Source organism: Piliocolobus tephrosceles, chromosome 9, assembly GCF_002776525.5.
Source record: "Piliocolobus tephrosceles isolate RC106 chromosome 9, ASM277652v3, whole genome shotgun sequence".
NCBI lineage: Eukaryota > Metazoa > Chordata > Mammalia > Primates > Cercopithecidae > Piliocolobus > Piliocolobus tephrosceles.
This window is the reverse complement of record NC_045442.1, coordinates 123,661,515-123,805,693: the sequence shown is the minus strand read 5'-3', so window position 1 is coordinate 123,805,693 and position 144,179 is coordinate 123,661,515. Positions and strand designations below refer to the sequence as shown.

The 144,179-nt window shown below is 42.7% G+C and overlaps 4 protein-coding genes across 7 annotated transcripts in view; 3 read left to right on the top strand and 1 right to left on the bottom strand.

Annotated features, from left to right (window-relative positions):
- Window positions 1–27,205: 27,205 nt before the first annotated feature.
- ITIH2 (inter-alpha-trypsin inhibitor heavy chain 2) lies at window positions 27,206–67,922 on the top strand. Its single transcript, XM_031936222.1, has 19 exons — window positions 27,206–27,266; window positions 28,152–28,321; window positions 32,345–32,449; window positions 36,853–37,015; window positions 40,045–40,152; window positions 40,832–40,960; window positions 42,732–42,848; window positions 46,195–46,363; window positions 46,947–47,072; window positions 49,169–49,350; window positions 50,996–51,181; window positions 51,507–51,646; window positions 54,087–54,256; window positions 57,735–57,872; window positions 61,340–61,453; window positions 62,281–62,479; window positions 62,989–63,161; window positions 64,803–64,914; window positions 67,588–67,922. Exons 1-19 carry the CDS (start codon window positions 27,264–27,266, stop codon window positions 67,733–67,735), a joined length of 2,652 nt encoding a protein of 883 aa, XP_031792082.1. The 5' UTR covers window positions 27,206–27,263; the 3' UTR covers window positions 67,736–67,922.
- Window positions 67,923–74,554: 6,632 nt separating this feature from the next.
- Window positions 74,555–110,123, bottom strand: KIN (Kin17 DNA and RNA binding protein). Of its 3 annotated transcripts, XM_026454806.1 has the most exons (13): window positions 109,917–110,123; window positions 104,448–104,542; window positions 98,941–98,984; window positions 98,733–98,855; window positions 97,520–97,701; window positions 94,497–94,545; window positions 93,574–93,634; window positions 87,684–87,813; window positions 85,242–85,292; window positions 82,930–82,998; window positions 81,668–81,767; window positions 79,170–79,270; window positions 74,555–75,470 (listed from the first exon to the last, which is right to left on the bottom strand). In XM_026454806.1, the coding sequence occupies exons 1-13, from the start codon at window positions 110,028–110,030 to the stop codon at window positions 75,408–75,410; spliced, it is 1,182 nt and encodes a 393-aa protein (XP_026310591.1). In that variant the 5' UTR covers window positions 110,031–110,123; the 3' UTR covers window positions 74,555–75,407. The 3 variants fall into 3 exon arrangements, with proteins under 3 accessions (XP_026310591.1, XP_026310590.1, XP_026310592.1); XM_026454805.2 differs by lacking the exon at window positions 74,555–75,470 and having other exon boundaries at window positions 77,617–79,270; XM_026454807.2 differs by lacking the exons at window positions 74,555–75,470; window positions 98,941–98,984 and having other exon boundaries at window positions 77,617–79,270; window positions 109,917–110,089.
- Window positions 110,124–110,200: 77 nt separating this feature from the next.
- ATP5F1C (ATP synthase F1 subunit gamma) lies at window positions 110,201–128,979 on the top strand. The gene is made up of 10 exons (XM_023230534.1): window positions 110,201–110,360; window positions 118,214–118,248; window positions 118,814–118,945; window positions 120,430–120,634; window positions 121,224–121,367; window positions 121,479–121,543; window positions 123,307–123,462; window positions 123,795–123,891; window positions 128,144–128,180; window positions 128,837–128,979. The coding sequence occupies exons 1-9, from the start codon at window positions 110,305–110,307 to the stop codon at window positions 128,148–128,150; spliced, it is 897 nt and encodes a 298-aa protein (XP_023086302.1). The 5' UTR covers window positions 110,201–110,304; the 3' UTR covers window positions 128,151–128,180; window positions 128,837–128,979.
- Window positions 128,980–140,522: 11,543 nt separating this feature from the next.
- Window positions 140,523–144,179, top strand: part of TAF3 (TATA-box binding protein associated factor 3) — a 194,303-nt gene continuing 190,646 nt past the window's right edge. For both annotated transcript variants that reach the window (XM_023230538.1, XM_023230537.1), the window contains exon 1: window positions 140,523–140,913. In XM_023230538.1, coding sequence (XP_023086306.1) covers window positions 140,748–140,913 — 166 coding nt within the window. In that variant the 5' untranslated portion in view covers window positions 140,523–140,747. The remainder of the gene's footprint in view (window positions 140,914–144,179) is intronic.

The following is a 144,179-nucleotide window of genomic DNA, read 5'->3' as shown; positions in this document are numbered from 1 at the left end:
ATGATTTCTTTCTACAGAAATACTTAAATACTGAAAAAAAAAAAAAAAATCTTAGTCCAAACTCAAGGACCCTTTTTATTTTCTTTGGGTAAGATGCCAGAGCAACAAGTTGCATCCTAGTTTTCTGGGCTTTAACCTGGGATCACAGAAGACCGGGGATAGAACAGAGGATGTGCTAACACTATGGAATAAGATGGAGCTTCAGTTCCACCTGTCTCCACACCCCATGCTAGTCCCCCACCCTTGTGCTTTCTTTTACTCCAAGGCATGAAGACAGAGAAGCCAGAAAAACATAAAGCTAATCCCAGGGTGTGTTTTCTCCCTGAAGAGTTGCCAGATGTGTTTCAGACAGATGTTGGGGAATCTTCAGAGAGTTTTTGCCAAAAGCCACAGGCATGTCTTTGGAAGGGTTTTGGCTAACGTCAGGCAGTGCTGGTTTTGTGGTTGATGCTGAGAGATACCAAACCCTAACAATGAGGCATCATCGGGTTCTTTAGGTGGTACTGATGGGCAGGCTGCCCCGCTGGCAGGGAGGAAAGCTTCTCGCTGCCATACATGTGGCAGGTTTGCATCTCCCGGGAACAAACATGTTGAACAAAATATGTAATCCTTTTTCCCCTACATGTCAGAGCTATCTCCATACTGACTTCCCATTCCCTTGAGCAGAACAAAATTTACTCTTGCCCAATGCATGATAAACCATCAATATGGGTTTTCTCAAAAATCAGAGTGTTGCTTTCTTAATCAATTCAGGGTTCCTCGCCTTCCCACCTATCCATGGAGTTGGTTCTAAGTTCCATGAACTTAGAAGTCATCAGGGAATAGGGTGGGGGTGAGGGAGGACCCACTGGTCTTGTCATCACCTGTGTTATGGACTGAATGTTTGTGTCCTCCCCAAATTCCTGTGTTGAAGCTCTAACCCCCACTGCGATGGTGTTAGGAGGTGGGGCTCTGGGGAGGTGATTAGGCTTAGATGAGGTCAGGAGGATGGAGACCTCATGATAGGATGAGCATCCTAGTAAGGAGAGGAAGAGAGGACCAAAGAGCTCGTTTCTCTCTCTGTCTCTCTCTCTCTCTGTCTCTCTCTCTCAGCCTCTCGCGTCTGCACACTTTCTCTGTCATTCTCACTCTCTCTGTCTCTGTCTCCCTTTGTTCCCTCCCCCATTCCCCCACCACTGAGAGAGGGTTGCCGTCTGCCAGCCTGGAAGAGAGCCCTCACCAGTAACAAAATTAGCTGGGGCCTTGATCTTGGACTTCCAGCCTCCAAAACTGTGAGCCATAAATGTCTATTATTTAAGCCACTGGCCTGTGGAGTTTTGTTATAGAAGGCTGAGCTGGCCAATACGATCCGTCCAGGCTGGTCCGGGCACCATCACATCTGGTTTAGAACCATGTCTGCCTCTGTGCTGGACTCCACACAGCGGCACAAGTGCCCATCTGGCCACCAGTTATAAGGATTATCCCTGTCCACCCAAGACCCCTTCTCCCACATGCAGGACCTCTCTAGGATGGCTGATTTTCTATATCACATCCCACCTCCTCGGTCACCTAGGGGAACCTGGGCTCCTTCCTTCTCCATCAGGAGTGAGGGCTTGTTGTAGAGTCCATAGACATGACACCAAAGCACAATCCATAGAAGAAAACAATCAATAAATTGGACTTCACCAAAATCTAAAACTTTTGCTTATAAACGTCCCTGCTAAAAGGTTGAAAACATAAGCTACAAACCAGAAGAAAATATTTGCCAACCATGTATCTAACAAAAGATTTCCATCTAGAAACTATAAAGAAGTCCCTAGGCTGGACGCGGTGGCTCACGCCTGTAATCCCAGCACCTTGGGAGGTCAAGACAGGCGGATCACATGAGGTCAGGAGTTTGAGACCAGCCTGGCCAACATGGTGAAACCCTGTCTCTACTAAAAAAAATTAAATTTAAAAAAATTTAGCCAGGCATGGTGGTGTGCACCTGTAATCCCAGCTACTTGGGAGACTGAAGCAGGAGAATCACTTGAAATTGGGAGGTGGAGGTTGCAGTGAGCTGAGATTGTGCCATTGCACTCCAGCCTGGGCAAAAAGAGCGAAACTCCATAAAAAAAAAAAAAAAAACTCTAAATTCAACGGTAAATAAACAATCTGATTAGTAAATAGGCAACAGACATAAACAGATATTTCACCAGAGGGGATAGGCAGATGGCAAATAAAGACATGAAAAGATGGTGAATCTTATTAGCTGTTAGGGAAATGCAAATTCAAACAGCAGTGAAAATATCACTACACACCTGTTAGAATCACTAAAACAAAAAGCAGTGACAATAGCAAAAGCTGGCAAGGGCACCAAAAGTTGGATCTCTCAGAATTGAGGGTGGAAATGTAAAATTCCACCCTCAGCCATTTTGGAAAATAGTTTGGCAGTTTCTTTAAGGAAAACAATCCTAAAAATTCAACATATGCATACTATATGACCCAGGTATCCCAATCCTAGGCATTTATCCCAGAGAAATAAAAACATGTCTACATAAAAACTTGTACATAATATTTTTTTTCTGAGACAAGGTCTTGCTCTGTTGCCCAGGCTGGAGTGCAGTGGTGCAGTCACAGTTCACTGCAGCCTTGACCTCCAAGGTTCAAGTAATCCTCCTGCCTTAGCCTCCCAAGTAACTGGGACCACAGGCGCATGTCACCATGCCCGGATAACTTTTTGTTATTTGTAGAGATGAAGTCTCCCTCTGTTGCCCAGGCTGGTCTCCAATTCCTGGACTCAAGGAGTCCTCCTCCCTTGGCCTCCCAAAGTACTGGATTACAGGTGTGAGACAACGCACCTCTCCTGTTCATAAATATTTATAGGAGCTTTATTTGTAATAGTCCCAAATTTGAAAGAACTGAAATGTTCTTCAGTAGGTAAATGGTTAAACAAACTGAGTACATCGAGCCCGTGGACTACTACACAGCATTAAAAAAGAACAAACCATCGATGTGTGTGGCAACTTGAATGCATCTCAAGGGCATTATGCTGAGTGAAATAGCCAATCCGCTGGGCATGGTGGCTCATGCCTGTAATCCTAGCACTTTGGGAGGCCGAGGTGGGTGGATCACGAGGTCAGGAGTTCGAGACCAGCCTGGCCAATATGGTGAAACCCCATCTCTACTAAATATACAAAAATTAGCTGGGCGTGGTGGCAGGCGCCTGTTATCCAAGCTACTCTGGAGGCTGAGGCAGGAGAATTGCTTGAACCCGAGAGGCGGATGTTGCGGTGAGCCAAAGATTGAACCACTGCACTCCAGCCTGGGTAACAGAGCCAGACTCCAACAAAAAAATGAAAATAAAAATAAGAGAAAAGAAGAAAAGAAAAAGCCAGTCCCAGAAGGTTATCTACTGTGGGATTCCATTTGTACACCACTCTCGAAATGACAAAATTACAGAAATAAGAGTAGTGTTTGCCAGGGAGGGGGAAGGGAGGGAGGATTGGTGAAGCTATCAAGGGTTATTTGCATGAAGGAGATCTCTGAGATGATGAAATGTTGCTTGACTGTGGCGTTAGATACACAAAACTACACATGTGATAAGATTGCCTAGAACTACAGCCCCCTCCACCCACCCACACACACACACACACACACACACACACACAGAGGCAGGAGTGCACCAGAGGCTGCTGAAGCCTGAGTAAGTCTGTGGATTGTACAATGTCAATCTCTCTGATTTTCGTATTGTGCTATAGTTGTGCAAGATGTTACCGGGGGAAACTGAGTAAATGGTAAGGGAACCTCTAGAGACTACTCTTGCAACTTCCTATGAATCTAGAATCATCTCAAAATAAAATTTTTAAAAAGTAAAGTTTTTCATGTCTACATCTTTGTGGAAGATGGGAGTCTATGTGGAGGGGGGCAGGGAGGGGAGACAAAGGTCTTTACCTGCTGTCCCTGGTATTTTGGCAGCCGTGTGTGTTGTCCAAAGGCCATCCGTCTGCTGGAGAATTTCCTCTTGCTCTGGGGAGTTCAGTCTTTGTCTTATTCAGACCTTCAACTGATGGGATGAGGCCCACCCACATTATGAAGGAAAATCTGCTTTCCTCATCTCGTTTCAATGTAAATCACACCCAAAAGCCAGCTTCACAGAAACAGAATAGTGTTTCACCAAATATCTGGGCACTGCGGCCCAGTCAAGTTGACACATGAAATTAACTATCTCAGCCCCAATGCTGGGTTGTGTCTGTTCTTTCTCAGTCCTCACCGTTCCTCTCTTTCTCGACAGAACGTGTCTGATGTATTAGCCCATTCTCACACTGCTCTGAGACGGGGTAATTGATAAAGAAAAGAGATTTAATTGGCTCATGGTCGCAGCCTGTACAGGAAGCATGGTGCTGGCATCTGCTCGGCTTCTAAGGAGGCTCCCGGAGACTTAAAACCATGGTGGCAGGCAAAGGGGGAGCAGGTGAGTCACACGGGCAGAGCAGGAGCTAGGACAGTACCAAGGGGATGGCACTAAACTATTCCTCAGAAATCCACCCCAATGATCCAGTCACCTCCCACCAGGCCCCAACTCCAACACTGAGGATTACATTTCAACATGAGATTTGGGTGGGGACACATCCAAAACATATCACCTAGTAAAAGGGAGGAGGACTCAGAGTGAGAAGACCAAAAAGAAGAGACGCACCCACCCCTGCTGAGGGCTCCCAGCCTAACACTGGTCAGTGTATAAGCCAAGGACTCTGGGAACCACAACGCTTCTTCTGAATTCTGTGTTAAATCTCTCCATTCTCAATAGAGGTGGTGGCTGCACTACACTGTGAAGGTACTAAATGCCACTGGATCATTCACTTTAAAATGAGTAACTTGTTGCCTGGGTGCTGTGGCTCATGCCTGTAATCCCAGCACTTTGGCAGGCCAAGGCAGGCAGATCACCTGAGGTCAGGAGTTCGAGGCCAGCCTGGTCAACATATAGTGAAATCCTTTCTCTACTTGAAAAAAAAAAGAAAAAAAAAAAAAAAAATTAGCCGGGCATTGTGGCAGGCACCTGTAATTCCAGCTATTCAGGAGGCTGGGCGAGGAGAATCATTTGAACCTGGGAAGCAGAGGTTGCAGTGAGCTGAGATAGTGCCACCACACCCCAGCCTGGGTGACAGAGCAAGACCCTGTCTCAAAAAAAAAAAAAAATCATACTTTTAAAATAAAAAATGAAAATAAATAAAATGGCTAACTTCATGTTATATAAATTTTGCCTCAATGTTTAAAAATTATTTTTAAAACAAAAACCAACCTCTCATACTCCAATAGTACTAATACAGTGAAGGGACACAGCAATTCAGATTTTAAAATTTGCAACAATTGCAAGTAGGCTGGGATGGAGATACAGAGATAAATGGAAAATAACAGAAGAGTGTGTTTTCTGAGACAATCTGAAGGTGGAGCTCCACAGTGGCGGCCCGTCTATTAGCAGCTTGCAGCAGCCAATAATGAGCTTCGATGGCATGAACATTCTTTAAATGAGGACAGTTCTTTTGTGGAATGAAATCTTCAAAGCAGTTCAAGATTTTTTAATTTATTGAAGATATTTACCCCTGCAATGCCCAGGTGCAAATGTGTAATTCTACTAAAATATCTTAATTGTCTTGTTGACGATGTTAATTCCTAAGATGTATAGAAACCCTAACAGAGGTCTATATGGCTGCATCCAGGGACTTTAATTGCAATTAAATGCGTACATCAATTAAGTCCACAATGCAGAATAAAGGCAGCGAGAGTTTGCATGCTAATGATAGCAAACACTTCTATTTTGCTTATGTGTACAAGGCATCATTCTAAGCACTTTACTAACATTAACTCACTTAATCCTCTCAACAATCCTACAAGGTAGAGGCTGTGATTATCCTGACTTTACAGATGAGCAGAGACAACAAGAGGTTAAGAACTTGCCCAAGCTCACATGGCTAATAAGTGGCAGCCCAAGGTAGGCTTACTTTGTTTTTCTTCTCCTACCCAAAATACTATTTAAGCCCTATGAATTGAAGCCTATGTGTGTGTGTGCACATCCATGCATTTGTTTAATGTCAGGTTTCAGAATTTGTGACATGACACGATCCTTTTCAATGTGGCTGTGTTCAAAAAATACAAAAGATCCCAGTGGGCATGTTGGTTCATGCTGGTAATTCCAGTGCTTTGGGAGGATCCCTTGAGCCCAGCAGTTCAAGACCAGTCTGGGCAACAAAATGAGGCCCCATCTCTACCAAAAAAAAAAAATTAGTTTGGCATGGTGGTGCATGTCTGTCATCCTAGTTATTTGGGAGGTTGAGGTAAGAGGATTGCCTGAGCACAGGAGACTGAGGTTGTAGGGAGCCAAGGTCTTGCCACTGAACTCCAGCCTGGGCAACAGAGAAAGAGAAAGAAGGAAGGAAGGAAGGACGGAAGGGAGGGAGGGAGGAAGGAAGGGAGGGAGGGAGGAAAGAAGGAAGGAAGGAAGGAAGTCCCCAGGGACTATTATGAACTATTATGAATATCTCCATGCACACAAACTGAAAATTTTTGAAGAAATTGATAAATTCCTGGAAATACAACCTTCCAAAACTGGATCAGGAATTGAAACCCTGAACAGACCAAGATCAAGCTTCCAAATTGAATCTGTAATAAAAAAACTACCAACAAAAAACAGCCCTGAATCTCATGGACTCACAGCTGAATTCTGCCAGACATAGAAGAATTCTACCAGATGTAGAAGAATTCTACAAACAGTTGGTACCTATTCAACTGAAACTATTATAAAACACATTCTACAAAGCCAGCATCATTCTCATACCAAAATCTGGCAAAAGACACACACAAAAAAGAAAAGTATAGGCAGATATCCCTGATGAACATAGATGTAAAAAAATCCTCCACAAAATGCTAGTGAACCAAATCCAAGAACACATCAAAAAGTTAATTCACCATGATCAAGTGTGGTTTATTCCTGGGATGCAGGGTTGGTTCAACATGTGGAAATTAGTAAGTGTGATTCACTACACCAACAGAATTAGAAACAAAAATCATATGATTGTCTATATAGATGCGGAAAAAGCTTTCAATACAATCTAGCATCCTCTCATGATTAAAAGCCCTCAACAAAGTAGGCACTGAAGGAACATACCTCAATAATAAGAGCCATCTATGACAAATCCACAACCAACATCATGCCGCATGGGTAAAACCTGGAAACATTCCCCTTGAGAACTGGGACAACACAAGGATACCCACTCTCAGCACTCCTGTTCCACATAGTACTGGAAGTCCTAGCCAGAGCAATAAGGCATGAGAAAGAAATAAAAGACATCAAAATAGGAAAAGAAGTCAAATGATTTCTCTTTGCCAATGATACAATTCTATACCTAGAAAATGCTCACAACTCCACCAAAAGGCTCCTAGAACTGATAAGCAACTTCAGTAAAGTTTCAGGATACAAAATCAGTGTACAAAAATCAGTAGCACTTCTATACACCGATAATATTCCAGCTGAGAGCCAAAGCAAGAACACATCCCATTTACAGTAGCCACACACACACACACACACAATACCTAGGAATACATTTAATCCAGGAGGTGAAAGATGTCTACAAGGAGAACTGCAAAACACTGCTGAAAGAAATCGTAGATGATATTAAGAAATGCAAAAACATTCCATGCTCATGGGTTGGAAGAATCAATATCGTTAAAATGCCATACTGCCCAAAGCAAGATATAGAGTCAACACTGTTCCTATGAAACTACCAAGATCATTTTTCACCGAAATAGAAAAAAGTGTTCTAAAATTCATATGGAACCAAAAAAAGAGTCTAAATAGCCAAGGCGACCCTAAGCAAAACAAATAAAGCTGGAGGCATCATATTACCCAACTTCAAACTATACTACAGGGCTACAGTAACCAAAACAGCACAGTGCTGGTGTAAAAATAGACAAATAGACCAGTGGAACAGAATAGGGAACACAGAGATAAAGCCACACACCTAAAACTGCCTGAGCTTCGACAGAGTTGACAAAAACGAGCAACGAGAAAAAAAACTCCCTATTTAACAAATGGTGTTGGGATAACTTTCTAGTCACATGCAGAAGATTGAAACTGGACCCTTACCTTTCACCATATACAAAAATTAACTCTAGATGGATTAAAGACTTAAATGTAAGACCAAAAACTCTTAAAATCCTAGAAGAAAACCTAGGGAATATTATTCTGGGCATCAGCGTTGTCAAAGAATTTATGACTAAGTCCTCAGAAGCAATTCAGTGAAAACAGAAATTGACATTGGGACCTGGTTAAACTAAAGAGCTTCCACACAGCAAAAGAAACTATCAACAGAGGAAACGGACAATCTACAGAATGAGAGGGAATATTCACAAACTGTGCATCTGACAAAGGTCCAATATCTCAAATCTATAAGGAACTTAAACAATTCAACAAGCAAAATCCAAATAATCCCATTTAAAAGCGAGAAAAGGACATAAACAAACACTCCTCAGAAGAAGATATGCAAGCAGCCAAGAAACATGAAAAAAAGGCTCAACATCACTGATCTTTAGAGAGATGCAAATTAAAAGCACAATGAGATACCGTCTCACACCAGTCAGAATGACTTTTGATAACAAGTTCAAAAATTACAGATGTTGGTGAGGTTGTGGAGAAAAGGGATACACTATTGGCAGAAATGTAAATTAGTTCAGCCACTGTGGAAAGCATTTTGGAGATTTCTCAAAGAGCTTAAAACAGAACCTCCATTCAGCCCAGCAATCCCATTAACAGGTATATATCCAAAGGAAAATAAATCGTTCTACCAAAAAGACATATGCACTTTTACGCTTATCAAAGTGTTATTCAGAGACGCAAAGACAGAATCAACGTATGTACCCATCAGTAGTGGATTGGATAAAGAAAATGTGGTACATACACCCCATGGAATACTACACAGCCATAAAAAAGAGATAAATCATGTTCTTTGCAGCAACGTGGATGGAGCTGGAGGCCATTATCCTAAGCAAACTAACATAGGAACAGAAAACCATATATCACATGTTCTCACTTATAAGTGGGAGCTAAACATTGTGGACACAATAGACACAGGGGACTACTAGAGGCAGGAGAGAAGGAGGGGGACTAGGACCCAAAAACTACCTATGCTCAGTACCTTGGTGATGGGATCATTCATATACCAAACCTCAGTGTCACATAATATGTCGAGGTAACCAACCTGCAAATGTAACCACTGAAGCTAAAATAAAAGTTGAAATTAAAAAATAAAACAATGCATCTATGTCCCTAATAATGCCTATGCCAATGCTGTCTAAATGGAGCCATACAATTTAAATTCCCAATAAAGTCCATTAAATCTTCCTGCCCATCTCTTGCTCCCCTCTATTCCTCAGTTTATGTTCCCTCGCTCTTAAAACTCCCTCCTGGCTGGGCGTGGAGGCTCACACTTGTAATCCCAGCACTTTGGGAGGCCGAGGCGGGTGGATCACCTGAGGTTAGGAGTACGAGACCACCCTGGCCAACATGGCAAAACCCCATCTCTACTAAAAATACAAAAATTAGCTGGGCGTAGTGGTGCATATCTATAATCCCAGCTACTCAGGGGGCTCAGGCGGAGCTTGCAGTGAGCCGAGATCCCGCCACTGTACTCCAGCCTAGGCGACAGAGTGAGACTCCATCTAAAAAAAAAAAAAAAAAAAAAAACAACTCCCTCCTACACAATCTTGACTTCTTGCTGCTTTTCCACCATCTCTTTTGCTTCGTGCACTGCCAAAGTCTAAAACTAAAGCTTTTAACAACTATCACAATAACCTCCTAACTAGTTTCTCTTCCAATTTTTCTCCTTTCTAATCTTTTCACAATGTCACTAGGATTGTTTTCTTGCTCTTAAAAGCAAATCAAAAACCACTTGAAATAGGTAATATTAAGGAAATATGATTCATTATGTAAGCTGTAATAATGACGTTGTGGTTACATAAAAAGATATTCTCGGTTAAGGGTGCATCTTGAGTGTTTATAAGTGCAATGACTCAATATCTGGAATTTGCTTTAACAGACTTCAGGAAAAGCTGGGCACAGAGGCTCACACATATAGACCCAGGTCCAAGGGAGGTGGAGTCAGGACTGCTTGAGGCCAGGAGTTGGAGACTAGCCTAGACAACATAGCAAGACTCTGTCTCAACAGCAACAAAAATTTAGCCAGGTGTGGTGATATGCACCTGTAGTCCCAGATACTCAGGAGGCTGAGGCAGGAGGATCACTGGAGCCCAGGAATTTGAGGCTGCAGTGAGCCATGATCATGCCACTGCACTCCAGCCTAGGTGACACAGCAAGATCCCATCTCTAAAACAATTAATGATTAAAAATTTAAAAAAATAAAAATAATCCAGGAAGCAAAATGTAAGAGGAATAAACTAAATAAAAAGATTTCAAAATGTTGAAGATGATTGAAGTGGTCATTACGGAGACATGCTTTCAGTCATATCTTCCCACACGTCTCCACACTTCAGTCATTCCAGCATTCTGCAGACCTTACAAAAGTGCCCACATGGCCCAGCTTGGGAGCCTTTGCTCATGCTGCTCCCACTGAAAATGCTTCCTGGCACCTCCGCTCACTGAACCCTGCCCATTTTTGCAAGCTCTACTCAAACGCTATTTCCTCCTTTCCAGATTGTCACAGTCATTTGTATCAGTACCAGCACCCTTTGCATTTCTTCATCGTTAGTTAACTGTGTGATCCCTCTCCCCTATGAGAGTCCTAGATCCTGTAAGGCAGGAGCCACACCTTAGCCATTCTCATAGTCCTTTGATCTGTCCACAATGCCCTGTCTCGCACATAATAGGTACTTGACACATTTTTGTTTTATTGAATCCTACAATGAATGAGTTCCTTTGTAAAGTGAAGAGCCATGTCATAACAATTATAATGATGACTGACACTTGTGTAGCACTTACTGTGTTCAAGGCTGTATTTGAAATGCTTCACAAAGACTGTTTAAAATAACCCTATGAGATAGGTATGACTATTTCTGTTTTACAGACAAGGAAACTGATGCCCAGAGAGGTGCAGCAACGTGCCCAAGGTCATAGCTAATAAATAATACAAACTCAGGCTGTCTGGTCTCAAATACTGTACTCCTAACCATAATGTACACTGTCTCACATGCCGTACAGTCTAACAACGTGCGCTGCATTCAGATATATTCGGTAAATATCGAATGGTTGATTGGCTGCTTAGTTTCCTGCAATAAGGATCTATATCTTCTGCTTTGTAAGTGCAACTTCTGAAGAATATTTTATCAATGAATTACCCTTATATATTCATTCTGTATTTGTATTAGAGTCAATCTATAATGTTTTGATATATGACTATATTTTTGGGGAGGAAAAAACTACTTCATTGGCTCTAGTGATATTGGGTGTGTATTTATTTAATACCACTGCAATAAAGCCCCTTATTGTATTGTTATTCTAGCACTACATAGTTCTTTACATCCGCCGACTGCATATTTCATCAACCCCCAGCGTGAGGCGCTGTTTCACCGTCAAGTTCCTGGTCCCTTGCTTAGCTCAAGTCCTTTCCATCAGCTGGAAACAGGCGAGCACCTCACGCCATCTAGCGGAGACGCACTTTGAAGACCGCTGCTAAGGAATTGCTTAGCTATGGGAGTCTCATAGGGATACCATCCTACAGCCACATGAAAGTAACAACAGACACTCTGAGTTTTAAAATTGGATTCTTTCCCCCAACAAGTGGCTGCTCTCAAATTATTTTCCCAAACTCTCCCAGGTCGCTGCCCCTTGTCCCTGAGTCCACACAGTAGCTTCCTACGGAAAACACCCTCTGCAATTCTAGAAGAGAGCACTGTCCTGATCCGCTGACCACAAAGACTTACTTTCTACATGATATAAGGAAGGGGCTCCTGGCAGAGTCAGGGTCACTGCCTGGTGCCTCCGGAGAGGCTGCGAGTTGTAATGGAAAGCACAAATGTGTATGGGATCTAACAAAACTGAAGAGCTTCCGCACAGCAAAAGAAACTATCATCAGAGTGAACAGACAGCCTGCAGAATGGGAGAAAAATTTTGCAATCTATCCATCTGACAGAGATCTAACATCCAGCAACTACAAGGCATTTAAACAGATTTACAAGAAAGAAATTCCATTTAAAAGTGGGCAAAGGACATGAACAGACACTTCTCAAAAGAAGACACACATGCGGCCAAAAAACATGAAAAAAGTTCAACATCACTGATCATTAGATAAATGCAAATCAAAACCACAATGAGATATCATCTCACACCAGTCAGAATGGCAATTATTAAAAAGCCAAAATAACAGCAGGGCTCAGTGGCTCACGCCTGTAATCCTAGCACTTTGGGAAGCCGAGGCAGGAGGATCATTTGAGGTCAGGAGTTCAAGACCAGCCTGACCAACATAGGGAAACCCGGTCTCTACTAAAAATACAAAAATTAGCCAGGCCTGGTGGTGCATGCCTGTAATCCCAGCTACTTGGGAGGCTGAGGCTGAGGCACTCCCACCTAGGTGACAGAGCTAGACTCTGTCAAAAAAAAAAAAAAAACAAAAAAACAAACAACAACAACAACAAAACAGATGCTGTTGAGGTTGTGGAGAAAAAGGAACACTTTTACAATGCTGGTGGAAGTGTAAATTAGTTCACCCACTGTAGAAGACAGTGTGACCATTCCTCAAAGACCTGGAGGTAGAAATACCATTTGACCCAGCAGTCCCATTTCTTGGTATATACCCAAAGGAATATAAATAATTCTATTATAAAGAAACATGCACGTGTATGTTCCTTGCAGCACTATTCACAATAGCAAAGACATGGAATCAACCTAAATACCCATCAATGATAGACTGGATAAAGAAAATGTGGTACATATACACCATGGAATACTATACAGCCATAAAAGGAACAAAATCATGTCCTTTGCAGGGACATAGATGGAACTGGAGGCCATTGTCCCCAGCAAACTAACGCAGGAACAGAAAGCCAAATGCTGCACGTTCTCACTCATAAGTGGGAGCTGAATGATGAGAACACATGGACACATGGCCGGGAGAACAGCACATACTGGTGCCTGTTGGAGGGTGGGGGGTGGGAGGAGGGAGCACATCAGGAAGAATAGCTAATGGATGCTGGGCTTAATACCTAGATGATGGGATGATCTGTATATAGCAAACCACGATGGCACATGTTTACTTATGTAACGAACCTGCACATCCTGCACATGTACCCCTGAACTTAAAATAAAAACTGAAAAAAAAAAGAAAGTACAAATATGTGATGCATAGTGCCCCTTCCTCAGCTAAAGCCACTCACCTTTGCTATCTATGCAAATTCTATTTGAATGTGCTATTCTGAACTTGGCAGCAAGTTCAAAGGCCTCCCCAAGATTCTTGAAATTTCTGGGATTTATTCTAATGGTCACATTGACTTTCTTTCATGTTCAACTGCCAACCTCAGCACTTCCCTTCTGTGGCTTGTGTTATTCTATACCAAGATCCAGTTTCCTTCTCCTTCCAGGCACAGGGAAGATTGCAATCTCCCACCCTCTTGAAATTAAACATGGCCATGTGCCTTGTGGTGGCCAATGAACTACAAATGAAAATGCCATGCAACACTTCCAGGTAGAAGCATTTAACCCATGTGCTCCTCCATGTTTCCTGGCTCCCTGCCACATGCCATGCCTCTCTCAGCCTGGGCCTGCAGTGAGGGCCACACAGAGTAGAGCCCTTGGCCCTCCAAAAATGGATAAGGAGGATGTCCAAGAAACTGCAAGCTTTTGTTATTTAAGCCACTGAGATTTGGGGATTGTTTGTTACTGGAACACAGCCTAGCCTATACTGAATAATACACTTCCCAAAGTAATTCTCTCTCTCTGTGTCTTGCCTGCAGAGATAGAGCCATGGAATATGGCTCCTTGTTTTTTAATTCTCCAAAATACTACTTGGAATATAGGAAGCATTTTTTAATTAGGCATTATTCATTCTCATTTTTAAAGATTTTTTTGCCCACTGTTCCCATTGCCAGAACAACCCTTCCACACTCCTTTTGTCTCTTCTCCCCTCAACTCCTGCAACACACAAAGCATTTTAGCAATTCCTTTGTCTTTTTGTCTCCTCTTGAATCAATTGTTCTCAACTGTGTCAGATCTAATGTCCTGTTTTTTTATAATAAATATTTGACACTCTCTCTGCTACCCCCAAAATAAAATTAATAGATAATATACCTTATCTAGACACATGATTTTAAAATTGAATATAAATTTTTAATTGTAATATAAAGGAGGCATTTCCATACATCTTCTGAAATCTAGATGGAGGTTCCCAAACCTCAATTCTTAACTTCTGTGCATTTTTGCAGGTTCAACATCACGTGGAAGCTGCCAAGTTTTGGGGCTAGTACCCTCTGAAGCCATGGCGTAAGCTCTAGATTAGCCCCTTTCAGCCACAGCTGGAGTGGCTGGGACACAGAGCACCAAGTCCCTAGGCTGCACACAGCATGGGGACCCTGGGCCTGGCCCACAAAACCATTTTTGTCTCTTAGGCCTCTAGGCCTGTGACGGAAGGGGCTGCTGTGAAGATCTCTGACCTGCCCTGGAGACATTTTCACCATTGTCTTGGGGATTAACACTTGACTTCTTGTTACTTATGCAAATTTCTGCAGCACTCTTGAATTTTTCCCTAGTAGATGGAAGTTTCTTTTCTATTGCATTGTCAGACTGCAAATTTTCCAGACTTTTATGCTCTACTTCCCTTATAAAACTTAATGCTTTTAACGGCATCTTTTCTTGTTGGTTGGCATTTGTATGCTGCCTTCTTTTCAAAGCTTATCTCAAAAGGACTCTCCAAATAAAGCAAGAAGAAAGCTGAACAAGAGGAGAGAGGAGCTCTGAGTCAAGAGGGTAATGTGAGGAAGGCTTTTTCCAGCTTTCTGTTGAATTATGGAAACTTCATAGTCCCTAGAGTTTGCTTTCAATAGTCTACATCTCTAGTGCAAGAATCCTTTCATTCCCTTCCTAAAATCTGGTCTTAGAGCCTCTGTTTAGACACTTCAATAGCAGAAACAGTAATAATAATAATAATAGCAGCTATTTAATGGGAATTTGCTCTGTTCCAGTTATTATAAAGATCTTTACATGTGTCATTTCTAATCATCTTTAATAACATAATATTTGTTAGGCCATCATTTTCATCTTTGACTCAGAATCTCTAAAATCCCATTCCCTTATGCCATTTCCATGCCCCATTTTCCTTGTAGTGGATTAAAGATGGTCCCAAATTCCTTGCCACTCTTCTAATCAGAGGTGGGGTTTATTGTCTGCCCCTCCCCTTGAATCATGGCTGTCCTTGAGACTTGATTTGCCCAGCAGAAGAGCAACAGTGTAACCTCCAATGATTGGCCTTGCAAGATAGACAACTTCCATTTCTGCACACTGACAATGCCCCTTCTTGAACCTCGGCCATGTCGGGAGAAGGCTAGGTCATGCGGGGAGGCCATGCAGAGGAGAACCAAGGTGCTCTGGTCAGCAGCCCCAGCTGTACTCCCTATCAACAGCACCAATGGCCAGCCATGGATGAATTGAGTTGGATGTTATTTCCTAGCCGAACCTCTGCCCACCATGGGCCGGGCCAACAGGCCACGCAGCAGAACCACCCATCTGAACCTAGTCAACCCATAGACTCAGGAGAGAGATTAAACTGTTGTTTTGAAACACTAAGTTGTGCAGCAGTCGATAACTGAAGCATCCTAAAGGTAACAACCCTCTAGAAATACAGTGATTAAGCCCAGCTTCACAGGGCAGTTTGGCCCAACTGACTGCCAAGAGAAGCTTGTCCTGGCCCAGTGAGTCCTGCCTCACTGCACCTCAAAGGAATGTGCCGGCAGGTGCCCAGCACTCATCAGGTGAGTTCCAGAACAGCCAGAATGGCTTGGTTTCACTCACTTGAATGCCCTCTGCCCCAGCCTTGTTTGCACAGTGTGGACCTCACTCATTCTTCTGCCACATAGACTGGCATGTTCTCCAAACTTCTGATTTCTTTCCCCAGATTCTGACTTTATTCCTTAATTCCAGCATGAAGTCTAAATAGAAAAATAACCCCGTAATGAACCTCCTCTGACCTCGCACATGGATCATTGTCATACTTACCTCACCTTCTCTTTTTCCTTGAACTGTGTATTAATAGCATATTCTTGTACAACAGTTTTGAATCTCCATCCTGACCCACCTTCAATGGTTTAATTTAATAAAGTCTTCTATGTAATATTTCACTCAGAATTGAATGCAAAGTTTTAGGTATGGTCTACACTGGAGAATGCTCTGAGACTTTACTGTGGTGCTTCTAGAATTTATATTCAGCATACCTTCTTTTTCATCATTCATGTTTATTTCAAGCATATTTCATTTGAACCACTTTAGTGAATTCTAGGGCCTTGTTTCTTACCACTAAATTAATTTCTTCAAGTTAACATCATTGTAGTCATCAATGCTTTTCCGGTTGGATTTGTTCAAACAACTGGTTCTATAATTAACCAGATAAAACTTCATTGCATTTTCATTTCCCACCTCATCCATGATAAACACATTACAGTCAATCTGTGCTTATCGAATCTGGATCTACCCGTTTAGAAACAGCACAGCAAAGAGAAGTAAAATTAGCTCAACTTAATGTTCAACCAAGCACTCTATCATCACCAATTCTTTAGGCAGTAAATGGCCCCTTGCCATTTGCAAGCTCTAAAATCCAAGGGAAGAATCTGGCTATGACATATGGGAAGTGTTTATGGGTTATGTGTGTGTTACCAGCTCCTGGGTCTGCTGACAAATTAGTCTGCCTCTCAATATCTGGTGAGGACTGGGCCCACGTCTCTGGCTTGGACTCAAGCCCGACATCTGCTATGCCGGAAGATATAACTCCTGCTGCCTCCTGAGACCCTTATGAAGGTCTTGGCGGGGTGCAGTGACTCACGCCTATAATCCCAGCACGTTGGGAAGCCTGAGCAGAGGATCTGTTAAGTCCAGAAGTTTGAGACAAGCCTGGGCAACAGAGTAAGACCCTGTCTCTGCAAAAAAAATAAGAGGATCTTGACAGCAACTTCTCTGCCTAGCTTTATTTCCAGACTCTCTGCCCCCTTTGCTCCCACCTCCTGGACTTCGGGGCCCAGACTGTCTTCCTCTGCTCTCGCTGGTCTGCGGACCCTCCCACTGCACACCTATTCTCGGTGCCCAGTGAGCTTTCCACTTTGTCCCCATCCCATAGCTGGTGAGCCTCAGTCGTCAAACCCCTCCCACACACGTGTCAAATTGCTTCCTTTTCAAAAGTTTTCTCAAACCATTTTTTAATCACTGCATGTCATTTTTAAAAATCAAGTCTACTACAAGCTCGCCAATCTATATTTATAGAAATCTGAATTTTTTCCTTTTTGAAAATTGAAGTAACCTAATAGTCATCTTTTTTAAGCACTTTCAGTTCAGAACTTCCTTCTGTGCCCTGCAGTGTAATTAGTCTGGGAAACAATTCATTTAAACAACTTCAGGCTGGGCACAGTGGCTCACACCTGTAATCCCAGCACTTTGGGAGGTCGAGGCTGGGGGATCACCTGAGGTCAGGAGTTGGAGACCAGCCTGGCCAACATGGAGAAACCCCGTCTCTACTAAAAATACAAAAATTAGCCAGGCATAGCGGCACGCACCTGTAATCCCAGCTACTCGGGAGGCTGAGGCAGGAAATTGATTGAACCCAGGAGGCAGAGGCTGCAGTGAGCTGCCATGGTGCCACTGCACTCTAGCCTGGGTGACAGAGTGAGACTCTTTCTCAAAAAATAATAATAATAATTATGTAGAGACAAGGTCTTGCTATGGTGCCCAGGCTGGTCTCAAATTCCTGGCCTCAAGTGATCCTCCCGACTTTGACCTCCCAAAGTGTTGGGATTACAGGTGTGAGCCACTGTACTGACCTGTTTTAACACTACTAGTAACTAGCACTTCATTAGCACCTAATGTGTTCCAGGAACTGCTCTAAGTCCTTCATACATGCTCACAGGTGAGCACTATTGTTATTCCCATCTTACAGATGAGGACGTTGAGGCACACAGAGATTTGCCCAAAGTCATGGAGCCAGCTCATTAGTCAGAGAGGCAGACCAGGGAAGGGTTTGATGGTGAGGCTGCCGACTCATACTGTTCAGTCCATTTCCCATCGTCACCACCAACCTGGACCCTGTATCTTGACCCTACCCCACTTCTCTAGCCATGGCCTGGCAGGATACATAACATGGAGAAAGTCTGTTTTCCACACCTATTTGAGCTGTGATACCTTCCTTCTGATTGTAAAGACATTTTCTTATAGCTTCTTCAAGAATTGTCTGTTAGAATTTCCAAAGATGATATTTGATTACTCTGCTGTATCTTTCCCCCTCTCTTGGCCACATGACTTAACCACTCTGAGCCTCGCTTTCATCATCTTTTAGATTAGAGGATTCAGCTAGATAACCTCTAACATCCCTGGTGGCTCAGATATCCAAACACACTCTCATCCCGTTTACACCTTGGAGGGAGCCACAATTACTCATATGAAGGTGCTTCCCAGCCTGTACCTGAAATACCAGCACCAGGTCTTAGTGTGATGGTGAGACCGCTTCCAGATGAGACCCCTTCCTTGCCAGAAAACACCCACATGCCCTGGGAAGAACAGCAAAAGCTGCTACACTGGAATTGACCTGTCGTGGCTGGTCACATGTCTGCTCTACACTCGATTTCTCTACTCTGGCAATGGATTTGAATTGGAACAGAGAAGAGGAAAGAACTGAAATGGCTCAACAGCAAAGCCAAGTTTCCAGGGCTTAAGAACAAATGAGAGAATCCACTCCATGCTCTCTAACTTCTCATTTTTGGCTTGTGGTACTGCTATTCAGTTTCAAATACTTTTATTCTGAAACATCTTTATGTTCTGGCCTCAAATGATATCAACCCACACCTGGCCAGGCACAGTGGCTCACATGTAATCTCAACACTTTGGGAGGCCAACATGGGCAGATCGCTTGAGTCCGGGAGTTCAAGACCAGCCTGGGCAACATGGTGAAACCTCACCTCTACAAAATATACACTCACACAAAAATTAGCTGGGTGTGGTGGTGTGCACCTGTAGTTTCAGCTACTCAGGAGGCTGAGATGGGAGGACTGCTTGAGCCCAGGAGGTTGAGGCTGCAGTGAGTCATGATTGCATCAGTGCACTCCAGCCTGGGTGACAGAGTGAGACCCTGTCTCCATATAAAAACCAAAACAGGCCAGGTGCAGTGGTTCACGTCTGTAATCCCAGCACTTTGGGAGGCTGAGGTGGACAGATCACGAGGTCAGGAAATCGAGACCATCCTGGATAACATGGTGAAACCCCATCTCTACTAAAAATACAAAAAATTAGCCGGGCATGGTGGCAGGCGCCTGTAGTCCCAGCTGCTCAGGAAGCTGAGGCAGGAGAATGGCATGAACCCGGGAGGCGGAGCTTGCAGTGAGCCGAGATCACACCACTGCGCTCCAGCCTGGGCGACAGAGCAAGACTCTGTCTCAAAAAAAAAAAAAAAAAAAGACAGAAACAAAAAAACCACACCTCTGCATTAGAGAGGACAAAAGATGTAGCAGAGTAATCAAATGTCATCTTTGGAAATTCAGACAGACAGTCCTTGAAGAAGCTATAAGAAAATGTCTTTATAATCAGAAGGAAGGCATCACAGCTCAAATACGTGTAGAAAACAGACCTGCTCCATGTTATGTGCAACCTGACCCACCGAACAAGCAGGTCAGGGTCAAATATAGCTATTTTTCCGGTGAATTCATCCAGCTTTGACTTTGGACTTTTACAAACATGCTCTTTCACAATGATAGGGCTGGAGCTGAATGCTATACATGTGAGGCGGCTATTGTCATACTGTCAGTTAAGCCACAATGACTTACACTCAGTGATGAATCTCAAGTTTATTGATATTTCCCAGAATTCCCAATGAGTACTAAATGTTATCTCTTTGTTCAAACATTATGAAATATTGTGATTTTTTTTCTTGTAGATTTCCTACTGATTTTCACATACATGAAAGTGAATATTCCTGTGGCATTTATGGTAGTGATTTCCATCCTAGAAATCAGAGGCATCTAAGTAACAGTTGATATGTTCAATTCACCACGTGACAGCTGCCCAGGCATGATGGGAGGGGTTGGCAGTGGGGTGGGGAGTGCAAGGGGAAAGGGTCTCAGGTTCAAGACTCAGTAGCCCAGGCCGGGCATGGTGGCTCATGCCTGTAATCCCAGCACTTTGGGAGGCCGAGGAGGGTGGATCACGAGGTCAGGAGATTGAGACCATCCTGGCTAACACAGTGAAACCCCATCTCTACTAAAAAAAAAAAAAAAATACAAAAAAATTAGCCAGGTGTGGTGGTGGGTGCCTGTAGTCCCAGCTACTTGGGAGGCTGAGGCAGGAGAATGGCGTGAACCTGGGCAGCGGAGCTTGCAGTGAGCCGAGATCACACCACCGCACTCCAGCCTGGGTGACAGAGTGAGACTCCGTCTCAGAAAATAAAAAGACCCAGTAGCCTGAATACACGGCCTATGCTGTTGTGCTTCTGAAGATCGAGAGAGAGAGAGAGCAAACGCTGTTTTTGTTTGTTTGTTTGTTTGTTTCAAGACTTTGGGATCAGGCCGAGCACAGTGGCTCACACCTGTAATCCCAATACTTTGGGAGGCTGAGGCAAGTGGATTACTTGAGGTCAGGAGTTCGAGACCAGCCTGACCAATATGGCGAAACCCCATCTTTACTAAAAAACACACACACACACACACACAATTAGCCAGGTGTGGTGGTGCATGCCTATAATTCCAGCTACTTGGGAGGCTCAGGCAGGGGAATCGCTTGAACCTGGGAGGTGGAGGTTGCAGTAAGCCAAGATCGCACCATTGCACTCCAGCCTGAGCCACAGAGTGAGGCTCCCTCTCAAAAAAAAAAAGGGACTTTGGGATCTGAAGACAGGCTATCAGCATGGAAAAAAGGCCCAGCCTGCTTTGGGTTTGGTTTCTTCTGAGATAATTCTGAATATCAACTTAAAATAATCAGAAAGGAAATGATCAATGGAAGGAGGCATGATGCTGAAAGTCACTACTGTTTCTGGGAAAACATGCCATTGGGTCTTAACTGCCCAGAAACAGTATCTCAGCCGAGAATGCAAAGCTGTGGCAGGATTTTTCCATGAGGGGTTCACTGAGGCACCCACTGGCCAAAGTGGGTGCTCACCTAGTGCAACCTAGGCAAGGGAGGGGAGAATCTGTTTTCTCCCTTCCGTTATTTCAGAAGTTATACTTCCCTAGCAGATACACGGCTGTGCAGTTTCAAAGACTGAGGGGAAACTAGGGAAGAAAGTGCAGATAACTCTCTGTTGCATGCCTTGTGAATTGGGTTTTAAATGTTACAAGGAGCTCCAGGATCCCAGAAGTTGGCCTGGGGTGCTTGGTCCTGAGGATGAGACAACTTCCCTTGTATCGTAATTCTGCCCACAGCTGGAGCTTCCTATTTCAGTGCTGCATCCAAGAAGTTACATTTCCTGTTCGTTGCAAGAAAAATAGAATCCGACCAGGATGGAGGCCAGGCATGGTGGCTCACATCTGGAATCCCAGCACTTTGGGAGGCCAAGGCGAGCAGATCGCTTGATCCCAGATGTTCAAGACCAGGGAGAACAACATGACGAAATCCCATCTCTACAAAAAATAGCCGGGCACGGTAGTGCACACCCGTAGTCCAGCTACTCTGGAGGCTGAGGTGGGAAGATTGCTTGAGCCGGGGGAAGTTAAGGCTGCAATGAGCTTTGATCTCACCACTGCACTCCAATTCTGAAACTGGGGAGTATTGATTTGCCACTGACTTGAGCCCGGTTGATGGGGGCAGCAGGACAGACACTGTTACCTTAATCAAAGGCATTCGCGAAGCATCCTCACTGAAGATCTGCCCTAGTATCCTGCACAGCCACTTGCCTGGCTCTTTATAGGTAACAGGTAATCAGTCATCAGAGAGATGGGGAAAACGCGCACAATGAATTCTTTGCTCAGAAAAACCACTCTGCGTCTTCTCCTACTTTTTCTAAATTTTTTCTGCTTTAATTTAGATCAAAGGATTTTGTTTCTGGGAATAGTTCTGCACTTGGTCCTTTAGAAAGGATGACAATTATCTTTAGGTCTCTCTGATTTTAAGATCAATAGAAATCAGCAAAAGCCAAAAAAAGAAAAAAAAAAAGCACATAAGAACATTCAAGCACATCCATCTACCCCTGACTTATCCTCACAGTGAACGACTGCTTCTGACTTTGCTGTTTGAATAACCTCTGGGTGTTCGATCCACCCACACAGCTCAAGTTTGAGCTCCAGAACAAATATTTGTCCCAATTTTGAGCAAAGTTAGAGAGTTTTTTTCTTCTTTTTTCTTCTTTCTTAAAGCGAACAGGGCTCCTCTGCTCTTCCTTTGAACTTGGTTCAGTAGGAAGAAGTGATATCCTCCCCAGACCATCTGCTTTGGGGAGCTTTGGCAAAACTGTCCAGCAAAATGAAACGACTCACGTGCCTTTTCATCTGCTTCTGTCTTTCTGAAATATCAGGCTTCGAAATCCCCATAAATGGACTTTCTGAAGTAAGTACTTCCAGATCACTCCTTGCTGTTGGCCTGCTTGTCAGCTCAGTCAATAGCCTATTGCAATTGCTATTCAATGGCCTTATTCTGTGTGTAATGGAAACTTAAGATAAAATTCATCTGAGTGCACGTGTTTACTGTTATAATTACTGGAATGTGTATTTACCTTTTACAGCATTAACAGGTTTTGCATGAGAATTAAGTCAAGCTCAATGGGCGGGCATCAGAGTGTAGCATTTATGGAGCACTGCTGCTCACTCCTCATCTAAAAAAAATGGGGGTAAGAATAGATCTAACCCAAAGGTTTGCTTTGAGAATTAAATGGCACAGTGTAAACTCTCTAGCAGAGTGCCTGGACTAGTAAGTGCTTAATCATTATTAGCTGTTATGATGACGAAGAAATATTATCACTCTTTTACTAAGAGCGTAAGAAAAGTCATTATCAAAGCACACTGTTTTCCATACCTAAGTGAACAGTGATACTTGTAATAAGGGCACTTTAAGTATTCCTATTAAAGGGGAAGACAGCAAGAAGGGTGGAAAAGTACAAGAATAACTCCCACAGAGTGCAGGTCTCCACTTTTGTCCCTTAGCCATCTCCAATGTAAGGAAAGTCTTGGACTGAAAGTCTGTTTCTGAAAGTCATACAAGAGCTATTTTTATGCCAGAAAAGCAAAGCGTGTTATGAGAACATCCCAGCAAATGCAAAGGCTTATGATACTTGCAGAGTGGATTACCTACAAAAATGCCAGAGAATATGACGGCATATTTACAGAGGGAAAATATCACTCTGTCTGCTTTGAAACTATCATATTTTCCAACACTTAAAAGTCACCAGAGTGTGTTGGAAATCTCAGATTGAAGCCAAGACATCCAAATGCATTTGTGCTTTTTCAGTCATTTCTAACTGGCATTCCTTTTAGAAAATACCTACATTTTTAACTTGGGGAGATGTATGGTTCGTGTCTGTCCAGTCAGACACTGCAAATGCCTCCAGGGTCTACCCAGTTACTTCCCCAGACACCCACCTAATCACTGGGTTGTTTTGATCCCTGTCTTACTACCCGCGGGCAAACTCAGAAACGAATTCCTGTGTCCAACAAATGCGAAGGTGTCATTACCTTCCATTTGTACACCTCTGAGATGTAACCAGCAAATAGAAATATACTAAAGAAATCATTTGATACAAAATTGTGATTGCCCAGAGGTAGAGGAAAGAATATAAAATAATGAATACCAACAGCTATCTCTTTGGCTCTAGATCTTTTAGAAACCATCATTCTCAGCAAAGTAACACAAGAAGAGAAAACCAAACACCACATGTTCTCACTTATAAGTGGGAGCTGAACAATGAGAACACATGGACACAGGGAGAGGAACATCACACACCGGGGCCTGTCGGGGGGCTGGGGGTTGGGGGAGGGATAGCATTAGGAGAAATACCTAAGCTAAATGATGAGTTGATGGGTGCAGCAAACCAACATGGGACATGTATACCTATGTATCAAGCCTGCACGTTGTACACATGTACCCCAGAACTTAAAGTATAATTTTTAAAAAAAAAGTTAAAATCCTAATTTTTTTTAAGTTTGTAGACTATGAAGATCTTGTGGAACTGGCCCCAGGCAAATTTCAATTGGTGGCAGAGAACCAGAGATACCAGGTACAGTAAGCTTTACTTCCAAAAGGGGGGAAAAATGAAAGAGATTATGGCAGAAGAAGTAAGATAAGTGTTAAGATGTCTTCTGCTAGATTTTCTTAAGAGTTTGTTTTTTAGCACAGAAGAGTCCAGTGCTCTTACACCTTGGTGGAAGAGACCACCCAGGTGAAATCAAAAGGGAAATTCACACAGCTGCTTAGCAGCCTTCACACCATAATGCTCAAGTTAGCCCCTTAAAGAATACGTGACTCGGCACAGTGGCTCCCGCTTATAATCACAGCACTTTCGGAGGCCAAGGAGGGAGGATCACTTGAGGCTCAGAGTTCCAGACCAGCCCGGTTAACATAGTGAGACCCTATCTCCGCCACCCAGCTGATATATATATATATTAGCTGGAATGCACCTGTAGTCCCAGCTATTTGAGAAGCTGAGATGGAGGATTGCTTGAGCTCAGGAGTTCAAGGCTGCAGTGAGCTATGATTGCAGCAGCCTGGGCAACAGAGGGAGACCCTGTCTCCACTCCATTTAAAAAAAAAGATTACGTGGCTATGTGTTTTCTTCAACACTTAAGATTCTGAAATTATTTCCTGCCTTATGGGGAAGGATTTCCTGTTAGGAAGACTTTTCTTCTTTTAGCGATGACAGACACTTCCCCTTGCAGCCTTACAATCTCCTTCCTCTGGTCACTCTGAGAGCACCTAAAAAGGAGAACTGACCACACTGGGAGTTGCAGTCCTGGAGGCCACCAGCGGCAGTATAGACAAAACCCTCTAATTAAGGGGATGAGTTTTCTGGAACACCAGGAAGGGCTTGGCTCCTTCCCGGTGGAGCCCACATGCTGAGAAAGGAGGTATTTACGGAAGCGGCAAACTCTAAGCTGATCAATGTCTTATTTTGTACGGGTATGAATTTTCTACTTTCTGAAAATCCAGGGGTTTTTTGTAGACCAATAATATTAAAATCCAATAAGCAAGACTTCATGTCACGATGTATTTAGCCACAAGAGAGAAAAATTTGTCATTGAGCATTGCATTCAAGAAGTCTACAAGAAGAGGTCAGCCATTGACTTTACCATGTCACATAGCACAGAACCTCAGTTCACCCTGAATCAGGCAAGCTGAGCTTCTATCCAACACCTGACTTCTTGGATCTATTATTAACAGCTCACCAAACATTACATGTTCACCCACCACCCTTAAGCCATTCACTTTCAAAGGCAAGGGAATCGCCTTTGTTCCTTTCCGCAGGACGGTCAAGTGTGCGGATAATCTCCTAGCATGGTGGTTAAAAGCATAGAATCTTCTAGGTACCAGTCACTGTGTTTGGCTCTGGGGTTACACCGTGGAGGAAATACATGAAAATCCCTGCTTTTATGTAGCCTAGTTTAAAGGAAGAGACAGACTTGAGTCAAATAATCCCTTAAATAGAATGAATCATTATGAAACAAGGTGAGCGCGCTACAGGAAGGACTATGCTGCTGCGAAAACACTTAGTAAAGGAAACCGACCTGGTCTTGGGGCATTAGAGATTTTCACTGGAGGAATTCTGCTGGAGCTGAGATCTGAAGGGTGAGTAGGAGTTCTCTATATGGGGTTGACGAACCCAGCAGGGGCACTGCAGACACTGGGAACAGCATGCCCACAGCCTCATGGCAGAATGGAGACTCAAAGTCTCTATTTGAGTAAAAAACAGAGCAAATAGCATCAAGGGGATATACGCTACCCAGGATGCATTTGGTTGAATATTTTTATTTAAAAATTACTTGTTCTAGCATTATATCCAAGAATGACATGCACGCCACCAAAACTGGTAGAGAAAGGTGTTGAGAAACTCACCAGTGGGAAAATAGTTTTCAAGAATGTTCAATATTTATGTCTCAACTTCAGTGAATGAATAACAGCTCAGTACTGAAGAAAACTAAAATTTCTTTTTTGACTGAGAAAACAGGTTTGGCCCTCAAGGTAATAAGTGACATACAGTTGAAGAATGATTGTCTAACTTCCTTTCACAGAGAAGCCTTCCAGGAGAATCGGGAGAAATAATGGTAAGTTGACTTTGATGTTGTTACAGATTGAATGATTTTCCTGCTAATAATTCCCAGGAAATCAATCTGGGTGTCTCTTTGGTCTTCGTCACCGAGTATTTACCTGACTTTCGAAATACTGCCTTGCCCAACTGTTTGGAAGTGTTTCTAAAATTCAGCATTAAAGAGTACAGTCTTTTTAGACAGGAGAGAGGTCACCAAGAGCTGAAGGGGCCCTTCTTTTGATTTTCTTGAGTTTTGCCATATAACATAGGTTCCATCCCACTGTATAAATTTATGTATTTATTCCAACTTACCCGTTTTAAATATTTATTTTTACGTTTTTATTTTTATTTTTTCGAGACAGAGTTTTACTCTTCTTGCCCAGGCTGGAGTGCAATGGCGTGATCTCAGCTCACTGCAACCTCTGCCCCCTAGGTTCAAGAGATTCTCCTGCCTTAGTCTCCTGAGTGGCTGGGATTACAGGCATGTGCCACCATGCCCAGCTAATTTTTGTGTTTTTAGTAGAGATGGGGTTTCACCATGTTGGCCAGGCTGGTCTTGAACTCCTGACCTCGGGTGATCTGCCTGCCTCAGCCTCCCAAAGTGCTGGGATTACAGGTGTGAGCCATCGCTTCCGACACCATTTTGATTTAAAGTATGACACCTGACAGCTTTGGATAATAAAAGAGTGCCCGTGGGAAGGAACTCTTAAATACAAAATGGCCCAGTTCCCTGAGATGTTCAGAGTAGACCATCCTGTGGCAAGAAAACAACCTGAGGAAGTGGTTTATGTTGTGCTTCCTGCCCTGAATTGGCAGAAACTGCCAGAAGCGCACACTTCAGAGGGAGGAAGGACACGTAGGTTCGCCTGGATTTTATTTTAGCTTGAGGTGAGCTGCATGGTGAGTCAAAAGGTTTAATGTTGGACTACAAAGTTTGGGGAATGAGACCTGGTATTGAGACAAGTAAATTCTTTTGGAGAAAAAGGCAAAATCTAATGGGTCCCATAGTTGTCATAGACCTGAGGGAGCTTGCAGCTCTCAGTCACCTCCTGAAAGACATGGGTTTCTAGGACCTTGCCTTTGAGAACACTTACGTATGAGATCCTTTATACTGGAGCTGCTTTAAATCAGTAGCGATTGGGTAAGGAGGTCCAGAGTGTTGGACCAATACTTATATCAGAATGCCCGGTCCAAGATCAATGCCCCTTGCTTACACCCATCACCGTTCTCCTAACTTGTTTTGACTTGAGGGAGGAGAAAAGGACTGCAGATGAAACTGTAATAGAGGAGACTAAAGAAGGTAGAGAGCGGTAAGAGGGGTTGGTGGAGGCCACATGTGTGTATCCACCCCACAGCACCCCGTCTGACCTTAACGGAAGATACAACCAGGGTCCTCTTTCAACCTCGCAATCCAGTATCCTTTCCCCAGCTCATGGTCCTGCATTTGGAGTTATTTCCCGGACTTCCTCAATCCAATCTGGCTTCCCACAACCGTTTTCTACGTGTATTCTAATTTTTGAAAAATCATTATTTATAGACTCATAGGGCTGAAAATGCCTTTTAGCTCAAAGTGTCTTGAAACGAAGGCAGATTTCTGCTCGTTGGGTGTTCCAAGAAGTTAGGAGAATGCTTAACAACACCGAGTTCTGCCCTTATCAAGGCCTCGGAATTGTTCGGCTAGTAAAACAAGGAAAATATAGTGCTGTTAACATCAACTGCTCTACATTTGATGAAGTTCTGTGTGATTTTTCAATTAATACCGTTATGCTTTCTTGCCAATTTCAGGAAGAGGCTGATCAAGTAACTCTTTATAGCTATAAAGTCCAGTCTACTATTACTTCTCGGATGGCTACCACCATGATCCAGAGCAAAGTGGTGAACAATTCCCCACAGCCTCAGAATGTCGTGTTTGATGTTCAGATCCCCAAAGGAGCCTTCATTTCCAACTTCTCCATGTGAGTAACTTCTGTGTAGAGCCAGAAATTGCAGGTGCTCTACCCACAGAATCAAAACCCCTCATAGTTAGAGTGGACCTTCATGGTCAACTCTCCCAGTGGTGCTTACCTCCAGAACTGTGGACCGGCTGGATGGCAAGGGTCATTGTGAGGTTGGTCCCAGTAATTTGCTCCTGTTCAAAGCATTAGAATTTGTGAATTATTTGCTTTTTGTTTCTAATAAGCTAAAGCAAACTTAAGTCTATCTCTATGGTAACAACCTCATACTTACTTGCATTTTAATATACTTTCTTGGGAGGAGAAAAATATACTGGGTTGCCCTGGCTTATAGCAAACCACGTAAGAGCATGTACACAGCAGGTCAATGCCATCTGCCATATGTTTCTCTGTAGGAAAAAGAAAAAAAACAAGTTGAGAACCACAGATTAAATCCAATTACGTATCCAGTGCTTGACCTCCTCTGTAACACCACTTACAAGTGTGTGATGATTTCCTTAATGATAAACTCACTTTTCCCAAGGCAATCAACTCAATGGTTGACAGCTCTGTTAAGAGTCCTTTCTTATACTTCATTTAAATATTTTCCACTTTCTACCCAATGACTCTAGTGATAATCACCTAGAATTTTTAAAAAGCTCTCTACAAAATACATATTGAAGTGTTCATAGATGAAATGATGTGTCATCTGAGCTTGGCTTTTTTGAGATGGAGTCTCGCTCTGTGGCCCAGGCTGGAGTGCAGTGGCACTATCTCGGCTCACTGCAAGTTCTGCCTCCCAGGTTCACACCATTCTCCTGCCTCAGCCTCCCGAGTAGCTGGGACTACAGGCGCCCGCCACCATGCCTGGCTAATTTTTTGTATTTTTAGTAGAGACGGGGTTTCACCGTGTTAGCCAGGATGGTCTCAATCTCTTGACCTCGTGATCCACCCACCTCGGCCTCCCAAAGTGCTTGGATTACAGGCGTGAACTACCACGCCCGGCCTTGAGCTTGGCTTCTTAACAATTGAGCTGGAAAGCATGAGAGTATAGACAAATTAACACTGGCTGAGTATTCCTAATGGTGTAGCTCAGTGACGATTTCATGGACATCTCATATTATTCCCTCTATTTTCTGTGTGTTTGAAATTTTTCATAATAAAAAAATGTTAAACTACTCCAATACTTTCCAAACAGTTAATGCCAGTTATCTTATCCACTTGGAGCCTTCGTGTATCAAAGCTAAATATTATCTGTTCCTCTAAGTGATTGGAAAGATTTCTATGTCCAAATATCAAGGCGGCCACCCCAGAGAATGTTCCAAGTGGTCAATGTCCCTCTTAAGTTGCCAAGAACACAGCAAAGTACTGTGCGTAAAGTCTGGCTATTTTTTTCATGAAGACATTAGGTTGAGTTACTTCTCATCCACTTTTGTCTTTCATACACCAGGGTAATCAGTGATCACTGTAGATAAACAGTAAAGGGTTCAACTACCATGCACTTTGGCAGTCATGTGAACTCTATTTTCCAAACAAAACCAAGTAGGCAGAAAAAGGCATTGTGTCACTTTGATTGGTATCCTTTGAATTGGCTTTAAAATGTATCGCTTTTTTTGTCTGCTTTTTCTAAAAAGCAAAGGGAGAAGGGAAAGCTTTTCTGTAGCGGTATTATATGACCCCATGTCTAGAAATGACATTGAAAACTATTTTAATAAATTCCTGTTTTTAAACCACATACTCAGAACTTACTCTAAAGATCAGTTATTTCTGGTTTTTTTGTTTGTTTTGTTTTGTTTTTACTTTAAGTTCCAGGATACAAGTGCAGAATGTGTAGGTTTGTTACATAGGTATACATGTGCTATGGTGGTTTGCTGCACCTATCATCCTGCTATCTAGGTTTTAAGCCCCGCATGTGTTAGCTATTTGTCCTAATGGTCTCCCTCCCCCAGCCCCCTACCTCCCGACAGGCCCTGGTGTGTGATGTTCCCCTCCCTGTGTCCATGTGTTCTCATTGTTCAACTCCCACTTATGAGTGAGAACATACAGTGTTTGAATTTCTGTTCCTGTGTTAGTTTGCTGAGGATGATGGCTTCCAGCTTGATCCATGTCCCTGCAAAGGACATGACCTCATTCCTTTTTTTATGCCTGCATACTATTCCATCTTTCATTCTGTTCTTTCTTTACCATTTCATTACATAGAAGATTTGAAGTACAAAGGACAGAATTGTGAAACATGCATTTCCTTTTATCTCCCTCTGCTCTAGGCTGAATGTATAAGACCAGAGAAGATACCTGCTTAATTATCACAACTTAAAAATAAGCTGTGTAGACCTATGTACTAGCCAAAATATCACTTCTACTTTTTTATCAAGATCCTGAATATTCTATGGGAGATGATTTCCTTTGTCCTAAAGACTCCTTGGCCTTTGAGACTTAGTTATGATCTGATAGAAGCATGATGGCCTTGACCAGCAGCGTGACCTTGAGCAAGAGTCATCTGTCTCCTGGGGTCTGATATCTCTCATCTAAAGGGGCAAACCCAGACGTGTGCTTCAACACACGTGCTGTTGGCATTTGGGGCAGGAAAATTCTTCAGTGGAGCTGTCCTTCACATCGCAGGACGACTAACATTCTCAGTGTCCTCCCACAAATGCCAGCAGCACTTCCGAGTCATCTCAACAACCCAAACTTCACACATTTCTAAATTGCTCCTTGGAAAAGACACTGCCCATTTGAGTACTGGAAGTTCCCATTTACTCCCAAAATTCTGGATTCTACCTCTCTGACCAACCATGACTCGGTAAGGATTAGTTGCTAGCCAGCTCAAAGTAAGGTGGAAAGAGATGAGGTGCAAATAGAAGACAGAGGTCTCTAAGGGAGATGGTTTCCAGATACACACCGCTTTGACAGTGGACCCACCAGCACCTTCCCCCATTTTTCTCTATTCTTTTCCACCCTTGCAGAGGAGCATAACAGTCTGTCTTCATCAGCTCAGGCTGCTATGACTAAGTACCATAAAATGGGTAGCTTAGAAACAACAGAAATGTATTTCTCATAGTTCTGAAGGCTGGGAAGTCTGAGATCAAGGTGCCCAAAGATTTCATATCTGGTGAGGGCCCATTTTCCTGGTTCAGTCAGGATGGAAAGAGATGAGAGAACTCCTTGAAGTCTCTTTTGTGAGAGCCCTAAAGGCTATTCATGAGGAGAGACCTAATTACCTCTCCAAGACCCCACCTCCTAATGTCATCGTCCTAGGAAGTAAGGTTCAACATACACATTTGCGGGGAACATAAACATTCGGTCCATTGCATACCCCACAGCTATGCCAATTTCTTAACTCACAGAATGACCTAATCAACCAAACGTAACGAGATAATTCGGAATTTATCAGTCACCTCTCCTAGTCACATTTGTCATTCGAAGGGGATACCCAAAGAGAACCATTCTTCCTTTAAAGGATGAAATTCAAAAATGAGGAAAAATCTAAAAACAAACAACAGTACATGAGGGAAAGGTTTTAGGATGGGAGCCTACCAAACCCCTCTCAAGCCACACTATCCAATCAATAAAGGAAGTCCTGTCCATAAACTATTCAAATGCCTCCCTTCTTATTTCTTATAGACACAAAATGATCATTGCCCTCATTCATTAAATCAGCCTTGTTGGGTTCTTTGCTTGCACTTGTTTGTTTTGCTAAGATTACTATTCTGGGCCGGGTGTGGTGGCTCACACCTGTAATCCCAGAACTTTGGGAGGCCAAGGCAGGTGGATCACGAGGTCAGAAGTTCGAGACCAGCCTTGCCAACATGGTGAAACCCCGCCTCTACTAAAAATACAAAAAATTAGCCTGGCATGGTGGCAGGAGCCTGTAATCCCAGCTCCTCAGGAGGCTGAAGCAGGAGAATTGCTTGAACCCGTGAGGCAGAGGTTGCAGTCAGCCGAGATTGCACCATTGCACTCCAGCCTGGGTGACAGAGCAAGACTCCATCTCAAGAAAAAAAAAAGATTATTTTTCTGACCATCTGGTTGCCTTCTGTCGTTTTCTAGGACTGTGGATGGCACGACATTTAGGAGTTCTATTAAGGAGAAAACTGTGGGCCGAGCTCTCTATGCACAAGCCAGAGCAAAAGGCAAGATGGCTGGCTTGGTGAGGTAAGGCCTGAGCAAGCAAGGCTTGCCCTTGCCTCTCGATGGTGGTTTCCTCTCCTGTCTCCTTCCCACAGCAGCAAACCAGCCTCCGGAAAGGCACAGCACCTGAGCCAATGGCAAACTCTCAAAGCCAGATGGGAGAATTAGGCACTGCAGCTTCTATTTGCCTAAAGGTCCTTCTTCAACCAATGGGTTTTGGGTGATCGCATGCTGGCTGTGCTTACATCACTCGTCTAGCAAGTAGATGGATGTTCTGTAAATAAACACTGATTTTTCTAAAGAGCAAAGAGAGAAACTACAGAAATGTTGGTGATCTTGTTACAAAACTTAACATATATGCAGAAGGGAAAGTTTGAAATTTGCCTTAATGATTTATTCTGCCTATTTGTAGGGATATGGAATTTATTTATTTATTTATTTATTTATTTATTTATTTATTTATTTTTTGCCCAGGCTGGAATGCAGTGGTGTGATCACAGCTCACTACAACCTCGAACTCCTGGTCCCAAGTGGGAATGCTTCAGCCTCCCAAGTAGCTGGGACTTGGGGTGCACCACCATGCCTGACTAATTTTTTTAGTTTTTGTAGAGATAAGGCCTTGCTTTGTTCTCTAGGCTGGCCTCAAGCGCTCCTCCCTCATGGGCCTCCCAAAGTGCTGGGATTACAGGCTTGAGCCACCATGCTGGGCTGCGATACTTAGGTTTTGTTTATTTTTTCCCCTTATAATCTAAGTAAGACCTGGGAATGCCAAGTCACCCTCAAAAAGTAGCTTCTCTTCAAAGGGAAAAAAATCTTCAAAGGAATTTTCACCTTCTCACTGCTTGCACCGCACACTCACTATCAGGCCAAATCCTGCCACGTTTCTTTCCTCATCTCCTCCTCTCCTACATCCCCAAACTCACCTGTAGTTGAAGTTCTTTTCCTTTCATTCATGCATTTATTCATTCAACAGAAATGCATCAAACGCAAGCTCTGTACCTGGTTCTGTCAGAGGCAGCAGCAACACAAAAGCAGACACCATCAGTCCTGTACAGGAGACAGACAAGGAACCTGTGACAACAATATCTGTAGTGGGCAAGTGCTAGCACAGAAACACAGAGAGGGTACACAAAAAACACTACGGGAGTTCCGAGTGCCGAGTGTGGAATCCCGTCTGAGGGTCCAGGAAGTCCCACAGAGCACTGTGTGTAAGCGGAGCCCAGGAAGATTACAGTTGGCCTTCATATCCATGGGTTCCACATTCTCAGATTCAACCAACTGTGGATGGAGACTTGTGGATACAGACGGTTGACTTCACCACACTATTTTATAACAGTGGTTTGGGCATCGCTGGATTTTGGTATCCTTGGGGAATCCTGGAACCAAACTCCAGAGGATACAGAGCACCAACTGTAGTAAACTTCAGCCAGGTAGAGAAAGGAGAGAAGAAGCTCCAGGCAGAGGAAATGCCTCTAGCCTTCCTGCAGGTAAATCAGTTTTTTTTTTTTTTTTTTTTTTTGAGATGGAGTCTCACTCTGCAGCCCAGGCTGGAGTACAGTGGCTCCATCTCGGCTCACTGCAAGCTCCACCTCCCGGGTTCATGCCATTCTCCTGCCTCAGCCTCCCAAGTAGCTGTGACTACAGGCACCAGGCACCATGCCCAGCTAATTTTTTTGTATTTTTAGTAGAGATGGTGTTTCACCGTGTTAGCCAGGATGGTTTTGATCTACTGACCTCGTGATCCACCCACCTCGGCCCCCCAAAGTGCTGGGGTTACAGGCGTGAGCCACCGTGCCTGGCCAGTAAATCAGTTCTTTTACCATTAAGAATCATTTTGCTGGCCGGGCACAGTGGCTCACGCCTGTAATCCCAGCACTTTGGAAGGTTGAGGCAGGCAGATCATGAGGTCATGAGATCGAGACCATCCTGGCCAACATGGTGAAACCCCGTCTCTACTAAAAATACATAAATTAGGTGGGTGTGGTGGCGTGTGCCTATAATCCCAGCTACATGGGAGGCTGAGGCAGGATAATTACTTGAACCAGGGAGTCAGAGGTTGCAGTGAGTCGAGATCACACTACTGCATTCCAGACTGGAGACACAGCAACTCTGTCTCAAAAAAAGTAAGAAAGAAAGAGAGAAAGAGAGAAAGAAAGAGAGAAAGAAAGAGAGAAAGAAAGAGAGAAAGAGAGAAAGAAAGAGAGAAAGAAAGAGAGAAAGAAAGAAAGAAAGAAAGAAAGAAAGAAAGAAAGAAAGAGAAAGAAAGAAAGAAAGGAAGAAGGAAGGAAGGAAGGAAGGAAGGAAGGAAGGAAGGAAGGAAGGAAGGGAGAGAGAGAGAGAATGATTTTGCCATCTTTATCCATCATTTTGACCACATCACCCATTCATTTATTTGTTTATCCATCCCACAAATACTTATTTCTACCAGAAACTCTTCTAGGCACTGGAGATACTGCAGGGAACGCAGCGCTCCCATCCTAGTGCACCCCTCGGGTAAACATGGTCTCTCACTACAGGCTCTGTCTCAAAGCTTTGCACAAGGTCATGCTCATCTTTTTCTTCAGTTATCTCTTGCTGACTGTCCACAACAACTCCCCAGTCCCACAGGCTGATTATGCAACATTTCACCTTGCTTACTCACTTATTTCTTTTCTTTTTTTGTCTTTATTTTATTTTATTTTATTATTTTTGAGATGAAGTTTCAGTCTATCACCCTGGATAGAGTGAAGTGCAGTGGCATGATCTCTGCTCACTGCAACCTCCACCTCCCAGATCTAAGCAATTTTCCTGCCTCAGCCTCCCAAGAGCTAGGATTACAGGCACCCATCACCACGTCCGGCTAATTTTTGTATTTTTAGTAGAGACGGGGCTCACTGCAACCTCCACCTCCCGAGTCTAAGCAATTCTCCTGCCTCAGTCTCCTGAGTGGCTAGGATTATAGGCACCCACCACCACACCTGGCTAATTTTTGTGTTTTTAGTAGAGACGGGATTTCACCATGTTGGCCAGGCTGGTAACTCTTGACCTTAAGTGACCCACCCACCTCGGCCTCCCAAAGTGCTAGCATTACAGGCGTCAGCCTCCGTGCCCAGTGTATTTACTTATTTCGTTTAAAAATATCATTCCTTGTTTATCCTAATGCTGGAATCACCAGTGTTGATAATTCTGCTGCTTTCCCTTTAAACCATAAACACCTCAAGATCAATGATCACATTGAACTCAATATGTATGTGACTAAAATAAGGCCTTCTGATAGAAAAACATACTCAGGCCAGGTGCAGTGGCCCAGCCTGTAATCCCAGCACTTTCGGAGGTGGAGATGGGTGGATCATCTGAGGTCAGGAGTTCAAGACCAGCCTGGCCAGCATGACGAAACCCTGACTCTACTAAAAATACGAAAATTAGCTGGGCGTGGTGGCGCACATCTGTAATCCCAGCTACTCAGAATGCTAAGGTAGGAGAATAGCTTGAACCCTGGAGGCGCAGGTTGCAGTCAGCCAAGATCATACCACTGTACTACAGCCCTGGCAGCAGAGCGAGACTCCAGCTCAAAAAAAAAGAGAGAGAAACATACTCAATTTGATGCAATAATAAAGTTTTTCTTTCTGAAGACCTTCAAAAATATCAAGAACTCCTATAGTGAGCCTCAAATGCAGTATAGGAAGAGTGTGCTATCTTTGAACCATCCAACCTTGGGTGTGAGTCCTGGTCCCACAGTGGACTGGCTATGGGGTCTTGAGCAGGTCCTCTACAAACCTTTTTTTTAAGACAGAATTTCACTCTTGTTGCCCAGGCTGGAGTGCAATGGCGTGATCTCAGCTTAACGCAACCTCCGCCTCCTGGGTCCTGGTTCAAGCAGTTCTCCTGCCCCAGCCTCCTGAGTAGCTGGGATTACAGGCACGCACCACCATGCCTAGCTAATTTTTGCATTTTTAGTAGAGATGGGGTTTCACCATGTTGGCCAGGCTGGTCTCAAACTCCTGACCTCGTGATCTGCCCGCCTCGGCCTCCCAAAGTGCTGGGATTACAGGTGTGAGCCACCGCACCCGGCCCAAGCCTAATTTTTTTTATCATCTGAAAAGTCAGGGTAATGATTTCCATATTGCAGAGCTGCTATATCAGCAATGATAGATGTCAGGTTTCTGGCCCAGGATAGGGGCCAATCCCTGGTAGCTTTTTGCAGACAACACTCAAGTCAGTAAGAAGCTCTGGGAGCCGGAGATCGGGTAGGAGAGGAGATGGAAGCTCTTGTTGGGATTCAACTGATCTAAAAGCTGCACTTATCTCTGGTGTACCTACTATTGACTTTCATGAACAACTGAGCAGGTCGGACTGTCCAGGAAAGTCTACACACCCTCTGCCTAGGTTGTGAGTCTTGCTGCTCAATCATGTATCTGTTGACTTTTGTTGGGGGCTGTCACCTTTAGGAGCAGGGCTCTTGACATGGAAAACTTCAGAACAGAAGTAAATGTCCTCCCAGGAGCAAAGGTGCAGTTCGAACTTCACTACCAGGAGGTGAAGTGGAGGAAGCTGGGCTCCTACGAACACAGGATCTATCTGCAGCCTGGACGGCTGGCCAAACACTTGGAGGTAAGCCTGGATCTGCAGGGTGGACAGTGACACTGTCCTTTTATGGTCCCTGACCCTGATTTATACTTTCTGCTTGTCACCACCACTTGTGAGGTTGGATGCCACTCAACTCTGCAAGACAATGGGATGTATTGAAAAGATGGTGGGTTTGGAGTCAGCCACACCACTTCCTTACAGCTGTCACTCTCCTTAACAGCCATATTATGGTGGTTTCTGAGCTCTGCTATAACAAGTTACAGCAAACACCACAGCTTAACAGAACAGAAATTGATTCCCTTACGGAAGTATGAAGTCAAGGTGTCTGCAGAGCTTCACTGTCTCTCTGGAGGCTCCAGGGGAGAGCCCATTCCTTGTTTCTCCTGCTCTCTGGCAGCTGCTGGCCTTCCTTGACTTGTGGCCTTCTGGTCACATCACTCCAATCTCTTCTTCTGTGATCGCAGCCTCTCCCCCTCCGAGCATCTCAAATGCCCCTCTGCCTTTCTCTCACAAGAATACCTATTAGGTTTGGGGTCCACCAGGTAGTACAGGATGATCTCAACTCAAGATCCTTAATTGCATCTGCAAGGACTCTTTTTCCAGATAAATCTATGTTCACAGGTTCCAGGGTTTGGGCATATCTTTAGTGGGGAGGCCACCATTCATCCCAAGACACTAATCTTCAGGGACCAGTGTTCCTGAGTCTCCACTGTCTCATCTCTGAAAAGAGTATGGTAACAGATTTTTGTTTCTCAGTTCTTTTTTTAAACTTTTATTTTAAGTTCAGGGGCACATGTGCAGGTTTGTTATATAGGTAAATTCCACATCACAGGGGTGGTGTGTACAGATGATTTCACCACCGAGGTAATGAGCATAGTACCTGATAGGTAGTTTCCCAATCCTTTCTCTTCTCCCTCCCTCACCATGGAGTAGGCCCTGGTGTCAATTGTTCCCTTCTTTGTGTTCATGTGTACTCAATGTTTAGCTCCCACTTAGAAGTGAGAACGTCCTGTACTTGGTTACCTGTTCCTGTAATATGTGGCCAATGACAGGAGCTTGATGAAGGTTAAGTGAGTTGTCTTCCCTGCCACCCCAGCCATCATCACAGCAGGGGAGCAGTGCCTTGGACATCCACCGTGCTCCTGTCCATCTGAACTTACCTCTGCTGTCATCTTCATCTCTTGCTATAAAGACTAAACTGCTCTTTTCTTTGCTCAAATCTATGCGACATCTTATGACTGTTTAGTGTAGGAGGCAGAGCTAGACAAGAGGAAACCTAAGAGAGTACAGAGGCCAACCTGCCCCTCCCCCTGGAAGATGGGGGAGTGAAGCAGACAGGTTGTGAATTGCCCGGACACATGGGAGATGAAAGGGAATGAATTAATCATGATGAAACTTTAATTCCCATTTGAAAAGCTGCTCGTCTGATCAATAATGCCCACTATTTGGCATCAGTTCACTATCAGAGTCTATGCTCTTGATTTTTTTCTGGGCCACTCCTAGCATATACCGTGCTTTTGCATGAATTGAAAAAAAGATGCCCTTCCTTCAGGTAAATGCAGCCCCTTACCAGGGCACGTGACTTGGCCAAGATGCTCTGTACAACTAAGAGTGTGATGTTGGATGTTTTTTCAGTACTGATGATGGATGGGTGTCAGTCACGCACTTTCTCTTGCTCAATGCCATGAATCCCATTATAAATAATTTGAAACAATGGTTAGATGTGATTAGCATCTAAGCCTGGAAGGAGACAATCATTGAGATTGTTGATAGTAACAATATTAACAAAAACTGAGTGACAACCTGGGCAGCACAGTGAGACCTCATCTCTACTGAAAATAAATAAATAAATTAGCCAGGCATGGTGGTGTACCCCTGTAGTCCCACCTACTTGGGAGACTGAGGCAGGAGAATAGCTTGAGCCCAAAAAGTCGAGGCCACAGTTGGCTATGATCATGCCACTGCACTCCAGGCTGGATGACAAAATAAAACCTTGTCTGAAAAAGAAAGGAAGGAAGGAAGGAAGGAAGGAAGGAAGGAAGGAAGGAAGGAAGGAAGGAAGGAAGGAAAGAAAAGAAAAGAAAAAAAGAAAGAAGAAAAGAAAGAAAGAAAGAAAGAAAGAAAGAAAGAAAGAAAGAAAGAAAGAGCAGCTAAGTAACTCAGATACAGAAAGTCAAATACCACATGTTCTCACTTATAAGACAGAGTTGAATAATATGTACGCAGGGACATAGGGTGTGGAATGATAGATGTTGGAGGCTCGGAAGTGTGGGAGAGTGGGAGTGGGGAGACTTGGGAGAAGTGTGGGAGGGTGGGAATGGAGTGAGGGATGAGAAATTACTTAATGAATACAAGGTACATTTCTTGGGTGGTAGTTTCACTAAAAGCCTAGACTTCACTCCTGTGCAATGTATTCATGTAACCAAACTGCATTTGTACTCCTTCAATTTATACAAATTTTTCAAAATAAATACACAAAAATATAAATAAACAAATCATAGAGTTAAATGAAAAAAGAAACAAATGGCAGCCATGACTGTGGTTTGGTCAAGAATCACCAAACGGGATTTCCCTAGACGAGCTCTGTTCAAAGCAAGACAGAAGAAATAAAAGGATCCAATATTTGCGGAAAATGGTCTACTTTTGACAGGTCTACAAAGTAAATGCAGTACTATTTAACAATGGCAGGTCTACAGAGTAAATGCAGTGCTATTTAACAATGAGAGAGAAAAAGAAGAAGGAATTTTTTTTTCCCTAACAATGCAAATGCTCTTATAAATAAAAAGACTCCAATAGAATGAAGAAGGGAATTACCTCCTGGGGGAGTGAGGCAGCAGAAGGAGAGTTCTGAGTTGACAGACGGGGGTTAAACCTCCGTAGTGAGATGAACCCCATCGCAGGAACTTGTGGTCCTGCAGGAGAGATCACGAAGCCGCACTGGGGAAACCTGCGGAGGAGGAAAGCATCAGAGGACTTATTTGTAATTTTACTTCTTGCTTAAAAAGACTTTAAAGACTTTTAATGCTTTGGGTAATTTTCTCTTGCATTTCTAGGTAGATGTGTGGGTTATCGAACCTCAGGGAATCAGATTTCTTCATGTTCCCGACACATTTGAAGGCCATTTCGATGGTGTTCCGGTCATTTCTAAAGGACAACAGAAGGTACCCTGAGCCCTGCGTGTTGCCAGGCATCCACGTGGGGCTCTGGCTCATGGGTTGCGTTCTCCTCCTGTGCTCTGGAGAATAGAAAGGCAGGCTGGTGTTGAGTTGAGGACACTGTCTGAAGAAATGGGGATCCCCAAGAAGAGCCTAGGATCTCCCCAGGACACACAGAACAACACTCCCAGTGGTTTCTTTCCATTTTGACCAGAGATTGTCCCTTTTTGGGTCTCATTTCCCCTAAGTCACCTACTTAAGCAGTAGCTCAAGGACAGCGTTCACATCCTATGTGGTGGATTCTCATTCATTAACCATAGCTAGAAATGTCCAGCTCTCTGCCTCAATGGCCAATGATAACCAACTATGACTCTTCTAAGAACATTAAAACATTTCACAAACTCTTTCCAAAGCAGGTGGTCAGCCCTTCTATAGGGGATGAAGAAAATTCATTGGCTTTCTTCTGAAAAGGCCTGAAACCTTGCAAACAGCATGGCAGGCTGGAGATGCTCCCTGCAAAAGCCCTGGCTTGTCTTTCCCATCAGTAAGGGGTCCACCGATGTTGCCAGGATGCAGAACATCCACTGGGCAGCTCCTCTTCCCTGTGTGCTGGAGAAGGGGCAGTGCCAAGCCCTCACTGGGAAGGGGCTAGAGGCAGAGGCTCTGATGTCACTGTTCTTTCTAGGCGCACGTCTCCTTCAAGCCCACAGTAGCACAGCAGAGAATATGCCCTAGCTGCCGGGAGACTGCGGTAGACGGGGAACTGGTGGTGCTGTATGACGTGAAAAGAGAAGAGAAGGCTGGTGAACTGGAGGTGAGTGCACACCGGCTCTGGTTCTACTGCCAAGCTCATGCCAAAGAGCTGCTCCTTTTTGAACAAACTCCCAGGCCTGTGGGTGGTTTCCAGCTGCCAGGGCACATGTTTCTAGCTGCAGAGAAGGGACTGAAATCATCTTCTTCAATTATACTGCTAAGCATTATCTTTTGTGTCTTAAAAACTAAATGAAAGGTCATCGGATCTCACACTCTTGTCCCAGGAGGACATTCCTGGGCCTCATATGAAGAACAATGGAATAATTACAGAACAGGAATTTTAGATAGGCTCCCACAGCCCTTTGCAATTAGACAATCAAAGAAAGCACAGAGATTAGGGGAGAGGAGGAAGGCACATCCACAGCCTAGAAAGATCAAGAGCCAACGGTGAATTTCAGGGCCAACGTTTACCATAAAGTTTCTTGAAAAGTTTCCTTTCCCCTTTGGCCATATCTTAGATGTGTGTCTTCCTTTCCTTGTACTAAGGTGAAGACTCCTAGAACGTACCCAAAACTCCAAGAGTCTCTCTAGGGACAGCAAGTGGAGCACACACCCTGTACCTGGACACTGTAGTGTCCTGGAAAGAGGCAGCCAAAGGGCAGTGGAAAGAGAATTTGGTGAGTCAGTCATCAAGCCTGCAGCAGAAGACAAAGAGAATGGTCAGGAGTCCAGCTGAGGCAGACTCTCATTAACTTCCAGAAAAATCCAAATTTTCTGAAGTGGCCCAGACACATCCTTCGTGATCTGTCCTGCTGATTCTCCACCTACTTCCCTGAATTCTTGGATTCTATGGCCCCATCTTGGTGAACCACATGTGGAGCCCCAAGTATGCCATGTTCTCTCATCTCTGGGGCTGCACTGTCTGGAACTCTCTTCCCCATTCCCAACTATCTCAACCTGGCCCAGCTCTCAAGAGGGCAGCTAAGTCTGAGTTCATCCTCAGGTCCCAGTGGAGATGCCGCTTCCCAGAGAATCGTCCCCTGCATGCGTTAGATGCACACTGGGCTCTTGACGAGCCCTTTACCTCCTGACCATGGTGTTTAACACACTGCACTGCACATCGCCTTCACTTATCCTTATCCTCTGCTGGCCGGGAGCCTCCTGAGGGCGGAGGCTCTGCCTGATTCACCGCTGGTTAACAGGGCGTCTGGAACAGGAGCACTCTGTAAAGACTGACTGACATGGAGTGGAGAGGAGTGGAGTGGAGTGGAGTGGCGTGGAGTGGAGTGGCATGGAGTGGCATGGAGTGGAGTGAAGTGGCATGGAGTGGTGTGGCGTGGAGTGGAGTGAAGTGGCATGGAGTGGAGTGGAGCAGCATGGAGTGGAGTGGAGTGACCTGGCATTGCATGGAGTGGCATGATGTGGAGTGGAGTGAAGTGGCCTGGAGTGGTGTGGCATGGAGTGGAGAGGAGTAGAATGGAGTGGTGTGGAGTGGAGTGGAGAGGAGTCGAGTGGAATGGAGTGGTGTGGAGTGGAGTGAGTGGAACAGCGTGGAGTGGCATGGAGTGGAGTGGTGTGGAGTGCAGCAGCATGGAGTGGAGCCGTGTGGAGTGGAGCTGCAGGGAGTGCAGTGAAATGCTCTGCTGGAAGGTCTTGACCCTCACAGGAGAGGAGGTGGGGGAGCAGGCAGGAAAATGTGGAGGCAAACGCACATCAAGCTCCACCTCCTCCTCCCTGTAGACCCCCTCTCCTCTCCGAGTCCCCAGGTCCCCATCTCCCTACCTTCTAAACAGGAACCATGATTTGACTTACAAAGATGTTCTATTTTTCAGGTGTTTAATGGATATTTTGTACACTTCTTTGCTCCTGACAACCTGGACCCAATTCCCAAAAACATCCTCTTTGTCATCGATGTGAGTGGCTCCATGTGGGGAGTTAAAATGAAACAAGTAAGTAGCCCCTTGTTTGCGGTGGTGGGGGGACTCCCTATCTTCTTTGATCCCCTCCTAAAAATGCAATCATTCTATCCCTCCTCCCTACTTAGGGCTGAAGCTCAGGGACTGTACTTACTGACTGCTGGTGCAAACTCTTTCTAAAATTTTGCAATTATTGCATTTCACAGCACATACACCTCCATCTTCTAATCATTCCTCCAGTGTAAAATTCCCTTCCTTCTCTTCTTCCTCTTTCCTGTTTCCTCTTCCTTCTCTTCCTCTTTTCCACTCTCTATCCAATATTTCCTTGAAAAACTGTCTCAAAACTCACCTCTTTGAAAAATGTAATCTTTGTATAACCTCTTCTTTCAACGATCAGTCACATTCTTTTTGCTCTTCTACCTGTTTTATTATATCTTGTCATTGTCCATATATAACTATTGAATCAATATACACATATTATTTCTAATTAGATTGTAATTTCTTGAGGGAAGCTATCCCATCTATGTTTTCCAGCTCAGAGCTCAATATAGGCTTACTCAGTGATAAGTGAGATGTACAGATGCAATTCTAAAGATCAAACAAGGAAATGTTTGACTTACCCATCAATCCATCCATCCATTCAACCAAGTTGAACAACCAACTAACCGTTCATTCAGCAACTATTTTTGATCACCGAAGAGTTCACTACCACCCTAAGATCTGTAAGGAACCTAAAAGAAGTCCCTGTTGGTCGGGCACAGTGGCTCACGCCTATAATCCCAGCACTTTGGGAGGCCAAGGCAGTTGGATCACCTGAGGTTGGGAGTTCGAGACCAGCTTGACCAACGTAGAGAAACTGTGTCTCTACTAAAAATACAAAAAAAAAAAAAAAAAAAATTAGCTGGGTGTAGTGGCGCATGCCTGTAATCCCAGCTACTCAGGAGGCTGAGCCAGGAGAATTGCTTGAACCCAGGAGACAGAGGTTGTGGCGAGCAGAGATTGCACCATTGCACTCCAGCCTGGGCAATAAGAGCAAAACTCCATCTCAAAAAAAAAAAAAAAAAGAAGAAGAAAAGGAAGAAGTCCCCGTCTTTTACAGACCCTGCCTGCCTGGGTCTGTACTCCCAGGCAGGGTTTCTCAGCAGTGGGACTATTAATATTTTGGATGGGGTCATTCTTTGTTGTGGGAGGGCTGTCTGGTGCATTGCAGGATACTTAGCAGCATGGTCTATGGTCTATTTGCTAAATTTCAGTAGCACAACGTCCCTGCATCACAGTCAAATATGACTTCAGACATTGCCAAATGTCCGCTGGGGGGAATAATTGCCTCTGGTTGAGAACAGCTGCTCTAATACAACAGTTTATTCACTGCTTCCTTCCATCATTCATTCATTCAACAAATATTTACGAAGCACCTACTATTCATGCACTTAGTTCATCCATGAGCAAAACAGATCCAAAGCATACAAACAGAAACCAAACAAAAAACGCAGGCCTACCCTCTGGGTGCTTATGAAACTTACATCTGGGGGAGAGGGGACAGAGAATAAACAATACACATACAAGTACAAATTTACAAGTATGTTCAATGGCAGCATTATGATAAAAGTTTGGAAAAGAAAAAAGAAGCGTATGTTAGAAATCAAGAGTGGCAATTGCAGGGGGATGCAATTTTAAATAGGCTTGTCGTATCGACAGGTGGTTTCCTGGAGAAGACCACTGAGGAGACCCCGAGAAGGCGAAGGGAGAGTTATGCAGATACCTAAGGGTATTAAATGCAATGAACAGCCCATGCAACGGTTCTAAGTCGAAAGTGTGCAAAGAACAGAGAGAGATGCCAGTAGAGAGGGGCAGTGGGAGATGAGATCTGAGAAGTAAGAGGCAAGGTGGCTCATGGAACGCCTGTGCAGTCATGATCAGAGCTGGATTCTGGAATCTGTTTTGAAGGTTGAGTAAACAGTATATCCTGAAGGGTTAGCTGTGAGACAAGGGAAGAAAACAGAACTGAAAGATGCCCCAGGACTTAGCCTGAGCAACTAGAAGGATGGAGTGACCATCCATGAGTTGGCAAAGACAGAGATGGAATCAGACATTGCAGGGAATGTCCCAGTTTGGTTCTGGATCCAAAGTCTGAGATGTTCATTAAATACCCACGTTGGCCACGCAAGCCTGGTGTTCAAGGAGACACACGGTTAGGACTCACCAGCATATAGAAGGTACTGGCAGCATTGGGACTAGATGAGAATGCCAAGGAGTAGATGGACAAGGGAGCCAAGAACAGACAACAGAGCATTCTAATATTGGGAATTTGGAAAGAAGAGGATAATTGGTGATAGAGACTAATAAAAGCAATTAGTAAGTGGGGGAGACAAATCAAGAGAGAATGAGGCCCTGGAAGACAACTGAGGAATTTGTGTTCAGGAGGGAGATGAGAGCACCTGCTAGTGACAGGTTGAGTTGCACGAGAAATGAAGATGGACCTTTGGATTCAGCGACATTAGCATCATTGGTGACCTTGACATGGGCAGTTTCAGTAGAGTGACAGGGAGGAAAACCCGAAAGGAGTGGGCTTACGAGAGAATAGGAAGAGAAGATTTGGAGACAGTGTGTTCAGACAATTCTCTCTAGGAATTTTATTGCAGAAGAAAGCTAAGAAATGAAGAAAGTGGATGCACATGAGGTTTGTCGAAGGGTGAGAAATAACATATTTTTATGTTGATGGAAAGGTACCAGCAGAATAGGGAAATTGAAAAGGCAAAGGACAATTGCCGGAACCATGTTCTTTAGTCAAAGAGAGGGAATGAAATCTAGTTCATGAGTAGGTGGGTTTGCATTAGGTAGAAATACTGCTAGTTATCAGGTATGAAAGAAAAATGTGTGGGTACAAATATCGCTAGTTGGGATTTTATGGTAGTGAGAGTCTGTAGGAATGTTATTCTGTCTCTTTCAGTTTCTCAGTGGAGTTGGAATCAAAGTAATCACACGTAAGCTAGAGAAAGAGGGTGATGGCGGTGGTTTAAAGAGAAAGATGAGGAAATAGTTTAAGAGACTGGGTGAGTAGAGGGACTTGAGAAATATATTTTATTTTCAGGCATCATAAAGGTGGCACTTGAAGTTTGTGATCCTTAACATAAAGTCTAGTCAAACTGGTTGTGCATAGCAAAATAAGATAGTAAAAGTATCAAAAAGCCAACGATACATGCTCAGAATAAATAAGGGGTAGGTCTGCATTGACTGAGATGGGCTCAAGAGGTTTTCTGGAAGAAGTTTAGCTTGAGAATAACTTGAAAGATGACCAGGATCAATGATCAGTCTTCCTACTTCCTCTGAGGCTCAGATTTTCTGTAATGGGACCCGTCTTTGTTCTCTATTGAAATAGACTGTAGAGGCAATGAAGACCATATTGGATGACCTCAGAGAGGAAGACCATTTCTCTGTGATTGACTTCAACCAGAACGTTCGAACTTGGAGAAATGATTTAATTTCAGCTACCAAAACACAGGTTGCAGATGCCAAGAGGTATATTGAGAAAATCCAGCCCAGTGGAGGTGAGTGTGTTGGGCTAAAGCCCAAGGAGACACTTTGTTTGGGTTCAAATCATGGTTCACTTAAGAAGCATTATTCCCATCACAGTAGTCTTTCCCCAGCCTTCAAGAGCCTGCCTCAAATAATACATTTATTGGTAATGGATGAATGCTAAGTTTGTAGCGAAAGTAGAATTTGTAATCCAGCCCACACAACTTTGAACCATTTTAATCTCTCTCAGAAAAAGGTTCCGTGACACTGGCCTTCTTTATTGCCTACATAAAGCATAAAATATTACTGTCTTCAGAGTATCTTGGCAAGGCTGATTTGGATACTTTAACCTGGTGTTTAACAAACTAACAGTCTGTGCTTTGAAAGGGCTAATTCATCTCTAAGGGGATAGTTTACTTGCAAGTGAATCTTTCACTGCGCTGGGGGACCACCAGCTTGAGCACAGTTTGTGTCACTCAGAAAGCAAGGAAATGATTTTGGCATGGAATAACTGACGGATAAGTGATCCACCAACATACGAGCCTGAATCCAGGATGGGGTTTTCTGTGTGTGGCAAGAACGCATACCTAACATTTCATTATGCTACTTCAACAGGCACAAACATCAACGAAGCACTCCTGCGGGCAATCTTCATTTTGAATGAAGCCAATAACTTGGGACTGTTGGACCCCAACTCCGTCTCACTGATCATTTTGGTTTCTGATGGAGATCCAACAGTGGGCAAGTGTCACTTCAACTTTGTCACGACAAACACTTTCACTGTTGTTTCTTGGAATGGTGGTTTGCCTAAAAGGGGAACTCTAATGGCATTTGCCTGAGTTTCTAGAACATTTTAAACCCATGCTTCCTAAAGGAGGTCTTCTGATCCTGCAGCCCTCACCCCCTAAGCTACTGCTCAGACACTTTCAGCAAGGGCGCTCTTGAATGCCTCAGTGCCACCTCCACAATATGTGGAAATCTGAGTCTGAATTTTAACAGTAGGTTGTGAGCGTTGCTGATGCATTCTATGGAAATGCATTTATTTCCTCAACTTGAGGTATGTGAGGATGGTGTATGGGGGTGGTGAATGATGACTATTGATCCCAGATCTCCCAGCAGTACATTTGGAGGCCACAGTAGCATATTCCCTATTATTCTCCACACTTCTCCCAGTTGCAGCTGGAGAAATGACTGCTCTCTGACACAACCTTGAAGTTAAACATTTTTCTTTCTACAAAATGGCAGCAACATCTCCCTTCTTCTATTATTTACTTTTATTTTTGTTACATTGTTTTATTTATTTTTTGAGACAGGGTCTTGTTCTGTCACCCAGGAGGGAGTGCAGTGGAGCACACACAGCTCACTGCAGCATCAACCTCCCGTGCTCAAGTAATCCTCCCACCTCAGCCTCCTGAGTGGCTGGGACTACATATGTGCATCACCACACTCAGCTAATTTCTTTTTCTCTTTTTCTCTCTTTTTTTTTTGGAGAGACGAAGTCTCACTGTGTTGCTCAGGCTGATCTCAAACTCCTGGGCTCAAGCGGTCTTCCCACCTTGGCCTCCCAAAGTGTTGAGATTACAGGTGTGAGCCACTGCACCCAGCTATCTTTGTTTTACTTGTGTCTTTATTCCGGCCACTGTCAGTAATAGTGAATGCCAGATTGTGTTGTCTGAGTGTGCTATCATACAGACTAGGACTGGGTCTGATACATCCTGACACAGCCAAATGGAATGAAAATGCACGAGGCAATACAGTGACAGCCAGAGCTTTAGAAAGCCAGAGAGCAACCATCTTATTAATAATGAGACTAGAAAGAGCCATTGTTATGTATTTGTTGTAGAGCCAAGGTTTTTTCCCTCTCATCAGATTACTTTTAAAATTCAAGTTTTTAATAAAATCATAAGGTAGAAAAGGAAATATAGTTTAAAATATTTTAAAAACAGTGGCTCACACCTGCAATCCCAGCACTTTGGAAGGCTGAGGTGGGTGGAGCACCTGAGGTCAGGAGTTCCATACCAGCCTGGCCAACATGGTGAAACCCTGTCTCTACTAAAAATACAAAATTATCTGGACATGGTGGTGTGCGCCTGTAATCCCAGCTATTCGGGAGGCTGAAATAGGAGAATCACTTGAACCTGGGAGGCGGAGGTTGCAGTGAGCCGAGATTGCGCCACTGCACTCCAGCCTGGGCAACAGAGTGAGACTCCGTCTCAAAAAAAAAAAAAAAAAAAAAAAAGTTAAACCATAATTTGGTTTAATAATGGTTTCTCACTCCTGTTTCTCAACTATTCAGTTCCTGTCCCTGGAATCAGTCACTGGTTGCCAGTTTCTTGTGTATCTTTCCACAGATAGTTTATGCATGCCTGTATACTATATATACATGTTTGCACATAGGCATGTGTATATGCATACATACACATGCATCCTATGTACCCTGATATTGACCTCGTTTTTTCTTCCTACTCTAAACATGCCCTTGAGATTGTCTGGTATAAAGAGTTGCTGTGTCCTTTTTAGTAACTGCATAGTATCTCGCGGTTTGAAGGTTTGAACGTACCATCATCTAACCAAGTGCCCCTCACTGGTGTATATTTATGTTGTTTCCAATATGTTGCTAATTCCCAAATAATGTTGCTATGCAACGCAAGCCACACTTCATTTCAACATTTATGAGTGCATCTCTAAGAAAAACTCCTAGAAATTGAGTTACTAGGTCAAAAGATAAATGCAGTTTTAATTTGGACAAATTTTACTAAACTGCCCTCCCTGGATTTTCCAGAAACTTTATGACATTATTTGTTTATTCCTTTCCTTTCTGTCATCACCAACTTTAGGTGAACTAAAACTGTCAAAAATTCAGAAAAATGTGAAGGAGAACATCCAAGACAATATCTCCTTGTTCAGTTTGGGCATGGGATTTGATGTGGACTATGATTTTTTGAAGAGACTGTCCAATGAAAACCGTGGAATTGCGCAAAGGATTTATGGAAACCAGGACACGTCTTCCCAGCTTAAGGTAACATTTTTCTTCTGTTCTCTTTTTATTATTCACTGGAAATCATTTAACTACCCATATCTGATGCATGTATGATGCATAACTGAACTTAACTCAAAATGGTCATGATCTCAGCCATATTTGGTTGGGAGATCAGGAAAGCGCTCAGTTCCTTTCTCACACGTTTCCCCCGCTCTCATATTTCTGCAGTAACAGTGAAGTATGAGGCAGGTGGGTGATGGGAACGGCTTTCCTACCCCCTGAACAAAAAGGTCTTCTGAGCATCATCAAAGCTCCTTGCAGCTCTCCCGCCCCACCAGCAATTGGTCTTCTTGTCATCATGGCCAACCATTTTCTCTTTAACATGCATTGGCATCTTGGTATCAATTTTTCACGATGTAAATTTTCTTAAGTGTTAAGATAGAGGCTGAGTGCGGTGGCTCATGCCTGTAATCCCAGCACTTTGGAGGCCAGGGTGGGAGGATCACTTGAGCCCAGAGGTTTAAGACCAGCCTGGGCAACATAGTGAGATCCATCTGTTCAAAAAATAAATTTTTTAAAATTAAAATACATATATTGAAAAAAACAAACCATTGGTTTGTTTCGACTAAATAGATGAGATGATGATGTAGGGAAGGAACGTGTCTTTTCCCGCCCTTTGTCAGTACCAGGCATCGTATTTAAATTTGGGAACAAGTAAGAGATAAGATTCTGATTTGGGGAATATTAACCCAGCTGACTTTTTTAAAAATTTAATTACTATTATTATTTTTTGAGACCGAGTCTTGCTTTGTCACCCAGGCTGGAGAGCAGTGGTGTGACCTCAGCTCACTGCAACCTCCCCCTCCTGGGTTCAGGCGATTCTCGCACCTCAGTCTCCTGAGTAGTCAAGATTACAGGAGTGCTCCACCACGCCCGGCTAATTTTTGTATTTTTAGAAGAGATGGGGTTTACCATGTTGGCCAGGCTGGTCTCGAACTCCTGACCTCAGGTGATTCCCCCGCCTTCGCCTCCCAAAGTGCTGGGATTACAGGTCGAGCCACCATGCCCGATCTCTTGCTGACTTTTATCATAAGTTTGTCCAAGAGTTTTTCATGCTGACCGTAACAGAAAGGGGGAAAAATGCCAGGCTCTTAAATCAAAGGTAATGTTCTCAACAAGTCTTTGTCTTCTGTTTTTAATCTGATAATTATGAGCATTTCCCTTTGTCCCAGACATCCCATGTGAATAAATTAAGAGGTATCTGCTGATCCTTTGAAGAATCTCAGAGTAAAATGTTTTAGATCAGCTGGGCACGTAATCCCTGTAATCCCAGCACTTTGGGAGGCCGAGGCAGGCAGATCACAAGACCAGAAGTTCAAGACCAGCCTGGTCAAGATGGTGAAAACCCGTCTCTACTAAAAATACAAAATTTAGCCAGGCTTGGTGGCAAGTGCCCATAATCCCAGCTACTCCGGGGGCTGAGGCAGGAGAATCACTTGAACCTGGGAGGCGGAGGTTGCAGTGAGACGAGATCGCACCACTGCACTCCAGCCTGGGCAACAGAGTGAGACATCATCTCAAAATAAATAAATAAAATAAAATATAAAATAAAATAAGATGCTTTAGATCTACAAAGCAGTATGAACATAATTTCTCTCTCTCTCTCTCTCTTTGTGAATTGTAGAAATTCTACAACCAGGTCTCCACTCCATTGCTCCGGAATGTTCAGTTCAACTATCCCCATACGTCAGTCACGGACGTCACTCAAAACAATTTCCATAACTACTTTGGAGGTTCAGAGATTGTGGTGGCAGGAAAATTTGACCCTGCTAAATTGGATCAAATAGAGAGCATTATCACGGCGACTTCGGTACTTCCACTTATCTGCCTATTCTATCTACTAATTGGCCCCCTAGACACAGTCCCTCTTGAATGTCAGCTCTGCCTGCTGGGAATCATGGGTGTAGAACAGAAGCAATCAGTGATGGAGAAGACAGGAGAATATATCTGCCATCTTCCCAGCTATTCCACAAATCCCGACCCTTTCACCCAAGCCCAATCCCAAGCACAGAAATGCATTTCCTTCCTCAGTAGGCTTTGTCTTCCATTTCTTTTTTATTCCCATTCATTCGCAGCAGGTACTAAACTGTAATTCTGTTACCTGGTGTCTCTCAACTGAACTTTCCATCATCTAGGCTAACACACAGTTAGTCCTGGAGACCCTGGCCCAGATGGATGACTTGCAGGATTTTCTATCGAAAGACAAGCATGCAGATCCCGATTTCACCAGGAAACTGTGGGCCTATCTAACCATCAACCAACTGCTAGCTGAACGGTAAGAGGAGAAGAGTACTCGCACCACGGGATCTGCAGAACTGAAATGTCCACCATGAATATATGCATTCATACACAAAAAGAGTTTGGAAGCAAGAAAGACAGCAAATTAGCACAGGCTTGAATTATTACCCTCCACTAGTTCTGAACACTTTGGAGAAAGCTGGGTTCACTCTTTTTCTTCCTTATTGAGATATAACACACCATAGAGTGTGCAAAAGGCATTAATTTTTTTATTTTTTATTTTATTTATTTATTTTTATTTATTTATTTTTTTGAGACAGAGTCTTGCTCTGTCACCCAGGCTGGAGTGCAGTGGTGTCATCTCGTCTCACTGCAAGCTCCACCTCCTGGTTTCACGCCATTCTCCTGCCTCAGCCTCCCGAGTAGCTGGGATTACAGGCGCACGCCACCACGCCCAGCTAATTTTTTTGTATTTTCAGTAGAGACGGGGTCTCACCGTATTAGCCAGGATGGTCTCAATCTCCTGACCTCATAATCCGCCCCGTCTCAGCTTCCCAAAATGCTGGGATTACAGGCGTGAGCCACTGCGCCCAGTCAAAATGCATTAGTTTTAAGTGCACCATTCAGTGGATTTTTCTATCTGTCGTCCATGTAATCACCACCCAGATCCAGAGGTAGGTTCCCTTGTTCCCCTCCCTCAACGCCTACCACCCCCTCAGTGGAATCCACTCTTTCAATGTCTGTGATCATCAGTTTTGCGTGATCCTAAATTTCGCATAATCAGGCAATCTGTATTCCTCTGTTCCTGGCTTCTTTCACTCAATATGATGTTGGTGAGATTCACCCATGTTGCTTCATGTATCAGTCATGTATTTGCATTTACTGTCCTGATCTCCTGACCTCATGATCCGCCCACCTCGGCCTCCCAGTGTGCTGGGATTACAGGCATGAGCCACCATGCCCGGCCCTGCATTCTTGAACATGACTTCTTGTCCAAAGAGAAATTGATGATTATTAACGACTATGATGTTCCCTAAGGAAGGGCTCCCCCACGCTCATCTGTGTCTCCTCTGGTTGCTTCGTGTGTCAGTCATTTATTTGCATTTACTCTTGAAAACAGCTTCTTATCCAAAGAGAATTTAATGATCATGTGATTATGATATTCCCTAAGGAAACGCTCCCCTATACTCATCCATGTCCCCTCTGGCTTCTCAGCCGAGCTGCATCTCAACTCTCCAACATGAAAACTAAGTCCCTAGAGCCATGGATGGTTCTTTGACTACCTGCATCAAAATTACACAGAGGTGTCTGATAAAAGTTCCCATTCCCAAGCCTCATTCCATCTATTAGATAGGATTCGCAGGAAGATGGACCACGGTCTAAATGAGGCTGGGAAAATGAAATCCTGTTGTATGACTGAACTCATAGAGAAAATCCCGGATGTTGATAAGATTAGAAGAAACACACAAGACTGTAAACTATGACTGTGAAGTAAAAGAGAAATAACTCTCTCTCTGACAGAAGCACACTGGGTGTATTTACAGGCATATAGCAAATTGTGGCAGACGTTAAATATTGATTTTAAAACAATTCCTATAAAAAGATCAGCAGTTGCTAAAAGTTGGGGGGTGGGAGAGAGGGGAGTAGGTGGAGCACAGAGCATTTTTAGGGCAGTGAAAATACCCTATATGATACTCCAAAGGTGGACACCTGTCATTATGCATTTAACCAAACCCATAGAATGGACAACACCAAGGGTCAGCCACATTAACTGTGGCCTCTGCGTGATAATGATGTGTCAGCTTCTTCCATTGTAACAAGTGCACCGCTCTGATGTGGGATGGATGCTGACAGTGGGGAAGGCCGTGTATATGGGGGACCGTGTGTATGCAGTGGGCACATAGAAAATCTTGATACTTTCTGCATGATTTTACTGCGAACCTAAAACTGCTCCAAAATATAAAGTTAAAAAAAAGAAAGAAAAAAAAAAGCCTTGGGAGCCAGACGTGTGGCTCCAAGGAGGGTGGATTGCTTGAGTCCAGGAGTTCGAGACCAGCCTGGGCAACATGGCAAAAGCCCATCTCTACAAAAAATACAAAAATTAGCTGGGTGTGGTGGCATGCACCTGTAGTCCCAGCTACTCAGGAGGCTGAGGGAGGAGGATCGCTTGAGCCAGGGAGGTTGAGGCTGCAGGGAACCGTGATTGTGCCACTGCACTCCAGCCTGGGCAACAGGGTGAGAGCTTGTCTCGAAAATAATAATAATAATAAATAAGTAAATAAATAATGCCTTGAGACTTAGCTAGATAAAATACTCAGCTTCTTGAAGCCAGTGAGTTCTGTTTCCCAGTTACTTTGCGGCCCCGCCCCACCCCCAGGTTGGACCCCAGCAGCGGTGGGGTGCAGGGGCGGGGAGCTGACTTGGGCTCCCACTCCAATGCAGCCATGCTCCATAACACCTCTACTTCTTGAATGCAGAAGCCTGGCTCCTACAGCTGCTGCCAAGAGAAGAATTACAAGATCGATCCTGCAGATGTCTCTAGACCACCACATTGTGACCCCGCTGACCTCGCTGGTGATTGAGAACGAGGCTGGGGACGAGCGCATGCTGGCGGATGCCCCGCCCCAGGATCCCTCCTGCTGTTCAGGTCAGGGCTGCACCTGTGGGGACAAGTGGCCAGGCAGCTCTCTTGCCCCGGGGGGGAAGTCCTAGCGCCTCCGTTCTCTCCCACTCCAGCCCACCTCTTGCACCCAGCCCTGGGCCCTCCTGTGCCCAAGCTCTTCCTGCCAGCTGGGAGGAGGATGGATTATTGCCGTGGTAATTGACCCTTTTGCTCCCATGTTTCCCAAAGGAACTTTTGAAAACCCGCATACCCCTTCCAACATTTTTGACATCAATATTTGAAATTTTTTATCTTAGCCTGGGCAACATAGCGAGACCCCATCTCTAAAGAAAAAAAGTTTTAACTAGCTGAGTGTGATGGTGGGCACCTGTAATCTCACCTGTTTGGGAAGCTGAGGCAGGAGGATCTCTCGAGCCCAGGAGGACCACTGCACTCCAGCCTGGGTACCATCACATCTCACTGCAGCTTCCAACTCCTGGGCAACAAATATAATTTCTATATGCAACTAACATAATTACAGTATTTTATAAATATTGACCTTTTAAAATAAAACTGTTACATCACTGTTTTCTTTTCTGTTTTTTTTTTTTCTTTTCTTTTTTTTGTTTTTTGTTTTTTGAGACAGAGTCTTGCTCTGTTGCCCCGGCTGGAGCACAATGGCACGATCTCGGCTCACTGCAACCTCAGCCTCCCAGGTTCAAGCAATTCTCCGACTTCAGCCTCCCAAGTAGCTGGGATTACAGGCATGTGCCACCACGCCCAGCTAATTTTTTGTATTTTTAGTAGAGACAGGTTTTCACCATGTTGGCCAGGCTGGTCTCGAACTCCTGACCTCAGGCGATCCACCTGCCTTGGCCTCCCAAAGTGCTGGGGTTATAGGCGTGAGCCACCATGCCCGACCACATCACTGTTTTCAATACATCTAATGAAACAGAATACCTAATTGGTTACTATCATTCATTTTTTGAAACTACATAAGCAAATCCTATATTACAATTATTAGAAACTGGCCAGACATGGTGGCTCATGCCTATAATCCCAGCACTTTGGGAGGCTGGAGTGGGTTAATTGCTTGAGCCTATGAATATGAGACCAGCCTGGTCAACATGGCAAAACCCCATCTTTAGAAAAAAATACTAAAATTATCCAGGCATGGTGGCACGTGCCCATAGTCCCAAATACTCAGGAGGCTGAGGTGGGAGGATTGCTTGAGCCTGGGAGGTGAAGGTTGCAGTGAGCCAATTATGCCACTGCACTCTAGCCTGAGTGACAGAATAAGACTTTGTCTCAAAAAAAAAATTATTGGAAGTTTTACATTATTCTTTTTTCTAGTTGAACTTGTATTTCCACTCCAGTTGCCCAGCAGAACTATATCCTATTGTAATATATTTTTACGCTCCTTTTAGTAATCACCTCACTTATCTATAAGAAAAAAAGTTATAAATTTTAATTTTAATTAAAAATTTAATTTAAAAATCATAACCATAAGATTCTGAGTATTTGAAATTCTCTTCTGAACTGGATCTGATTAATATTACTACTAGTAGCCAAGTGAGCAAAATAATATAAATAAATTATAAATTTGATTACACATAAGTAAAATTGGAGTGGAAGTAATCTATAATCTCTTACTGGGAAAAATGTGACTGGGTGTTTTTCGTGTATTCATGGATAAGTATTATTTATGAATGGATTGAAAGAGACAGGATTCAGCATCAATTCTACTTCTAAGAAAACTTGTATGGGCAGAAGTCCCGATAAATATTGGTTGGTACAGACGAGTAGACAGAAATGGCAAGTGTCTGATTATATTCAGTTACTCGCTTATCTGAACTCTTTGAAATTTATATGCTAAAACATGCATATGGACCTAGTGTCCAAAAAATCTTGTATAATTTATCAGCTGACAACGTGAGCCCTTCCTCCATTTTGTTGAAAGCAAAGAATTGGAAGCCCTGTGGCTCGGACAAGCATTTGCTCCCCATCATTGGAATCAGGTTTTTCGCCCTACATCAATATTCCAATGGATGTTTTGGTTCCTGGAGGACTTTTTCGGGAGGGGAGTGGAGAAGAGCAGGCCTTCTGCTTGTAAACTGGGAGAAAAGGGTTTCTTTAGAAAATAGTCTATGTCTAGACTGAGACTCTAGACATTGCTTTTCAAACAGTCCATGCTCTCTGAGTCCTGCAGAAAGTCTCCAGGCACCCCCGAGGGTGCACGCACCAGGGCTAGGAGACCTCAGGTTTATACATCTCTTTCTTTTCTCTTTCTTGGGGACTGGTCCTACTGAAACATATATACATATATGATACACACACACACGTATATATAAAATATATATTATAGATAATATATAATTATTAATATCTTATATGTAATATATAATATATAATTGTATATATTATATATAATTTATATATAATATATAATGATAAATATATTAAATATATAAAATAATATAATATATAATTATATATAATTATATAAAATATGTATTATAGCTATAGATATATATAATTATATTACATATAATTATACTACCTATAATATATGATATATAATATATTAGATTCAGGGGCTAAATGTGCAAGTTACTTGGATATATTGCATGTTACTGAGGCGTGGGGTACAAATGATCATGTCACCCAGGTAGCGACCATGGTACTCAGTAATTTTTCAACCCTCCCCCCCCCCCCCCCCCCTTCCCCCCCCCTCCCCCCTACAAGTCCCCAGTGTCTATTATTTCCATCTTTACTCCGTGTAGTACACAGTATTGACTTTTCAATGTAGTTCCCAAGGTAAGTGAGAACATGCGGTATTTGGATTTCTGTGAAATATATTCTTAGGAATGCTTTGCACACAATGGAAGGATTTTGTGCATTTTTAATTTCGTTCAAGCATGACACCAAGTTTACTGCACTGGTCCATCGTTCAGGGAACTCTGACTTGTAATGTCCCTGTGACAACAGCCTGTAGACTCACAGCTAAATACATCTAGGGACAAATGAACCCTAGATTCGTTTCTAGGCATGACTTTCTCACAGACAGCTAGCCTGGCTATCGGAAAGCAAAAAGTGCCTTTTGTTGTCATGCGAAATCTCTCTCACCAGTAAGGAAACCTCTCTGGGAAACGAACCTGCTCGGCTTGTTTGTGAGTGAATAGAGATGGAGCCGGGAAGATGCCACGGTAACCTGGGCCTTCTCCCAGACTTAGCTCCCCAGCCTGCACTGGAGTCACCGGGCCCTTCCCCAGCCCTATAAAGTGGTTCCTTCCACGGCCACCCTTGCTCAGGCTCCAGACTCCAGGGAGAACCGTATCACTGGCCCCCTCCCTCAGCAACACGCCAGAGGGAGCCCGACAAGAGAGAACTCTGGAATAAAAATAGAGGAGAAAAACCTAAGCTGACAACATCTGGGGGTGCATAAAACAGATTCTTGACATGGTGAGCAATTTCTGTGGAAACGTAAACCTAGAAACTAACAGATGCAGGTTTTTCTACTCAGGGGCCCTGTATTACGGCAGCAAAGTGGCTCCAGATTCCATCCCGTCTTGGGTCAATCCTTCACCAACGCCCGTGATCTCCATGCTGGCACAAGGAGCTCAGGTGCTGGAGTCCACGCCACCCCCACATGTGATGAGAGGTAAAGCTTCTACACTGCTTGCATGTCCCAGAACTCAGCAGACCATAATCCCGGGAAGCATTGTGTGAATGAGGCCGGGTGCAGTGGCTCATGCCTGTAATCCCAGCACTTTGGGAGGCCAAGGCAGGCAGATCACCTGTTTTTCTATAGAAATACACCTTATTTTGTTTTTAATCATGTATTTACGGAATCCTAGTTTTGTTCAGTCTTTTAAAAAACCTTTCCGCAAACACTTTCAGTGGGAGGTTTGGGTAGTAGCTGTGGTCATCTAAAAGCCAGGAAAATGTATTTCTTTCTGACAGTTTTGGTGGCTGTGGCTTCCTTGTGTAATCGCAGATTTCTTTGCCTTCCATTGTCAATTTCTTTGCCTTTCCATTGACAAACTCTCTGGCATCTTCTCCCACAGCATGTGAGAGGGGGAGCTGCCCCGGGGAAATGTTCCCAGCTCCTTACATTGCAGCCTTCACCCACAGAGATCACAGCTGCTGGCAATTAGCTAGTTCACCTAGAAAACCTGTGTGCAGCTTTGCTTTCCTTACTTTTCTTTTTATTAGAAAAAAAGTAAATTTCAACACTCAGAGACAGAGCACATCCCTCTCCCTGAAGGAAGGTGCGAAGTCCCAGCTTGACTTGAGAGTTTGAAATTTAGAAGGGTGGTTCCTGCTGGTCCTAGAACTGTGCAGCTTTCTTGACTGCCTGGAATATAGACCTTTCCATCAAGAAGGCCTCAAAGCTGGCTCTCAAGGTTGTATGCCTAGCACATACCAAATACCATGTTGTAGCAGAGAAAACTTAGCAAGGACTTTGAATGGACATTTAATGTTATTTCAGGCAAGGCACATGGCTCACACCTGTAATCCCAGCACTTTTGGAGACTCAGGTGGGAGAGGATTGCTTGAGGCCAGGAGTTTGAGAAACCAGAAAAAAAAAACCCTTTTCAAAAAATTAGCCAGGCATAGTGGTGCACCTGTAGCCCCAGCTACTCAAGAGGTTGAGGTGGGAGGATTGCCTGAGCCCAGAAGTTCAACGTTGCAGTGAGCTATTATTTCACCACTACATTCCAGCCTGGGTGACAGAGGGAGGGAGACTCTGTCTCAAAAAATAAAATAGAGACCTGGCATGGTGGCTCACGCCTGTAATCCCAGCACTTTGGGAGGCTGAGGAGAGCAGATCACTTGAGGTCAGGAGTTCAAATCCAGCCTGGCCAACCCTGTCTGTACTAAAAATACAAAAATTAGCTGGGTGTGGTGGCAGGTGCCTATAATCCCAGCTACTCGGGAGGCTGAGGCAGGAGAATTGCTTGCACCTGGAAGGCGGAGGTTGTAGTGAGCTGAGATCGTGCCACTGCACTCCAGCCTGGGCGACAGAGCAAGACTGTCTCAAAATAAAATATGATAAGATAAAATACAATGATAAAATAGTAACTTCATCTCACCCTAGGGCTTATCTCTAAAATGATTTCTAGGCCACAAGTAACTCGCCTCTTCACTCTCCATTGCTGGTAGTGCTTTGTACAACACTCCCCTCTCCTACCCCAGCTCTGTGGGGGTGGGAGGCCCAGGAGGGACCATGCAGAAGTCTCAGTAAACAGTGGCAAATGTCCGCTGCCACGCACGAGTGGGGAATCCGTGCGGAAGTTGACTACCCTGGAGGAGCAGTTGCTTTTACTGTGCCTTTCCAACCCGCGCTTTCTGAGAGCCAGTCACTACCGTCATGCCCAGGGAGTGAGCTGCTTAAACTGTGGCTTTGCAAAATAAAGCTTTTGGAGAAAATTGTTGAGACCAAGTTAATTTACCTTTAAATATTCTTCCCAGTTAAGGCTGTAGTGCTTCTTCCAAGTTTCTCATCTCTGTTGTAGGATGCAGTACAAAGGATGAGGACTTCAAAGTCAGACAGTCCTGGAGATGCATCTGCCCCATGACCTTGGTCATACACTGAAACCCCTCCAGGGTTCAAGCAGCCACCGCTAACGCGGGGATGATAACACCCTCCCTGCAGGGTGGATACACGTTTCTCTTTCCTAGCGGAAGCTCAGTTATCACCCACCAGTGTTCTGCCCATAAACCTCAGGTGCTAGGAATCTGTAACATTAGTCACGGAGGTCCTCGATCTACTTTCAGCCTGATCAAAATTTCAGGCTGGACTGACTCATTTAACCACGATGCTTCATTTCTGTTGTCTTGAATTCTGTCAACTCAGCATGGCAGCACTGATTCACTACTGCTTATCAGAAGGTCTGATTGGTGGGATTTGAGTTAATTAAATGGCAAAACCAATCGTTGTCTTTAATAAAAGCAATTTTCTTCAAACAGAATATTTCAAACTACCATATTTGTGTAGAGGAAGAAAGAGGATATCATAATATAATGATTGTTTAAGAGTTTCTTTTAGTTTTTATTTTTGAGATGGAGTTTCGCTCTTGTTGCCCAGGCTGGAGTGCAATGGTTCAATCTCGGCTCACTGCAACCTCCGCCTCCTGGGTTCAAGCAATTCTCCTGCCTCAGCTGCTGAGTAGCTGGGATTACAGTCACCTGCCACTACACCTGGCCAATTTTTTTTTTTTTAATAGAGATGGGGGGGGGGGGCTTTCTCCATGTTGGTCAGGTTGGTCTCGAACTCCTGACCTCAGGTGATCCGTTCACCTTGGCATCTCAAAGTGCTGGGATTACAGGAGTGAGCCACCAGGCCTGGTCAAGAGTATTTTTAAAAGAGCCTTTGCTGTGTGTGTTTTTTATTTTATTTTATTATTTATTTATTTATTTTTGAGATGGAGTCTTGCACTGTCACCCAGCTTGGAGTGCAGTGGCGCCATCTTGGCTCACTGCAACCTCTGCCTCCCAGGTTCAAGCAATTCTCCTGCCTCAGCCTCCCGAGTAGCTGGGATTGCAGGTGCCCACCATCATACCTGGCTAATTTTTTGTATTTTTAGTAGAGACGGCGTTTCACTATGCTGGCCAGGCTGGTCTTGAACGCCTGACCTCATGATCCACCCACCTAGGCCTCCTAAAGTGCTGGGATTACAGGCGTGAGCCACCGCACCTGGCCTGTTCTGTGTTTTTACAATGCCCTGTAGTGTCCGGCTCCAACAAAAATCAACTAACCACGTATTTGTGGACTGCAGAGCATGAACCTGGAGGTGTGAACCGAACATTTCTGGCCTGAGTGACAGGTTTAGCCACTGCACGAGCTTCCCGTGACTCCTCTGCAAGCTGTCATTCATACTGCCACCAACAGCTTTCCTAAAATGAGGGTCAAGTCACTTCACATTTATGATGAAGTGCTGCATGACAGAGGGACAATGGAGTATGAACCACTGGGTCCCCGAGGCCTGGAGGAGTACCGAGCATAAAGGAGAAGCACAATAAATATTTGTTCTGATTAAATTAAAGATGTTCAGGAATGATATAGTATTTAAAATCATCTTCCTTTTAATGATTTTGTTTACGTTTTCTTTGCATATTTTCCAGTTGAAAATGACCCACATTTCATCATTTATCTACCCAAAAGCCAAAAGAACATTTGTTTCAATATTGACTCAGAACCTGGAAAAATCCTCAGCCTGGTTTCTGACCCAGAATCAGGTAAAATAAAAATAAATCATATTTGCTTTAGACAATTAGGTCATTGTCATGCTTTCCTGTCACCGCCTTGGATGTCCTTCTTTCTCACCTTAATAGAAGTGCTATATATTTCAGTGATGTTAGTGAGAAATTAAATTATAAATATATTCTTAACTATTTTGAACCATCATAGCTCAAAATATATACCCTCTCTCTGAGTATGAACTAGCAGATCTTGTTGTGGTGTAATTAATTTAAATATGAGCCAGGTGTGGTGGCTCACACCTGCAATCTCAGCACTTTGGGAGGCTGAGGCAGGCGGTTCACCTGAGATCAGGAGTTCGAGACCAGCCTGGCCAACATGACAAAACTCCCCAACTACGAAAAATACAAAAAAAAATTAGCCGGGCATGGTGGCACACACCTGTAATCCCAGCTACTCAGGAGGCTGAGGCAGGAGAATCGCTTGAACCCAGGAGGTGGAGGTTGCAGTGAGCCGAGATCGTGCAACTGCACTCCAGCCTTAGTGACAGAGCGAGACTCCGTCACACACACACAAAAATTCACTTAAACACTATATGATAGTAAATCATTTAAATTACATTTTATACACTGACAATTAAATTTTATAACTGATATAAAATTATTAAATTTTATTAAATTTTGTAACTGTTATATTAAAATATATGTTATACAATGAGAAGCACAAAGAAGAAAATGTTATGTAAATCCTGAAGCAAAATTATAACTTTCCTATATTGCCAAGTTTTATAAATTTGAACTATAGTACCCACACATGCAAAATAAAGGGCACACAAGAGAAAAACTCATTTTTTTCTTTCCTGTAGGAATTGTAATCAATGGTCAGCTTGTTGGTGCCAAGAAGCCCAACAATGGAAAACTAAGCACCTATTTTGGAAAACTGGGATTTTATTTCCAAAGTGAAGGCGTAAAAATAGAAATCAGCACTGAGGCCATCACCCTGAGAGACGGTTCTAGCACATTTGCCTTGTCCTGGTCCGACACGGCTCAAGTCATGAATCAGAGGCAAGTACGATTTCATCTGAACTCAGGCCTGTCCGTGACACATGACTGCATAACTAAATCCAGGCAACAGTGACATCAACATTTAAAAAAAAATCATCGTTTTAAATATAAGGAAGTTGAGGTTCAGAACAATTATTCTCACTCCCTCCTCTGTTCTGGCAGTGAGCACTGTGTTTTTGGTCACCATTGGGTCCCAGGACCTAGTCTAGTGCCTGGTGTCAGTAAGCACTCACTGTGTATGTGCTGGTCAGCGAACGAACCCACCAGCTGAAATCTATACCCGACTCTATCGCAGAGTGCGCTCCAAATGCCATGATCGTGTCCTCTGCATAGAAGCTTCCCAATGAGTATCTGTTAATCGATCGTTTATCTCTAAACTGTTGCAAGCGCTTAGGTAACTAGCGGAATTGTCTGGCAGGGGTGAATTGTTCATATTAGCGGTGAGAAGAATGACTTTCTAAAAAGGTCTGTTCTGGAATGGTTTAATGCCACTTGGACTTTCACACCAGGGTGCAGATCTCAGTGAAGAAAGAAAAAGTGGTAACTATCACCCTGGACAAAGAGATGTCCTTTTCTGTTTTACTTCACCGTGTTTGGAAGAAGCATCCCATCAATGTTGACTTTCTGGGAATCTACATCCCCCCTACAAACAAGTTTTCACCTCATGCCCACGGACTAATAGGTAAAGTGTTTACTGACCATCTGACGAGGGTGGGGCCACTCTAATTCTTTAGCAGCGTTGGCTGACAGTGGTTACAAGTTGAGGACATGGCAGGTGTGGACTCCAGAGCACAGAGGACCAACATAGCAGCGTGGGGTCACTCGGGAATGTGACAGCCAGGACCTTTTGCTGTTCTAGACAAGGCTGTCCAGGGCCAGGACTTCAGCATCACAAACTGGGCAAGTTAAGAGAAGGGACAGATACATTTCAAGTTTTCCGTTAAAGATTTTTTTCTAACTGAAGCGAGGTGAACCCATTTAGGAGGTCTGTAATAACAAGCAGAACACCCTGGACAACTGTCCCTAGTATTTTAAGAAGGGCTCAAATACAAAGCCTGTGACATCACAAGCAAATCTTGTTCCTGTGATCTGAGCTATGCTCTCAGGTGCTCACCTCACTTTCCTGCCATCAGGGTGCTCAATTTACTTACAATCCACTAGACCAACCTCATGTATAAAATGACCATGAGCTCCAGGCACGGTGGCTCATGTAATCCCAGCACTTTAGGAGGCCTGGGCAGGTGGATTGCTTGTGGAGTTCAAGACCAGCCTGGGCACCCCATCGCTATCAAAAAATTAGGAAATAAAAATAATTCACAAGATGTGGTGGATCCTGCCTGGAGTCCCAGCTACTCAGGAAGCTGGAGTGGGACTGCCCGAGTCCAGGAATTAGAGGCTGCAGTGGGCTGTGACTGTGCCACTGTGCTCCAGCCTGGGTGATAAAGGGAGACTCCATCTCTTAAATTTATTTATTTATGTATGTATTTATTTATGAGATGGAGTTTCGCTCTTGTTGCCCAGGCTGAAGTGCAATGGCACAATCTCAGCTCATGGCAACCTCCGCCTCCAGGGTTCACGTGATTCTCTTCCCTCAGCCTCCCGAGTAGCTGGGATTACAGGCATGCACCACCATGCCAGGCTAATTTTGTATTTTTAGTAGAGATGGGGTTTCTCCATGTTGGTCAGGCTGGTCTGGAACTCCGAACCTCAGTTGATCTGCCCGGCTTGGCCTCCAGAGTGCTAGGATTACAGGTGTGAGCCACCGCACCTGGCCCCATCTCTTCAATTTAAAAAAAAAAAAAAAAGGGGGGGACTGGGTGTGGTGGCTCATGTCTGTAATCCCACTACTTTGGGAGGCCGAGGCAGGCAGATCACGAGGTCAGGAGATCGAGACCATCCTGGCTAACACGGTGAAACCCCGTCTCTACTAAAAATACAAAAAAAAATTAGCCGGGTGTGGTGGCAGCGCTTGTAGTCCCAGCTACTCAGGAGGCTGAGGCAGGAGAATGGCATGAACCCGGGAGGCAGGGGAGGCAGAGCTTGCAGTGAGCTGAGATCCGGCCACTGCACTCCAGCCCGGGCGACAGAGGGAGATCCTTCTTCAAATTAAAAAAATAAATAAATAAAAAAGACCGTGAGCAGCACAAACATGCTCCCAGGAAGGACCCTCCCTCCCATCACCACTCCTTTTTCCTCTCAGCTTGTCTTTCCACCCTAGAAATCCCAGAGGGAGGATCAAAATGTAGCATGGAGCCAATAACAAGCCTGTCTTTTTAATTGACTATGATTACATGTAAATCAGTGTCTGATTCTGTTTCGCCAGGCCAGTTCATGCAGGAACCAAAGATACACATCTTCAATGAGAGACCGGGAAAGGACCCTGAGAAACCAGAGGCCAGCATGGAAGTGAAGGGGCAGAAGCTCATTGTCACCAGGTAGGCCTCGGGTGTAAGGACAGTGACGAAAAGGGCTCGTGTTAGAATTAGACCCACACAGCAAAATAGAGGAGCAAGAAGAAGTGTTGTAAGCACTACCTACATCACACTAAGCAATTCATCAGGAATAGACACACACAGCATTCGCATAAGGGCATTTCTGATATCCCACCTTAAATGCAAATAATGACTGGGTATCGAGGGTCATGCGATGCCAGGATTAACTAACCTGTTGTTCTCATCTTCATACTTTAAAAGGCCTCATGAGAGCTTCACAAGTTGGATAACTGGACACGTGGATCAAAGCAGAGAATCATAAAAACACCTATTACCATAGTGCTGCAGAATGAATATAGATTTTTACATCAAGCTAGAGCTTTCCTTTTACACATGGATCTCTGACTGCTTTTTTCTGTAGCTTTTCTTATACAAACCACCCCCATATGCTTCATCTAAAGTGAGAACTTAGAAGCTCGTAACGCATTCAGAGTGTAAAAATCTTACAAATCTTGATATTTTTTCCCAGTCCTTTACAGTTGTCTCACCCATGCCAAATTTGGTACCGTTTTAAAGCCATTTGCCCCTTTTTAGAGTTTTTACAAAGCAGTCAACTTCGCTTTGTTAGAAAGGATTCTTCATGCAAACAAATGTCATTGGCTTTGACATAATTAAACCATAACATTACAATGATAACCATAAAATTGTATTTGGAAGTATTGCCACGAAAGTAGATTTGTGAACTGAAACAATGGATTCTTGGTGAATACACCATTCAATTAGTATCAGTTTATGGGAGGAACAAGGTACTGACGGGAATCTGTGAGCGTGTGTCACAGAAGAAATTGTGAGCACAAATTAATAATGCTAATATTAAGTTATCTGAAGTTGGTAAAAGGGCATTTACTGCCAGGCATGGTGGCTCATGCCTGTAACCTCAATGCTTTGAGAAGCCAATGTGGGAGGATCACTTGAGACTAGGAGTTCAAGACCGGCCTGGACAACATAGTAAGACTCCATCTCTACAAAAATAAAAATAATTAGCCAGGTGTAGTAGATTCTGCCTATAGCCCCAGTTACTCAGGAGGCTGAGGTGGGAGGATCCATTGAGCCCAGGAGTTCGAGGCTGAAGTGAGTTATGATTGTACTGCTGCACTCCAGCCTGGGTAACAGAGTGAGACCTGTCTCATAAATAAATACATAATATATAAATAGGCTGGGTGCAGTGGCTCACGCCATCCCGGCACTTTGGGAGGCCGAGGCGGGTGGATCACCTGAGGTCAGGAGTTCAAGACCATCTTGCCAACATGTTGAACCCCCCCCATCTCTACTAAAAATACAAAAATTAGCTGGGTGTGGTGGTGGGTGCCTGTAATCCCAGCTACTCGGGAGGCTGAGATAGGAGAATTGCTTGAACCTGGGAGGTGGAGGTTGCAGTGGGTGGAGATAGCACCACTGTACTCCAGCCTGACTCCATCTCTCTCTCTCACTCTCTATACACACACACACACACACACACACACACACACACAGATATTTATATATGTATATATCTATATCTATATATGCATTTACTTTATATATAGAGAGAGATGGAGTCAGGCTGGAGTGCCGTGTGCACTCTATATTTATACTATATTTATATATTTATATTTTTGTATATTTATGTATAGATATTTATAAATATTTATCTATATATAGATATATATGTACATAAATATATATACATATATAAATAAATACATACATATACACACACATGCATTTATTATAATGACAATAAGTAAATGCTGGGCCTCCATTTCATCCACTGCAAGCACCTCATGGTTCATAACTGAAACTGAGCTGTCCCCTGAACTGGGCGCGGCCATACACTTTTAAGGCTCATTCACGCAATGTGCCAGATCCTTTACAAATTGTTGGTTACTTTGCCCTTCAAGTGGAGGACATGAATCTGCTCAGAAACAGCAGGTATCACCCTTAAACACACAGAAAGTGCAGTTAAGAGGCGCCTCCAATGCGTTCTTTTTTTTTTTTTTTTTTTTGATGACAGAGTCTTGCTCTGTCGCCCAGGCTGGAGTGCAGTGGTGCGATCTTGGCTCACTGCAACCCCCGCCTCCTAGGTTCAAGCGCTTCTCGTGCCTCAGTCTTTCGAGTAATTGGGACTACAGGCATATGCCCAGCTAATTTTTTAAAAAATTATTTTTAGTAGAGACAGGGTTTCTCCATGTTGGCCAGGCTCGTCTTGAACTCCTGGCCTCAAATGATCCGCCCGCCTTGGCCTCCCAAAGCGCTGGGATGACAGGCATGAGCGACCGTGCCTGGCCGCCGACTCATTCTTTAAGTGACTGGTGAGGTCAGCCTCAATACTGTGGAGTCTTGTTCCTGCCTTCTTTCCATTGGCTACTGTTTCCCTTGCTGGAAAAGCCCATACAGGTCAACTCTAAGGGTTCTTCGAGTTCTCTAAGGACACTCCACTGATTCTCTGTCCTTCCAACACCAAGCCCCAGACTTGGGTGTTTCACATGACTTGGGGAGCAGCGATAGGTGGGGGGGGCGGCAGATGTGGTGACGGAACACAACGAACAGCAAGGAAAAGACGGGGTCTTGTGTCTAGGGGTGCCCGGCCAGCCATCCCTCGGCCTCCCGCTAACCACACGCCTTGCTTCCTTGCAGGGGCTTACAGAAAGACTACAGAACGGATCTAGTGTTTGGAACGGATGTTACCTGCTGGTTTGTGCACAACAGTGGAAAAGGATTCATTGACGGGCATTACAAGGATTACTTTGTGCCTCAGCTCTACAGCTTTCTCAAACGGCCTTAAGGGTTTATAGTTTGGGAAATTATATATATTAATACACATCTTTCCCCTGTCACTTTTGCAGATATTCTTTGGTTTGAATAATTAAAATGAACCAGATATCAGGGTGGTTAATTAAAATGAACCAGATATCAGGGTGTTTTATAAAGCCTGTAAATACACCTGAAGAAAATAAATATCTTACAAATGAGCTTTTAGGATTTTGTTGCATTTTTAGATGCCAAAGTGTGTGAATCAAGGTGGTGCTGAGACAAGCCAGCATCTGGACAGAGCCTTAAATGTGGTGTTCACTGTGATCATTTGTTACTCTTTTCTTTTTCCTTTGAGACAAGGTCTCGCTCTGTTGCCCAGGTTGGAGTGCAGTGGCACGATCATAGCTCACTGCAGCCTCAACCTGGCACAAGCAATCCTCCCACTTCAACCTCCCTAGTAGCTGGGACTACAGGTGCATGTCACCATGCCCGGCTCATTTTTATTTTTCCGCAGAGACGAGGTCTCACTATGGTCCCCAGGCTGGTCTCAAACTCCTGGGCTCAAGTGATTCTCCCGCCTCAACCTTCCAAAGTGCTCGGATTACAGGTATGAGCCACCACACCCAGCTGATCATTTCATTGTTGAGTCTCAGGTCCTCAACCTTGCAGACTGCATCCATCTTTACACTACTAGTTGCATGAGAGGTATGATTATGAGAGGGTTAGATGGTGAGCATAGAATACGAATGGGGGTTACTCGATCTTAGGTGCTTTGTAGAGATTTATACTAAAGCCCTGCTACCCTCTGTAGGGATAGCCTTGCTATGGTGCCTGTGATAACCCAGTATTTTTGTCCAAGATTCTCTTCATAGTGTTGGTCCCTGGGACCCTTCTGAGTGTGTGAGGCCTGGATTAGCCATGGTTCTCCAGAAAAACAGAACCCACAGGAGATTTACAATAAGGATTGGCTTATGTGATTATGGAGGCTTGTAAATCCAAAATCTGCAGAGTAGGCTGATGGTACAGAAGACCCAGGGAGGAGCCAGTGTTCCAGTCCAAAAGCCATCAGGCAGGAAGAGCCGACGCTGCAGATGAAGTCCGAAGGCCGTACGCTAGAGAACCCCTCTGACTTGGGGAGGTCAGCATTTTGTTCTATTCAGACCTTTGACTGATTAGATGAGGCCCACCCACACAAGGGAAGGTGATTTCTTTGTGTGTGTTTTCTTGAGATGGAATCTCACTTTATTGCCCAGGCTGGAGCACAGTGGCGCAATCTCGGCTCACTGCAACCTCCATCTCCTGGGTTCAAGTGATCCTCCTGCCTCAGCCTCCCAAGTAGCTGGGATTACCAGCGTGAGCCACCATGCCCAGCCCCACTTGGACTTTTTGTTGCTCCCAAATTCTGCACATATTTAAAATCGCTCAGGATGTTACCTCAGATGGCTAATGAGACACACTGTGAATGTTGCTAAGTGAATTCTGAATTTTAGTTCCAAATTCTCTGGAAGCCCTGTGTGTCTGTGAATCAAGTTTCACACACATTTAATATACCTTGAACATGGCATTTCTTCTAGTACTCCTGGTAGAACTGTTACTTCATTTGCATTTAAACCATTTCTGAGAAATACCACTTACATGCTAAATCTTATATTAGACTTTATTTCAAAATAAAGTCGTAAATTATGTTCTAACAAAAAGCCAATGACATTTATAAGGCAGAACAAAATAAGCAACCAATTTAAAGCGAAACTCGGTTACTTTATGCTGTCTGCTCTTGTATAGTGGATTTTGGTGCTAAGATGCAAGTCTGAACCACTGTAATTCTGTGCTTTGCTGTGTTTACAACTTTCCTTAAAAAATCAATTCCTAAAATGAACATATTCTCAAAAGCCAAATTGGTGAATTTGCACTTTAAAAAAGCTTTCTAAAGGCACATTTTTATGAATCTTTCTTTCCGTAATCTGATAAAAGTCATTTTTCATTTTAGAGGCAAACTCTTTTTTTTGCACATATCCAACCCATACTTGAAAAAGCAAGTAGGCATCTCTAAACTTAATTGCAAAATCTTAAGGAAATGTGATTGTTTCTAGAAACTAAAGATTACTGGCTGGGCGTGGTGCCTCATGCCTATAATCCCAGCACTTTCAGAGGCTGAGGCAGGAGCATGACTGGAGGCCAGGAGTTCAAGACCAGCCTAGGCAACATAGTGAGACTCCCATCTCTTCATAAAAATAAATAAAAGTAAAGATAGCCTTAGTGCTGAAGAGATAAATAACACTACCTCTTAGTTTTCTTCTTCTATAAGAAGTGGTCACCTATGATGCACTTTTGAAAAATCTGCTGCATCTTTTCCATTTCCTATTTCAAAAATAGAAACATATTAAATATTAGAATGCTAATATTCAACATAAACTTCAAAAGTGAGATTTTAACATTAATTCTGTTACTCGGTTAAAATCTTGAATTTAAAACTTCTACCTGCAGATACTCAGTTTAGCTTCTTAGTATTTTATGTGTGCACAGTGGTCTTAAAAGTAATAATGAAAATCTTGGGGTGTATATTTATATGTGGTAATAGAGTTCTATCAAAAGAAACTGCAGCTTTAAAGGATCACTTACTACCATCAAGTGGCATCTTCTCTTTAGTCTTATCCCAACTGAAGGAGATATAAGTGACTCCAAAGGCCCAGTAAAATCAAAGTAAAAATTACCTGGCTATCTAGGTACATAGAGATGCTTGTATGCTATAAGAACTTAGTGTTATTTTTCTTAACTTTTTCACAATGGCTGAGTCTACTTCTTAGTAACTATTCCCAAAATAACTACAGAAGAGAAAAAAAAAAAAAACCCTCCAGGATGGCTTCCTTAAGTGGCATAATTATTCAGTTATCTAATTAACGTTTCTAGCATCACTGCAGTCAACCTAATGACTAACTTATAATCAAGGCTGATCATATTCTGGCTGGGCGCGGTGGCTCACGCCTGTAATCCCAGCACTTTGGGAGGCCAAGGCAGGCAGATCACCTGAGGTCAGGAGTTCAACACCAGCCTGACCAACATGGCGAAATCATGTCTTTACTAAAAATACAAAACTTAGGTGGGTGCCGTGGCATGGACCTGTAATCCCGGCTACTCGGGAGGCTAAGGCAGGAGAATCGCTTAAACCCAGGAGGCGGAGGTTGCAGTGAGCCAAGATCGCAACACTGCACTCTAGCCTGGGTGACAGAGTCTGTCTCAAAAAAATAAAATAAAATAAAAAGGCTGATCATATTCTAATCCTGTGATTCCATCTTACCCAAGTAGGAACTGAGGTGTATACTGGTATCAGTGAACAGTTTCTCAGGCCCAGCAGTCAGGGCAGATTTTCAAGTAGCTGCTATACATGATCAAGTTTCTCTTACTGGCCTATCATTTCATTTGATTATCATTGAACATTGTCTGTCAATTCCTATAACACATACCTTGGGTCTCTATCTGCTTCTCACTCGTATCTCCAGTACAATGGCTTACCTACTGAAGGCACTCCATAAATACTGGCTGAATGAATTTGATGCAATCATGTCAGAAAAACTGAAACTGAGAGGCAGTTAGAAGTAGATGCCAGAAGACAAAGGAAAAAATCAGCAAATGAGATTTAATGAGATTCTAATGAAGAAAACAGAATTTGGTCTCTCAGGACAACAAAACCAACAATTTGATATGACCTCAAGTCAGTTGTTAAAAAAAGAATAGCTTAAAACAAAATAAGACAAGCCACTGACTGAGAGAAAATATTTGCAAAAGACACATTTGATAAAGAACACTTAACTGAAATATACAAAGAACTCTTAAAATTCAACAACAAGAAAATGAGTCACCCAATTAAATAGTGGGCAAAAATCCTGAAATACATCTCACCAAAGAAGATATACAGGCAGCAAATAAGCATATGAAAAGATGCCCCACATCATACTTCATCAAAGAAATGCAAATTAAAGCAACGATAAGATCCCATTGTACACCTATTAGGATGGCCAAAATCCAGAACACTGACAGCATCAAATGCTAGCGGAGATGGGGAGCAACAGGAACTCTCACTCATTGCTTGTTTGAAAACAAAATGGTACAGTCACCCTGGAAGACAGTTGGGTAGTTTCTCAGAAGACTCCTGGCATATGATCCAGCAATTGTGCTCCTTGGTCTTTACATAGATAAGTTGAAAACATCTATCCACAAAATACCTGCACACAGATGTTTGTAGCAGCTTTATTCATAATTTCCAAACCTTGGAAGCAACCAGGATATCCTTCAGTAGGTGAGTGCATAAACTGTGGTGCATTCAGACAACAGAATATTATTCAGTGATAAAATGAAGTGTGCCATTGAGCCACAAACACCTAACCAAAACAACATGGAGGAACCTTACATGTGTATGTTCTACTAGGTGAAAGAAGCCAATCTGAAAAAGCTACACAACTGTACAACTCCAACTATATGACCTTCGATGGAGACAAAACTAGGGAGACAGTAAAAAGATCAGTGGTCAGCAGAGATTTGGGGGGAGACAGTGAACAGGCAGAACACAGGAAACTTCCAGGGCAGTGAAGCTGTTCTGTGTGATGCTACAGTGGCAGATATACATTTGTCAAAACCCACAGAAACTGCTCTAGTAAGTAAAGTCTATGTTCGAAAAAAAGAAAAATCGCTTATGATGCTTCAAAAATAAAAGTCTAATCATAAGACCTGTTGTTAGTTATCTGTAGTCATTTTGCTTAGCATAAACACTATCAGGCTCTAGGAACTTGAGGGAAAAAACTACTGTCACATCTAGAATCGTATTTTTATGCTTCAGATATTTTTTATTGAATTTAACCTCAAGTATGCTACCTCATTTCATTCTGAAATAATTTCAGAAAGATGTTGGAGAATTAAATGTGGGAGGCAGACATGAAACAGTTTTTCTCTGAAGAAAACCACTGAGTTGATTCCAAACTTACATATTTGGGGGAGGCATATGTAATTTGTCAGGTTTTACTCATCACTATTTGTTATCAGGGAGAATCATTCTCCTTTTTGAAATTCTTCAGGCCAGATTCTTAGTAGTCCAGGCTCAACTTCTTGGCTCCATTTCTGGACATGACCACTCACTGCCATTTATTCAACACCTACTATGTGCTGGACTTCACGTCTGATGCTTTATATGTATTTTCTGTAGGTCTCACACCAACCCTGCAGAAAAACATTTTGACAATTTATACATTAAAAACATCGCAATTCAAGAACATTAACATTCTAATATTACAAAGCTAATGAACAGAACTGCCAGAATTTGATCTAAAGACTGCCCACACCCAAAACCCAGTTGCTTTGCATACTATGCTGTCAGGTTACTTGGAAAAAATCTTAATTCATCCCTGAAGAACATTTTCTGTAAAGCTACTGACATCATCCTGCTAGTATTTCTTTACTGCCTCTTACATTTCTGCTAACAGCATATGTTCTCCCACCTTCTGAGAATAGAAGCTGTCAGCCCTCCCTGACTCTCAATTAAAGAGAGATATCCCAGGGGTTGGCACCGTACCTGTGTCTAACGTCAGCATATTCCCATCCTCATGTTTGAAGTGATCATCCTGGTGTGGTCTGTTGTTTGTTTGAACTCTTATAGAAGATCAACTCAGGCAAGGCGTGGTAGCTCACACGCCTGTAATCATAACACTTTAGGAGGCCGAGGAGGAAGACTGCTTGAGCTCAAGAGTTTGAGACCAGCCTGGGCAACATTGCAAGACCTTGCCTCTACTAAAAAGCAAAAAAATTAGCCAGGCATGGTAGTGCATGCCTGTAGTCCCAGCTACTCGGGAGGCTGAGGTGGGAGAATCAATGACCTAAGCCCAGGAGGACGAGGCTGCAGTCAGCCATGATTGTGCTACTGCACTCCAGGCTGGGTGACAGAGCAAGACCTTATCTCAAAAAAGAAAAAAAAAAAAAAGAGGTCAGGCACGGTGGCTCATGCCTGTAATCCCAGCACTTTGGGAGGCCGAGGCAGGCAGATCACAAGGTCAGGAGATCGAGACCATCCTGGCCAACATGGTGAAACCTCGTCTCTACTAAAATTACAAAAATTAGCTGGGCGTGGTGGCACATGCCTGTAGTCCAAGCTACTCAGGAGGCTGAGGCTGGAGAATGGCTTGAACCTGGGAGGTAGGGGTTGCAGTGAGCCGAGATTGTGCCACTGCACTCCAGCCTGGGCAATGGAGTGAGACTGCGTCTCAAAAAAAGAAAAAAAAGAAAAAGAAAAGATAGATCATCTCTCTCTTCCTGGTGCTGCTGAAGGGTAAGATGTAAACCTCGAGTGCCCAAGAATGTAAATGTAGAGAGCCAGCACAGGAAGTCAGAGACAGAGTGCAAGCCTGGGAAGGCTGTTGACACCTGGTCCCACTGCCTTGGAAGCTAGCGTCTGCTCCTTTCAGTCATGTGCACCATAAATATCCCTTCTCTTCTTTTCCTTTGGCACAGGCAAGTGTGAGTTTCCTGTCTTTTGCATTCCCTAATAATAGACTGCCCTACTTATTTCAAACTGTACAGTTAGGCAGGGTGCCGTGGCTCACGCTTGCAATCCTAGCACTTTGGGAGGCTGAGGCAGGAGGATCACTTGAGCTCAGGAGTTTGAGAGCAGCCTGGGTAAAGTAGTGAGACCCTGTCTCTAAAAGTACAAAAACTAAAAACAAATAAAACTGTATAGTTCAACATTGCTGGTGGGACTGTAAAATGGTAGAGCTGCTCTGGAAGAGTTTGGCAGAATCAAAAGCTTCTGTTCACATAAAATCCTGTAAATGGATGATCGTGGCAGCATTATTCACATTAGCCAAAAAGCAGAAACAATCCAAATGTTTATCAACTGACGAATGGATAAACAAAATACGGTATATCCATACAGTAGAATATTACGCAGCCATAAAAACAAATGAAGCAGGCCCACATGCTACCACATGGATAAACCTTGAAAACATGATGCTAAGTGTAAGAAGCTAGTCATAAAAGATCATGTATTATATGATTTCATTTATAAGAAATGTCCAGAAAGGGAAATCCATAGAGATGGAAAGTACATTAGTGGCTGCCTAGGGCTAGGGCAGAGGGGAAAAATAGCAATTGACTATTACAGGGCTTCATTTTGGGGTATGAAAGTGTTTTAAAATCAGACAGTGGTGATGGTTGCACAACTCTGCAAATATACTAAAAACCACTGAATTGTATGTATATTTTAAATGAGTGGTCTGTATGGTATATGAATTATTACCACAATAAAGCTGCTTCTATATTTATAGTTTTACATTTAAAATTTAATTACACTTGTAGTTCAACTTTACTACTCTACTACTGAAAATATAAATTTAGAGTGTATGAAGGATTTCCTCCAATTACATGATTCTAAATTGTCATATATAAAACACTTTATAATAACATTCTTTAATGAAGATATAAATTCTTCAAGTAAATTACAAAGGAAACAAAAATAACAAGGAAAAAATTACATAGTTTTGATACTTCATGAGACATAATTAAATTGTTCTCAAAGTTTAGCTGAACAACTATACAGAAATATTTTCAAAAACCTGTTTTTTTAATACAAAAGAATACCCTAACACAGTAGAGTCTCATAATGCCCTGGCGAACACCAATTTGATGCTTTAAGATTTTAATGTATTGTTAACACATTTTCAAACTCAGGCGAGTTTAGAAAAGTCTTCATATTGAATTCCTTCCACTCTGCGTCCTTTTAAAGGGCCCTACAAATTAAAATAATTTAAAAGAAGGTTAAAAACACACATTCCTAAAAGACAAAAAAATGACACCATACTTATGGATACAAATTTGCCTTTTCTGTATCCCTAAAATATCATTAAGATAGTTAACATTTGTATATATCTATGAATTTTAAGAAGAATCTATGGCATCCTCATTAAGAAAATCCATATTTTCTTCTGTGACATCTGACATACGTTATCAATAGATATTGTGGCAGAAACCCGCTAGCTGTTCAGTATCTCCTCTGCTTCCTGGATAAATAGCTAATTTCCTAGCTCCCTTGTGGTTAGCTGTGGCCATGCATGGAGCTCCAAGCCCATAGAAGCAAACAGAAGTGATGGTCCAAACGTGCTATCCCCGAAACACAATCTGCCAAGCTCCTTTTGCCTGCCCCATGCACACAGACACGGCAACTGGAGATGCCACTTGAGGGCAGTAGAGCCACTAGCTGGAAGGACCCTGGGTCACAAATCACCTCTTAGAAAAGAGTTGCCTGATGAAAAAAACCCATTTGGGGTTTTTAGAGTGAAACGTTAACTTCTACCATGTTTGTGCCATTGTCCATTTGGGGTTTTCTTTTTTTTTATAGGAAATATCATTTTGTAAGCATTACAGATACTCATGTTTGTCGAGGTTGGCTGTGATAGTTACACTGGTCTAGATTATAAAAAGAGTCCAACTTTAAATTTATTTTCTTCTTTCATATCGAACAAAAAGAGAAAGAGGAAAACGTAATTAATGAAAGATATCTTCTATCACTAAAGCGGATATAACCTGGGAACACAGAGAATATGGGCTGTGGACCCACACTCCCCAAGTTCAAATCTCACTTTGAACAACTGATTTAACCTCTCCGTCCTTCAGTTTCCTCTCTCTGCCCCACTATCTCCCAGTGGAAATGATAGTAATGTCTGTATGATTGGGTTGCTGGGAAACATAAATGAGTCATTCCATATAAAGTGACTAGACCTGGAATTTAATAGGAGTGAGAGCTCAATAATTTTCAACTCTAATTATTATTTAATCTTTTGTTTAAAATTTGAGAGTTGGGTCGGGCACAGTGCTCACGTCTGTAATCTCAGCACTTTGGGAGGCCGAGGCGGGTAGATAACTGAGGTCAGGAGTATGAGACCAGCCTGACTGACATAGTAAAACCCCATCTCTACTAAAAATATAAAAATTAGCTGGGTGTGGTGGCACACACCTGTAATCCCAGCTACTCGGGAGGCTGTAGCAGAAGAATTTCTTGAACCCGGAGGCGGAGGCTGCAGTGAGCTGAGATCGCGCCATTGCACTCCAGCCTGGTCGACAGAGTGAGACTCCGTCTTGAAAATAAATAAATAAAATAAAATAAAAATAAAATTTGACAGTTAATCCTTTCCCTTGCAAAATATAATGTGATGACGACGACGATATTGATGACGATGATGATGACCCTAACCCTGGAAGTGAGATTTTAACAATTTTTTACTGCTTCCCTTAACAACAAATAATTATTACATTTAAAGGAATTAAGTTCCCAGATAAAGTATAACCTAGGTTGGATTTTTCATTATCGCGTTTAATGCTCTATGGTCAACTGCATTTTTCTGATAAGAACCACAAATCTGGAGAATAAGAAGGGAGCCAGACATTTGGGTTTATACGGCAAATAGCTAAAAAGCAGAGGCTATTTAGGAACAATTTATTAGGTGTTAAAAATCTGCTTAATATATGCATAAATTTCAAACATTACCAATGACATGAAAACTTAAGGTGCCAGAAATCATAAAAATAACCACTTGCAAAGTTCAAGTGGTGACACATGCACATACAGAGATTGTTTTGTTTTTTTTTTTAAATGAGGACAGCTTGAAGAACAGTAGAAAAAAAAATTAGGAGATAGATTCCCCTTTTTTTTTTGAGATGGAGTCTTGCTCTGTCACCCAGGCTGAAGTGGCACAATCTCAGCTCACTGCAACCTCTGCCTCCCAGGTTCAAGTGATTCTCCTGCCTCTATCTCCCGAGCTGGGACTATAGGCATTTGCCACCGTGCCCAGCTAATTTTTGCACTTTTAGTGGAGATGGGGTTTCTCCATGTTGGCCAGGCTGGTCTCGAACTCCTGACCTCAGGTGATCCATCCCCCTTGGCCTCCCAAAGTGCTGGGTTACAGGGTTGAGCCACCATGCCCAGCTGGTAGATTCCCTCTTCTAAAAGAACTACATGTTGCTTTGCAATCAAACAGAAAGGCTTTTCATGTGGATTTGCTCCTAAGTTCTACCTCAGTACAGAAGATGAAACTGGGTCTACAGTGCAGAAGGTGAGAAATTAGCTTTTGATGAATGGACACAACCTGCAAACCAAAGGTATCAAGATGGAACTCAACACAGCCTCAACAGTAATCAGTTGTTTTGTGTTTCCCTGAGATGAAAACATGAAACAGGATCTGCATTTGATAGCGCTATGGAATTAGTAAGGTAAGTTTCATGCATGGTCCATGCAAAAAAAAAAAAAAAAAGAAATTAATAAGGGAAGGATAAGCAAGTTGTCAAGGAAATACTGGATGTTCTATTGCTTTATGCTGACGGAGTCAGAGAAAATCTTAGAGTTTTTTGTTAAAACTCAATCTGCTAATTTAGTCAGACTCACACGTTCCTCAATGCCAAGTAAGAGTCCTTTTTCCCTTTTTTCCCCTTAGTTTACATTAGTGAGTAACAGTTAGCAAGTAACAGTTTCTAGGTTAGCATTGTCAGGATCAGAAAGAAAAAAAAAAAAGAAAAGTTTGATTTACTGAAAGGAGAATTCTCTCAAATAAGGACCTAAATGATTTTTCCAGAAAACCTTCCTAGACACATATCCTCTAACAGGCCCATGGGCTTAGGGGTCCTATAAACTCCCCAAGAGAACAAAGAAAATTTAGCAAATTATGTGCAACGTTTTGAAGAGTCTAAACTTTCATTAAACTCCCTTAGTGATCTATTACTCCCAAGCTCCCCCAGAAATACTAAAACGGACTGTACTGGAGATGAAAAATTCTTTTGTTTAGCATCAAAGATATGCAGTGCAGTAGTTCAGAGTTTTAAAAGGAAACTTTCTTTCTGAAGATATCTCGGGCCTCAGTCACAGACCTGTCAGTGAAATATCAGTTCTAAGTCAATAACCAACTTTGTTTGTATGTCAGAGTTCTTTAAATCACTGTATTGATCTCTGCTACCTTAAATCCTTTATGAAAAAAGGGAAGACATTTAAAAAAGTGGGTGACCTCTGTGGTTCCCTTCCTCTTGACAATGACTATACTTCCCCCACTAACTTCACTATGCCAAATTGAGTTTTATATTCAATATGAGGGGAAAAAAGGATACAAACGGTACCTATTATACACACTTTCATAAAACACCAAGATTGGAAAGGAACAGACCAAAATATTAATGGGGATTATGATTTTTATAATTATTTATTTATATTAAATTAAAATATATTTTTCAGGTTTTAAGCATGAGTAACATTTCTTTTGTAATCAGAAAATAAAATACTTTAGCAATGGTACAGTCATTAGAGAAAATAAGCTTACAGATTTCCAAATAGGATACAAGGCTAATAAAAAACTCAAATTCTAAAATAAAGAACAATCCAATTAGAAAACACTATGGCACATTTTTAAAGCATTTTGAAATTTCTGTCTTTGTATAAACAAACTTACAGTTTCAATGATGATAGTAGCTGAAAAAGTCTTCTCATTGATGGATTCAAGGGTACCTTCATTTCCTCTGTAGCCTCCATTTAAAACTAGAATTCTTTTTCCTATGATGGAAAAGAATATAAAAATTAATGTGAAGAAATATCTCCATTTTTCTTCTAACTTGTTACAGCAATGTACAAAAATGTACTACACTTAATAAACATAATACAAAACAAAACCCTTTTTCTTAGAAGTTCTCTCTTTTTTTTTGAGATGTTTTACTTTTAGACTGCAAGGAATATAAGGTACTTGGAGAAAATGTTCAGAGTCCAGAAGTAATCCGAAAAAATTTAGGTTACTTTGTCTCTTTGCAAAATGCATAAGATGGTTTGGCAGTTTTACAAAACTTTAAAGTTATACCTACCATGTGACTGAGCCATTCTATGTATTCACCCAAGAAAAAAGAAACCAGATATCCACACAAAGCTTTGCACATATATGTTCACAGTAGTTTTAATAGCCAAAAGCTGTAAATAAGCCAAATGTCTATCAACAGATAACTGGGTAAACAAAGTGGTACAGGAGTCCCCCCTTATCCCAGGTTTTGGTTACTCTCAGTCAGCGCGGTCCAAAAATAGGTGTATACAGTACAATAAAATATTTTGAGAGAAAGAGACCACATTCACATGACTTTTATTATAGTATATTATTATAATTGCTCTTTTATTATTAGTTATTATTCTCAATCTTTTACTGTGCCTAATTCATAAGTTAAACTTTACTATAGGTATGTATGTAGGAAAAACACATAGTATATATAGTTTGGTACTATCCATGGTTTCAGGCATTCACTGGTGGTCTTGGAAGGTATAGGATAAGGGGGGAATACTGCATATCCATACAATGACATATAGCAAGAAAAAAGAATGAACTACAGATACATGCCACCACATAGGTGAATCCAAAATAATTACGCTGAGTAAAAGTAGCCAGACCAGAAAACAGGACACATTTATATTTATAGAAATTTAATTTATATAAAATTCTAGAAAAATAAGAACTGAATTATAGTGACAGAAAGCATGTCAGCAGATGCCGAAGAAGACGGGGGACGTAGGAGCAGAAGGTAGGAGGGAGGGATTATAGAGCGAAATGAGGGGATTTATCCATCATCTTGATTGCAGTGATGGTTTTATGAAGTAGGCAACATTCAAACTTACCAAATTGTATACTTTACATATGTGTGATTTATTGTACATCAATTCTACCACAATAAAGCTAACACAAGTTTCTCTAATTTGTAAAAAAAAATTTTACTTTAGGAGAAAAAAGAATAAAGAATATGGTAATTGGAAGTTCCATGGACTGATGTTATCACTACATTGGCAATGACACCCCCCAGGAAGATTCTGAGTCAGAAGCAAACAACCTGGTCAAAGAAGTGTTTGTACTCAGATACGGATAAGTTTCCAGAAGGCAAAGACAACTAAGGGGGGAAAGAAAGCAAAATAACACAGACTTTCACTTGACTATCGCAGAGAGCTAAACCAATACATTACAGGTTGAACATCCCTAATCTTAAAACCCAAAATTTGAAAAGCTCCAAAATCTAAAATCTTTTGAGTGCTGACATCATGCCACAAGTGGAAAATTCCACACCTGACCTCCAGTGACAGGTCACTGTCAAGAAAGATGCAATCAAAATTATTCAAAATATTGTATAAAATTACCTTCAGGTCATGTGTGTAAGGTGTATATAAAACATAAATGAGGCTGGGTGCGGTGGCTCACGCCTGCAATTCCAGTCCTTTGAGAGGCTGAGGTGGGTGCATAACTTGAGATCAGGAGTTCGAGACCAGCTTGGCTAACATGGTGAAGCCCTGTCTTTACTAAAAATACAAAAATTAGCTGGATGTGGTGGTGCATGCCTGTAGTCCCAGGTACTTGGGAAGCTAAGGCAGGAGAATTGCTTGACTTGGGAAGTGAAGGTTGCAGTGAGTCAAGATCGTGCCACTACACTCCAGCCTGGGTGACAGAGTGAAACTGTGTCTCAAAAATGAATAAATAAATAAAAATAAAATAAAATATAAATCAATTTTGTGTTAAGACATGGGTTCCAACCCCAAGATACCCAATTATGTATACGCAAATATTCCAAAATCCAAAATTGGAAACACTTCTGAGTGAAAGTCCAGGCATTTCAGATGAGAGATTCTCCACCTATAACCATAAGCCTAATATAACAAATGCTATCCATATACATCTATGTTTTGCTTCAGGAAAAAAAGAAAAAGTATTCCAGGAAAGGAAAATCCATTGACGCCACAAAACAGCTTCACCAGGAAGCCAGTAAACTACGATGCCCTTGAATCCAAACAGAGATGAGTTACGCTGGCAGTTAATGTTGCCAAGACAGAAAAATAACTACAACCATCAAGCACTGTCAAAATACAGTGGTTTAAGAATGGAACTTCTCATTTTGATGGCATATGTATTAAATGGTCTGCAAACAGATTTACCTGGTGCTGGAATTACTGTCTCTAAATGAGTCTGGTCAAGTTTCAGCTTGTCTCCAGAATCAATCATCTTCACAACAGCTGTGTATTTGTCAATTACTTCCTGTCATGTAAAATGAACACTTTTATAATAGAAGAAATAAGTGCACACTCATTTAAAAGGACAAAAGTAAGTGAAATGAAGACAAAATATCAATGAAAAGATAAGAGTAACTCCTTCTATAAATGACACTATTTTCTAGATTCCATACATGATTTCCCAGTCTATGGTTCTCAATAAAGAACTCAATTCAAAGCTTAGTAAAGATTTTCATCGGGAAAGAATAACAGATTGGTGGTCCTGGAATAAGACTTTAAGAAATCTAACAAGAGGGGTAGTTTTGCCTAGCTTAGTGTACAGTGGAAGAAGGGCAACAGGCATGAAAAAGGCTGGGTGCTAAAATAAAACTAAATTTAGGAAAGGCAAAAAGGGAGAAAAGGCCTAGAATATTGACACAAACTTTAAAATCTCAGAGTAGGCCGGGTGCAGTGGCTCATGCCTGTAATCCCAGTACTTTGGGAGGCTGAGGCGGGTGGATCACCTAAGGTCAGGAGTTCGAGACCAGCTCGGCCAACTTGGTGAAATTCCATCTCTACTAAAAATACAAAAGTTAGCCAGGAGTGGTGGCGGGTGCCTGTAATCCCAGCTACTTGGGAGGCTGAGGCAGGAGAATCACTGGAACCCAGGAGGTGATGGTTGCAGTGAGCCAAGTTCGTACCACTGCACTCTAGCCTGGACAACAGAGCCAGACTCTGTCTCAAAAATAAAAATAAAAATAAATAAAATACCAGAGTAGCCAAAAGGTGGTCTCTCAAGCAAAACACAAGAAGTCCTCGTGAGACCTTGACAGTATAATTATTAGGCTGGTGTAAAAGTAATTGCAGTTTTTGCCATTACTTTTAATATATGGCCTATGATTAAAAAATAAAATACATTTTACGACAAGCAAGGCAATGCATGCTGAGGGTTTGAAGAGGTGCTGATGGGACTTCACACGTACTATCTGTCCTAGTAAGAAAACAGATCAACGTTGAGTATAAACTATGGATGAAAAAGAAATATTTCTCCAACAATCATGAATTCAGCTTCCATTTCATGGGATAATCAAGAATTTTAGACACAGTACTTCTGCTACCAGGACTTGATTTTCAAGAAATACCAAAATAGCTTCACTTAGTGACCCAAGCTTTTTTCACAAATTCCATTCATAATTGCATGTCCTTACCTTAACGATACCCTTTTTCTTATGATATTTCTCTCCCAGTTTTTTGGTTATAATTTTCACAATAATTTCCTAGAAAATAACAACAAAAAAAAGATGAAAGGAAAGACAGAAGTGATCGTTTATTTACTTCTTCCTTTTAAACTATGTTCACCCAAAACCACAGGAAAATGTAACTGCCCTGCCAAATAAGAAATGCTGGAGTTCTCTGCCTTCCCAACAACGGCAAACATTTCCTTAGCAATCTTTTATTCATTCTTCCCCTTTCTGTTCATCATGGTTAGCAAGAGGAAAAAAACATACACATGTATATATAAAATGTTTGATTTCTACATTGAAGAGTTCTGGAAATCTAGGACTGTTATTGGTGAATCTCAACTCTAGTACTTTATGTCTCTTGTAGATAGTTTCTTTCTCTCCATTGCAGGAAGTGAAAAGCACTGAGGTGTTCAGGTGTTCACTGCTGATAAAAACTCAGATTGCAAGAGACTCACTGGAAACTGCAAGGCACTGAGCCTTCGAGCTTATGCAGGACAGTTCTCACAATGCCCCTTTCTCATTAGGTTGCTCTGAATTTTGATACAAATGGGATTCCTCCAGATTAGTTATAGCTAAAGGTATTGTTCTTCTGAGCATCTAATTCTCAAATGGGAGGAAAATCTGGACGTATTTCCTATTAATGAATTTGGAGTTTGCTTCTTTACCATTTTTTCCTGATTTTTTCAGGAAAGCTGAAAAATTGGATTAGCTGTCTAAGAGCTAATAAGGAAAGTTAAATTGCCTAACAATGCAATATTCACTGCAGAGATTCTATATTTTCTACTTCAAGTGAATATATCAGAGATGATCGCGAGTACTTCATAAAGCCATGCTTAAAATCATACTAACAAAACTTCAGGAAGGACTTTGGGGAGAGGGTATTTAATAGTAGAAAGATATGTTTAAGGAAGTCTCTCTTTTAAGACTTTCTAAATGAAGCCAGTTAATACCAAAACAACTTCTCCAATTTAGCCATGCTATTTTCTGGGCTAACTTCTCAAAGGCTCTCATGGGTTCACACTCCAGTCATTGGAAGATAATTCATTATACCACTGTACTTACTGGCCCTTGCCCATAGTAGAGCTGTGAAAAATATTTCCTTTCTGAGTTTAAAAATTAAGCACAGTGGGCTGGGCGCGGTGGCTCATCTCTGTAATCTCAGCACTTTGGGAGGCCGAGGCAGGTGGATCACCTGAGGTCTGGAGTTTGAGACCAGCCTGACCAACATGGAGAAATCCCATCTTTACTAAAAATACAAAATGAGCCGGGCATGGTGGCCCATGCCTGTAACCTCAGCTATTAGGGAGGCTGAGGCAGGAGATAGCTTGAACCCAGGAGGTGGAGACTGTAGTGAGCTGAGATGGCACCATTGCACTCCAACATGGGCAACAAGAGCAAAACTCCGTCTCAAAAAAAAAAAAAGACCATTTAGTGGCTCAGGCCAGTAAATCCTGACATGCTGGGAAGCTGAGGCAGGAGGATCACTTGAGGCTGCTATGTTGACCAGCCTGGGCAACAGAGTAAAACCTCGTCTCTACGAAAAACACAAAAATCAGCAGGGCATTAGTGGTGCATGCTTGTAGTCCTAGCTACTCTGGAAGCTGAGGTGGGAGGATCGCTTGAAGCCAGGAGTTTGAGACCAGCCTGGTCAATAGAGCAAGACCTTGTCTCTATTTAAAAATAAAAAAAAGAATAAGACACTCTGAAGGTTTTATGAAAATGTCACATCTCAGTAAGTCTAAAATAGAGCATCAATAAATAATCATTTAATAATATTGCTAAATGTTTAAAAACTATTTTTAAAAACAATAATAAATTAATAAATAAGCAATAAAATATAAAACTCCCTTGAGTTTGTAAAATTAAAACTTGCTTTTCTCCACAATGTACCTATTAATAAATGGACAATTCTAGTTTCAGTAAGTTGTAAACTGAAAACCAACACTTGAGCATTTATAGTTCTACTCATTTCTGAAAACACAACCTTTTGTCTTATAGCAAAAATTGAAAATTTCTGGCTCAAATTCAAGATGTCCATAAATAAGTTTAGCACCAAACTTAAGGAACATTAGTCTATAAGCATGAAGTAACCCTCCAATAGAAGTGCAACCAGTAATTAAAGATCTAATAGAAAGAAAATTTATTACAAGTTATAACTAACTCTATCTATATAGATTATACATGTTTGAAAAGTTTAGTTACTTATACTAAATGCTAGTTAAATCACTCACTTAAACATACATTTAGAACTTAAGAAACTCCAACTGAATACTTACAGGCTGTAGCCAGTAGTCTGTTCGGGCAGTTCTTTTCTTTTCCTCTTCAATCTGTAGAACACATAATGTCTGAAAATTATCTCCTTAAAATTCTCATTGGACTTCAAAATACTACTCTATTTAACAAAATAACACCATAAAACTGTGAAGTCTTCTACTACACAGAAGACCAATGACATAATTTGCAAGCTCTGATAAATACAAATAAACATTGTCATTAGTTTTTGATTTTAAAAAACTTGCATTTTTAAAAGTATGTAATAAAGCAAGTCAACTGACCTAGGAAGCCGATAGACACAACCCCTATTCCAGCTGCAAGACCAGCCCGTACCTGCCCTCACCCACTTTCTCCCATGTGACTGTCAGGAGCTGGAAAAGAGGCCACGTTTTCATGCAGTAAAATTGTAACGCATAGATCAATGTGGCACAGCATGGTTAAGCATACAGCCTGGTAGCAAACAGGGGGCTCCCTGTTTGTAAATCACAGTAAAGCTCATGAATGAAAGGGAAGAAAAATACCACCAAGAGGTAAATAACTGAGAGTGACCAAAAGAAGAGTGCTGGCTGGCTGTTTTGGCAAAAACATCCAATCCTTTTCTTTCTCAACTGCTTACAGTTAACCCTAAGTACCAATTTTCAATGGGATCAAACAATGTAATAATCCCTTGGTTGATTCGAAACCTCATTTTAGGCTGGGCACGGTGGCTCACGGCTGTAATCCCAACACTTTGGGAGGCCGAGGTGGGAGGATCACGAGGTCAGGAGTTTGAGACTAGCCTGGCCAACATGGTGAAACCCCATCTCTACTAAAAGTACAAAAATTAGCCAGGCATGGTGGTGCACACCTGTAGTCCCAGACACAAGAATTGCTTGAACCTGTGAGGCGGAGGCTGCAGTGAGCCGAGGTCACACTGCTGCACTCCAGCCTGGGTGACAGAGTCACACTCCATCTCAAAAAAGAAAAAAAACTCATTTTAAATCCTTCAACTTTTCAACAATGTTCTAAAATTAGTATTCATTATATTCAAAGAAGGTCGAAGACTTTCCATTTTACTTTCAATAAAATTAAATTTAAAAAATCCCTGTCACAGCATGTAAGACCTCTGTGGTGTTGGCCCTCCTGGCTCTCCGACCTCAGACGCCACCATGTGCTTGCTGCACTCCAGTCCCATAGGCCTTTCCTTTGGATGCTTAATTGTTCCTGTCTAGGCACGGTTCACAGGATCCCTACCCTCATACCTCCTTGGTGCTCAGCATTTTGTGATCATTCACTGGCTCACTGCTGAACAGCTCTGTTGTTAGAAGGAAAGCTCCATGACTAACAAGGACTGTTTTTCTTTCTACTGTACAGACCCGGGGCCTTGCACAAAGTGCAGCATGTAATAGTGACTCAGTTTCATAGTATATTCATCTAATATTTTACTTGAAGTTTTTTAGATCGTCCTGCATGGTGTGAGGACTAGGAACAGAGAAGACTGAACAGCCAGCCGGGGGCAGTGGCTCACACCTTGTAATCCCAGCACTTTGGGAGGCTGAGGTGGGCAGATCACCTGAGGCCAGGAGTTCAAGATCAGCTGGCCAGCATAGTGAAATCCTGCCTCTATAAAAAATGTAAAAAATTAGCCAGGCATGGTGGCAGGTGCCTGTAATCCCAGCGACTCAGGTGGCTGAGGCAGGAGAATCTCTTGAACCTGGGAGGCGGAGGCTGCAGTGAGCCGAGATTGTGCAACTGCACTCTGACCTGGGCAACAGAGAGAGACTCTGTCTCAACAACAACAACAGCAACAAAAAAAAAAGTCACAGGTTTCTCTTGCTAGCTCGGAGGTGCTAAGTGGAAGTCAAAGTCAACAGGAGAGTAGCGGTTGAAGGAGGGAGGCCAACCACGGAGGACTCCAATTTCTAATTGAATTCTACTGACCCTAACTACACAGGGAGTTTCAAAGACAGCACCTGAGGCATAAAAGGAAACTATTTAGGCGGGGCATGGTGGCTCACACTTGTAATCCTAGCATTTGGGAGGTCGAGGTGGGTGGATGACTTGAGGTCAGGAGTTGGAGATCAGCCTGGCCAACATGGTGAAACCCCATCTCTACTAAAAATACAAAAACTAGCCAGGTGTGGTGGTGGGCGACTGCAATCCCAGCTACTCGGGAGGCTGAGCCAGGAGAATCATTTGAACCTGGGAGGCAGAGGTTGCAGTGAGCCGAGACCATGCCAACTGCACTTCAGCCTGGGGAACAGGGCAAGACTCTGTCTCAAAACAAACAAACAAACTTATTTAGAGGGGCTCCAACTCCGGTTCAGGGAACTGTATGTAGTGAGGTCACTATTCCCTAGTCCGCATATGATAATTTTCCTATTTTTCTATTAATCTAATATATGGTGAAATGATTTAATTTTCCTTGGGTTCTAAGGTATCCATATGCAGTCCATAAACTGTACCTCCATGATTTCATCCAGTGCAGATTTCTTTTTCTTCTTTTCTTTGGACTGAGCTGAGCTCTGGGAAGATTCTTTTCGTTTCACTGATGCTGAACTTCCTATTGTCTTCAGTGCACTCGGTCCCAGAGTACTGATGAACAGGAGAATCATGCTTGTTACCAAGAACCGTACACAGACGAATGCTTTACGATGCACAAAATTCACAATATAGAATAAATGTGTGACATGATTAATTTACAGGAGATTAGTGAAAACCACGGAGTACCTGTCCACATCTCTTACAGAACTATCAGCACTGGGTGAGCATTTAACCCATGCTGTCTTTAACTCTCTATACCTTCTCCTCACTCCTTCGGTCAGTGCTACTATACTTTGTTTTTTTTTTTTTTTTTTTTTGAGACGGAGTCTCGCTCTGTCACCCAGGCTGGAGTGCAGTGGCCGGATCTCAGCTCACTGCAAGCTCTGCCTCCCGGGTTCACACCATTCTCCTGCCTCAGCCTCCCGAGTAGCTGGGACTACAGGTGCCCGCCATCTTGCCCGGCTAGTTTTTTGCATTTTAGTAGAGATGGGGTTTCACCGTGTTAGCCAGGATGGTCTCGATCTCCTGACCTTGTGATCCGCCCGTCTCGGCCTCCCAAAGTGCTGGGATTACAGGCTTGAGCCACCGCGCCCGGCCCTATACTTTGTATAGTAAAATCATGGTAGTGAGCTTAGGCTTTGGTGTTGAGCAGATTAGGGTTTCAGGCTACTTCTATTAGGACCTGGGGTAATTCACTTTCCTAAGCCTCAAATCTTCCTATAAATGAAGATAATAACATGACCCAATTCCTAACTCAAATGCAGTAATTAAATGACATGTTTTCAAATGACAGATTTAAGTCTAGCATGTTACTCTCAGTTCTGGTTTTGTAAAGCAAAATTCCAACGTGTTACGTAACAGTTTTTAATTGCTCCCAACTGCCCAGAGTTGACAATGTTTTTTTTTTGTTTTTTTTGAGATGGTGTCTCACTCTGTTGCCCAGGCTGAAGTGCAGTGGCATGATCTCAGCTCACTGGAACCTCCAACTCCCAGGTTCAAGCAATTCTCGTGCCTCAGCCTCCCAAGTAGCTGGGATTACAGGCTTGCACCACCACGCTGGCTAATTTTTGTATTTTTAGTAGAGACGGGGTTTTGCAATGTTGGCCAGGCTGGTCTTGAACTCTTGACCTCAGGTGATCCACCTGCCTTGTCCTCCCAAAGTGCTGGGATTACAGGCATGAGCCACTGCGCCTGGCTGACAGCGTAAATTCTAAATTCTTTACTGCCAATATACAATTGTCACCATTGGCCCCAGAACACCATTCTAGTCACCATCCGTGACTTTCTATGTACACCAGTCACTAAGAACAATTTCCTATTGACTGAGCCATGCCCTATGGTTTGAGCCTCTGAAAATTTGCACATGCCTTGTTTTATACCTAAAATAATCTCTCCTTTTATCCCCATTTGTTAAAATTCTTTAAGGTCCATTCTTTCTGAGGGTTCTTGGATCGTGCAGTGTTTTGAACTGCCACAGTGCCTTGTGGCATGCATCACACTGCACCTTGTACGATAATCATTTGTATGTATGACTCCTCTCTTGTAGTAGGGAGGAAGCATCTATTTTTTCCTGCAAAGCAGCAGTAACTATCTTGTAACTCACATGAAAATAGATGCTCCATTAATATTTGCTGATCAAATGACTTTTACCCATCTAATCATTTAATGTGTCATATTTACAAAAGACGAAGCAAAGGATAAATATTTACACAAAGCTACCATGGAGCTAACCAAGAAAAAAATATGTATGATTAGTAGAGAATACAACAGATTTATTATTTTCCTTTATTTGGACTTTAAAAAAAATACATTTAAAGGTAGCATTAGATTGATGAACTGCTGGGCTACTTTAAGTTTGAAGTCAACTAAAACCCCTACATCTTTTCTCTATGGAGAATTGTAGGTCAGGACTCTGTCACTCTGTTTTTATGGGAATTGTTTCCTCTTTACCTAACTGTCAGGCTTTCCATTTACATTTGTAAAATTTTACTTACTGGGTTTTGACCTGTAATTCAACCCACCGAACATATATTTAAACTCTGATTCTATTACTGACCGCATTTCCTAGGGTGTGACAACTATAAATAATGGACATGGGTTTTGCACAGGCCAAGTCCATGTAAAGATAAGCTCTTTAACTTTCTACTTAAATGTTCTTTAGATTTAAGTATACTTTGAACTAGGGATCCAGGGATAAGTCAGATCACAATCAACCACAATATGTCTACAAAATAGGCACTAATAACCCTAGCAAAAGAGGAGTTAGGATTAAGTGGTTATTTTTGGCTTGAGTGATTACCACTTCCTCGTCTCATGTTCACAAACCACCTATCTCCTATTGTAATCTGTTTGAAATGCTTGTTAATCTATTATTTTCTGAAGATTTTTCTCCACTTAAAAAAATATATTTGCTTATTTTTCTGCCTTCTGGCTCCTCTACCAATCTCCATGATTACTCAGAGGTTCTCTACAGTGAGTCCCTAAATATTAATACATCTATAAATTATTTCAGTATTTTGGTGTTAATCTCAGCTTAGACACTTGAGTTTATTTAAGGCTATTATTTACTCTTCTTAAAACTGAACTGGGCTGGCGTGGTGGTTCATGCCTGTAATCCCAGCACTTTGGGAGGCTGAGGTGGGTGGATCATTTGAGGTCAGGAGTTTGAGACCAGCCTGACCAACATGGTGAAACCCACTTTCTATTAAAAATACAAAAAAATCAGCCGAGCATGGTGACGCATGCCCGTCCTCCCAGCTACTCGGGAGGCTGAGGCAGGAGAATCTCCTGAACTTGGAAGGCAGAGGTTGTGGTGAGCTGAGATCATACCATTATGCTCCAGCCTGGGCAAAAACAGCAAAACTCTGTCTCAAAAAAAAAAAGAAAAAGAAAATTTACTCAGCATCATTAAATGCTTAGAATGCGACAATAATGGGGAAAAAAGGTGACAAGAGGAGCCCAGCAATATCTCAGGGTGAAGTGGGAAAAGAGATGTAAAGGGCATTCCAGGAAGGGGAATAGCAGATGTAAAGACAGGAAAGGGGGAGACCCCAGGCTCATTTAGGAAGCCCAAATCAGTGGGCACAGCTGAGTGAAAACGGCAGGAGACACACAGGATCACAAAAGTCACTTAATAGTATGTAAAAAAATTCAAGGTCATCTTAGAGATGCCGAAACCAAGAGACGTTAAGAAATGAGTGACATGGTAAGAGCTGAAGTTCAGAAAGGTCCTTTTGCTGGCAATATCAAGATTCCATCAGCAGGGTGAGAGACTGAGACAGGGGTAAGGCAGAGTTAAAATAAAATCAAGGCAAGATATGAATATGAACAGATAGAAAATGGAAAGTAAGGCTCCTTGAACGGCCCTCATTTTTGCTTTCAGTAACTAGAGTGAATTCCAGCCCTTCTCAAAGGAGACAAAGAAGCCCAAAGAAGAAACAGAAATGAAAATCAAGTAAACTTTTTCAAGCAATAAGGGGGCTCATTTTCGTGCCTCAACATAGCCTAAAATGTCCACTTTGACATCTACATCATTTAGTTTATTCTAGGTTTTAGATATATAAGAGAGATAAATCCACAGGAGAATGAATCCCAAACTATATTATGTATGATAATCTCAGAGAAAAAAAAAAATCAGATGTCTTTCAGTTGTATTATCTATGACACTATTTACATACTTATACATATATTGTTCCTTATTCATGGACTCAGGTCACAACATCTTAACTTATCAAATAAATTATCAAATACATTATCAAAATTGGTCAAATAAAACAAATCTTTTTACTAATATCAAGGCTTGGCATAGGGGTACAGCAGGCTGAATAGACCCCCAAAAATATCAGGTCCTTATCCCTGAAACCTATCAATGTCACCTTATCTAAGAAAAGGGTCTTTGCAAATGAGATTAAGTTAAAGATCTCAAGATGAGGAGCTTGGCCTGGATTATCAGGGTGGACCCTAACTGCAATCATTCCTTTTCTTGTAAGAGCAAGGTAGAGGGAGATTTGACACCTGGAGGAAAAGGCGATGTGAGGATGGGGCAAAGAGACATTTGAAGATGCTGCTCTTAAATACTGGAGAGATGCAACCACGAGCCAAGTAATGCCAGTGGCCAACAGAGCTGGAAAAGGCAAGGGACAGATTCTTCCCCAGAGCACAGCCAGCAGGCAGGCTCCTTGATTTCAATCCAGTGATAATGATTCAGAATCTGACCTCCAGAGAAAGAACATATTTCTGTTGTTTTAAGCCACCCAGTTTGTGGTAATCTGTTACAGCAACCATGGAAAACTAATACAAGGGAGGTCAATTCGGGGAACATTGGAACCAATTTTAACATCTATCTACATCTAGGAATAACACATAATTCAAAAGAACAGACAGAAATGCATAACGTTCTAAAACAATAAGGCATGTGTGTTATATTTGAGCCTATCTTCCAGGTCATATCATGCCAATGTTAGACAATTCTTCCGGAATGTACCCAGATATAGAATCCAAATAACCAATTTCTTGATTATATCTAATGTAGGTGTTAATTTTGAAACATTATTTTGATCAAAGTTAAGACATCTGGCAAATCATTTTAAAGCTGATCTATACTGCTGATTCAGCCTATCTATCTCCTTCCATACTCCTAGCCACTCATTCAATAGTGTAAATAAACAATGACCTATAAACAAACCTGAAAAACTTAGATCTTAAAAAAAAAACATGTAAAGTACTAAGTAAAATAGAAAATATCACCAGCTTAAAAGCAAATTCCAGTAGATACTGGTACTTGACTATCTTGTCTTACTCATCTTTTTTAACCTCCATGACAAAACTGAATGTACTGCATGTCAGAAATAATGAATAAAGATTTGGTGAAAGAATACATTAAAAATTGCGAGAGAAGTAATGTAGAAAGTAGGTAGAACTACCTGACCACATGCTATGCCAGGTTTTGGCAAACGACAGCCTAAAGGCCAAATGGCAGCTGCCACCTGCCACCAGCTTTTGTAAATAAATTTACTGGAACCCAGCCATGCTCAGTTCCTTCATGCACTGTCCACGGCTGCTTTCTTGCTACGACAGCAGAGTTCACTTATTGTGACAAAGACATCTGGCCAAAAAAGCCTAAAACATTTACTGTGCGGCTCTTCACAGAAAAAGTTTGCTGACCCCTACCCTGTGCTAGACCATCTAGAAGGGCAGGTAATGATTACTGAGTGTTTCCTGGTATATTGACACTGTACTGGAGGCTAAGGAGAAAGGTTGATAATCTCTATTCTCAGAAAACTCACAATGCAGCAAGTGAAAGAAAAATGCATACCCAGCTAACATTTAAACTGTGGCAAGCGGACTAAGACAGGAAAATAGACAGTTTCATATAGCAAACAAGGAACCATTAAATGGAGAAGGATTCACGGAGAAGCAAAAGTTTATTCATGTGAAACATATAATCAAAATGAGGCTTTCCTCACAAAACAGAATCATCTCAACACAGGCAAATAGGAAAAGAATAGTTGCTAGCTGGGCACAGTAGGGTGTGACCATAATCCCAGCTATTGATACCTGGGAGGCTGAGGCAGGAAGATCACCTTGAGCCCAGGAGTTCAAGGCCAGCCTGGGCAACGTAGCAAGACCCTATCTCTTAAAAACAAAAACAAAAAAAAAGAACAATTGACAAGAAAACAGTGCAACCAACAAAAACCAAAAAAAGGTGAGAACTACAACTAGAAAAAAATGATTCACAATACTTTAAAATGCAGTAACCAATATTTCACAAAAATCCTAAGTGTTAAGATATCCATGAATGATGCAGCTCACCTTGACTTGGAAGACGTTGCTCCGGATGAACTGCATGCTCCTTTACTCAAATTAAACGTGACTAGAAGAACAAAATGTTATTCCACATGTACGTTTCAGGAAAATTATAATAAAACTTCTCAGATAAGATACTACAAAGTGTTCACAGAGGATCTCAGGGACATTTTCAATAAACGGGAGCTAAAATGTTCCTATGCGGAGACCACACATTCCTGTAAAACGTCCCAGACTGACAACCATAGAACAGGAGGAACCTTGCATGCCATGTCACCGTGGCAGACCACACGGGCACTTCCCTGCTCTATCCCCATTTCCCCTGGGGAACAGTACTCCAATTCTGTTTAGGTCTCCATACCTCTTGCCTGTGGCTCAGGGGACATAACACCATTTTCATCTCTGGGGTAAATTCTGATTGCCTAAACCAATCAACATAATCCCAGTGACTACTTTTTGGGTGGATGTGTGACACAGTTCTGGCCAATGACATCTGAAAGGAAATCTATTGAAGGGAGGAGTGTCTTCTTGGAAAAGTATCCTTGCTCCTAACAGGATTCTAGAAGAGCATCCTGAGATGCTCTCTGCCACCCTCATGACAATGCAGAGTCTGCATGTGATGGCTGGCGTGTTGGCAGCTACCTTGTGTCCATACAGAATGCAGAACCACCTTACCTCTGAGATTCTTATTATGGCAAGATATTTCCTTATTGTTTAAGCTAATTGTAGTCAATTTTGTTACTTGTAGCTTCAGCTAGCCTATCCAATTAATTCATTAGTATTACCTTTACATTAAATCAATAAAAACAATGTAACTCAGACAGATTGGATGTCTTACTCCCAGATAGGTTGACAAGTTGCATTTTTAACAAAACCAATATAAAAGCATCTATGTTTAAAAAAAGAAAGAAAAGAAAAAATAAAACTACCTTTCTCTTCATCATTTTCTCTGCTTAATTCCGTAAAAGTAGGGGCCTCCTAAAAAAAAGAAAGTTTTAAGGTTTTGGTGTACAGTGCATTTACCATCACCATTCAATAGGCCTAAATTATGACTTGCTACCTGTGTTGCCAGGCAGCTCTAACATGCAAGTGATTAAGATCCTAATTAAGAAATTACATGCTTTTGGCCGGGCGTGGTGGCTCACGCCTGTAATCCCAGCACTTTGGGAGGCTGAGGTGGGCAGATCACGAGGTCAGGAGTTTGAGACCAGTCTGGCCAACATAGTGAAACCCCGTCTCTACTAAAAATACACAAAAAATTAGCTGGGCATGGTGGTGTGCACCTGTAATCCCAGCTACTCAGGAGGCTGAGGCAGGAGAATCGCGTGAACCCAGGAGGCAGAGGTTGCAGTGAGCCAAGATTGTGCCACTGCACTCCAGCCTGGGCAACAGAATGAGACTCTGTCTCAAAGAAAAAAAAAAAAAAAGAAAAGAAAAGAAAAAGAAATTACGGTGGCTCACGCCTGTAATCCTAACACTCTGGGAGGTCGAGGCAGATGGATCACCTGAGGACAGGCATTCGAGATGAGCCTGGCCAACATGGTGAAACTCTGTCTCTACTAAAAATACAAAAATTTAGCCAGGTGTGATGGTGGGTGCTTGTAATGCCAGCTACTCAGGAGGCTGAGCCAGGAGAATCTCCTGAACCCAGGGGGTGAGTGTTGCAGTGAGCTGAGATCACGCCACTTTACTCCAGACTGGGTGAAAGAGCGAGACGAGCCTGGCCAACTTGGTGAAACCCCGTCTCTACTAAAAATAATTAGCTGGGTGTGGTGGCGGGCGCCTGTAATCCCAGCTACTCGGGAGTCTGAGGCAGGAGAATCGCTTGAACCTGGGAGGTGGAGGTTGCAGTGAGCCGAGATCATGCCGCTGCATTCTCCAGCCTGGGTGACAGAGCAAGATGTTGTCTCAAAAAAAAAACAAAAAACAAAAGAAATTACATGCTTTGGCTGGGCATGGTGGCTCATGCCTGTAATCCCAGCACCTTGGGAGGCCGAGCTCGGGCGGGAGGAATGCTTGAGGCCAGGAGTTAGAGGCCAGCCTGGACAACATAGCAAGAACCTCCATCTCTACAAAAAAAAAAAAAAAAATTAGCTATAGGCATGGTGGTGCATGTCTATAGTCCCAGTTACTCATATGAAGCAACAGGTTCACTTGAGCACCAGAGGTCAAGGGTGCAGTGAGCTGTAATCACACCACTGCATTCCAGCCTGGTGACAGAGAGAGACAGTCTCTCAAAAAAAAATTAGAACTTACATGCGTTGCAAATATTATCCAATTGAGAATTATTCTAAATACCAAAAAGTAGCTTTTCTGTACCAAAAGGCAGAGTTTACCCATATTCTTATTTCTATTACAACTTAAACAGGAAATAACAAAAATATAAGGCAATAAACCTTAGGAAAAGCAAAAACTTTTTTTTTTTAAGTCTGTTCAAGAACAGACTAAACTAATGAATCATGAATAGTGGTATATTGGAACAATGGTTACTTCTGGGAGATGGGGTATTAATTGGCAATGAGTGTGAGGAAACCCTCTGGGATACTAGAAAAGTCCTATATCTTCATCTGGGTGGTGGTTCCACGTTACCTGTCACTCTTTCTATACACATATATTTGTAAAAGTTCAGTGAACTGTACACATAAGATTAATGCACTTCATACACTTTAATCAATGTATGTTAGAGCTCAATAAACAGTTCAAAAACCACTCAGTTTCACATACACACCAGGCTATCTTTGCCTGCTCACACACAAGTGTTAGAACGTAAGCCACAGAAGGCTGGGTGTGGTGGCTCATGCCTGTAATCTCAGCATTTTGGGAGGCTGAGGAGGGGGGATCACATGAGGTCAGGAGTTTGAGACCAACCTGGCCAACATGGCGAAACCCCGTCTCTATTAAAAATGCAAAAAATTAGCCCAGCGTGGTGGTTTATGCCTGTAGTCCCAGCTACTTGGGAGGCTGAGACACAAGAATCACTTGAACCCACCAGGCGGGGGTTGCAGTGAGCTGAAATTGCGCCACCGCACTCCAGCCTGGGTGACAGAGTGAGACTCCGTCTCAAAAAATAAAAAAGTAAGCCACAGGAGAGAGTTTTTTGTACCTTTTGTTCACTGAGTATTCCCTGCGCCTACGAGAATCCTGGCACAGTGGAGGCGCTGACAAATGTATGTTGAAATAAATGCCTCAACCTAGGTATTCTAACACCTCAGCTCCTTCCCTCCCCATTCATCTGGCTTGCACCCACTGATTCTTCAAGACTCCTGGGCACTGAGGTTGTATCCACCTTCAAATACTCTATCCTCCCCAGGCCAGAGTAAACATTGCTTCTCTGTGTTTCCACACGCTGCGTTTACCTCCAGTACTGAATTAATCATAATCAGTTGAAATTATCTGTGTATATGTCTTCCCATTAGGTAGCGTCTCTATTTAGATATAAGGAAATTGAGGTTTGGAAAGACTATGTAATTATACAAGATTATGAAGTTAGTAAGTCAAATGTACTTTGACACCAGGCTGGTTCTCCTCTTAGTTAAGGAACAGTGCGCACAGAAACTTGATTCAATGCTGAAAAAACACAAGCTGGCCAGGTGTGGTGGCTCATGTCTGTAATCCTGTCACTTTGGGAGGCTGAGGCCGGCGGATCACCTGAGGTCAGGAGTTGGAGACCAGCCTGACCAATATGGTGAAACCCTGTCTCTACTAAAAAATACAAAAATTAGCTGGGCGTGATGGTGGCGCCTGTAGTCCCAGCTACTCAGGAGGCTGAGGCAGGGGAATTGCTTGAACCCGGGAGGCAGAGGTTGCAGTGAGCTGAGATTGTGCCACTGCACTCCAGCCTGGGTGACAAAGCAAGACTCCATCTCAAAAAACAAAAAAAAACAAAAAACCAAGCCATTGTGCTTCTTTAGACCTTTGGACATTGCTTCTCAGGATGATATTGTTTGCCCACCTGCTCCTTCCCTTCCAGGCCTCTTCTCACTTGTTCTTCAATAAATTTGGCAGTTTTTTCTTCATCATCAAGGTCCTGCTTTTTCTTTTTCTCCAGTTCCAGTTGCCGGCGAATAGTTTCTGGGTCCCTGTCTATGTACTGAATATACCAGCCTTTTGGTGTCTCATCCACTTTGCACAAGCCTTAAAAAAACAGCCGCCACCATAAATTAGCATACAATCAAAGCAAAACATAAATATGAATGTGTTTCATCACTGCATATTTATTCATTCAAATACACTCAAATCAGGCCGAGCACCATGGCTTACACATGTAATCTCAGCACTCTAGGAGGCTGACACAGGTGGATCACTTGAGGTCAGGAACTCAAGAACAGCCTGGCCAACATGGTGAAACCCTGTCTCTACTAAAAATACAAAAATTAGCTGGGCATGGTGGCGCACACCTGTAATCCCAGCTACTCAGGAGGTTGAGGCAGGAGAATAGCTTGAACCTGGGAGGTGGAGATTGCAGTGAGCTGAGATCGCGCCACTGCACTCCAGCTTGGGCAACAGAGTGAGACTCAGTCTCAAAAACAAAACAGAACACCAAATACACTCAAATACACTCAAATACACAAATTCATGCAGCAAATGGGATTTTCCATATTTATATTTAATGAAATTTAGATACTATATATGGATTCAACCAACTGTGGGTGAGAAATATTCAAAAAAAGAAAAACGGATGGTGGCATCTGTACTGAACATGCACAGACATTTTTTCCTTCTCATTTTTCCTTAACAATAGAGTATAAAAACTATTTACATTGTTTTAAATATTATAAGAAATCTAGAGATGATTTAAAGTACGAGGGAGAATGTATATAGGTTACACGCAAGTACTATATCATTTTATTTTATATAAGGGACTTGAGTATCTGTGAATTTTGGTTACCAGCAAGGGGTCCTGGACCCAATCCCTCATGGATACTGAGAGACAACTGTATTATCTTGCATAGTGTTTATTCAATTCTATCTAAGTATTTAATATCCAATGGTTATATGATGTTCTATTAACTTAAGGCAGAAATTATGCTCCCCAAATGAAATCAAGTAACATGATGAATAAGCAAAACACTGACCCAATTGTTTTTCTTTTCTTATCCCAAACATCTCATCCTATGAAGATTAGAAATGGGAAAGAAGAAGCAACTTTGAAATCTCATTCTTACCTTCTCTGCCCAGCCACTTAGTAAAGTCGGTCAGAGTTTCCCACTGAGTTGCATTCATATGGATGTGCTCTCGGTGGCTGATGTATTCATTGTAGACAATGTTGTTGTGGACCCTTTTAGTGCCTGAGAACAAAATACGACACTGATGATCCTCAGAAGATTATGCGATTTATAAAGTTATTATTTGCACAATACTTAAAATGTTTACCAAAGCGTCTCCTGAGAAGTTCTAAAAAGTCATTTCGGAATTCCCTAATAAAGAAAGAAAGGAAAGCATTAAGGTAATTTCTACAAACATATAGCATCATCTTTCTGAAATTTAAGCAGTAGCATAGTTTTTTGTTTTTGTTTTTTTTGAGATGGAGTCTCGTTCTTGTCACCCAAGCTGGAGTGCAGTGGCGCAATCATGATCTCAGCTCACTGCAACCTCCACTTCCCAGGTTCAAGTGATTTCTCTTGCCTCAGCCTCCCAAGTATCTGGGATTACAGTGGTCTACCATCACGCCTGGCTAATTTTTTTTTTTTTTTTAATTTTTAGTAGAGATGGGGTTTCACCATGTTGGACAGGCTGGTCTCAAACTCCTGGCCTCAGGTGATCCACCTGCCTCAGCCTCCCAAGCTGCTGGGATTACAGGCATGAGCCACTGCATCCAGCCAGTATAGTTTTAATGCCCAAATGATATATGAAACATCTACATGAATATGGCTATGAACCTTTAAAAACCGATCAAGGAAAGAACTCCAAAAGATTACAGCTTTTAAGGATTAAGTTAAAAGACAGTTTGGAGTTGAAATGTTTTGTCTTGGTAAAGCAGTCATAGAAAGTTACCACGTGCCTTCGGAATGGTTCCTTCATGAAGTCTGTTAGTGCCACTGATGGTGGCATAATGACCCCAGTCTATCTATGATAACGAAACTGCCCTGATTCCACGTGAAATTGGTACTTAATATGTGGCTCTGAGCTGGGTACACTGTAGTAAGTGCTAGATAAACCTAGGTGAGTAAGACATAAATCTTAACTTTCAAGAAGGTTACAATCTAGCAGAACCAATCATAATGAAAAAGAAATGTAACAAAATGTCATTGAAAGAGTCACAGGAGATGCCCAGAGGTGATTTTATTGTGGATGGTGAAGGATAAGTAGAACCCTAGAGGTGAACTGCAAGAGAAAGCTCTTTCCAGCTGGCAAAGAAACATGAAAGCCTCACATATCTGAGAAATGGCTTAATTTGACTAAAATTTATGGCTGATAAAACTCAGAGTGAGAGGGAGGATAGAGTAGAATAAGGGAGATGATGTGGCTGGGAAACCAAAATAAGGTTTGGCTAATTTTTGAAGTACCTCGAATGTCACGTGAAAGAGGCTGAGTTTTGTGCTGTCAATAGAAAAGCATTAAACAATTTTGTTTGGCCCGGGTGCGATGGCTCATACCTGTAATCCCAGGACTTTGGGAGGTTGAGACAGGAGGATCACTTGAGCCCAGGAGTTCAAGACCAGCCTGGGCAACAAAGTGAGACACTGTCTCTAAACCAAAAAAATTTAAAAATTAGCCAGGTGTGGTGGCGTGCATCTATGTTCCCAGTTATATGGCAGGCTGAATCAGGAGGACTGCCTGAGCCCAGGAGGTCAAGGCTATAGTAAGCCATGACGATGCCACAGAACAAGACCCTGTCTTTAAAAAAAAAAAAAAAAAAAAAGGCCGGGGGCGGTGGCTCAAGCCTGTAATCCCAGCACTTTGGGAGGCCGAGACAGGCGGATCACGAGGTTAGGATATTGAGACCATCCTGGTTAACACGGTGAAACCCCGTCTCTACTAAAAAATACAAAAAACGAGCCGGGCGAGGTGGCGGGCGCCTGTAGTCCCAGCTACTCGGGAGGCTGAGGCTGGAGAATGGCGTAAATCCGGAGGGCGGAGCTTGCAGTGAGCTGAGATCCAGCCACCGCACTCCAGCCTGGGCAACAGAGCGAGACTCCATCTCAAAAAAAAAAAAAAAAAAAAAAGGCTCAACATGTTGGCTCATGCCTGTAATCCCAGCACCTTGGGAGGCCAAGGTGGGCGGATCACAAGGAGGTCAGGAGATTGAGACCATCCTGGCTAACACGGTGAAACCCCATTTCTACTAAAAATACAAAAAATTAGCCGGGTGTGGTGGCTGGTGCCTGTAGTAACAGCTACTCAGGAGGCTGAGGCAGGAGAATCACTTGAACCTGGGAGGCAGAGGTTGCAGTGAGCAGAGATCATGACATTGTACTCCAGCCTAGGGGACAGAGTGAGACTCTGTCTCAAAAAAATATATATAAATATATATATACACACACACACATATACACACACACACATATATATAGTATTAAAAATTTTTAAATATATTTTTAAAACTTTGGAGAAATGTGTTAAAATCTGGTAGACAGCAGAGAACAATAATTCTCAAATTGTGGCCTCTAGACCAGCAGCATCAGCCGCTGAGAACTTGACAGAAACTAAAAGACTCCAGCCCTGCCCCAGACTGACCGCCTCAGAAGTCGGGTGACTCTGATGCACTCAGCAGTTTGTGAATCACTGGTGTAAAACACGTACAAAAGCGGATGAAGCTGCAGGCTGGGCGACCAGTGAGAACCTCACTAAAATACTTTAGGTGAGAGATGCAGAGAACTAGTGCTAGGCCAGTGAGAATGGAAAGGACATAGTATAAAGGACGTTGTGCAGGACAACTGACAAATGGAAATTCCAAGAGGACTTGTGGTTTACAACTGAGGAGTGTGGGTGATGGCTATTTGCCAGCACAGAATAAGAAGCAGGTTTGGCTGGGTGAGGTGGCTGACACTTGTAATCCCAGCACTTTGGGAGGCTGAGGAGGGAAGATCGCTTGAGCCTAGGAGTTCAAGACCAGCCAGGGCAACAGTAGCGAGCGAGGCCTGATTTCTGCTAAACAAAAAAAAGTAGCCAGGCCTGTAGTCCCAGCTACTTGAGTGGTTGAGGTGAGAGGATCACTTAAGCCAGAGAGATAGAGGCTGCAGTGAGCTATGATTGTAGCACAACGCTCCAGCCTGGGCAGAGATCCTGTCTTAGTAAAACAAAAGACAGGTGCTTAGCCCGGCACTTTGGGAGGCTGAGGCGGGTGGATCACAAGGTCAGGAGTTCAAGATCAGCCTGACCAACATGGTGAAACCCCTTCTCTACTAAAAATACAAAAATTAGCTAGGTGCAGTGGCACATGCCTGTAATCTCAGCTACTCAGGAGGCTGAGGCAAGAGAACCGCTTAAACTGGGAGGCAGAGGTTGTGGTGAGCCGAGATTGTGCAATTTTGGCAAATTGAGTATTTGGCAAACAGTTTCTAAAAAATAAACAAAGTGTATCTGTCACATCAAGGGAAACAACTGACAGTATTTGTTGCCAATGATAAAATCTGAACTCTCGGCCGGGCGCGGTGGCTCAAGCCTGTAATCCCAGCACTTTGGGAGGCCGAGACGGGTGGATCATGAGGTCAGGAGATCGAGACCATCCTGGCTAATACGGTGAAACCCCGTCTCTACTAAAAAATACAAAAAACTAGCTGGGCGAGGTGGTGGGCGCCTGTAGTCCCAGCTACTCGGGAGGCTGAGGCAGGAGAATGGCGTGAACCCGGGAGGCGGAGCTTGCAGTGAGCTGAGATCCGGCCACTGCACTCCAGGCCACTGCACTCCAGGCTGGGCGGCAGAGCAAGACTCCGTCTCAAAAAAAAAAAAAAAAAAAAAAAAAAATCTGAACTCTCAAACTAGTATCTGCCACTGTGAGGCTGACATAATTCCCAATACTTTTAGAGATGTTTCTGATGACTTCAGTGTTGACATTAATGAACGATTTTATGACATTGTTTGATAAAATCTGTCACCATTGGGAAGATCTATGGAAGTCAGTGAAATGATAAGTTTTAAAATGACCAGTGCATGTTACAAAATCATGCATGGAGTATAAGAGTCACTCAAAATCAAAGACAACCCATGGATTTTAATGTAACAGAGTACAAAAGGTTCCCTGACCTGGTTTCAGAGTCCCCACTGGAACTAATCTTTAAGACACTGCCATGCATTGTGTTTTGATGTAGTATCAAGGAATAAAATTATCTGAAAATATTATTAAAATACTCCCCCTGCTTCCAACTACATATCTATGTAAAGGCTGGATTTTTCTTTCTTCCTTACTAGACTGTGAACTCAAGGCTGGATTTTCTTTCTGTGCTTCAATCAAAACATTTCCCAACAGACTGAATGCAGACGGAGAGTCAAGAATTCAACTGGCCTCTATTAGGTGAGACATTGAAGAGATTTGCAAACATGTAAAACAATGCATGTTTTAAAATTTAGAAGATGTAGTTGTTTTTCATTAAAAACATTATTAACTTTAACACATAAGTGTATTATTTTTAAAAATTAATTTATGGCTGGGCACGGTGGCTCACGCCTGTAATCCCAGCACTTTGGGATGCTGAGGCGGGTGGATCACCTGAGGTCAGGAGTTCAAGACCAATCCGAAACCCTTTCTCTCTTAAAAATATAAAAAATTAGCCGGGCATGGTGGCACATGCCTGTAATCCCAGCTACAGCTACTCGGGAGGCCGAGGCAGGAGAATCGCTTGAACCCAGGAGGCAGAGGTTGCAGTGAGCCAAGATCATGCCACTGCACTCCAGCCTGGGCAATAAGAGTGAAACTCTGTCTCAATAAGAATAATTTATAAACCAATTTTTTAAAAAAACTTGTTTTGATTTCTATGTGTTGATACATATAACCTACATAAACAGAAGTTCTTGGGGTCTTCAATATTTTTTATAAGTATAATGGGGTCCTAGGACCAAAATGTCTAGAAGTTTGGAAAGAAAGAGATGGTAACAAGCAAAGAGATGGTTATCAATGGTAATGATAACAACAGCTAATCTGAATTGAATATAGGCACTCTTCGAAGCACTCATAAAGTATTAATTCATTGACCTCCATGTAAACTCGATGAAGGATCAGCAATACTTGGAAGAGTTTGCTATTTTTAGTGCCAATTTTTTTTTTTTTTTTTTTTTTTTGAGACGGAGCCTTGCTGTGACACCCAGGCTGGGGTGCAGTGGTGCAATCTCAGCTCACTGCAACCTCTGCCTCCGGGGTTCAAGCAATTCTCCTGCCTCAGCCTCCTGAGTAGCTGGGATTATAGGCGTCCACCACCATGTCAGGCTAATTTTTGTATTTTTAGTAGAGATGGGGTTTCGTCATCTTGGCCACACTGGTCTTGAACTCCTGACCTTGTGATCCATCCGCCTTGGCCTCCGAAAGTGCTGGGATTACAGGTGTGAGCCACCTCGCCTGGCTTTTTAGCACCATTTTAGAGATGAGGAGAATAAACCACAGGAAAAAGTAGGTCATCCAAAGGCATACAGTTTTTAAATGGAGAAGGATTTGAGTTTGGGAAGTCTGAATGCAGAACCTATGCTCTTTGTCACAAGTGTGTTAGAATGAAAGACAGCTTCGTATATTTGAAGTGGAAGAAAGGAAAAACTAAGTTGTGAGAAATAATTTTGTAACAGTCTTAGAGTATGATTAATTTTCAAAAGATAAAGACTAAGCATAGAGAGAATACAGTTATGTTAACATATAAGAAATAATAGAACTTCCAATACTGAAAATATTAACCATCTATTAAGTGTTCAACTGAATAAAGCTTATAAGATAAAGAGTTCTTTGAGTTACTTACTCTGAAAAATAATCCATAAACTGCTGAGGATTTTCTGAAGCCAGCAATAGTTGTCTCTGATGAGATTCGGACATACAATGACACTTAAAGCCATTCTATAAAAAATGTAAAAGTAATAAATTCTGATTTAGGTCATCAAAATGGGCTCTAAATAGAAGTAGTTAGTTAAAACCCAAAAAATCTGCTCTTTGATGATAAATTAAAAAATAACCAAATCACTAGATGTAACTACTCTATCAGGTTTTCAAAAAAATTTTTTATGGAGTTGAGTTTTCAACTCTGCGAATCAAAGAATAATCCTTGAGATCAAAGAGACAGCAAAAGAGTGCTGTAGAAAACAGACATTAGTAAGAAACATACCAGGCACAGAAACAGAAGAGAGATTCCAGTTTTTAGACTTAAGTTAACCAATTCTTATTGAGCACCTATTTTATACAAAGTGTCAGACAAGTGCTTAAAAGAGTAAAATGGGTCATTAGTGAATTTCCAACACAGAAACTACTTTCGCTCACTTTCTTCTACTTCAGCTCATTATCCAAAATACATTGCTGCATATTATATTAACCTTGTTAAACATTTGTACCTTCTTAAAATGACTGGAAAAAAACATACAAGTTTTGACTTAGTATCCACCTCTCCTTCATATTTGAACCTCATTCTTCACTAGTAATGGAAACGAAAAATGTGCCTTTCTTCTATTCCCTATCTCTATCTGAAGCACAATCACTCAAGCCAGGAAACCAGATAACATCCTAGATTCCTTCCTCTCTCTCATTTTTTTTTTTTTTTTTTTTTTTGAGACGGAGTTTCGCTCTTTTTGCCCAGGCTGGAGTGCAATGGCGCGATCTCAGCTCACCACAACCTCCACCTCCCGGGTTCAAGTGATTCTCCTGCCTCAGCCTCTCGAGTGGCTGGGATTACAGGCATGCGCCACCATGCCTGGCTAATTTTTGTATTTTTAGTAGAGACGGGGTTTCTCCATGTTGGTCAGGCTGGTCTTGAACTCCCGACCTCAGGTGATCCACCGGCCTCAGCCTCCCAAAGTGCTGGGATTACAGGTGTAAGCCACCGCGCCTGGCCCCTTCTCTTTCTACTTTCAATTTAATAGGAAGTCTATTCAGCTTCTTAATAACCCATATCCAGTCCCTCTGTTCAATCTCACTGACACTGTCCAGATTTCCACATTCGATTTTGCTTCAAATAGTTTCCTAATCTTTAGATCATGGACCTCTTACACAATTTTTGCCTCATCTGTGCCCTATAAGAATCACAGTTATTATTTACATTCATTTTAAAAAGAAACTTGGTATCAGCCTCATAAATTAAAAAAAAGTATCATTTTCTATAAATTAAGAAAAAATAAAATGAACAAATGATAAAGTTATGAAATCCTAGAAACCCAGGAGTAGACGGGGGGGATACACTGGCTCTGACCTTCACCCTCTTCATTCTTCCAATATCAGGAGATAGAAGATGGGGAAGCGAAACCGTAGGGGTCACCTATCTCCCTCTCCCAGCCCACCTCCTAGGTAGGGAATTCCGGGCAATGAATAGATCTGAGGGCAAATAGACACAGAAACACCGCGGTAGCCTTACTCTGAAAATTGATAATTAAAGAAAAGAATTAATCCTTTACTCCTTCCCCATAAAAACTACATCTCAGTATAACATTTAAGGATGGCGGCTGGGCGCGGTGGCTCAAGCCTGTAATCCCAGCACTTTGGAAGGCCGAGACGGGCGGATCACGAGGTCAGGAGATCGAGACCATCCTGGCTAACACGGTGAAACCCCGTCTCTACTAAAAAATACAAAAAAAAAAAAAAAAAAAAAAAAAAAAAAAAAAACTAGCCGGGCGAGGTGGCGGGCGCCTGTAGTCCCAGCTACTCGGATGCTGAGGCAGGAGAATGGCATAAACCCGGGAGGCGGAGCTTGCAGTGAGCTGAGAACCGGCCACAGCACTCCAGCAGCCCGGGCGACAGAGTGAGGCTCCATCTCAAAAAAAAAAAAAAACCATTTAAGGATGGCCAGACACAGTGGCTCATGCCTGTAATTCCAGCACCTTAGGAGGCCAAGGCAGGAGGATTGTGTAAGCCTCCGAGTTCAAGACCAACCTGAGCAACACAACGAGCCCTCCATCTCCACAAAATATTTTTTAAAAATTAGCCAGGCATGGGTGGTATGTGCCTATAGTCCCAGCTACTTGAGAGGCTGAGGCAGGAGGATTGCTTGAGCCCGGGAGTTAGAGGATGCCATGAGCTATGATAGAGCCACTGTACTCCAGTCTGACCAAGAGTCAGACCCTGTCTCAAAAAGAAAAAAATAAGTTTAAGGATAACCAAATAGCCTTAGTTGATGAGTAAAAGCTCATTTGAACAAAAGCATGGCAGCCAATCATAAATGTTAAAAAAAATTAGAAAAATAACCTCTTTGAAACTCCTAATAAAATAACCGACTCAGGCAAGGATGCTAAAACACACAGGTAAAAGGTTAATGGGAAACTAGATATATAGGCAGGATTTCTAAGCATTGCCCCAATACTCACTTGCTCTTACAAGGGGGAAAATAATACTTTCTAATATTATTTACAAGCTGTCACCTTTACTCAATTTAAGTACTACCAAACATTATTGGCTTCCTTATGTGATGCTATGTGAAATATACAAGATCACCTATAATGAACACTATAGGCTGGGCATAGTGGCTTGAGCCTGTAATCCCAGTATCCCAATATTTATTTATTTGTATTATCTCAATACAAATAAAAAAGTTCATTAGGCATGGGTGGCATGCACCTGTGGTCCCAGCTATTTGAGAGGCTGAGGCAGGAGAAGGATTGCTTGAGCTGGGAAGGTCAAGGTTGCAGTGAGCCATGATCGTGCCACTGTACTCCAGCCTGGGCTACCGACTGAGACCTTGTCTCAAAAACAAAAAACAAAAAAACAAAAAAACATAAAAAAACTATATTCCTCCCAGCAAGTGTTTAACTTGAAATTAACCTATCAAGATCACCTACAAAGTATTCTTTCTCGCCAAAATGTTTAACCTAACCCAATCAAAGCTTTTAGATCTAATTTCCAGTTGACAGAAACTACGAGTTAGAAGGCAAAAGACAACTAGAGGAAACAAGTCAACACATATGGGATGTTACAGGACAACAGCCTGGCCTCCTCTCTTCAACAAGTCAATGTCAAGAAAAAGAAGGCCGGGCACGGTGGCTCACGCCTGTAATCCCAGCACTTTGGGAGGCCGAGGCAGGTGAATCACCTGAGGACAGGAGTTTGAGACCAGCCTGGCCAACGTGGCAAAACCTTGCCTCTACCAAAACACAAACATTAGCCAGGCGTGGTGCCAGATGACCGTAATCCCATCTACTTGGGAGGCTGAGGCGTGAGAATCACTTGAACCCAGGAGGCAGAGGCTGCAGTGAATGAGATCGCATCACTGCATTCCAGCCTGTGAGACAGGCAAGACTCTGTCTGGAAAAAAAAAGAAAAAGGGGTGGAGGGAAAATGGGTTATATTCTAAATTCAGAATATAGAGAGAATTAAATTTAGAGAAAACTAAAAGTCCTAATAACTCAGAGCACAGATAACTTTTTGGGCAGTTAAACTATTTTGTGAGATTTTATAATGGTGAATACGTATCATTACGCATTTGTCAAAACCCATAGGATATACAACAGCAAGAGTGAACCCTAATGTAAACTATGGATTCTGGATGATACTGATGTGTCAATGTAGTTTCATCCACGATAACAAATATAACAGCCTGTTGCAGGATGTTGATGATGAGGGAGACTCGGGGGGTGGGGGTCCTAATAACCAAATCTGTCACAGTCCATGGCTTTTGATTGAATCTTGATTTCAAGAAGCAGTTGGAGGACAACTGAGGAAGTGTGACTGTGTATTAGATGATAAAGAGGAACTTCTATTAATTTTGTTATGCTGATTACATATATTGTGGTTATATAGAAAAGAATCCTGAAATTTTAGAGATGTCTAAGTATTTAGAGGTAAAATATCCTGATATTGGTAATTTAAACTATTTTTTATAAATTAAACATGGCAAGATTACTTAAAGTGTTAAGTCTGGGTGTTACTGACTGCATGTTTGCGTCCCCCCCAAAGTTCATATGTTGAACCCTAACCCCCAAGGGGATGGCATTAGTAGGTGGCCTTTGGAGGTGACCAGGTTTAGATGAGGTCACAAGGGTAGAGCCTGCATGATGAACAGGGTGGGACCTTATCTTAAAAAAAGAAAAAAAAAGAGGAAGAGAAGTGTCTACTAGAGCTTGCTTTGTGAGGATAGACGCGGTTTCTGCAAACCAAGAAGAGGACCCTCACTAGAATCTGACCATGCCAGCACCTTGATCCTGAACTTGCCAGCCTCCGGAACTGGGAGAAATAAATTTCTGTCATTTAAACCACCCAGTCTATTGCACTTTATATGGCAGTCCAAGCAGACTAAGACATTAGATAATAGATATACAGGTATTCATTAATAGAACTAAAGAGAATAACTGTATCAATGTTAGTCAGTATGAGTCCCACCTAAAATATCTCTTCCTTCACTTGTAGAAACACTGGATTAGATTATTCCAGTTGCCTCAGTGTTTTTCCACCCTTACCCAATCCAGTCCAATCTTCGGAGAAAATAATGATCACATCGCTAGCCTGCACAGCATTCCATCAACCACCTCTTTAATAGGGAAAAGCGTAAATTCCATAGTGCAGCATGTAAGGCTTTTCAAGATCTGCCCAGACTCCTTGAGCCACTCTATATATACTTCACTCATTTAAAACTCAACGACAATCCTACAAGTAGGTGAAATTATTATTCCCTCTTTACAGATAAGTAAAGGAGAATATAAGTAAATAACCTGACCAAGACCAAATGCTTGGTAAGTGGCCCAGCTTGACTTTAAATTTTGACAGTCTGATATATCCATAAACCAGATAAATCCATAATCTTAACCACAATATTATTCAGTGCCCGGTACAGTGCAGGTGCTCAATAAATGCTTGCTAGATGAGTTGTGTGGAAGAGCTTAGCTCTCCTTTTTCACCTGATCCCAAAATAGTTGTGAATCCTAACCACCCTGTTTCTCTTATGAGCCAAGTCAAGTCAGAGCTGATGACTGTTACTGGCATTGCCCGGGCATCTAGTATTGCAGTATCTCCGCCCCTGTGAGGGCTGCAAAACCTTTTCTGATGTCGTTTCTTTGATGGTGGGGATCGGAACCAGGGAGGAACGAGGGGTCGCAGAACACAGGCTGCCCGCTGGGCCCGCGGGCTGCGGGGAGGGACGGCTCTAGTGCGCTGAGTAGTTGACTCGCCCAGTGCAGACCTCAGAAGCCTCATGACCCGGTTCCCAGGAGCCCCGGCCCCGCGCCCTCAGCCCCGCGTCCAGGACCTGATCCTGGATTCCCAGGGGCCCTCCTGGGAAGACGGGGCCTCCGGGCCCACTCACCTCGTCCCGGCACTGCTTCTGGCACATCTGGCAATACCAGCGTAGCTTCTGCAGGCCCTTGGACTTGATCCTGTTGGCGATAGCCTTGGGAGTAAGAAAATCTGACTTCCCCATGGCGACCACGGCAGCGGTCACTTTCTAGACCCTAGTTCCCAGCAAGCCGGAAACGGAACTTGGCAGGCGGCGGTGGGCGGGACAAATCCCAGCCGAGAGGCGAAAAGAGGTGGGGCCTGGGAAGTCTGGGTTACAACGCTCGCGAGACTCCCTTAGGCGTAGCGCGAGGAAACGAGACTGAAGAAGAGAGCGAGGTGGGAGGGGCGCGTGAGGAAGCTTCTGCGCATGCGCGCTGAGGCCTGCCTGACCGACCTTCAGCAGGGCTGCGGCTACCATGTTCTCCCGCGCGGGCGTAACTGGGCTGTCGGCCTGGACCTTGCAGCCTCAATGGTATGGCAACTTGCGGGAAGATCGGCAGGACCGCAAGGGATGGAAGAGCTTGGGCACGGGGCAGGGAGGAGGAGATGGGCGCGGGAGCAGATCTGGGGTCGCAGGGCCTGGCTGGGCCCCGGCCCCTCGGAAGCGCCGGGTAGCGGGGGCTGCAGGAAGCGGCTCTGAGGCCAGCGAGGCGTGCGCAGGGCCGGACTCCGGCGGAGCAAGGTCCCGACCGGTCCCCTGAGGCCGGAGGGCCACCCGGGACCTCGGGACTGCGGCCGGTCTTGAGTTCCCTCTGCTGATCTGACACTTCCTGAGCTTCCACTGCGAGCCAGGCCCGCAGTCTCAGGGCCCGCGAGGTGTCGAAAGCCTGAGCGATAGCCCAGGGGAAATGTTAAGTTGTGCTTTTTGTCCTTGACGCCCTTTGAAACCCTCCAGTACTGGACAGAGTGACCTTTTAAGATTCGATCGAGTCAGAGAGCGCTGCCGTCGAGCACCTTCCGTGTTGCAGACGCTTTGCTGGGTGCTGGAACATCTAAGGCGAACATCCTAGATGCCCCTGAGGGTGGTCTTGGTGCAGAAGGGACCGTACAGATCTGTCTGAGGGCGGGGAAGGAAGGACACCTAGCACTACCTTGAAACCAGTTGCTGAAACCGTAACCCTGCAAGGTCATGAAATTGCCCCAAGGTCCTAGGGGGAGGAGGTCGGTGGGCTTTAAGTGGTGTTTGTTAACTGACGTGCAGCCAAATGGTTCCACGAGCCTCGAGAATTTTAAACATTAGTTCCAGGTGGGGGGACCTGGGCCGGGGGAATGCATATTAGAAGGCCTGGGAATGGGCAGGTAAAAGTTAGTTTGTGGGTGGTGGTGTTGAGTTTTGAAGCTTGACAGAATCTGGAAGAATTTCAGACGCGCTGCTAAGGGGATTATAGGCTGTGTGGTAGCAATTCCCTGCTCTTAACAGTATGGAGGATTTCTAAGGCGCTACGGTTTTTTTGTATCCTAATTTATATGAAGGGACCATAAAACATTAATTGAAATAAATACGTTTTGCATTAAGCAAATCACTGATAGCAATATACGAGATTTTCAGAATGAAATCTGATGTGAATTAGCCACATAAAATTTTTGGTGGCTTGGCCTTAGAAGTCAGATTTTTTTTCTCTAATACGGAAAAATAAATTCATGGGAATTAAAAGGTCACCGTAGTTGGATTCTCAGTTGTATAGATTGCCCCACTTGTTAACTAACCACTCAGGAGACGTTAGCTGAGTGCTTGCACTGCACCCAGTGGTACTTGGAAAGTGCCAAAACGTGATGGTGAACAAATAGATAAGGTCTTGGTCAGCTTCCTGGAACAGTGCCTGGCATGCAGCGGTGCTCTGCGAACATCAGCTCTCCTGTCCTTACCTTCTTGCCACGCATTAATGTTATCTGTCAGTATTTTTAGAACCTTAGTTTAGTTTCTAAGTTGATCTTTAAAAAAAATGGGAAGAGTTTCCTAAGCAAAGACAGAATATTTTACAAAAAATTTTAGAAATATCTTTTTTAAAAGCACTTGTAAGATAATTTGAAGCTAGTAAAGGATCGTTTTAAATAAGCGCTCTCAGTTCGAGACAACTACTGTTAGGAGCTGAAATCGGAACTTCAATCAGCATACAAAGGTCCTAATCCTGACCTTAATCCCTTTGGAATATTGGTTTTAAGTCATCAATCAACAGTGTTCCACTGTGAAAGCATATTCTGTCCTCTTCTTTTCACTTGTTCCTTCACTCCTGGTGCTTAATGTCTTTCCTGCCTCTTCTGCCATTTCTCTTCCCATTAATTATAATTGCCTTTTGAATTCAGAAATTAAAACCACTCCACAGAATTAATTTGGAAGGGGAAAAAAATACCTTTGCCTTAACGAACCATGAAGAGGCATATTTCCACGCTTCTGTCTTGATTACTGGAAGTTTTTTAAAGTACAATTTGTTATTGTTTTAGTTTTCGTTTTCAGAGAGGTTACCATACTAACGTAAATTAAACATGAGTCTTACTTAAATTTACAGTGGTTATTTTAACAGTTGTTAGGGTATCGGCAAAATACCCTAACTTTTTGAAAATTAAACCTTTTTTTTTTTAAAGTAGCATTTAAGAAAATGGAAATAAAAATTTAGAGAGAAAGAGTTCCTGATTTTACTGTCTTCAAATCTGGGAAAAACATATTTCTATGTCTTAGAGTTCAGTAGTCTCTAAAATGGAACTGTTCTATAATAACGTGTCAGTAGTCATAAACTACATACACCGAAAAGGAGATGGCATTTCAGGAGAGAAAAGACAAATTGTCATCAGAGACCACAAGGGCAGATATTTACTAGTAAATGTAAAAAATGTTAGGCAGCAGAGTGTAGTACTGTATAAGGAGAGAGATTTTGTAGCCAGCCCTGAAGGGCTCCATTCAGATGGCAGGGATTGAATTCTGATTGCTACTTAGCAGCTCTGTGACCTTGGGTGGGTTACTTAGTGTCTGTCCCAGCAGTTCCTCATCTGTCAAATATATGCAATAAAAGTGCACAATTCAGTGGGTTAGGTGAGGATTAGAGTATTTGCAAAGCATGTAGGACAGTGGGAGAAACGCTGATAGGGATCCAAATGCTAGATATCATTACATAAATGAAGAGTTTTAAAGTACAGTTTCTACATCAAATGTAATGTAAGAAGATTGCTTGGACTTGCCAAAAGAGGAAAAGAAGATGCAGTCGGGCCAGGCGCAGTGGCTCACACCTGTAATCCCAGCACTTTGAGAGGCCGAGGTGGGAGGATCACGAGGTCAAGAGATAGAGACCATACTGGCCAACGTGGTAAAACCCTGTCTCTACTAAAAATACAAAAATTAGCCAGACGTGGTGGTACGTGCCTGAAATCCCAGCTACTCGGGAGGCTGAGACAGGAGAACTTGAACCCGGGAGGCGGAGGTTGCAGTGAGCTGAGATCGTGCCACTGCACTCCAACCTGGTGACAGAGCGAGACTCCATCTCAAAAAAAAAAAAAAAAAAGATGATGCAGTCCTGGGTGTGGGTTAGAGAAGTGTGAAGGAGTCAGTTTTTGCTGGTGGCAGGTGATGGACTTTTGCACATTTAATATCAGAATTAGAAGTACTTCATAATTTTCTTTTCCTTGAGAATTAGCCAATGTTGCTTCCTTTTTAAGTTTTTATATATCTTAATACACTCCTTAAAAATCTCTCAAATTGTAGTTTCTTGGAAGGGTGTCATTCCTGACTCCCTCCTCCACTGCCTTCATCAGCTGTTCTAACCGTGCTGTGGGATCATGGTAGATAGTGGTAATCCACAGTACATTTGATTCTCCCTCTGCTGTGTTTCTTAATCTCCAGAGGATGTCAGGACGTGCAATGATTCAGAGCTTTATCTCCTCATTTGCAAAAAATTTATATTTAGTAAAGGAAGCTATCCCTAAAGAGAGTTCAATTGGCTCATCACTGTTCTTACTCAAATTGTACCTAAAAATTAAAGTAGTAACATAGACATCTTCAGAATTAAATGAAAGCTAAACATGAGAGTGCTTTAAAACACATGAAATTAGGGTAAGTGCATAGCATTATCACAAAAGATGCTACCTCTTCGTACCTCTGACTTGAAGTACTTAAGGAAACCAAAACATTCTGTGTTTGTCCAAATATGGTATGCAATTCAAATTTGTTCCAAACAGTATTCTCTGACCAGAAACTTGTGTCAATTCAATTGAAGTGTCTGCCTAAAACCATAATATCCAAGTGTGACTTGTTATAACCAATAAATGTTGTGTTCAGGGAGAAAAGTCATTACTACACCAAAACAGGAAGGTTGACCAAAAACTGGTATTACTTTTTAAGTGTGATTATGAAAAGCTGTTGCTAGTAGAACAGTCATGGCAGGTAGTTTGTGCTCTGAAATAACAGAGCTTGTCAGGATTTGCCAGCTTTTATCTTTTCCTTTAGTAGATTCGTTCTTAAAACCAAACCTAATATTTTTCATGCTGAAGTGGGAGAATCACCTGAGCCCAGGAGTTCGAGACCGCAGGGAACCATGGTCACGCCACTGCACTCTAGCCTGGGTGAGGGGAGTGAGACCCTGTCTTCAAACCCCAAAAAACAAAGATCCACTCTTTGTTATACAGTTCTATGGATTTGGGCAAATGTGTAATGACATGTATCCACCATTACAGTATCATACTGAAGAGCTTCACTCCCCTAAAAATCCCTCCTCTACTCCCCAAAACCCTGACCACCACTTCTCTCAACTATTGCTAGATCATCGCCTTTTCTGGCATGTCGTATAGCCAGAATCATACAGGATTTGGTCTTTTTCAGACTGCCCTCTCTCCCTTAGCACTATGCACTTAAGGTTTCTCCAGGCTTTTTTTATGACTTAATAGCTCCTTTGTGGTTTTGGTGAATAATGGTCCATTGTATGGATGTATCAGAGTTAGATCCATTCATTCATGTATCAAAGGACATCTGGGTTGCTTCCAACTTTTGGCATCATGAATGAAGCTGCTTTATATGCTCATGTGTAGATTTTATGTGGACATAACTTTTCATCTCAGGTAAATACTGATTGCTGGATCATAAGTTAAGACTAGGTTTAGCTTTGTAAAAATCTGCCAGAACTTCTTCCCAAGTGGCTGTGTACTATTTTACATTCCTGCCAGTAATCAGCGAGAGTTCCTTTTGTTCCACATCCTTATCATCGTTTGGTGGTCAGTTTTTTGGGTTTTATCCATTCTTGCAGGTGTGTAGTAGTATTTTACTGTTTTGACTTGCAGTTTTCTAATGATGTGTTACTGAGCATCATATGTGCTTTTTGCCATCTGGGTTTTTTTTTTTTTTTTTTTTTGGAGGGGGCGCGGTGGGGAACAGAGTCTTGCTCTGTCACCCAGGCTGGAATGCAATGGCGCCATCTCTGCTCACCACAACCTCTGCTTCCTGGGTTCCAGTGATTCTCCTGCCTCAGCCTCCCAAGTAGCTGGGATTACAGGTGCATACCACCACGCCTGGCTCATTTTTTGTATTTTTAGTAGAGATGAGGTTTCACCATGTTGGTCAGGCTGGTCTCGGAACTCCTGACCTTGTGATCCGCCCGCCTCGGCCTCCCAAAGTGCTGGGATTATATGAGCGACCGCACTCAGCCCTGCCACCTGTTTATCTTCTTTGGTGAAGTCTCCAGATCTTTTGCCCATTTTTTTATTTGGGTTGTTTTTTCTCTTATTGTATTTTAAGAGTTGTTTGTTTTGGTAACAAGTCCTTTATCAGAGATTGAGTTTTATAAATATTTTCTCCCAGCCTGTGGATTGACTTTTCATTCTCTTTACAGTATTTTTCACAGGACAGAAGTTTTAAATTTCAATAAAACCCAAATTAATTTTTTCTGTCATGGATGATGCTTTTGGTGTGGTATTTAAAAACTTATTGCCAAACCCAAGGCACCTGGATTGTCTCCTGTGGTATCTTCTAGAAGTTTTACAGTTTGGCATTTTATATTTAGGCCTGTGGTTCACTTTAAGTTAATTTTTATGAAATTCGTGAAGTCATCGTACAGATTAGTATTTTTGCATGTAAGTGTCCAGTTATTCCAGTACCATTTGTTTGTTAGAATATCCTTTTTTCCTTGAATTGTTTTTGCTCCTTTATTACTGTAACTTCAAAGGAAGTCTTAAAGTCAGGTAGTGTTAGTCCTGACGGTATTGCTTGGCTTTTCTAGGTCTTTGGCCTTCCCGTATAACCTTGAAAATCGGTTTATTGATATCCACAAAGTAACTTGCTGAGATTTTAGTGGATTTTTAAAATTGTAAAACACATGTAACATGAAGTTTGTAATTTTAACCATATAATTGTGTGCGGGCATTTTTAACTTCATACTCCAGTAGTTCAGGGCTGCTGTAGAGGAATGCAACTAGCTTTTTATATACACTAAGCTTATATTCTGCAACCTTGTCATAAATGTTTATCAGCTTTAGGAGGGGTTATTTTTATTCTTTGGGATTTTCTACATAGATAATCATGTCATCTATGAACAAAAACAGTTTTATTCCTTCCCTTCAAATCTCTATGCCTCTTATTTTCTTGTCTTACTGCATTAGCTAAGACTTCGAGTCTGATACCGAAGAAGAGTGATGAGTGGGGATTTCCTTGTCTTGTTCCCAATCTTATGGGGAAAGCTCCTAGCCTCTCCCATTAAGTCAAGGTTTTTGTATTTTGCTTTTTAGCAGGTTGAGGAAGTTCTCTATTCCTAGTTTGCTGAGAGACTTTATCATGAATGGGTGTTAGATTTTGTTGGATGCTTTTTCTGCACCTATTGATTGTATGCTTTTTTCTTCTTTAACCTGTTGACGTAATAGATTCTATTATTTGATTTTTAAATATTGAACCAGCTTTGCATACCTAGAGTCAATCCCACTTAGTGATAGTATATAATTATTTTTAATACATTGTTGGATTCGATTTGCTAATACACTGTTGAGGATTTTTGCATCTCATCTATGCTCATGAGCGATATTAGTCACCGTCCACCGAGGTCATTCAATTAGAGAAACCTTAAATCATTCTTACTGTTTTCTTTTCTGCTACGAATGTACATGTGAAGAAGTTAAATGCTCACAAATCTAATCTCCTGTTGCTTTGCCAGCATCTTTGTCCAGGTTCTTGAGGTCTCTCGTGAGGCTGCGGCAGCCTATGTCCCCATGTTTTCAATATTCATCAAAACTCCAACCTCATTTTATGCTTGTCACTGCCATCTGAGATACTTTGCTGAAATACTAAACTGATTTGTGGGCTTATAAACATTCATTTCCCTACTAACCTACAAAAACATTCATTTCCCTACTAACCTACAAATAAGATTTAAACTGATTTGTTTTTAATATTTAAAAATATTAATTATTTAAAGTGATAAACCCAGCTCATGTCTCCAGCTTCCCCTTCTCCATTTCTCACTCTTTCCTGAATCTTCTTAAAATGACATCCCGTTCCTGAGAACCCCTCCGTAGGTCCCTCCTTTGTGAACACAGTTACTCACTGCTCAATTCTCCAGCGTAGCTTCGCCTGCAAACACAGGCACTTTGTATGGATTTGAAGGCAGGAAGATAATTTCATAGTTTTTAGCATGTCTTCTCCCAGTAGGGCAGGAATTCTCTCATATTCATCTTTCACCAACATTTCATTTAAGTCTAATCATTTTGACTTCTGCACATTAGCATTTCAATTTTAAAGACTTGAAAAAATATTACATTTTATGTAAATGTAATTTTTCATGAACCTTGTTTATGAGGTAATAATATGTCAGAGACCATGTCGTGTTTACTAGTGCCTGGAATGTAGAGCAGCTTGGCAGATGTTTATTGAACTGAATTGAAAAAGAATCCGTTGATATAAACTACTTTTACACGTATGGTCATGTTTGACTACATCATTGACTCTAAGTGTTGCTGGAAGAGGTTACTGTGAACTAAGGACGTTTTTAGAGTGACTGGCCTTGACTTGAAGTATAGTTGGGCAGCTTAACAAGGGGAGGGGCTTTTCTGTTATGGAAACAACATAAGCAAAGATATGGAGGTGGGAATAGAACATGTGGGAGTCAGTAGAGCATGTTGACTTTAGGGAAGGTGGTGTTAGAGACAGGCCAAATGAAAGGAGGCCTTCGATACAGGGATTCGCGCCACTACTCAGGAATTTAAATAGATGTCTGTTCATATACATTCTGAGTCCTGTATTTGGTACATTGCTTCTTTATGGGATATTCTTTAAATAAATATATTAACTCTGAAAGTTTTTCTTGTGTAACGGAACTATTTTTCAAAAACCTGAAACAATTTTAAAACTTTTATCCTCAGGATTCAAGTTCGAAATATGGCAACTTTGAAAGACAGTAAGTATGTTGTTTGTTTCAATATGTGAATTAAGAAAAACTAAATTTTGACAAATACAAATACTTTCAAAAATATACTGCTTTAGCCCATTGTATATTTGATCAAAACTGACCAAATGGATTTCCATTGTATGTTTGGGACGTTGGTCTTGTTCTGAAAAGACCAGTAAGAAAGGACACATGAGAAAGCTGTGTTCTGTTGTCTGTAGAATGATCATGACGTAACTAGAAAAAACTATACCAGTGTGGGTGTGGGGAGGGGTAAATAATGTTATGGAATTATATATAAATAATGTTACGGAATATGTGGTTAAGGCAATTTTCAATACCATTTAATGTTTTAAATGTATATTATTGTCTTATGTTGCCATTTGCTTGTCCTCAGTAGTAGCTAGTCTTGCCTTTCTTTTATTAGTACTATTAAGACTGGTTTTTGCATCATGCTGTTTATTGTTTATCTAAGTGCTCATTATTCTGCCTTGCACTTTAGACAAATATTTCAATAAATTCACAATGAAGTTAGACAGTAATTCCTTTGTCTTAACACAGTACTTCTATTTTTCAGTTACCAGGAGACTAAAGTCCATCAAAAACATCCAGAAAATTACCAAGTCTATGAAAATGGTAGCAGCAGCAAAATATGCCCGAGCTGAGAGAGAGCTGAAACCAGCTCGAATATATGGATTGGGATCTTTGGGTAAGGGAAGAGTGTAATTCACAAATTAGGAAGAACTGTTTAACACAAAGAAGACTACTGATGACCTGTATCTAGAGCTTACAATGATGTCAAGCCTGTTCGAGTTCTTGACACGTACTTATTTTTCATCTATATCCACTTGACACGTAACGATAACAACCCATGCAGGTAGGAACTGTTAGAATCCCTGCTTTCCAGTGAGAAAAACTGAAGCACACAGAAGTTAAGTAACTTGCCTGAGATCACATATAAAAGGATGAAGAGCCTGTTTGGACCTATGTGGTTTGGTGTCAGAGCCTGTGTATTTGTTAACCACTATACGTGACCATGTTAACTTTTAAAATATTCTGAAATTTCCCCGGTTACTAAGTATACCATCAGAAGAACTTGGAAACCATGCATTAGGTGCAAGGGCTTAATTTCATCCTATGACCTTGTAGTGTGGCATTTTAGGACTGCAGTGGGGGCAGGTAGGGGGCATTGCAGTGGAGAGCTGACCAGGTGGTCATAGATAAGACTCTTGATGGTGTTGTGAGAAGAATCCGAATGATGTTGAAGCAGGAAAAGCAGCTGAGAACCTTCATTTTCAAGATACTTAATCACCATTCTTATCTTTTCAAAAGCTTGAAGACATTTTTCCTTCAGAAATTTATGTAATCCATCCTTAATTAGTCTTCTTAATGGAGAAGAGATATGGCAGTTTAAAAAGAATTTATATTGTGTTTTTAAATGCCTTTATACTTGATTATGAATTTATCTTGGAAATAAAATTGTAAAGAGCTGGAAATGGGAAAGAAGTTTCTATTTTAACTTGTAATTACATTCTTTCTCTTAACTTTTTTATGATCATGCTGTCTTATCCGGAGTTGAGGCTATCTAAAAGAATTTTTAACTTAAGGAAGATTTATGCAAATTTGATAGTAAAGAATATCATGCAGTGAACCCCCTATTTATCTACCAAATCTTCAATAATCTCAGCTTATAGCTGTCCTTTGTTTTGTGTGTGTGTGCGCGTTGTTTTTTGTTTGTTTTGTTTTTTGTTTTTTTTGAGATGGAGTCTTACTCTGTTGCCCAGACTAGAGTGCAGTGGCACAATCTCAGCTCACTACAACTTCCACCTCCCAGGCTCAAGTGATTCTCCTGCCTCAGCCTCCCCAGTAGCTAGGATTAACAGCCCTGCCACCACACCTGGCTAATTTTTGTATTTTTAATAGAGATGGGGTTTCACTATGTTGGCCAGGCTGGTCTCAAACTCCTGACCTCAGGTGATCCACCCACCTCGGCCTCCCAAAGTGCTGGGATTACAGGCATGAGCCACTGTGCCTGGCCTCAGCTTACAGCCGTCCTAAGAACGCTTGCTTATACTAGGCAGTTGCCAGCTAAATGTGAATGCATATTTTGAAAATAACCAACTGCTTTGTAAATTGGAGATGTACTGTGTTTAGTGTAAATTGCATATAAAAATTACTGCTTTTGTTTTTAAGCTTTGTATGAAAAAGCTGATATCAAGGTTCCTGAAGACAAGAAGAAACACCTCCTTATTGGTGTGTCCTCAGATCGAGGACTGTGCGGTGCTATCCATTCCTCCGTTGCGAAACAGATGAAAAGTGAGGTTGCCACACTAACAGCAGCTGGGAAAGAAGTCATGCTTGTTGGAATTGGTGACAAAATCAGAGGCATACTTTATAGGTAATTTCAATATATATTGTTTATTTTCATAACGGTGCAAGCATGAATAAATCTTCTCTCGGAAGTTTTGACAAACTCTCAAAACCTTCGTCGACAGTTTATTTAAACAAGGTATATTCTTCAGGGCCTTTTTTGGTATACTCACAGGGAGGTGTTCGTTTCCTTTTTCTTTTTTCCAGGATATATTGGAACATTTCTGTTTTCCTTCCCCGGTTTTCTACCTTTGCTTCTTCATCCGGATCATAAGTTGAGTGCCATGTGAATATCTAAAGCTGTCCGCATTCAGCCAAATGAGGCATCTGAGGAGCTGTTCCAGCCCGGAAATGTTAGCAATCGTTCATTAGGATTAGAAGGAGAGGAATAAAGGCAAAATGAATATAAAACAAGACAGACTTTAGTTTTAGTTCTTAGTTCTTTGCAGGTGCTGAGGGAAAGGAATTATGATAGTGTGTGGAACAACTCAGGAAATCCCCACCACCCACACCCCTAAAGACCTGCTCCATGGTGACGATGTTTTCTCCTGCCCGTCCCCTGTGCTCTTTCAGAAGTGGTGTTAGACTAGCTACGTGAGCTCTTGCTTTTCTTATAGGACTCATTCTGACCAGTTTCTGGTGGCATTCAAAGAAGTGGGAAGAAAGCCCCCCACTTTTGGAGATGCGTCAGTCATTGCCCTTGAATTACTAAATTCTGGATATGAATTTGATGAAGGCTCCATCATCTTTAATCGATTCAGGCAAGAAAGATTTAGAAATCAAAGCTTTTTTTATGTTCATGTTTTGTTCATATTTTGGAATAACAGTTTAAAAATTACTTTGAGATTTACATTTGTTTTTGTCAATTCTAGGTCTGTCATCTCCTATAAGACAGAAGAAAAGCCCATCTTTTCCCTTAATACCATTGCAAGTGCTGGTGAGTCGTTTTTCTACTACATGTATTTTTTGGCATGTAGAATGAAGAGATTTGTACACTAAGGCAGACAGTGTCAAGATGTGTAGTGGTAGCAGTAGCGCTATAGCAAATGATTTGGGGCTTTTTTTTCCTTTTTTTTTGACGGTGTCTCACTGCGTCACCCAGGCTGAGGTGCAATGGTATGATCTTGGTTCACTGCAACTCCACCTCCTGGGTTCAAGCAATTGTCCTACCTCAGCCTCCTAGGTAGCTGGGATTACAGGTGCATGCCACCACCACGCCTGGCTAATTTTTGTATTTTTAGTAGAGTTGGGGTTTCACCATGTTGGCCAGGCTGGTCTTGAACTCCTGCCCTCAAGTGATCCGCCCGCCTTAGCCTCCCAAAATGCTGGGATGACAGGTGTGAGCCACTGCCATCTGGGGCTGTTGAAGTGCCATCTCTTGACTTCCATGATACTTAATTCAGTCATTGTTCGATAATTCCTGCTCTATTCCGTCATTAATTGAACAAATTGGTACCTATTGAGGTTCATCATTAGATTTTTTTGTCCTCAAGGATTGAAGAGCGTAGCTAGAAACTGGCTTTGCAATTCATGTTTGGGACATCTGACTACAATACAACAGAAGCCCTAGAATAGACAGTTGAACAGTGTTCACAACTAATTTACACTGACCGACCCAATTCTCTTGTTTTATTGTTGGAATAAAGTCGTCATTGATCATTGAAGCATCCTGGAATAATATTCTAGAACTGATTTTAGTTTTCTAAGGCTTTTTCCCCTTGTATATACCATCTATTTTCATCTATTTTCTAATACTTCATTTATGTTCAAGTATGTACTTTACATGTTAATGTTTCTGAAATTGAGATGGCTCTACCAGCCAATGGAGTATCATTTGTAATACAGTACATTTTTTTCTCTCTTAATGAGAAATAAAGTAGGTGTTACAACCAGTACCATTTTCAATTTGATGAAATATAGTACTATTTCACCACTTGACCCCAGTGAATGAATTTTGAAATGTACTACTAAATTGCTACGACATTGAAACTACAATTCCTGTCAGTTTCTAGTTCTCCCCCTCTTTCATGTGCTTAGAAAGGTTTTCCCTCTCTCCTTTTCCAGATTGATACATTCAGATTTCTTCAGTAATCAAATGACTAAGTTGGAATTATTGCACAGGTTGAGTATCCCTTGTGTGAATGCTTAGGACCAGAAATGTTTGGTATTTCAGAATATTTTCTTTTTTTTTTTTTTTTGAGACGGAGTCTCGCTCTGTTGCCCAGGCTGGAGTGCAGTGGCCGGATCTCAGCTCACTGCAAGCTCCACCTCCCGGGTTTACGCCATTCTCCTGCCTCAGCCTCCCAAGTAGCTGGGACTACAGGCGCCCGCCCCCTCGCCCGGCTAGTTTTTTGTATTTTTTTTTTTTTTTTTTTTGTAGAGACGGAGTTTCACCGTGTTAGCCAGGATGGTCTCGATCTCCTGACCTCGTGATCCGCCCGTCTCGGCCTCCCAAAGTGCTGGGATTACAGGCTTGAGCCACCGCACCCGGCCATCAGATGCTTTATTTATACATTATATTTTGCTAAAAATATGCTATCTATAGTCTGGAAATAGATGAAATTATTAGAACAGATTCATTTACCTTATCTTACATTAATTTCTGCTCTGTAATTATAAAGGAGTTTTACACTGAAAAGCTGTTTTTGATGAATTAGTATTCTGTATAACTTCAAAGAAACTGATCACTTGTTTTAACAGAGAGCATGAGTATCTACGATGATATTGATGCTGATGTGCTACAAAATTACCAAGAATACAATCTGGCCAACATCATCTACTACTCTCTGAAGGAGTCCAGCACTAGTGAGCAGAGTGCCCGGATGACAGCCATGGACAATGCCAGCAAGAATGCTTGTAAGTACACAATAAGGATGGTGCCAGCAGGAATGCTTGTGAGCACACAGTGAATCTCAGCTGAGAGGAGTCCATTGCCGAGAGTAGCATCAACAACATTAACTTAATATTCCTCTGCCTGTAGGAAAGTATATCTTGATAGGTAGTTGATTTGCAGGTACTGTGAAAAGGTGTCCTATCGAAGATGTAAAAATATCTTCATAACATTTTTTGAGAGGCCAATTTTGTTATCCAAAAATCCCTTATTTTTAAATTAAGCAACAAAAGTTAGTTAACAAGTTATTCTTCTCTAGTTTCAGATTTTTTGTGCAATCTTTTTGTTTTGTTTGTAGCTGAGATGATTGACAAATTGACATTGACATTCAACCGTACCCGCCAAGCTGTCATCACAAAAGAGTTGATTGAAATTATCTCTGGTGCTGCGGCTCTGTAAGTAATTGTAGATTGTTGCCTTCAGAGAATTTTTTTTCCTCTTGCTGTGTCTGCTTGTTTGGATGCTTTAAAGTTTTTGTTTTTGTCTTTTGAAGTTGAAATGACTCATTGCTGAATCTTGCATCCTAACTCTCAGGCTACAAAGATGTGGTAAAAATGGGATCTCTTTGGTTTATTTTTATTGTTTCAGCTGGAAATACTCGGGCTTAGTTTTCACTTTTCTAAAGCGTTAGGAATGGGATGTGGATAATTCAGTATCATTTATGAAATCTTTTTTTGGAATTTAAACAGTTGTAAGCTTTCTGAGTTACAGGGCTAGTTTCAGATTTGGTTTTACATAAATCTATAAACTATTGCATGTTGGGAAGGTCCAGGAATTTTTTAATCATTATGTTTTCTATATCAGTACCAAAAGATACTATAGCCATCCCTCAGTATCTGCAAGTGATTGGTTCCAGAACTCTCTCTCACCTCCCCCAGGATACCAAAATCTGAAGATGCTCAAGTCCCTGATATAAAATAGCACAGTAGCGCATATAACAAATGCACATCCTCTCGTATACTTTTAATCATCTCTAGTTATAATGCTTTGTAAATTGTTGTTGTATTGGTTTTTATTTTTATTATTTTATCGTTATTTTTGTCTTTTTTCCAAATATTTTCATCAGCTTTGGTTGAATCCATGGATACTGAGGGCCAACTATATATTGCTTTCCTCAAGAAAATTTCTTAGTTGTTGAAAAACTTTAATGTTTATGAAAAAAAGGTTAAGACAATGGGAATTTCAAAAAGTTATTAAGTTGAATACCCACTATGTGCACAGTACAGTGCTAGACACAGTGTTAAGGATGTGATTCTCTCTTTTAAGGCACTTATGGTCTAATAGGGTAAGAAACATACAAGTAATTGTGATTAGATAAAAATGGTAGTAAGTTCTTTTTGACTCGTTCCTTCTTACCTCCTACTAATCAGTTACCATGCTAAGTTTCACCTTCTATCTCTTGAATCTTTCCCCTTCTTTATGCCCATTTAATGCAGATCCTTGTCATTTCTCTCCTGAGTTCAAAAAGGTAATTATTTGAGTGCCCCTTAAGTGTCAGGCCCTGTGCTAGACACTGAGGATATAGTGGTAACAGTATTTGTTACTGAGCTCTCTTCACAGAGCTGGGTCTTAACAGTAAAGACAGACACTAAATAAGAAATCACAGCAGAACAGAGGTTACTAAACTGTGGCCTGGAGCCAAGAATGGTTTCTACATTTTTAAAGAGTTATAAGAAAAAAGTATTTGTTACTGAGCTCTCTCTTCAGAGCTCTCAGTTCAGAGAGCTCAGTAACTCTCTCTTCAGAGAGCTCAGTAACAGTAACTTAGCAGTAAAGAGATACTAAATAAGAAATCACAGCAGAGCAGAGGTTACTAAACTGTGGCCTGGAGCTAAGCATGGTTTCTACATTTTTAAAGGCTTATAAGAAAAAAGAGTGATAGTGTGTGACCCACAGAGCCTAAAATACTTACTGTGTGGCCCTTCACAGAAAAAATTTGCCTATTTTTATGACAGTGTTATGAGGAAAATAACAAAATCCATTCTCTATTATACAATCATTCTGCAGAAACTTGATGTATGTGATGCTATATTTTCTGGTCGGCAGCAGTCTTCCCAGTCCAGTCTCTTACCATTACCATTTCTCACGTCTTTGAACCTCAGCCACCTTGATCTACTTCCAGATCTACAGATTCGTCACACTGTTTCTCCCAGCCAGGGAGTGGCATGTGCTGCAGCCTGAATAGCCACTATTTCTTCCCTTTTCCTTGATTCTTCATCTGACTGCCTCTTGTGTATCGTTCCTTACTCAACTGGGGGAATCCTTTCTTCCAGAAAACACTCCTTTCTTCAGTCTGAGTGAGGTAGCCTTCTGTAGCATCCTGTCTTCCGTTTAGCTTAGCTCTTACAGCCTTGTATCAGGAATCGGGTTTTTATTTGTGTGCTCCTTGAGGCTAGGATGGGACCATATCGTATTCACTTTTGTGTCCCCATTGCCTCGTACATACCTCTTTGTGAATGTTGAATGAATGAATGAAATGTCATGTGTATTCAGAACTGGAAGTTCAGAAGAGGGATAAATAACATTTCATTGGGTGTATGAAAATGTGGGCCCATGGTTTTAAGAGTCAGGGAAAAATTCATCACTATATAAAGTGTTCCTTAAGTGTTACCTTTCAAGGGTAGAAACTGGGCAGAATGCCAGAGAGACACAGCTAGAACTCATTGAGCCAACAAGGACCTTTGTGTAAGCTGTTAGTTGGATCCATCAGCCTTGCTAGCCTAAGCATTCTTCTTTTACTTTCTAAGCACAGCTGTGTTAGGACTAACCCATTCACAGCCAGTGAATCTATTAGCATCACAGAATACTGTCTCATGGTGTCTAGCTTGATGAACTCGGTTAGGATACTGTTACTCAACTTTGTCATCTGTAACATGGGGACTAATACAAGGACTAAAACCTTCTCTTAGCCATTATCCTTCTTGCTATCTACCCCATGTTAAAGCCAGGCCGATTTGTTCTTGGATCTTAAGTGTGAGAAAGCCTGGGAGAAGGAACTACATTCTGAAGGTTTGTGGGCTGTGTGAGATCCAGAGAACCCAAGAAGGTTTTTTTGCTCTTGAAAAAGGAATATTAGGTATGACCTGTGATGATACAACTTCTGCAAAATTGAGGACCAGCCTATTTCTTCCTTAGGAATGCAGGAACCCTACTTAAAAGTAGCAAAATCAGCTGGTGCAGTGGCTCATGCTTGTAATCCCAGCAGTTTGGGAGACCAAGGCGAGTGGACTGCTTGAGCCCAGGAGTTCAAGACAAGACTGAGCAACACAGCAAGACCCCATCTCTACAAAAATGAAAAATTAGCCAGGCATGGTGGCATGTGCCTGTTGTCCTAGCTATTTAGGAAACTGAGGCAAGAGGATTGCTTGAGCCCAGGAATTTTAGGCTGTAGTGAGCTATGATCATGCCACTGCACAAAACCAAGAATTTAGAAAAAGGAATCCACGTAATTGGAAATTGAGTATTAAGTTTTCGCTTTCTAGAAAGGTGGTCTAAATCCTTATATAAAAACTTAGCTCTGCAGTGCCAAGGTTGGATTGCTTGTGAATGGGCTTGCATGCTCTGTAACCCATCAGTTATTATGAATCAAGACTTGATTGATTGATTGATTGAGATGGAGTCTCACTCTGTTGCCCAGGCTGGAGTGCAGTGGCATGATCTCAGTTCACTGCAACCTCAACCTCCCAGGTTCAAGCAATTCTCCTGTCTCAGCCTCCTGAGTAGCTGGGACTACAGGCACACACCACCATGCCTGGCTAATTTTTGTATTTTTAATAGAGACGGGGTTTCACCATATTGGCCAGGCTGATGAACTCCCGACCTTGTGATCTGCCTGCCTTGGCCTCCCAAAGTGCTGGGATTACAGGCATGAGCCACCGTGCCTGGCCTGAATCCAGAATTTAATATTTAAACATACTTGGAAAAGAAAAAGATCAAAAAACAGAACAAAATAAACATATTTGGCTATTTAGTAATAAAATTAAGAACATGAGTAAACCATAGTATCTGAGGTGCCAAGTATTAGTTGCCAGCCTAAAAACTCTAAATATGGCAGGGTGCGGTGGCTCATGCCTGTAATCCCACCACTTTGGGAGGCTGAGGCTGGTGGAGCATCTGAGGTCAGGAGTTCCAGACCAGCCTGTCCAACATGGCGAAACCCTGTCTCTACTAAAAAAAAAGTACAAAAATTAGCTGGGTGTAGTGGCGGGTGCCTGTAATCCCAGCTACTCGGGAGGCTGAGACAGGAGAATCACTTGAACCCGGGAGGAGGTTGCCATGAGCTGAGATCACACTACTGCACTGCAGCCTGGGCAACAGAACGAGACTCCATCTCAACAACAACAAAAAACTCTAAATATATTGTGTTAATTTATAGAAAAATTGTAATTTAAATTAGTATGTTCATAGTCTTGCCTACTTGCATGAGCATGTTTTTATTGCTTCCAACCTGGATTGAAATCTATGACTTTTTATAACAGTCATTGAGTCTGTTTTAAAATAATCTTGTGGTATTTTTGCATGATATACTCAAGGTATCAAGTTTAAAAACTGACTTTTTTCCATGGGAAAGCATATGTGATTAACTAGCATGGATTGCTTCTTGACCTGCTTGTTTTGTGTTTCTTTTTCTTCTAATATAATAACCAGGGATTAATGAAAATCAAGCTCCATCCTCAGACAAGAGGTAAAGTTCACACATTCTTCCCATGTCTGCTCAGAAAAGAAACCTATTCAGATATAAGTGAAGCTAATTTAGTAATCCTAGAAGTGTCCTCTGAGAGATTTAGATGCATCGGCCACTTTATAGTAGCAGCCAACTCACGGGAGCACCTGGGCAACGCTAGTGGACTTTTTTTGTAGTGAGTGTGTAGATCATAAGAAATGTAGATATAAGGAAATAAACTTTGAGGATAGAGAATTAACATTATTTTGAGATATTATATATAGGTGGTGAAGAGTGGTGGTTGTCACACTTTATGGTCTCAGGACCCCTTAATGTCTGATTGATTTTGCAGAAGCCAGCTAGATTTTCATCTGTCTCTATTCATTTTGTTGTGATGTCATGGATCATGTGGCCTCTGGGAAACGCTACTGTATACTCGAGAATGAGAATAAAACAGGCAAAATAACATTATTATGGACATAGTTTTGCCCTCATGAACCCCATGAAAGGTTCCCTAGACCAAAATGTGAGAATCACTGGTATAGAGTAACACTTTATTGTGTAAATTCAGTTCTCTGTACCCCACTTAAATAGGTATTAATATTATCTCTTGACATCATTATTTTCCCAAAAAATGCTGTTTGATTTTTTTACTTGTTCTGTACTTTGTTTTTCAGGTAAAGAAGGAAAATCCAGCCAGTTGATTTTGTTTTTAGCATACTGCTGTCTTTGTCCGAAGAAACTGTTCCTCCATTATTTGAATTACTGAAGACAGCAAGATATTTGTAAATTATCTTACAATAAACAACTTAAAATAAAATCATTGTTTTTCTTATATAAAAGAACATTAGATATAGTTTTCAAAATGGGATGATACTAAAACATATAAAAATATTAGCATGCTACTGTTAAAATTTTTTAGTAGAAGATAATTTAAGAGGTTCTTTTGATTTGATAGTGCTCCACTGACCTTAAAATGTGTAGCCTCTATGGGGACAAGGTAGAGGGAAAGCACTGCAGCCACAACCTCAGCCCGGTTCTATGCCTTATTACAGCCTTAAAGAACAGTCAATAAGGCCGGGCGCGGTGGCTCATGCCTGTAATCCCAGCACTTAAGGAGACCGAGACTCAAGGTGGATCACTTGAGGTCAGGAATTTGAGACTAGCCTGGCCAACATGGGGAAACCCCGTTTCTACTAAAAACAAACAAACAAATACAAAAATGGCACGTACCTGTAATCCCAGCTACGCAGGAGGCTGAGGCAGGAGAATTGCTTAAACCTGGGAGGCGGGTTGTAGTGAGCAGAGATCGCACCACTGCACTCCAGCCTGGGCAACAGAGCAAGACTCTGTTCCAAAAAAAAAAAAAATGCCACTGGAGGCCTTTGCTTGGAATTCTGGATACAAAATTCCAAGCATATACTTACTCTAAATAAATTATTTAAAACATCTTTTCCAAACACTGAGAAAAGTAACGATATTCACATTTAGATCACAATTAAGATTAGATGCGTGCGTTGATTCCACACTGGAAGTTTTGGCCATGCCAAAATTTCAGGCTTTTCTCTTGTTTAAAATCGAAAACTTAGGTTTTTTTTTTTTTTTATTACAAAAGTAATATATAAATTCCAAAATACATAAAACTATAAACAATATAAAACCCATTCTTAAGCTCTTCTTGACTTTTAAAAACAAATGAATGCATGTATTTAGAATAGACTCTTTAAATATTTACAACTATATTCATAGTAATGAATAGAAAGGTTTAGTGAACTGACCAGAACTTCAAGGTCATTTTCTCACTCCCCTCAAAGTTTTCAGGAGCCACTTGTGAGGGGGTTGGTGGCTGAGGCTAGGAGAAAGAAACAGCTCACCACTGAGGAGTCAGATGGAGGTGTAGTGTGAACCAGCACCGGATACCTTTTGGGGAACATTAGCAGTGAACCACATGCCTCTGGGGGCTGTGTGTGTGTGTGTGTGTGTGTGTACACACGCCATTTCGCCCAGGCTTGTCTTGAACTCCTGGGCTCAAGCGATCCTCCTTAGCCCCGCAAAGTGCTGGAATTACAGGTGTGAGCCACCGTGCCCAGCCTGTTGTGTATTTTGCTTCTAAGCTTGGCTTGGCCCACCTCCAGTTTCCAGGACAGCAGAACACATCTGTGAGGGTGAATTGAGTGTCGTAGACACCATGGAAGAAGGAAAAGCAGGAATTTGAAATCAGTCAATATAAGAATAATCTGTTCCTGAACTGGAATACTAGCTCAGCCCTTACCAGCAGTGACCTTGGGCAAGTTACTTAATCTTTAAGTTTTATCATCTATAAGATGGAGATTAAAAGGTCGTTAGGATTAAATGAGCTAATATTTTAAAATACTGAGAATCTAACAGGGAATAAGTGCCATATTCTTGGTTAAATGTCTGCTGTATGTAAAAGTAATCGTCAGCTCCATGTAGCATTTAGTGATGCTCTTCTGTGTACTGGCACTCTGACTCTGAAGATACAGTGATAACAAAACGCTTCCTTGCAGGAACTTACAGTCTGGAAGGAACACAAGCAAATGACAGAATGCGGTAAGTTACAATTGGTGAGCCACAGGAGAGACGCTGACTCAATTTGGGAACAGAGGACAGGGCATGAGAAGGCCATCCAGCCTGGAGGAAGGGAGGTCTAAACAGTCCTGAAGGACCAGTGACCAACAGTAGAAATTAAATTACTAGAGCTAACTGGTGGGGAGGGAAGGCATTTCAGGCCAAGGAAGCAGAAAAAGCAAAGTCCAAAATCTGTTCAAAAGCACATTCTGAAAACTGCGAATACAGAGAACGAGAAAGGCAAGATAAATCTGGAAATGCTGTGTGGTTTAGACATGTAGGAAGGAATCATAGAGGAAGCTTGAAATGTTCCCCCAACTTCTGTCCTCTCCTTTTTCTAAGTAGCATAACTGCAATTACAGTGATAAATGTCCACTGATAAGGTTTAATACATAATTCAAACTGCTATCTTTTTTTTTTTTTTTTGAGATGGGGTCTGGCTCTATCGCCCAGGCTGGAGTGCAATGGCAGGATCTTGGCTCACTGCAACCTCTGCCTCCTGGGCTCAAGCCATCCTCCCACCTCAGCCTCCCAGGTAACTGGGACTACACCGTGCCTGGCTGATTTTTATATTTTTAGTAGAGACAGGATTTTGCCATGTTGCCCAGGCTGGTCTCGAGCTCCTGGCCTCAAGTGATCTGCCTGCCTCGGCCTCCTGAAGTGCTGGGATTACAAGCCGGGGCCACTGCTCCTAGCTATCCTATTTTCAGAAAACACGCACACGGTACCTAAAGAGCTAGGTCTGTTAATTTTAATATTCTAGGATTGAGTTTCCATCATTACAACTGTTGTCTATAATGTGCCCTTTAGGAAACTTTTTCTGTGTGCTTTAATGTGGAATAGTTGAAGCTTTCAGAAACTTTATTATCATTACTCAAAACTCTCTAAATGAAGCTTGAGAACTGTGCAGTCACTGAGCTCCTCCTGGCACCAACTGAAGAAAAAGTGCTGCCGTTGGCTGAAGCTGGGCTCACTGGTCCTCAGCTGTAACCCTCGTCAGCTCTGACCGCTATTCCCCAGTACTCGCCATTCCCACATTGCTCTTGGCTCTTTTCCTCATCCCCCAAGACAGAATGATAAGGAGCAGGCCTCTTGGATGAGTCTGAGCTCTGATCTCAGGAAGAAATTTCATTCTACAGATCTCGTGTCCCACTAAGCTCTGTGCAGTCTCACTGCTAAGGAAGCAGCTGCTCTCCATTTCTGCCGCTGCTGCTCTTGAACAGGTTCCTGATTCCTGGCCTCCACTGTTCACTTCTAATTCCTCTCTTTAAATAGTGGCTTCATTGAGATATCATCCACATGCCATGAAATTCACCCTTCTAAACTCTACCACTCGATGGTTTTTCACATATTCACAGAGTTGTGCTATAATCCACTCTATACATCATTGTGAGATGAATTATTCAAAGGCATTATTGAAATAGGACTAACTGCTAGGTACTATTTATTAGTGAATGAGATGAACACAGATCCTGCCCCCCCGACCCCCTCAAAGTATACAGCAAAGAATAGAATGATTTTAGTTTTGGACAGCCCTCAAATGTTAATTACATTTGAGTTACATATTGGACGTCCAAGCAGACATTAGTCGTTAGATGCAGTTAGCTATGGTAGTATGGCACTCAGGAACAATCTGAGATAAAGTGTTTTACTAAGGAGTCATCTTTACACAGCTAATGATGAAACCACTGAGGTGAATCCTATGAAAAGAGAACAAACACTGTGAAAGCAGACAGGCTGCCAGGCATGGTGGCTCAGGCCTGTAATCCCAGCACTTTGGGAGGCCGAGGCGGGCAAATCGCTTGAGCCCAGCAGTTTCACACTAGCCTTGGCAACATAGCAAAACCTGTCTCTACAAAAAAGCCAAAAATGAGCCAGGCATGGTGACGTGCCTGTAGTCTCAACTACTCAGGAGCCTGAGGTAGGAGGATTGCTTGAACCTGGGAGGTCGAGGCTGCAGTGAGCTATGACCGGGCATGATGGTGCATGCCTGTAGTCCCAGCTACTTGGGAGGCTGAGGCAGGAGTATCACTTGAACCCGGGAGGCAGAGGTTGCAGTAAGCTGAGATCATACCACTTCATTCTAGCTTGGGTGACAGAGAAAGACTCTATCTCAAAATAAATAAATAAATAAGTAATAAAAGGAGACAAAGACATTGCAGGATAAGTCAAATCTTTGATATTGAAGCCAGGTTTCTCACTTTGGGAGAGACAGGATATGCAAATAGGACATGGGAGGAGGAAAGGGATATGTAATTTTAGACTTGAATCAGAGGCATCTGCGTGTACTTTCCACTTCAAAAGTACACATATTGCTGGGTGCAGTGGCTCATACCTGTCATCTCAGCACTTTGGGAGGCCGAGGTGGGCGGATCACCTGAGGTTGGGAGTTAGAGACCAGCCTAGCCAACATGGTGAAATCCCATCTCTAGTAGAAATACAAAAGATTATCCAGGCGAGGTGGTGCACCTCTGTAATCCCAGCTACTCTGTAGGCTGAGGCGGGAGAATTGCTTGAACCTGGGAGGCAGAGGTTGCGGTGAGCCGAGACCGGCCATCGCACTCCAGCCTGGGCGACAGAGCGAGACTCTGTCTCAAAAAAAAGACACATATTTTTTAGTTCTTTTCACTACAAAGGCCCTGAAGCAATGATTTCCCTGTAGTAATGAAGATCAGCTAGCACACATCTTGGTTCTAAATAATATTCCTTTCTAAGAAGAACCAGGGCCGGGCACGGTGGCTCACGCCTGTAATCCCAGCACTTTGGGAGGCTGAGGCAGGTGGATCACCTGAGGTCGGGAGTTCAAGACCAGTCTGACCAACATGGAGAAACCCCGTCTCTACTAAAAATACAAAATTAGCTGGGGTGGTGGCGCATGCCTGTAATCCCAGCTACTTGGGAGGCTGAGGCAGGAGAATCGCTCGAACCCAGGAGGCGGAGGTTGCGGTGAGCCGAGATCGCGCCATTGCACTCCAGCCTGGGCCAAAAAAGAACGAAACTCTGTCTCAAAAAAAAAAAAAAAAAAAAGAACCAGGGCCCCTCAGAGAGATGGTTCTTCCAAGCTTAGAGCAAGGGAAGTACAAGGTGAAACTGGAAAATCTACTGGCACCAAGTAGCAAGTCCTCCAAGAATGATGGTGACACAGGACAAGAATACAGTGGCCAAGTGGAAAGGGCTCCCACTGGCCAAATATGGGACAATTTAAGCAGCAAGAGAATCACGAAGGTAATGGATCATGACACACCAGCTAAAGAAAAGAATCCGTGCTGGACTCAGTGGCTCACGTCTTTTGATCCCAGCACTTTGGGAGGCCAAGGCAGGTGGATTATCTGAGATTGGGAGTTCGAGACCAGCCTGGCCAATATGGTGAAACCCCACCTCTACTAAAAAGACAAAAATTAGCCAGGCGTGGTGGTACACGCCTATAATCCCAACTACTTGGGAGGCTGAGGCAGGAGAATTGCTTGAACCCGAGAGGCAGAGGTTGTGGTGAGCCAAGATCTCGCCATTGTACTCCAGCCTGGGCAACAAGAGCAAAACTCTGTCTCAAAAAAAATAAATAAAATTTAAAGCCATAAAAGGCATTTGGGGACGATGGGAAAATCTGAACATGCACTTTATCTTGTGGGATATTATCGTGTCAATCTTAATTTGCTGAGTGTGATCATGGTATTATGGGGAGGTGGGAGCTGTGATGCACCATTCAGGTCCCCCTTCAGAAGGACCTTCCACTGGGAATGGTGGAAGCACACAGCCCCCAGCTGCCAACCCTCGTTGGAATGGCCTCAGCTGGAGATCACCTTGCCCAAGGTCATGGCCCTCTCCAGAAGCACCCACATCCAGTGCCTGATCAGCATGAGAGCGTAAAGACCGCCTGCCTGGCTCAGGACCCTGCAAAGGGCCACTCCAGCCTCACAGCTCTCGGTGGGCTTGACTGAGGCCTTTGTGAGCTGCAGCCCAATGTCTCCTTATCCCAGTCCTGCTCTCTCCCCTTTCCCATCCCCCTTCCTCTCCCTTCCACCTTTCCTCCTCAACCTCTCCCCTATCCCTTCCCCTCCCCAAACCCCTCCCTTCTCAACACTACCCTTCCCTAGTCCTGCTTCCTGCCTGCCCTCCTCCTCTCCTCTCTGCCAGGTGATAACCCCAACAGCCCTCTTCTGAGGTTAATCTTCATCTCAGAGACAACCTCCTGGGGAGTCCAGCTTGGGACGTTTGGTGCCGGAGGGGTCTCAGAGAGCAGATGCAAAGATGGGATTTTGGAGCTGGATTCCCCCACTGGCTGGCGGTAAGGATTTGAGCATGGGTGGTGGATGAAGCACAGAGGTGCCACCTGACACAAGGTAGCAGCTCCTGAATGTGCAAGTTTTAAAACTTCCACCAGGGGTGAACAGGGTGGTACAACAGTGGAAGCAAGCTGGGACAACATATGAATATACCAGATATTTGAGAAATACGGAGCTCATGGGACCCGAAAATCATAGAAACCAGGTTGCAATACTTAACTGTTTAGCAGTCAGAAGCCAAGTGAATGCAGTTATGCGTGAGAGCAATCAGAGGGGTGTGGGCTCACCTGGCGAGTTACGGGGATGGTTCACAGAGTAAGCGGTACCTGGGCGAAATGGATGGACACCGACATGTGGGCTACTCAATCTGGACCATCAGAATAATTCAAGGATGGGTAGTCAGGGGGCTGAGGGCAGATACCCCCATAACCAGTCATGATTCCATGCCCAGTTCCTGGATCCAAGCCAGCTTTCAGACTGAAACCCTATTGACTGAAGAAGAGGCTGAGTCTTCAGGAAGAAGAATGCTGCAGCACCAAACGGTGAAGGTAATGATCCCCAACTCCTTTTGCAAAAGAACCTCCAGCCATTACTCAGGTGACTGTCCACTGCGGAAAGGGAAAACCGACACATTTTTGAGGAAGCTGAGAATGAAATCAGGAGACGCTGAGAATGAAATCAGGAGACGCGGAGTTACCACGAGTCCCTTGTCAGAGTGGGAGCATCTGCGGCCAAGTGGCACCTGGAGTCTTGACCCAGGTTCAGCTCACACTTAGTTAGACCCACTCAGTGGCCAATTCCCTGGATCCTGAATGTGTCACTGGAACAGACATACTGGGATGTTGGCACAACCCCTACGCTGGTTCTTTGGCCCGTAGGTAAGAACTTTGGGTGTGGGAGGGCTGAGGAGATGACTCTGAAACTGCCCCTGCGGCTGGGGCGGGGTGGGCAGAAATCATGACCTAAAGGATGCTGAGGCGGTGGGTCACTACATTTTCATTTCATCTGACAGTCTGGCTCCTGCAAATATGAGATGCATCTTGAAGGGTGAGAGTGAACGGTTGTAAACTTAGCCGAGTAGTAACCCTGGTTGCAGCCGCTCTGCCAGATGTGGTGTCTTTGCTAGAACAGATAAACATTGTCTCAAGCATATGGCATGTGGTCATTGGCTGGTGAAAGTTGTCTTTTCCATCCCAAACAGAAAGGATCAGAAATAATTTCTGTGCACTTGGAACAGACAACAGTATACATTTTGGTCTTACCCTAGAGCTATGTTAATTCTCTCACCCTGTGTCATCATACACAGACGGTCCCCAACTTAATGATGGTTTAATTTATGATTTTCAACTTTGCGATGGTGCAAATGCAATATGCATTCAGTAGAAACCACACTTTGAATTTTGATCTTTTCTCAGGCTAGCAATATGTGGTACCATGCTCTCTCACGATGCTGGACAGAGGCTGTGAGCCACAATTCCTAGTCAGCCATGTGATAACGAGGGTAAAACATTCATTGTGATAAGAAATATATATATATATTCTGGGTATGGATTTGCCTTTCCTGCTTATCTTGTAGAGCCACTGGGTTCCCATATCACGCTACGTCAGCCTAAGGGGCGCATTTTACAATAAAGGAGATGTGGGAGTGGGCACAAGGCTATGAAACCCACTGGTCGTATCACACCCCACACCACTCAGAAGCTGTCAGCCTGGCAGAGTAATGGAACAGCCTTTTTTCAGCACAATGAGAGCACCAGCACACACGCAATACCTTCTGAGGGTGGGCCTGATCCCCTAGGCTGCTGTGCACTCTTTAAGCCAATGACCTTTTTTCTTTTTGTAGAGACAGGGTCTCACTGTTGCCCAGGCTAGAGTGCAGTGGCTCGATCATAGCTCACTATAGCCTCAAACTCCTGGGCTCAAGTTATCTTCTGGCCTCTGCCTCCTGAGTAACTGGGGCTAATTTCTTAAAAAAAAAAAAAAAATATATATATATATATATATATATATACACACACACATATATATACATAATAATAATAATTATTTTTTGTAGAGATGGGGGTTTCACTATGCTGCTAAGGCTTGTCTTGAACTCCTGGCCTCAAGCCATCTACTTGCCTTGGCCTCCCAAAGTATTCAGATTACAGGCACGAGCCACTGTGCCCCACCAAGTCAATGACTCTTCTGTGATGCTGGGTTCCCAATAAGTAGATGACACAGGGTGGAGACTAGGGTTTCTCCACTTACATCACTCCCAGGGACCCACCTGGGAAATTGTTCTTCCTGTCCTGTCACTCTGGGTTCTCCAGGTTTACAGATCCCACTTCCAAAAGGGGGAATGCTTTCACCAGAGGACCTAGCAGGAGTCCCACTGAAACATTAGCTACAGTTGCTGCCCACTGAGCTCAGTGGGCTCTTCCACTGAGACTGCAGCTAAGAGAGGAGTCATCTTTAGGAGGGGGATGGGCTCCTATTACAGAGTGGGAGGCAAAGTGGCGTGTTTGGTTTCCAGATGGTCCGTTTGAGTGCCTCTTGCCCAATTGTGGGTATTCTCTTCCCCAATTTTGATGGTACAAGGACGAGTTCAGCAGCCACAGTGTGAAAAGGGCCTGGAAACCAGGGGCTCAGACCTGCACACGAGGGTCTGCATCATGCCACCAAGTAAGCTACTGAGACCAGAAGTGAGAGATGTGTAGGCCTGAGGAGAAGAATACTGAGTATCAGCTGAGGCCTGGCTGCAGCAGTCGGGGCTCTAATTTGTCTCCTGACCTTCCTCTTTAATGTTTTCCCCAGGGAAAGGGCCCCCTCCAGAATCCTGGAGGAGATGTTCCTCAAACCAAGACGTGTCTCTGAGGGTAAAAGAGATGAACTGTGGGCCGGGCGCGGTGGCTCACGCCTGTAATCCCAGCACTTGGGGAGGCCGAGGGGAGCGGATCACGAGGTCAGGAGATCGAGACCATCCTGGCTAACATGGTGAAACCCCGTCTCTACTAAAAAAAAAAAATACAAAACATTAGCCAGCCGTAGTGGCAGGCGCCTGTAGTCCCAGCTACTCGGGAGGCTGAGACAGGAGAATGCAGTGAACCCGGGAGACTCCGTCTCAAAAAAAAGAGAAGTGTGATGAATGCTCTAATGCACTGCTCAGAGCCCCTCAGGACTGAAGGACTTCAGCTGTCCTTGGAATTGAATGGACTGAGCTGCAGAGAGTTCCTTTGCCTGAGCGCACACACCCTTTCCCTTTCCCAGGCAGCCCTCATGCAGTGACCTGTTCGTATGGGAATATAAAGGTCCAGCCTTCTTCTTTTTTTTTTTTTTTTTGAGACAGAGTCTCGCTCTGTCGCCCAGGCTGGAGTGCAGTGGTGGGATCTCGGCTCACTGCAAGCTCCGCCTCCCAGGTTCAAGACATTCTCCTGCCTCAGCCTCCCAAGTAGCTGGGACTACGGGTGCCCGCCACCATGCCCAGCTAATTTTTTGTACTTTTAGTGGGGACGGGGTTTCACCGTGTTAGCCAGGATGGTCTCGATCTCCTGACCTCGTGATTTGCCTGCCTCAGCCTCCCAAACTGCTGGAGTTACAGGCGTGAGCCACTGCACCCAGCCAAAGTCCAGCCTTCTTGTTTGGATTCAGGGAAGCTCTGAAGGGCCACTCTAGCTTCTGCACACTATGGCATTGGCTTGGCTGAGGCTTTCCTTGCCAAGGCATTCACTGCACCCTTTCATTCCTTCCCCCAAGTCCCAGGAGGATTCCTCAATGAACTTTCTGCAGGCTCATCTCTATTTCAGAGTTGACTTCCCGGGGAACAAAGCCTGTGACATGTGATCTTTTATATAGTTATGTGGGGGAATGTTCTTGTTTTGGGGTGACACATGTTGAGGTGTGGTGGGGTTAAGTGTCATGAAGTTTGCAGCTTATTTTCAAACTGCTGGAAAAAAATACCTGTGTGCACATATAAATACAAAAGATAGAGTAAATTGGCAAAATGTTAACGATTGGTGAATCTAGATGAAGTGTATACTTGAGTCTATGATTTTGTTTCAACTTTTTCTGTAGGTTTGAAATGTTCCGAAATAAAACCCCCTCCCCTATACACAGAAAGGCAAATGAAGAGGAACAAACACCCAGGGTGCTGGTGGTAGCCGAGCAGACTTGTGAAATCCAAGGCCAAGAGAGTTTCAATGTTACAGAAGCATTCAACATTATCAAATAGCTACAAGATAATCAAGTAAGGCTAGGACTGAAAAATGTCTCATAAATTTAGCAACACAATGTTCCTGATAACTTGGGGACAGAGTGTCCACGGAGTAAATACAGGCACCTTGCCCTCTAGTACCTTGCTTCTCTGCAGATCGTCATTTAGCTGAAGAACCTAATTTCAGTTCTATTACTGAGTTTTCCAGACTTTCAAAAATGTGAATATCATGTTCAAAGTTCTGGAATAGTCCCTGTAGGAGGAATATAGAGCCACTCATAAACTCGGAATTTATTGAAGGAGCACATAAACTCTTATACTAAATAACTGTGATAGGTACAGAAGGGCATATTTAAGAAACCGCATAGTTCAGCCACTGCAATTGGGCGACCTGCAGGCTGAATCTAGACTAACCGTGGGATGAGTTTGGCTTTTGAGATGTGTTCCCAATTTTGTATTTAAAAATCAAGATATTTATCCCTAAATCCCGATTTCTGGCAATACTTGGCTGGAGCTGGAAGAAGGCTCTGGGGTAGGCAACCGTTCCCAGGACACTCGGCCTGCGACACCGGTTTAAGGCTCCGGTTTGGCCTCTGTAGGCAGCTGAGGTGCCCAACCCCCCACAGGTCACAGCCGCGATGCGCAAATCGCACACTACAGCCCACAGGCAGCTCATCTGGTTTGTAAGAAAAGAAACGAAAAGAAAAAAAGTTTTATTGGGACCAGGGCTGGGATTAGAATGACATGAGTGAGTCAGGAGTTTATGGCATGGATTTGGATGTTTTCTCGATCTTGATGACTTGAGTTTTTTGGGGCCCCCATTAATTTGGCACAGAGGCCTCCTCCTAGTCCCCGCCCTATTGCGAAGGGCTTTGAAGGGCATGCGGAACAGCTTGGACTTTATTTAATCTTTACAGTGGCAAGCAGCTCAATACACAGATTTTTAGCATAGGCAAGACTAGCGCTGGTCTGCGTTCCGCGAGCACCGTAAGTTCCCACGCCCGGAACTTCTCTCTAGCACATAACCCTCTAATATGACTAACGTTATTAATGCAAACTCTCTAACCTGTCAATGTCGTATCCCAGATCCCTCGTTTGCCTCTACAACAATGGCATTTTCGTCCCCGCTCTCCCCGAGGTGAGCGCCCCAGCACTTGCCTTCCCGGGCGCCTCCACCACCTGCGCGCCGCACGCCCGCTTCCGGCCGGCTTCCAGGCCTCAGAGGCGATCCCGAGGCTTCGCTCCGCTCCGAAGGGGCGGGGCTTTCTCATCGACGCGCTCAGCATTCGGCTCATGCTGCCTCGCTCCGGCGGCCGTCCAGCGGGAGGCGGAGCGAGTCCAAAATGGCGGCTCTCAGGCTGGCGCGTTCCGTGCTGCTGGGGCTTTGAGGTGGTCGCCGGGGGTCCGGGGGACCATTTCCCCGCCGCGGAAGCCCTAGAGGATGAATCGGGGGCCCTGCTGAGGTCTGGCGGCGGGGCTGGAGAGCAGTGGCAGCAAGGGCTGCGGTGGCGTCCACGCAGCGGGATGTGCGAGAGTTACTCCAGGTCGTTGTTGAGGGTCTCGGTGGCGCAGATCTGCCAGGCGCTGGGCTGGGACTCGGTGCAGCTCAGCGCCTGCCACCTCCTCACTGACGTGCTGCAGCGCTATCTGCAGCAACTGGGCCGGGGCTGCCATCGGTACTCTGAGCTCTGTGAGTACCGGGCTGGGTGCGGGAGGGCTGCCCCGGCAAGTCAAGGGTGACACCTCCGCTCTCCCTGTCCCTCCGCGTCCCTGGGGTGTGCATCCCGCACCCTGCCTCGAGATCTGCTGTCTCCTCGGCCTCCCACGTCCCTGGGCTTCCACTGCCCCTGCAAACTCTAGTCATCCTTCGGGTGCCTCTTTCTCATCCGCTAACTTCCCGCCACCAGCCCGGGAGCCGGGTCTTCGCTCCCAGCTCCACACCCTCCTACCGCTCCTCCGCCCTGAAATGTGCCTGGATCTCTCTCATTGTCTCCTGTTTGCTGCGGGTAGATCCACCCCCAGCGTGCCCTACACCCTCTTTTACCTCGGTCCTTTTTCTCCCTTGCCCGCAAACTACTACAACTAGTTGTCACAGGCGCTCCGTCTACCGGCCGTTTCTTACAAGACTGGCCATTCCTGAGCTCCTAACTACAGAGACTCGTTGACAGCTCTGCTCCGTTAGGGACATTGCCTCGTCTTTCTGTATCTGTTCGTTTCGTGGACGACATCTCCATTTACTGTTTCACCAAGGCTGACTTTGTCAGTTTCGCTGATGAGATGTACTTTCACTTACATCTCGGTTACCAGTGAGATGTCAGTTGTTATCGAAGTAGGATAGAGGGACCGTGGGCAGTTGACAAGATTCTCCAGGTAATCTGGGTTACAGTACTTACGGGTTTTAAGTGAATGTCTGGTAATATCTATAGCTAGTGGTATTTAATAATTTAATGGAAGGAATGGAATATTTTAATAGAAGCTCCACATTATCTTGTTGATGTGAAGCATTGCATGTGTGTTTGTTGAGGAGAGGAAACTACCACTCATTTTAGTTTCAAGTCATGATGTTTAAGGTGATAAGCTGGAGAACTGAATGAAGTATCTCATAGGATATTTTGTTTTGTTAAAGTGGTTCCTACTGAAAAATTGAGACTCACAGACACACTGTATTTCTCAGGCCCCAAGTTTTGTTCCCTCTTCCACAGGGCTGCCAAACTAATCTGTCCATAACACAAATCTGATCCTGTCATTATTCTTAAAAATATTTTAACTGTACTTCGTTGGTTACAGGCTAAAAATCTAAACTCTTAGCAGTACACAGTTCCCTTTGTGAGCTAGCATTTTGCTTATCTTTTGCCAGCCTACCTAATCTGCGACCACGCTGAGCTACCTGCCTTTTCCAAAATGTTTTAAGCTGTCCATTCTTACATACATGCTGTGTCTTATCGAGAGTGTCCTTTGCCCCTGGCCCACTGGTAGTACTACTTTTATTTTGAGATGCACTTATCACTTGCTCTAGGGAACTCATGTTATCTGCTTTCATAATTTTGTGCATATTTCTTTTATATTATTTGTCATCTTGTTTTGTAATCACCTGTGTATGTCTCTTTCCCCTCTCCAGGAGAAAAATTGGTTATATTTGTATTCTGTAACCTATAGGGCCATTATGTAATAGGCACCTGAGAAATATTTGTTGAATAAACGAGTGAACTGATAAACCACTACCCTAAAAGCCACTTACTGACTTTACATATTGAGTTCCAAAAATGTGTATGTTTTGAATGCTTGATTTCACTGATACTTCTATTATTCTTCTTCTTTTGAGACAGGGTCTCACTCTGTTGCCCAGTGTGGAGTGCAGTGGTGCGATCTTAGCTCTCTATAGCCTCGAACTTCAGGGCTCAAGTGATCCTCCTGCCTCAGCCTTCCAAGTAGCTGGGACTACAGGGATACGCCACCATGCCTAGCTAATTTTTTAATTTTTTTGTAGAGATGTGGTCTAGTTGTATTGCTCAGTCTGGTGTCAAACTCCTGGGCTCAGGTGATCCTCCTGCCTCAGCATTTCAAAGTGCTGGGATTACAGGCGTGAGCCACCATGCCCAGCTCACTGATACATCTGAATGTGGAACCACAAAGTAATATGCATGTGTTTTTATCTTGAAAGTGCATCACCAGCTGACTAATCTTCTGGCTTTTGTTTCTTTTTCCTCTGGCCTGCTCTGCAGTGGTCCTTGAGTATACTGTTACTGATAGGATAGGCTAGGCTAGGCTAGGCTGGGCATAGTCCAGATTATGTTTGCTACCATGTATCTTTAGCTATTCAAAATGTGTCCTGAATACTAGTTACCTTTCCTGCCTTTTATACAAAACAGAAGGGAGCTGGCACTCCATGTGACTAGGTATTCCAAAGTCACCCAGGGGTCGTTGCAGCTCTTCAGTGTAAACCTTCTTCCTAATTACCTAATTTCCATAGCCAGTTTCTTGGTTTCAGTGAGGATGAGATTGTCAGGTTCATTATTTCCCATCGTGATTTGGTGACTTTTTTTTAATGCTAATTTTGGTATACTTATTAGATATATTTAGATTCTTTTTTCTATACCAGTGTTATCCTAAAATTGAATTCTGTAACTCCAAGTTACCACTACAGAATCTTGTATTCCACTCCTTTAAATCCTTTCTGTTGTTTTAACAAACACTTATTGAGCACCACTTATGAACCAATCCCTGTACTAGGCATTGGAGACATAAAATTACTAAGATATAATCCCTGCCCATAAGGTGTGTTCAAGATTGCCAGAATGTCAGCAAAAACAAACTGGTGGTGTTTGTCTCTTCTAAAATAAATGTTCTCAAGTTAAAGCAAGTATTAGAAGTTACCATTAATTCAAATAATGAACAAATAATGAACTTCAGAATTGCCTTAGGGTAACAATTTCTCCAAGCATTCAAGGGCAGATGTCTCTGTCTGTGTCACATTATATAATAAATATGTTGGCATGCGCTGAAAGCAGGTGCTAAATCTTTCAGACTAACTCTTCAACACTAGTACTATAATATTTTTTGTATGGTACAGGGAGTAAATGTAAAAGGAGTAAGAGGAGAGATGGTTGTAGGCTATGGATTCTGGGGTAGGATTATGTCACAGAAAAGATAAGATTTGAATTGAGCTATGAAGTATGGTTGTATAAAGGTATAGAGTATTCCAGGTTAGAGAATCACATAAACTAAGCTGTCCAGGTGAGATTAAGCATAATGAAAGTACCAGTAAGGTGTTTAGCTCCCTATGCAGCTAGTTCATTCCAAGGGTGTCTGAGGAAAATGTTCAACACAGTGAAATCAGGTTATAGAGGGACTTAAAAGCTAGACAAAAGAATTAAAACATGTAGTAGAAAACATTGCATACTTCTAAGTAGGGGGACAGTATGATTAAAGTGGTATTTTAAGAAAATTGTACTGACA

Bases quoted from the DNA above. Each gene is read 5' to 3' on its own strand.
- ITIH2 (XM_031936222.1), top strand. The intron at 37,016-40,044 runs GTAAGCCTGGAT...TTGCATTTCTAG, and splicing joins GGCTGGCCAAACACTTGGAG to GTAGATGTGTGGGTTATCGA. The intron at 64,915-67,587 runs GTAGGCCTCGGG...GCTTCCTTGCAG, and splicing joins CAGAAGCTCATTGTCACCAG to GGGCTTACAGAAAGACTACA.
- KIN (XM_026454805.2), bottom strand. From the start codon at position 110,030: ATGGGGAAGTCAGATTTTCTTACTCCCAAGGCTATCGCCAACAGGATC. The intron at 94,546-97,519 runs GTGGGCAAACAA...TCTTTTTTTTAG, and splicing joins GCCTGGAAGGGAAGGAGCAG to GAGGCCCCTACTTTTACGGA. The intron at 85,293-87,683 runs GTACAGTTTATG...TGTGTTCTACAG, and splicing joins CACTGGATGAAATCATGGAG to ATTGAAGAGGAAAAGAAAAG.
- ATP5F1C (XM_023230534.1), top strand. From the start codon at position 110,305: ATGTTCTCCCGCGCGGGCGTAACTGGGCTGTCGGCCTGGACCTTGCAG. The intron at 118,946-120,429 runs GTAAGGGAAGAG...TTTGTTTTTAAG, and splicing joins ATATGGATTGGGATCTTTGG to CTTTGTATGAAAAAGCTGAT. The intron at 121,368-121,478 runs GCAAGAAAGATT...TGTCAATTCTAG, and splicing joins ATCATCTTTAATCGATTCAG to GTCTGTCATCTCCTATAAGA.